General features: G+C 37.7%; 1 pseudogene; it reads left to right on the plus strand.

The window, feature by feature from the left end:
* The first annotated feature begins 15,712 nt into the window (after nt 1-15,712).
* LOC101964933 (transmembrane protein 126A pseudogene) lies at nt 15,713-16,299 on the plus strand (annotated as a pseudogene).
* The last annotated feature ends 127,880 nt before the right edge of the window (nt 16,300-144,179 follow it).

Raw genomic sequence — 144,179 nt, forward strand, 5'->3', positions numbered from 1 at the left:
ATTCATTAGCCCAATGTCTCCCTCTACGGCATCGTGGGCAAATACCCGGTATTCTACTTGTTTGATACCTAGTTTTGTTAAACCCTCCTCCTATGGGGCAATTCCTTTTAAAATGTCCTGTTTGTTGACAATTGTAGCATGTTCTTGGCCTGGCATCTAAAGCCTGTTTTACTGCAGCTGCCACAATTTGCCCTTGTTCATTAATGTCTCTGGCATCTAAAGCCTGTTTTACTGCAGCTGCCACAATTTGCCCTTGTTCATTAATGTCTCTGGCATCTAAAGCTTGTTTTACTGCAGCTGCCACAATTTGCCCTTGTTCATTAATGTCTCTACATAATTTAATATATGTGTTTAAATCTTCCTGTTTCCATGGTCTAATGATATCTCTACACCAACGATTCGCTTGGTCATAAGCCAGTTGTTTTATAAATGGCATTGCTTGTTCTGTATTCCCCAAAACTCTGGTAGCTGTTTGAATAAGCCTATCTACAAATTCAGCGTAAGGTTCATTAGCTCCTTGTATTATCTTGGATAATTGACCTTGTAAACCTCCATGTTCTTGTAAAGTCTTCCATGCCCTGACTGCATCTATAGCAATTTGTGAATATACACCAGGATCATATGCATTTTGTTGCTGCCGATCCTCATAAGGTCCCTTTCCTAACAACATATCTAGATTTCTCTGAGGATAACCAGCTGCTGCATTTCGACTAGCCGTCTCCTTGCAAAATTCCTCATTGGCAACCTTCCATAACAAGTATTGTCCTTCATTTAGCACAGCTTTACACATACTAGACCAATCTGCTGGCGTCATGCTTAAGTTGGTAATGGATTCGACCAAGCTTACAGTGAAGGGTGCTTGAGGACCATAGGTTGTTACAGCCTCTTTTAGCTCCTTCACTGATTTGAAATTTAAACCTTGGTAAGTTCGCTGCCCTCCTCCCTCAAATACAGGGCATACTTGAGATCCTGTCTCAGGATCCCAACTATCAACTGCGGGGGTTGGGAGTCTCTTAGCATATGGAGGTGGTGCTGTTGATTGGACACTTATGCCCTCTGGTGATAGAGTGCTATTAGTAGCAGTCTCCTGTAGAGGTGGCGCTGTTGGTTGAACACTTACGCCCTCTGGTGATAGAATGCTGTTAGTAGCAGTCTCCTGTAGAGGCGGTGCTGTTGGTTGGACACTTACGCTCTCTAATAAAAGGGTCTTATTAGCAATCACCTGTTTTAACTTTTCCCCTGATAGATTTTTCTGCTCTAAACTTCCTTCCTCTGTCTCACTATCTCGAAAGACCTTCTCTTTTACTTGAATCTTTTCCTCTTTCTGACTAGCTCGAGCTTTTACTTGAATCTTTTCCTCTGTCTGACTAACTTGAGAGACTTCCTCTTCTACTTGAATCAATATGTCTTCTTCTTCCTCTACCTCTGTCTGAACTGAAGGCTTTGGACTAAGCAAACTAGATACCAACGTCCACAATGACAATGTGCCAACTGGCAGAGTCCCTGGGTTGTTCTTTTCTATTCTTTTTAAATCTTCACCATGATGGTTCCATTGTGATATATCTAACAACTCCTCCTTAAAAAGCCATGGGCTATATTCTTGTATTACATCAACGTATGCCCTGACTGCTCTTGATTTTACTGGGAAGCTTCCTTCCTCTAACAATTTACTTAACACTCTTTCGGTTTGTTTTTTACTAATTGCTGATCCCGTATTTCTACTATAATACAAACCAACAAGATGACGCCAAACAAAACCGAGACAGAATCCAATAAAAAGGGAACCACACAAAATCATTATAACAGCCTTTTTATCCTCCTGACATATGCATCCGTCCTTTCTCCCTATCTGTTCCTCAAACGCAAATAGTTTTTCCTCAGATGTGAGTGGTTTTTCTTCCCTCTCACTCATCTCCAGGGACAGGCAAGTTAAAACAAAAACGAAGCAAAACAAAAGAGGAAACTTAGAATGGCTACCCATCCTCTCGCCCTGCCCTCAGGGGCAAGCAGTTTACTTACCCTCAGTTGCTCCCCATGCGAGCCACCAAATGCCGAAGTCTGGCTTGGCACAAATCAGGAGCCACTTGTCAAAAAGAAACTAACTTTATTTTTAGAACTACAAACGCCAAACAAAACAGCTCCAGGGAAAAACCCTCAGAGCCCAACTGCCACCACCGGCTTCCACAAGCCTCTCTCCCCCACACCAGCCTCTCAACCTCCCACAATCCTCCTCCTCTTGAGGCCGATTGGCTGGGTTGCGTGGGCAGAGCCAAAGAAGTCACCCAATGAGCAGCTCCGTGGAGGAGCCAATCAGCTAGATGTTGCTGGGGCCCCTGTGAGCCAATCATCAGCTGGCAGTCTGAAGGGCAGGGAAACAGCCCAATGAACATCACTGCAGAGGATCCAATCATCTAGATGTTGCTGGGGCAGTCTGAAGCTTGCTGGCAGCTGGAAGTTTGCTGGGGCCCCTTTGGCTGTGGCTCTCAACAATTGAGCATATTTGGGAAAGAGTAATTTTTATTTAGTGTTTTCCTAAATTTCTCACCAATGTTTTATGTATATGTATGTAGATTATTATAATTTTTTTGGAAGACAAGAAGAGCTTTTATAATGTTTTTATAGATGAGTGAATGAACAGAAATATTACTAACATTCCTTAAATTCCAGACATGGCCTCCCTTGAATACCAACAATTTGAACTAAACCATCAAAATAATATCTTTATTAAAAGACATTTCTTGCTACCCAGTAAACATCTTAAAACACAATTCTTAGTGGCTAGTGAAATTTCTCAGTAGAAGAGCACCCTCTGCTGTCTTGAAAAAGAATGTCGCCACATAGGGGCAATTGCCTCCTTGATTTTTTTCAAGTTACCATTTTTGGCAAATAATAATAAAATAAAATTAAGGTATGACAGCGTAGTCAACCAGTATTATGAGAATTATAAGTAACATCTCTTTTGTGCTTACATCTGATTTTTCTTGATCCCGAAGATTTTATGTAGGACCTGCTATAGCTCATGCAATTATTTTTTTCTAATTAAAACTACTCCAAGGGGCTGGAATTGTGGCTCAGTGGTAGAGTGCTTGCTTCACATGTGTGAGGCACTGGGTTTTATTCTCAGCACCACATATAAATACATAAATAAAATAAGTCCCTCAACAACTAAAACAATATTTTTTAAAAACTACTTCAAAGTTCACAAAAATAATTATCTTTTCCATTTGAAGAAACATGTTGGAAAATATTGTTTAGATTTTTTTGTGATGAGACACTTAAATTGTAGTTCCAATTTTTTTTAATAATTTACCACCTATAATCTTAGGCAACAAATCAAAACATATTTATCAATGTCTGTGAAGGTTCTTACAAACAGCAAAAATTACCAATATCAGTGATTTTAAAAAAAGCCTATCACTAGTGGTTCTAATAAATTTCAAAAGTATAAAAAAGGATAACTATAAACTTTATGTCAATAAATTAGCCTACCTTGGCAAGATTATGTAGAGAATTTCCAGTGCTCTTTATCTACCAATTAAAGTGAATTTCTTATCAAAATTAATAAAACCATCTGAAACTCTAGTCTCAGATGGTTTTACTGGTGGTTTCTGTTAAAGATTGAAGAATAAATTAAATCAATCTTTTACAAATGAGGGATAAGGAACACTTCCGTCTTTGTTGATGAGTCCAACATTATCATCATGTCAAAATCCAAAAAATATATTACAAAAAATATTGGTCATGGATTTCTTTATAAGACAAAAATTTTAACACACAGAATCTTCATTACTTATTCAGGGAAAGTCATTATACACACCACAACTATGGTCAACAGGCCTCTGTTCTGGTTAGCAGGAGTAACTCCTACTTCTGTATTAACTGTGGTGGTAGCCCCTCTTTGTTCCTCCCTACCTTTAGAAAAAATCAAGATATCCTGCTTCATGACAGCATCCAGTTTAGACCAGTCTCTCACTTCCTTGAGTTATCCTCAGTATCACAAAGTACAAATCCAAATTTCTTTCAATCCTTTTTTTTTAAATTGTTAAGCAGAGGTTCCATGGTTTGTCCTGATTTGGGACTCTATGATGTAAAAAAAAAAAAAAAAAAAAAAAAAAAAACAACAAGAAAAAACAACTCTTTTTAACTATAAGTGTTGTACTGGCATTCTCGTTTTCACTTTTTATTCTTTTCATAACACCCCTGGAGAAACAGCATGCGGTTAAAACCTTATTTTGTTTTAGAATACGTGGTTTGTCCTAGAGCACACAGATCTTAAAATCTTAGTCATGAGTCAAAATCTCCTAAGTCTCCAGCTCTTTCATCAAGATGGGCAGTCAATGGTGACTACATCTCAAAGAAAAGAGCAAAGATGATTTCAGTTACAGACAGCTGATTCAGAATGGGACACAGACTAGGCAAAACACTGGTGGAAAAGAACAATGGAAAAAGAGAAACAAGCCAAGATGGAAAAGAGGGGGCTATAGATGGGGCAGAAAATTGAACATGACAGAGACCAACTGATTGTGCAGTCAGGAGGTGGAAGTGGATGTCTGGTAAGTATGACATGGAGGATACAGCCCTGGGCAAGCTGAAGGCCCTGGAAAGTCCAATGGTGGCTACATGGGTTGGGCAAATGTGCTCAGAGCTTGCCAGGGATAATCATTTAGCACAGCTTGTTTGTGGTACCTTTTATGAGCTTAGTACTGTGACTATTAGTGTGTATCTTATGATAGTTAAGCATTTTAATGATTTCAGAATCAAAAGTCAGCATTTTTTGGCCAGGTGCAGTGCCATATGCCTGTAGTGCCAGTGGCTCAGGAAGGCTGAAGCAGGAGAATTGTGAGTTAAAAGCCAGCCTCAGCAATTGTGAGGTACTAAGCAACCCTGAGCAGTGAAACCTTGTTTCTAAATAAAATGCAAAATTGGTATAGGGTTATGGCTCCATGATTAAATGCCCCAAGTTCAATCCACAGTAAAAAAATAAAACAAAACAAAACAAAACAGCATTTTTTGGAAATGAATTTATTCTTTCCTATTGAAATGTAAATTTCACAATTACCTGATAGAGGCCTCTGGGTCAGAGGTGCTAACAAGATGGAGGAGAGCTATGTGCTTCTTGGCCTGTGCAGTGGAGTTGGTCTGCCCTGGCCTGAGTTTGGCAGGAGGGCCAGGTAAGTGTGAGTTGAATGGGTCAAGGTGTAGAAAAATATACCTCAGAAAGCTCAATTCTTTTCTTCACCAGCAGATATCAGGGCTCCACTCCTTTCCCCTGGCTGGAAATGAGGGGAGCACTTCCTCCAGGGAGTTTTCAGAAGTCCCATAGCATGGTCTGGGTCTTGAGAGGCTGGCAAGAGAACTGCTTCCTCAAAATAGCATTGCTAGAACAAGTTAATCATGTTTGTCAACTAAATAGGAATTCCTTGTATTTGTGTGCTTTTTATATCCTCATGTTACTGATAAGAAAACTGAGGCTTAGATAAGTTAGGTCATTTCTGAAGACAAACCACTTAGTAAGAGCAGAGTCTCTTTTCAGGAACATGAAGTCACTTCCAAAAGTCATCCATTTCAGGAGGGAGAAGACCTTGTCCTAGATCTGGGGACTACCAAGCACATACAGAAGTACTGGTTCCTATTATCTCCCCCAATTGGACTCCCAAGTTATCACTTTCATCTTACACTTAATTTCCCTACCTCCCATAAATTGCTAGGATTCCCAAGCGTTATACAAACTTATGAATCCTGTCCAGCACTGAACCTCAAAGGCCAGATAAGAGAACTCACATCCTGAACTAAGAGCCTGGGACTCAAGAAACTCCTTAGACCAGAGAATGAAGATGGAATTTACCAGAAAAAGATCCAAAGACTTAAACTACATAGGGACAGGTCCTTAAACCTAGGGCTCCAACCTTAGTGCAGAAAACAAGGAACCAGACAAGAAAAATGTTAGGAAGAGAAACAATTGAAGAACTTAGTTAAACTTGTATCAGCAGGGCCCTGTACATCACTGAATGAAAAACTCAGAGAAATAAACCAAACTTCTGGAACCCAGAGGCCAGGTGTCAATAAGTTCCAAAGCCACAGAGCGAAGCAAGCCTCAAACAAAGCCAGTGGCCTTTAATTAAGATCCAATTTACAAAGCATAAAGGTGTATCTTCTAGAAAACCAAGATCACTGCCAAAAATTAGTTCCAGCAGCTGGAACCAAGGTCACAACTAAAGTGTAGGCATACAAACTCAGGAGACCAGAACAGAAGTAGCTGGTTCAGAGTCCAAAACCTCTTTCCAGAGTTCAGATACCAAATCACAGAGAGTATGACTTCAGCTTCAGCTGTGAGACCAGGACCTTAAGGACTAGAGTCCACACCTAGGAAGACAGTGCCCTAGGGAAGGCCATTAGAAGCTGACCTATCATCCACATGATTCTCAATATCAGAATAATATGCCTAAGCTGTTTTCTTTGCCTAGATTTCCCTATTTCTCCTCCAAGTCCCTCAGGTCTCTGGCTGAATGTCATGAATATTCCTCAAAAGTTTTCCTTCTTAGACTGTGTTTCATTCTCTTTAGTTCATAACATAGCCAGCAGAGTGCAGGGCTGTCCTGTGTTTTTTTCTGCTAAGTGGTAGGGCCTAGGGACTTCGGCTCATCCTATAGTCTTAAAGGATCAGTCAGGGTTTAAAGTTCCCATTCCACACTTTGGTTCCAAAAGGTCATCCAAAATAGCTTTGTTTTCATATCTCTGTGAAATAAAAAGTGATCATAAGACCTTTATTTTTATCAAAGAAAATGAATACCCATTTCTTTCAGAGAAACAGAGTCAAGAGTAGAGTGGAGAGTGTGTAAACTGTGTCTCTAGGTACCTCTGTATCATATTATGCTTCTATGGAGCAAGTTCAACATGCTGACAGAAGGCACTTTTATCAAACCCAAGAAACACTGGAAGATTTCATGGTGGAAGCCCTGATGATGTGATGTTGAATCTCAGTGTATCTGGATGTCAGTGGGAGATAATGGAGTGTGTTTAGATAGTTAAGATGCTCATAGTTATCTTGCTTTTACATCAGATTGGACAATTAAGAAGAAACTTGATCCTTCCTGGGATCTGTACTATTTGGAGATGCAGATGTTGAAGATTCAGAGAAAGACTTTCTCTACAGGTAGACAAGGAACCTTGCAGTGGCAGTTCAGCAGTAGCATTAGTAAAATGTAATGCTTTTGGTTAGTTTAATCCTAGTTTGGAAAGAAGATGAAAACTGAAAAATGGCTGATGACTTGAATTTTTTTCAAGCCTGTGAAGAGGAGCATCATATGTATTATGGTAAGAAACAGGAGAAAAGAAAAATGTTGATGTTCAAAACAAGAAGAGAAGATATCTTTGAAGGATTCAAGCTCTGGACCAAGAAAGGACAGACATCACAACACAAGAACATTAAATGAAATCATGGTTAAAATTTTTACCAGCAACTTATAAAAGACCCAGGCTGTCTTTAGTGAGCTTTATATTCTGTATGAAGCCTGAGGCCATGTATCTACAGTAAGAGTGGTTCAAGATCACAGAAGGGAAAGGTCTCCTGGGAAGAAAGGATCTGGGTGAGAATATGTGATTAGGAGAACCAGAGAATGATTCTCATTCTGCTAGCAAGGCCAGAGTATCTAGGAAGAAATTGAAAATTGTTGCAAAATCAAGTATGTATTTAAATACTCATGACAATGGGAATGATTAATTCTATAATAGCATTGTCAAAGAAATGAAGAAACCTTGCCTGAGAGGATATAGCTAAGGTGCCCCAGCCAAAGAACTTTCCATCAAGAGAGCAGATAGCTGTCTTGAGGAGGGAGAAAATGAAATGGTTGAACAGCATCACCAAAAAGAAATGGAATACTTGGATTTATTTCTGTCAATATAAATCTTGATTTACAGTAAGAGGTGGCAAATTCTGAGATCAATGATCTAATGAGCCATGAAAAATAGTCAGAGATGCATTGAAAGTGATTCTAAGATCTTAAAGTAGAACAGAAAATAATCATTCTGTCCTTGGAAAGGAAAGTCCTTGATGACTATCTGAGATCTCAGGAGACTGAAAAAAATCTCACTCTTGCTAGAAAAGAAGTTGCAGACTTGAGACAAAGAATAAATGAAAGAAATTCATTCAAAAAACTTCAGTTTCTGGAAATGCATCCACATTAATTTGATAATCAAATTTTTGGTAGAGAATTTGTTCCCTGACCTCTCTGTTCATGAGGTGGTGCTTCCTCTGAGATAAGAGGGTCCCTGTATCATCGATTGATACATACATGCATACTTATATACATGCATTCTTACACACATATATACATATCACAATTGTGTGTGTGTGTATATATACACACACATACATTAAGGAATATATATATATATACATCACGATTTATTAATTCATTTATCTATTAATAGGCATCTGGGTTGCATCCATGATTTAGCTACTGTGAATTGTGCTGTATAGATATCGATGTAGTTTTTCTTTAGTATGCTTATTTTAGATATTTGGGGAAAATATCCAGGTGTGGAATGGCTGGATTATGTGGTGATTCCATCCCTTGTTTTGAGGAATCAACAAACTTAATTAGCATCCACCTATCAGAGAAAACATTTGGCCTTTGGTTTTTTGATATTGGCTTATTTCACTTAGCATGATATTCTCCAATTCCATCCGTTTATCTGCAAATGCCATAATTTTATTCTTATTCAAGGCTGAATAATATTGCATTATGTATATATGCCATAGTTTCTTTACCCATTCATCTATTAAAGAACATGTAGTTTGGTTTCACAGTTTAGCTATTGTAAATTGTGTTTCTATAAACATTGATGTGGATGTGTCACTGTATTATGCTTATTTTAAGTCTTTGTGTATATGCAAGGAGTAGGGTAGCTGGGTCATATGGTGGTTCCATTAAAGATTTCTAAGGAATCTCCATACTGCTTTACAGAGTGGTTACACCAATTTGCAGTCCCACCAGAAATATATAAGTGTACATTTTCTGATAATTGCCATTCTGACTGGAATTCATGTCTCTTTTTGGCCTGATGTTCATTAACCAATACAACATTATCTATGAGCAACTTAGTTTACAGAGGCATTTGAAATAGAAAAGATCCCATTAATGTTTCTAGCTAACAGTGTTAAAACTTAAAGTCAAAGTTTACCTTGTGGTTTTAATAAATTATATTTTAATTATATCTTGGCTAATAAGGGAGGAGAGTGATTTGTGTGTTGTGTTTTCCAGCAGGACTATACCCATACATATCCAGTTTTTTCTGACTCTGCAAAGCTCTGGAAGGGACAGAACTAATTTTAGACATAGTAAGAAGAAAGCATGTCAGTCTATAATTCCTCAAATTTATCTCATATCATCTGGCCCACTTTGCCTTCAAGCTCTTCATCTAGATTGGAAGGCTCATCCCAGTGCCACTGCCTCTTCACAACCTTCCATGTTGATGTCCTGGGTGGCATCTTGTACCAAGCTTTTTCCAACACAGTAGATATAACCAGCAGTGGATTTGATGAAAGATCATGGATATCTGCAGATTTGACAGTGGAGAAATTGAGTGCAGAGTAAAAAAGTAAATCATTGGGTATTTTTTCAGGGTCTTTTGTCTGAGAACAGAAATGTCACTCTCACTTTACAGCACATGATACCATTTCCTCACTTGAATCTTGGAAATACTATACTGAGCAAAGCATCTGCTAGAGTATTTAGAGGAATGCATGACTAAATTCTTTGTGTCTGGGGAATCAAGGTATATAATTGGAATATAGATCCTGCAAGAAGTCTGATTATCCACTAGCTATGATAGCTGCAGTGGATTCTACATCAGATTGGACAATTAAAGAGGAACTTTATCCTTTCCAGGATCTGTACTATTTGGAGATGTAGATGTTGAAGAATGGTATGGTGAAAGTACCTGATGATGTGAGACTAAGTCTTGCTGACCCTGAGAATCAGTAGGAGATGGTAGATTATAACACTTAAAAGTTCAGTCGTTCAAAGTTCTCTTGGTTTCATGGTGAATTTTCATATCAGCCAAAGAAAGTCTTTCTAGACAAGGAGACAGGTAATAAGCCAGTAGAAGTTCAACACTAGACTTAGCAAAATATAATGTTGTAAACATTCATTCTGCAATGGATATGATGGAAAATCAGAAATGCTGGAAGTTCTAAATATTTCTAAACCTGTGATCAAAAATATTCTTTGCACTATAATGAAACAATATAGTAAGAAAACCACCAACAGTCAGAAAAAAAAAGAAATAATGTATGATGCTGAAATTAGGGTACATTGAAATAAAAGGGGGAATTGATCCAAACACAAATAGAAAAAGCTAAAATATATTTACAAGCACTATAGGCAACTGAAGATTCACAGTGATTTCTGTGGTTGTACTGAGTGCCAGGTTTGAATCTCAAAAAATTCTGGCTCAAGAGTAAGGAATTGGTATCTTCTCTAAAAGAAGAGATCATAAGTGATAATTTAGAAATAGGTAGTAGGGATTTCTTTAGTTAGCTTTTCGTAACTATAACAATATACCTGACATGTGTCCATATTAAGTAAAAAAAGGCTTGTTTAATTCACATTTCTTTAGGTTTAAGCCCAAGATTCAGTAATTCTACTGGTTTGGACTTCTAGCTAGGGCAGAACATTATAATGTAATCTACAAAGCACCTCCAAAAACTGATATAACGGGGTCAAAATACACACACACACACACACACACACACACACACACACACACACACATCACACATTAGGGAAGCATTTCCAAATCATAGCAGAGATCATTTTGATGAGCAGGCAAAGAATCCTGGAGAAAACTGAAAGTTATTGCAATGTCAACCATGTAGAATTAATGATGTAAAGGAAAATCAATGTATCACCAACATTGCAGAAGAAGAGAAAAGCCCATTGGCAGATTATTATTATAAATTTAACCAGATTGAGTGAGCACAATCAAAATGGTAAGTTTGCATCTTCTTTATAGAATAGGAATCGAAGTGGCTGAAGTTTTTGAAGAAGCGGCAAGTATGTTGGATATTTTACTGCCAGGATAAATCATGGATAACTACAATAGGCAAAGAGTTCTAAAGCAAATAACCAAATGAGCAATGGAAAGTAAGAGCTAGAATTCTACAAAAAGAGGGGATGAAAACAAGGTTTCATGGAGACATAATTGGAGGGAGTCAATATGAAACTTTGTCCTGTACCAGCATGTCCCAGAGCCTCAAGTTCACCCCTGGAATATATGACTTCATGTTATGGCTGGTGGAAAGCTTTCCTCTGTGATTCTTCCTGGACAGGTCTCTTCCTCTAGGTCAAGTCTCTTGAATGGTTCCATTTCACAAACATGGCAGTCCCATACTCATCTCTGATGGAGTGATGAGAAAATATGGACAAGACACTGAGGACACCCAAGTGCCATGACACCCAAGTGCCATGAATAGATAGATGTATTATACCATTTTTTATTACATTTGCATTTCTTGAGATCGATAATGTGTTCCCATCCCAACTTCAAGGGATGCTGGGAAATGCTGATTTCTGTGCACCTAAGAAGAGGAAATGGCGCTCAAAAAAATCTGTTTCCTTTATATTATATCTGAAGGTATTACTCAGGAAGTTTTTCTCTTTGGAGCAGTGAGCATAGAAATGGAGGATGGCCAGAATGGGGCTCGGTCAAGGATAATTTTTTTTAACATGTTTTGTTTGTCAATGGATCTTTATTTTATTTATTTAAATATGGTGTTGACAATCAAACCCAGTGCCTCATACATGCTAGGTAAGCATTATATCTCTGAGCTACAACCTCAGCCTAAGAATATTTTTTAATTATATAAAATATATTTGCATCTTGTTAAGAATGATCAAATAGAAAAAAAAAACTGATATGTCAAATGACATCAGCTATGATTAAAAGTCTTTGAGTCATTAGAGGAGGTGAGATTACTTAGTGTATAAGTAATGATTTAGCTTTGTAAAAGAACTCACAGAATTCACCTGGAGGGTGACCAGAGTTTGTGATTATTGATATAAGTAAATTCTGAGGTTTGGTTGTGCAAAAATTAAGTTAAATGCTGATTGTTTTTGATTTTTCTGTAAAATAAATAGGAAGATTTAAAAATAAGAAGGAAAATTAAAAGAGCCTTAATAAGAGGATCAGATTTAAAGTTAGTATCTGGGAGCATCTAATAGTAAATGGAGATAAAAATGCATATTTATTGGGTGCGGGGGTGGCTAATAGTATTCACTTGGTGTTATTGGTAATGAATTTACATTGAGAGTATCATCACGGTGGTACATTTGTCTGCACAGTTAGCTACTCTATTAGGTAAAAAGTACATAGAGAGTAGAATTAAAATATGATTGCTAGAATTCCTTGGCAGGCCAGAAGGAGGCAGCATCCTGTATTGCTCTGTTACCCAGGTCTCATTTACTCAGAATATTGCAACTCAGAGAGGGTAAGAGGACCCATATACAGCTGATTTCTGCATAAATCATTAGTTCTGTGACCCCAGCACAGGGCTCAGAGCCTCAGGGATCGAGTAGGACTCCGGACCCCTGCAGTGGAGGAAACCCAAAGCTCACAATTTTAGGTCATGCAAGAATCTGAAGCGGCTAAGCAGAATCACCTACCAGAACCTCTGCAGAACTCCAAACTGTGCTCTACTCCCATGCAGGTCACTTGGCTGAAACCTACCTACCACACAAATCCATCACCTGGCTCCCCCACCTCTACAGACACTGCTGTGCTGGAAGCAGACCAACTCCAACTTGGATAACTTTTCTCACCATATTTGGTGGGGGCAGCTATCTGCTCCCAGATTGAACCTTTGTCTGGCCAGGTACCCGGTATCCAACTGCCCCATTCCCCAATCAGTGATTTCAGCACAGGGACCACTCAACACAAAAAAAGCTCCCAGTTGAGAAGGTGTGCAGTGTGACCTGGGCACCGCCCACCTGATGTGAGCCTGTGTGTGAGAGGTCCCGCAGGTGGGAACTGATAAGTGATGGAGATGGGCCTAAGTTTAGAGTGCAACAGAGAGAACAGTATCTGGGAAATATCCAGGCAAGAAAGGGAGATAATATCGGATGCATAAGTCAGAAGAGTAGTCCCAAAAAGAGACCCTTCAGGTGTAGCCTCCCTGCAAAGACTGGCAGGTTAAAATCCCAGCTTCTAGATGCCCTGCACCAAGATCAGTCTTTCAATGCTGGTTACCTACACCTTACTGAGGGCAGAGACACCAACTTAAAAAGGACAGCCCCACCTATTGCATACAAAGAGAAACAGAAAAGAAATAACCTCTAAAACTTGTAACAACCCTGCTTTCTTCTTTGGAGTATTTTTTTCTTTCTCTTCTACTCCTCTCTCCTCCAGCCCTCACATCCTCAACATGTGTAAACCAAAGAACTTTGCATGAAATAGGATTTTGAGGACTGAGTCATCTGAATAATATAATATAGAGGTGCTGTATATGCCCTCCATTTTTCTTTTTTCTATTTTAGGTTTTTCTTTCAGTTTTCACTTTTCTCATTTTTCTTTCCCACTCCAAATTTTACTTTTAACATCATGTATTTTTCTAAATATATATGTGTGTTTGTTTTATGTACTCTACTTTCTTCCCACATACTTGTCTATCCTAAATTACTTCCTGCCTAGTCTCTTGCTACTAACCCTCTTCATTAGATTTCTCTTTCACATTTCCTAAGACATATTAACTCTATACCCTCACATCTTTCCCCATCAGCATTCCATCCTACACCCAATCCCAGTTCATTGTCCACCATCAAAAACTATAAACTGTTTAGGAAACTACTGATTATATTTTAGATAATAATTGAAACCAACATTTCTGTTCATGGAGACTACATTATAAATGTTTTAATAACAACAAATTTTTGATGGGTGATATATTATTGATATTGGGATCTGTTAACATTGACTTCTCGACAAAGAAAGGATCTTGGAACCCTACAAGAGCACTATAAACCTATAGGGTATAAACAATAACAACCCAGACCCACAGAGCTGGAAAGGAATACACACAAGCAACATGAAAAGACAAGGGGAAGAAACTGCCACAAACCAATGAAGACACCACATCATTGGAATCATTGGCAGGCACAGCAGAAAAATTAAAGAGAAAAAGTTCAGAATATATGTGGTTAAAATGTTCTCTGAACTCAAGGAAGATATAAAAGAGAGACTACAAACAGTGAAAGATCACTTTTACAAGAAGCTACATAAACAAATACAGGAAGCAAAAGATCACCTCAACTGGGAGATAGAGGTTCTTAAAAGAAAAAAAAAACAGAAATCCTTGAAATAAAAGAAAAAACAAATTCAAAGCTCAAATGAAAGACTCAGCAACAGAGTAGATCATTTAGAAGTTAGGACATCAGACAATGAAGATAAAATATATAATCTTGAAAATAACATAGGCCTCACAGTGATAATGGTAAGACACCACAAGTAGAACATTGAAAAACTATGTATATAGCATAAAGAGACTAAGTTTAAGAATTATTAGGATAGAGGGAAGCATAGAGATCCAAACCAATGGAATGAACAATCTATTTAATAAAATAATATTTAAAATTTTTCAAACATGAAGAATAAACTGGAAATCAAAATTCAAGAAGCCTACAGGACACAAAATCATAAAAGATCCACACCAAGGCACATAATAATGAAAATGTACAACATACAGAATGAGGAGAGAATTTTTAAAGCCACAAGAGAAAGAAAAAAAATACATATAGGGAATAACCAATTAGAATAACAGCAGATTTTTCAACACAGAGCCTGAACGCTAGAAGACAAGGAACAAAATGTTTCAAGCTCTGAAAGAAATTGGGTGCCAACCAAGAATCTTGTATCCAGAAAAATTCAGCTTTAGAATTGAAGATGAAATAAAAACCTTCCATGATAAACAAAAGTTAAAAGAATTTATAACCAGGAAACATCTTTGGCAAAATATTCCATGAAGAGAAAAAACAGCAACAAGAACAATAAAAATCAGCAGAGGAAGGTAGTACCCTAAAGGAAAAAGTAATCAAAGAAAAAAGTCAATCAAATTAAATAACAAAAATAAATAAATAAGGATGGAAATACAAACCATGTCTCAAAAATAACCTTGAATGTTAATGGCTTAAACTTGCCAATCAAAAGACATCTGCTAGCAGACTGAATTTTAAAAAAAGACCCAACAATATGAAAACCCCAGGAGACTCATCTGATTAAAAAAAAAAATCCATAGACTGAAGGTGAAAGCTTGGAAAAGCAAGCAGGGGTCTCCATCCTTGTATCACATAAAGGAGACTTCAAGCCAAGGTTAATCAAAAGTGATAATTATGCACATTACATACTGCTCAAGTATGTACACCAACAAGATATAATAATCCTAAATATATATGCCCCAAACAATGGTGAAGCTATAGACATCAAACAAATTCTTCTCAAATTCAACAGTCAAATTGATGACAACAAAATAATCTTGGGTGACTTTAACAGACCTCTCTCACCACTGGAGTAATCTTCCCAACAAAAGTTAAATAAAAAACTACAGGTGTCTGCCGAAGATTGCTGCACTTGGAGGAATGGAGAAAATGTTGTATCTCAAGCCCAGGCATGTTAGAAAAACTGGAAAGGCACCTGTTGGGAGGAGAGCAGTAGGGTCAAGATGGAAAACAATAAACCACATGATACTATCAAGGAAAACTTTTTTGATGTCATAGATCAAACATTGAACAACTATCAGAAGCAGAAAGGAATCATCTTGAACATGGATCCAAATATATTGGACTTAATGCTACTTTCTGTGGCCTAATACCAAACAGTGTTTTTGGCATGTCTTGCATGTAACACAGGCCTAAATAGCTGCTGGCTTACCAATGGCAGTGCTCCCATTTTGACAGCAAAAGCATTTTTAAAGGTTTCTTAAGTTTGCCTTCGAGTACAGGTGATTTGAATTTTGAAACCTGTACTGAGACAACAGGTGGAATTGTTTGAATAGTTTTAGGAGGTCTGTACCCTGTTTTTTTGGCTATTCCTGAAAATGGTGGCCTAGCAGCCAGGTATCAATCAGCCCTGCTACCACAGAAAGAAAACATCTTAACTTATTGGATTAAAATTTCTAAGCCTATCTTCAGAAAAATGTTATTTCCCATTTTACTTCACACTATGTTTGTAGCATACCTTGGGTCTAGAAAATATAAATTACTTATAAAGGCCCTTCAATTAACTGAACTAGGACTAGAAATTCACTGATTTGCAGCCAATGTGTATAAAAAATAAAGTTGTAAAGATAAAAAAGAAGCTATGAAACTCAATAACACAATCAATAACTTAGACTTAGCTTACATATATATAATATTTCAACCTGCATCAAGAAGATACACTTTTTTTAAAGAGAGAGTGAGAGAGGAGAGAGAGAATTTTTAATATTTATTTTTCAGTTTTCGGCGGACACAACATCTTTGTTGCTATGTGGTGCTGAGGATCGAACCCGGGCTGCACACATGCCAGGCGAGCATGCTACCACTTGAGCCACATCCCCAGCCCCCAAGGATACACTTTCTTCTCAGCAGCACATGGATCCTTCCCTAAAATAGATTATATACTATCTCACAAAGCAACTCTTAGCAAATAAAAGAAAGAATAGATATTACCACAAATTTTATCAGATCATAATGGGATAAAATCGGAAATCAATGACAATAAAAACTAAAATTTCTCCATCACCTGGACATTTAACAGTATGCTACTGAATGAACAATGGGTTACATAAAATATTAAGGAGGATATTATAAAATTTTTAGAGGTAAATGAAAACACAGGCACATCATATCAGAATCTCTGGGACACTATGAGAGCAGTACTAGGAGAAAAATTCATTGCATGAGTTTGTTTCTTAAAAGAAAAAAAAGTCAACAAAAAATGACCTCACACTACATCTCAAAGCCCTAGAAAAAGAAGAACAAACCAACAGCAAAAGCAGTAGAAGGCAAGACATAATTAAAATTAGAGATGAAATCAATGAAATTGAAACAAAAGTAACAATTAAAAAAAATGACAACAAAAAGTTGGTTCATTGAAAAAAATAAATAAAATTGACAGATCCTTAGCTATGCTAAACTAAGAGAAGGAGAGGGAGAACTCAAGTTACCAGCATGCATGATGAAAAAAGGCAATATCACAACAGATACTACAAAAATACAGAGCATAATTGTAAATTACTTTGAAAATTTATACGTCAATAAAATAGAAGACATTGAGGGCATCGACAAATTTTTTAAGTCATATGAATTGCCCAGATTGAATCAGGAAGATATGCACAATATAAACAGACCAATATCAAATGAGGAAATAGAAGATGCCATCAGAAGCCTAGAAACCAAGAAAAGCCCAGGACCGGGTGGATACATAGCCAAGTTCTACAAGACCTTTAAAGAAGAACTAATACCAATACTCTGCAATTTATTTCAGGAAATAAAAAAAAGAGGCAGCACTTCCAAACTCATTTTATGAGGTCAATGTGACCCTGATCCCCAAACCAGGCAAAGACACATCAAAGAAAGACCAATATTTCTAATGCACATACATGCAAAAATTCCTAATAAAATTCTGGCAAATAAAATACAAAAACATATTAAAAAGATTGTGCACTATGATAAAGAGAAATTCATCCCAGAGATGCAAGGTTGGTAAAGAAACATATGGAAATCAATAAATTTAATTCATCACATCAATAGACTCACAGATAATAATCATACAATCAACTCAATAGATCCAGAAAATTATTTGACAAAATACAGCACCCTTTCATGTTCAAAACATTAGAAAAATTACAGAAAACAGGAACATATCTCACATCATAAAGGTGATCTAAACTAAGCCTCAGGCCAACATCATTCTAAATGGAGAACAATTGAAGGCATTCCTTCTAAAACCTGGAACAAGACAGGGATGTTCTCTTTTACCAATTCTATATAGCATAGTTCTTGAAACACTCACCAGAGCAATTAGACAGATGAAAGAAATTAAAGGGGTATGCAAAGGAAAAGAAGAACTTAAATTAGCACGGTTTGCTTATGATATGACTCTATGCCAAAAAGTTTCACCAGAAAACTTCTAGAAGTACTAAATGAATTCAGCAAATAGCAGGGTATAAAATCAGCTCCTATAAACCAAAGACATTTATGTATATCAGTGACAAAGCCTCTGAGAGGTAAATGGGGAAAACTACCCCATTTACAATAACCTCAAAAATAAAGAAGATTCTTGGGAATCAACTTAATGAAAGAGATGAAAGATCTATACAATGAAAATTACAGAACCCTAAAGAAATAAATCAAAAAAGACCTTAGAAAATGGAAAGATATACCTTACTATTAGATAGAGAGAATTAATATTATCCAAATGACCATACTTCCTAAAGCACTAAACAGATTTAATGCAATTCTGATTTCAATGGCATTTATCATACAAATAGTAAAAGCAATTATGCAATTTATCTAGAAAAATAAGAGACCCAGAATAGCTAAAGTAATTTTTATCAGGAAGAGTGAAGCAGGTAGCATCACTATACCAGACTTTAAACTATACTACACAGCAATAGTAAGAAAAACAGCATGGTATTAGCACCAAAAGAGACTGGTAGATCAATCATACAGAATAGAGAATACAAAGAATAACCCACAAAATTAAAATTATCTTTCATTAGACAAAGGTGCCAAAAATATGCACTGGAGAAAAGATAGCAACTTCAACAACAGAAAGAAAGAAAGAAAGAAAGAAAGAAAGAAAGAAAGAAAGAAAGAAAGAAAGAAAGAAAGAAAGAAAGAAAGAAAGAAAGAAAGAAAGAAAAAGAAATTAAACCTCTATCTCTAACCATGCACAAAACTCAATTCAAAGTGGATGGAGGACTTAGGAATTATACAGAGACTCTATGTCTAATAGAATAAAAAGTAGGCACTAATCTTTATCATGTGGGATTAAGTCCCAACTTCCTTAATAAGCCACCTATAGAACAAGAATTAGAACCAAGAATCAATACATTATTGAAATGACATTGTATAAGCCAAGGGTTAACACAGCCTTTGTCTAATTTGTAGAATTTGACCTTGTCCTGGAATTCACTTTCTAGATCTGTTGGCCTGGAATACTGATAAAGGTACAATGTCAGCTGTGTTACTGAACAGCTGTGCACATGGTAGAAATGACCTTTGTGAACTGCCTGTAACTGGGAGCACAGACTAAAGTCAAGATATCAGTTTGAAGCCATATTCCTATACTTTCCAAAGGTGTGGTGGGTCTTGGAACCCACATGTCTCTTAAAAAGACCTGGAAACTGCCTGTGAAGCTGCATTCATATTAATTCCTGTCTGGGCTGAGTAGCTTTAAGCCAGGGTCACTGCTTAACTTTTACTGCACCTACTTGTGTAATTCTAACTCTGTCACATCTGAATTCTTTCAAGAGGAACAGAAAATTGCTCCTGGATTGCTGTCTCAATCTCTGACAGGCTCCTCTCACTACAGAACTGGGCTCACAGCTACTCTAATGGCCTGCTGTGTTTTCTTTCTTATCATCTTATTCCTCTAAGTGGATCCAGTGCCAAGATAATGTATACGGAGCCTATGTGCATAGAGGATCTAAGAAGATAACACCTAGCCATCATTTGTCAGTATTTATGTATGTCATTCAGTATTCTAAACTTGTACATCATTCAGTATTCTAAACTTTTTCTACCAAAACAAAATATTTTTTAAAAATAAATAAAATGAATCCTGAAATCGACATAAGACTATAGTTATCAAAAATAACCTTGAATTTCCAAAATATTTATATTCATCAAAGCACTCAGTATCATACTGTGTAAAACTGTAAATCTGAAATTTTAAAAATCTTTTTTTGATAAAATTGCTCTTGAACCTCTTGTAGGCATTCATGTTTCATGTGAGAGGTTGACCAAAAAAGACATCTTCAATTTTGTGGAGTACACACATCATCCCTGGTCTATGTCAGTCACAAATGAGGTGCTGTCTTCCTTACTTGCAAACTTGGACCTGCTGCTACAGAGGCATTTGGTTGTTTCATGATAAAATAATTTGGTGGTTCCATTGTAAAATATCCCTTTTATTGTTCAGGTTCAGAGACAGGAAGGAGAACTTAATATTCTGCAACAAGTTTCATTTCAACTCTTTGTCTGCCAGATGTGGCAAGGTAGGTTTGTATCTGTGTGGGGGTGTGACTTGGTGTCAATTTCCACCACGCACCCCACAAGTTAATGGTTTACTGATGAGTATGATAAGTGCTTTTATTATTCTTTTCATAACTGCTCTGCAGTTGAGACCTCTGACAGAGACCACGGTGTAGACAGGGACAGAGAGGCCAGCTGAGCTTCTGGGGTAACAAATATGGAAAGCAGCAACTCCTGAGCAAGGAGGGCAGTGAAATCCATAGATTGCAGGCATGATAGGGAAAGATATTAACTATGGAATATATAATTAATAAGAATTCTATTATTAAAAACCTGGAATTGAGCATGAGCATAAGCAGGTGCAGAGTTTAAGGAAACACTATCAAGGAATTCACATATTAGAACAGACAGGAGTGGGTCCATGAGAGGGAAGGACACAGATATGAATCAGCTTATTCAGCACCTTCCTGAGCTAAGGATGCCCTTCATCTCTGCCTGAGAGGGTGACCTCATGGGTCTTGAAAGAAGAGTGAGTGACTGGTGCTTATCTTAGAACCCACAGACAGCTCTGAGAGGAAGCTGATCCTTCAAAGAACATTCTCAAGTGTCTTTCAGGAGTCTGTAGGTTCTCCATCCAGTCCTGTGGGGAAACCCTCAATGTGTACTTGGATTTGTTTCTTCGAGAAGCTATAATATATTACCACAAGATCTGTGGATTTAAACTTTTTGTATTTCTGGAGTTAAGAAATCTGAAATCAAGGCTTTAGCAGGCCTACATTCCCTTCTGGTGCTTCGGGGAAGGTAAATCTGTTTCTTGTCTCTTTGGGCTTCTGGTGTCTGCAAACCTTTCTTGGCTCTTTTCACATGGGAATGCAAGTGATTGCACTTAGAATCTGCAATAGACTGAATGTCTTGGTCCCCCAACAAATTTCATATGTTGACATCTTAACCCCCAATAAGAGTATTAGAGATTGGGGCCTTTTACATATAATTAGATGATAAGAGTGAGGCTCTCCTGTGTGGAATTTATGCCCTTATTAAAGGCACACAATAGCTCTTTTACTGTCTTCTCATATTCTAAGAATAGAAGGGAAAGTTGGATGGCAGCAAACTAAAGGAGGGTTGTCAAAAGAACCTGATAATGTTGTCACCCTATCTTGGACTGTCAGCCTCTACAACTGTGGAAAATAAATTTATGCTGTTATAAGCCATGCAATCTATAATACTTTATTACATATTATCTATGATACTTTGTGATAGCAACCCAAAATGAAAATGACAAAGCTCAACCATATAAGTCCTTCTATTAAGCTCCTTCACTTTGTCACGTGACAGATAATGTCCAATATTTTGCCATATAATTTACTATTAACAATTTCAAGAGATTAGACATGAATCTCTTGATCATGAATCTCTTCAGGGGCCGCCATTCCACACAGTATAGTACTGATCACATGAAATTGTTTAAACTGAGTGGGTTCCAAAGTACCACTATTATTCAGCTACTGAGATGGGTAGCCTGAGAGAGCAGTCCCTGTTTAGGAACAATCTTCACACTTCACGATGAGCCATATGCTAAAACACACAGTTTTTGCCAGTGTGTTATCCCTTGTGTTCAACTCTACTCACTGTGCTTTGTCCATCAAGTACTTCTGCATATGAAAGAGCTCAGTGATAGGACTGCAACCAGTGGAGAAACTTCCCAGGTAGGAAGTCTTTTGTAGGCACAGGTAAAAAAGTTATTTTCTTCATGAAACTTATGATGCCTGCATTCTCCTCAAGGTTCACAAGGGTGGTGATAAGTGGTAAGCCACATGGATAACCCTGTTGCTGACAAAGGCCTGATTTTCCACCATGACTGTGAATTCCCATCATGTCAGTACTGGAGATCAAAATGACTAATGTCAGGCTTTTGATCAGAATCTCTCTATACTTATAGGTATTTATGAGATTTAGTGAATGTTTGATAATGTGCATTTATTTTTTCTTTGCATGTTTTTTGTATGTGTTAGGTTGCTCAAGGTAACACCAAAAAATTTTTGTGTGTATCATGTTGTTTTGCAGTGTGAGTGGATCCCTGTCCTAAGTGGTACCTATTCTCTGTCTTTTGACATCTCTGAGTGATAGTCCATTGGATCATCTGTAAAAAACATGACATCTATGAGTCATGATGAATTGGGTTCAGTGTGAAAAATATAATTCTCCAGGGAAAAGCTAAAAATGGAGGCTTGGTCACATACCCCGGGCCAAAAACTGGGAGAGAAGAGAGTAGTCAAATAAGCCTGTTTATCCATATTTTACAACATTTTGTTATATCATCTTTTGATTGTTTCTTCCTGGTACAGTGGTCTCTGAAAGCAAAAGAATAGTAGAAATGTCTCAGTAACCTTTCACTTTTGGACATGGGACTCAAAATATACAGTGTTTATTGTACTGATTATTATTATTTGAGAGAGAGAGAGAGAGAGAGAGAGAGAGAGAGAGAGAGAATTTTTTAGTATTTATTTTTTAGTTTTCGGCGGACACTACATCTTTGTATGTGGTGATTAGGATTGAACCCAGGCTGCACACATGCCAGGAGAGTGATACTACTTGAGCCACATCCCCAGCCCTTGTACTGATTATTTGATGTTGTTTGTTTGTGTGTGTGTGTGTGTGTGTGTGTGTGTGTGTGTGTACATGGGATTTCGTCCTGGGACATTTAATCACCGAGGCAAATCTCCAGCCCTTTGTATATATTTTTTTGAGATAGAGACTCTCTGAGTTTCTCAGGAACTTGCTAAGTTGCTGAGGCTATATTTGAACTTGTGATTCTTTTGTCTTGGCTGGAATCATAGGCATGTGGCATCACCCATGACTCATTATTTGACTTCTAATTAAGGAAGTGATGTGAGGTGTTTGTTTGTTTGTTTTTGTTTGTTTTTTGTTATGGTTTGTTTGTTTGTTTTTTTAAGCAAGCCTACTAGGTCAAATTCCTCCTAATAATATCCGTTGTGTTTCAAATCTTTTACCCAGGAGACTCTGTGCTTCCAAGACTTTAAGACTGCTGACTCTGCCCTGAGTAGAGAGCCAAGAGAAATTTGTAAGCCATGCATACTAAAAAACACACATAAATTCTCATGGAGATTTTTTATTAATGGCCCAAATTTATAAGCCAAGTATCTATTGATAATAAAAAGGTAAACTGAGGTACATTAATATATTGCAATTCTGCATAGAATTGTAAGCAAACTTTTGCTACGTGTAACAGTGTAAAAGTTCCATGGCTAGGCTTTAGAGTGAATAAAGAGCAAGATATAAAACAGAACATACAGGATGGTTGCCTGTGTATCATAACAAATAAAATTAATGTATGATGGTAAGGATAGGATAGTATTTACCTTTAAAAATATCAACAAGTAGGAGTTGTAAAGGGATTTCTAAGGTACTAAAATTGTCCCATAAATTAGCCTGGAAGATGGCTACATAGATGTATGTGTATGCACTCATGAATCTGCTCACTTGAGATTTATGATCCTTACCTAGTTAGATTCTCTTTTAAAGGGAAGTAGAATTAGAGAGCCATATAGCTCATGCTGATATTGGAGACTGGCTGAGAAGCCATGGAAGAGGATACTATGAAGATTTGTTACCCTGGAAACCTTCCACCCAGAGAGAAAAGAGAGCACAACAAAGAACACAATGCATTTGTGGTAAGTGGAAAAATGAACTCATTTTATTTTTGTACCTGAACAAGTAAGTATTTACACAAAAATGTCATAGCTTAATTACATGAGATAATCATTGACAGATAGAAAAATGTAGCATCTTGCTACAAGTGAACGATTAAAATATATTATTAATATTACTATGCAACTCATAAAACTATCACTGCTATGTTTCTGTTAGTGTTCATTACTAGTGTTTTGAACTGAAACAGAAATCTGTGTTGCTCCATTATCAGCCTCTTCTCATTTTCCCCCTCCCCGTCCCATCATTCAATCCCTTCTCCTCATTATCTGCAATGCTCAAAAAAAAAAAAAAGCAGCAACCCTTGACAAGGTGTGGAAAATTGATGTCTTTACCTTCAGAGCAGACTGTAGGTCATCCAGGTACAGTAAAGGCACAGGGGGAGCTGAGGGGCACGTGGCCTCAGGCAGGGAACTCTCAGACTGCCAAAAAGGAGGAGGAGCAGGTGGCATCATTCCAGGTGCCATCCAACAGAATCTGCACACAGTGTTCCCAAGAGCCAGCATTGTTGGCCTCACCCTTTTTCCTGTTTCAGTAGGTAACTCTCCTCCATGCCATATCAACAAACTGGCCTTCATTCTTTTTATCTATTATTCCTAGAAAGGTAAAGTTTTTGACCAAACTCCTGATGACCTAATTCTCTTCAGCATTCAAGGGGGTGGCCATGGAGGCTTTGAATTGGGCACACAGAGCCTTAGTGCTGTCAAAATGTTTGTTTTGCCATTGTTCAAGAAGAGCTTCTTTCCAAATTTTTGGTGTCAGACAACAATATCACTAAAATGGGATAAAAAATGTAACTGTCTTGTCTTTAATTCCTGCCTGCTGTATGTTTAGGAGTAAAGATTTTTAGAGTAGACTTGTCAGATAAAATAAACTTAAATTCAAATTAAACTAGCATATTCTGTTTTTGTTAATTCTCACAACCTTAAAAGAAAGGGACACCCTGGCACACTGAATCAGAAGTCTAGAACACACATAACTTAAAATTCTGAATTCTATATCATTAACTAAAGACTAAACAGAAATGTCTCAGCCTATTTGGCCCCAGTCAGAAAGAACAAGTTCGATCCCATTGCTAGGTCTAGTAGAGAAACACTTTAATCTGCCTAGATAGGAAATTACTCCTGTTTCCCTAGCCAGTTTTATCTGGAAGGTAAAGAGTCACACAGCTGGAAAAGCCAACAGGTACCTGTTCTCCATTTTCTCTCTTGACTCCATCAGGTCCATCTTTGCCTGGGAAAGCATTCATTCCTGGAGGAATACAGGCCATCACAGGATAGGTCTTTTGGACTTCCTCATTGGTTACAGTATCTGATGTCACCAGACTCAGAAGAAGGAGAAGAAAAGGTAGAAACAGGAACATGTTCCTCAGCATACTATGAGATTAGTCAAGAAAGATTATCTTTTTTAATTAAGCAGCCCATAGTTGCCACACATGCCCTTTGTCTTAAAACTGGGCACAGGAAAATAATTAGTGGGTGACCCTTTTTTTGTCTCTAGATTGAATATTCAGAAAAGGAAACCTTCCTTGTAATATTGTTGATTTGTAATTTAACAAAAGTAAGCATAGTGACATGCAGCAGTGGCCTTTGAGGGCACCACCAGAGCCCAGGCCTCTGTTGTTGTTGCTAGAAGACAGGGAATATGCTTCCTATGGCTGTGAGAGCAAAACCACTACCTATCTCCACTCACTCAAGCCTGTTGACTTAAGAGGTAGAAAGGCAGGAAAACCAGTGTCAGCAGACACTCCCTCTCTCCCCCCACCTCCCTTTGTGCAATCTGAAACTCAAATTCCAGTTTTATATTTGTGCAGATGATTTTGCTCCAGAGCCACTTAACTGTCGTTTACTCAGTTCCAAGCACTAAGTTGCAGACATTAATACAGAAAGAAAGAGTTAAATCCCAGTCTCAGATGAACTCATTTGCTAGTCACTAACCTACCCCAGAAATAACTTTTGATTGGTGTTTTATTTCCCACAACAAATCATCCCACTAGAAACTTCTCAATACCTTGACCAAGCAGTGTTAGATCCCTCTCTACTTCACATCATGTGCCTCCTAATTTTCTGAGTCAGAATCTTTGTCAATGAGACAAATTGCCTCTCTCTCAGTCTTTTTTTTCAAAATCTCTGTCATTCAAAGCTTTCTTCCAGTTGCTCCTTGCTGGGAAAGCTTAGCAACCCAATCACATGGAAGTAATGCTCTATGGCTCTCTTTGGAAAAAGAGGCAGTCTTTTTTGCAATAGATAATTAAGGAAACTTGATGGTGTTGTTATTCCCCAATATGATTCGTGTCTGCTTGTGTCTCTGCCCATTACCTGTCAAAAGCCTCTCAAGGTCTTTAGAATCAAGTTGAACCCCTAGACTCTTGATCAAGGAGCACATATGAACATAACTGACTTATTGTGAGGCTTCTGCACAGCAGAATTTCAGCAACAAAGAAGCTGGTTTTCCAGTCTGGGACTGGCAGATGCCTCAGAGTAAGGAAGGAGGCTGGACTTAGCAACAAACCTTGCAAAAGGGATAATCTGGACTTGGCCTTTAACCTCAGACTAATAAAAAACACTTTCTATGAGACATTAAACTCTTCTACAGAGCATTTCCTGGGGCCTTCAGCAAAACACTAGGTGGTTGTCTGCTTTAATACAGCACAACCCTTCCTTTTTCAACTCTTTCACCAGTTCTCACTGAAGAGTTACCATGAGCACAGTTGACAGGTTAGCCATGGCAATGTCCTTGTCTTCAATACAGAAAAAGACAGATACTCATGAATGTAAAATCATTCTCTTGCACACCAGATGTACACACAAGTGTGCACATATGCACATAAATTATCTGAGAAGCCACGGCAGACCTCTTGCTGCCATTGGATAATGGTTTCTGTCTCAGGCTCAACACTTGACATCTCTCTGCCTGTAAATGCCCTCCCTTCATTGCATGGCAGGCTGGCTCTTTCCATTCTCTTAAAATACATCTATCTCAGAGATTCCTGTCTAATCTTACATAAATTAGTTCTACCCATCCTCTCTGACCTCTTGGCTTGTATTGTTTTCTTTCATGTTTACACTTAGATACACTTACAGTTCATTCACACTTTCACTGTGTCATATAATAGTCATTTATTTTTCTGTTTTTATGTCAAACTGTAACATTTTGTCCATTATTTTATGTACAACTCAGTGCCAGCAAGAAAATGCAGACTGTTGAGCAACCATAGCTATTTTCTATCTTTAGAAAATCTCATCATCACAAACTAAAACTCTTTATTCATTTGAATAGTAACTGTCCATTTCCAACTCCATCCAATGGCTGGTAACAACTTCCTATTTTCTGTCTACATAAATTTAAATTTTCTAGGCATCTCATATACTTGAAACCATGCAACAAGTTTTATTTTGTTCCTGATTTATTTCTTTAGCAGAATATCTTTGTTTCATTCCTGTTGCAGCATGTATTACAATTTCATTAATTTTTGAAGCTCAATGGCATTTCACCATAGGTTTATTTCACATTATAAAAAGTTCAGTTTCAGTGACTAAAAATACTCAAAATAACTAAATTATTTTCAAAATGTAAAGGGATAAACTGTGATTGAAAGCACAGGAAAAAAAACAGACTACTGACTAATGTAATAACTAGGATTAATCTCTAGAATATTATGTTGAGCAAAACAAATTTAATCTCAAATGTTTACAAGGTATATGATTAGTCATATAAAACATTCTTGAAAGACATATCTATAGTCATAGAGAACAAATAAGTTCTTGATAGGAATAGAAGCATAGTATAACTATAAAGATTTCTAGGGGAAAGTTTTATTGAGAGTGATGAAACTATTCTATATCTTGGTAGTTATAGAAGATCATGTTTACAAAAAATGAATCTTCATAGAGCTGAACCTGAACAAAAGAAAAAGTATCTAGATAAAGAATCGCTAAATCCAAACAGCATTCGTATCTTACTCTTGTATTAATCAACTTCCTGATTTGAATACTTGTACTATGGTATGTTAGATCCTGTCATTCATTACTGAAACATGATGATTGAAAGGCACATGGTAATTTTCTTTATGATTCTTTCAACTGCTAAGTTAGACTAACATGATTAAAAAAAAAGTTTTTCAAAAAGAGTCTTTAGAAATCTGTAAGTATTGCAAAGACCATCCATGTTTTCCTCAGAACTTTGTCCAAGTTTCACAATGTGAATAGCCTGTGCAATGGTTTGAAGGCAAGAAAGAGTGGGCTGGCTTTCCAGTGGTAACACTATTTAGTCTGCCCAGTTCACAGTGTGAAGTCCCTGTAATAGGAGAAGAGTCTTGCACTAATTGATAATAGGACTTGTCAACTGTGTGAAAAATTTAAGGATTTTTTTCCCACAGGTCATTGGAGGCATTCCAGAAGGAAAAAGATGATAAAATTTGAATTTTATAAGGTTTGTTCTGACTACAATGTGGAGAAAGATTAGAAAAGAGTCCTAATGGTGAAAAGCTGACCTACATTGAGAATTGATTGAACATGAAGTGATGAACAAGAAGATGATTTCAAGGGCACACAAGTTTCCAATTTAAATACATAAGTGCCATACAATTAAAATAGAATACAAGACAAAGGTGTGGGAAATCACTCCTGAGCTATTTAGCATCTTCATTGGACTTGAGCAAAGAAGATTTTGGTTTGGCATTGCAAGTCATTTTATGGCTCCTCCCACTTAATGGATTACACAATGCTGTGAGCTCAGTCTTTGCTGGGATAGGAAATCTGCTCTCCTAGCTCTGAAATTCAGTGTAACCTCTTGGGCCTGGACAGTTAACCTCCTCTCTTATTTGGCAAAAGAACATTCTATTGAAAAATCTTTGATGTTCTCCACATATAAATGAACAAAAAAAGGGCTCTCACTTTCTCTTTTTACAGTGTTGAAGCTCAACCCCCTAAGGTTGTAGAGCAGTCCTGCCCTTGCCTTTCAAAATTACTTTTAGTGTTGTGTCTTGTGGTGTTTTTTCACCACCTTTTTCCCCTTAGCGTTACTTTGCAGCCAGCTCACTCCAGGCAGAGGAACTCTGTTTCCACCACTTTTGTGGGACATGGGTGACAAAAAAGATGAGCAAGTCTGGGAAGAGGATGGATATCTTGTAGACAAATGAGCATGTTCCAGTAATCAATTGGGATAATGTAGAAGGGATGGAACAATATACATTATGAAGCATAATTCACTCAATTCTGAACCAAATTTCTTCTAGCTCTTCTTCTTGGTTAGTCAGTTTCCTATTACTATAAAAAAAATTCCTGAAAAACTCAACATATGAAAAAAGGAAAGGTTTATTGTGGTTCACAGTTTTGAAGTCTATGGCTGCTTTGTCCAGTTGCTTTGTGCTTGTTTCTGTACCAGTAGTGAGGCAAAGCATCATGGTGAAAAATTATGGTAAGGAAAGTGTTTTCACCTGATGGCCAGGGATGAGAGAGAGAAAGAACTCAGTACTGCACAATCCCATTTAGGGGAAAGCATTCAGTGACCCAAAATCTCCCATTTGTCCCCACCTCTTAAAGTTTCCACAACTTTCCTAAAATGCTGTGGCCTGTACTCCAAACCTTGAACTTTTGGGGATATTCTAGATCAAAACAATAGAAGCTGTCATGAAAATGTTACGTTAGCTTTGGTCATTGAGGGACCCCATAATATAATCATCACACAAGGCCTAAGGCCCATATGAAGGGCCTCATAGTGGCCTCCAAATACTACAAGTGTCTAAGCCAGATGCCCTTCCAAGGTCCCTTCCACTGGAACATTTTTTCTGGTTTGTGAAGGGTGTGGTTTTCTTATGTCCTGCTGACCCTGTGCCTGCAGACATGCCCAGGGTGGTAGAGAGTCACATGGCCAAAGCAGATGATGGCTATTAGTTTGCGGTCCAGAAGTTCAGCAGGCATCTTGTTTATCTCTCATCACTACTCTTTACTATCCAGGGCTTCTTACTTCTGCTTCAGTGCAGGAAGTAAATGAGGTAATTGACATAAAGTCACCCGGGAAAAACTCACTTGAACCACAGTGTTTTCCTTCACTGTGCACTAAGTTCCAAGGCCAAGAAACTGCATTGCCCAAACATGACATATCCAGGGATTGGGCTGGGTTGAGAGTGAATCTGGGCAGGCAGTAAGTCTGATATTTGACCCACAGATTTGAGCACCAGCAACTTATGAGCCCCTTCTTTCTCTCCAATCTTCAGCATAGCTTCTGCATCATGAGATGCCTCTCTCTACATGCATCAGCCTCTGATTACACACTCTGCTCTTTACCCCACATAAAAGCCCACTTTCTTCAGGATTTCAGGGACTTCCCAACCCTGCCTCCCTTCTGAGAGCTTCTCTGGAAATCTCCCTCACCCCAAGAGGCTGGCAGAGATGACTGCCTCTCTGACCTGTAGGAAGGTGTCACCCTCCTATCTTCTTTGTTATCCTGGGTGGAATCTCAGCTCTGCTACTTCCTGTTTGTCTAACTTGGCCAGATTCTAATGCCCTTATGGTCTCAGTTCCCTGTTGTGTGAAAGAGGGCACCACTGACTTTATTGTGTATTGTTGCACACTTTTGGGGTCCACTCCAAGAGTGCATGGCACAGCTCCCTAAGGAAGTAGGCTTCAGACAGGCCTTCCTCCTCTGCAGCATGATGGGCCATAGTTTCTTAGCTTGGAAGCAGTGTTCTTGCACAGTCCCATCTGGGAGGCAAAGGGTGGATTTAGAATCAGAAGTCATGGTTTTGACTCATGATTGTGAGTTTAGACAAACCACATACTGGCTCAACGTTGGTCTTGACCTGTATAAAATAAGATATTGAGCCCATTCTCTTTTCCACAGGATGCTGCAAGTATCACAGAGGCAATATGTGGAAATGTCTTCACACTCCAAGGCTATCAGAAAAACACAGTCAAAGTCAATTATTTTAATTTATTTTCAGATTTGAGTTTTTTTTTTCCTATCTTTTGCAGGAGGGTAATTGCACACAACAGTCCACCAGTCTTTTCCATAGGATTTAGTTTTGTGTTGGGTGATTTGAGGGGAAGTTTAAGAAACTGTCAGGAAGCTGGGCAACTCTGATTTTATAAGATATGTGGAGTAGAGCAAGGCAAAGCTATACTTTGTAAAGGTGCAGCTACTATTCATGTTAAGCAGGAGAAGGGAATGTTTTCCACCTTTGTGGTTCACAGAGCATCTCTTTTCTCTATATGTAGAGATATTTTGGAGTGATTTTATGTTTCATACAGAGAGGTTTTGTTTTAAGTTGGTCTTCAGTGAAATTGTTTATGGTCAGCAGAGAATCCCACAGTGTAGTATGCCTGAGAGACAAGTGACAGAAGCTGTTTCTTTCAGCAGTGCCTCTTGTGGCTAAAATATTCTCCCTCCAATACTCTCCCTCCTGTACACTCTCAATCCTGTACTGTCCTGTGTTTCCACTCATAGTATTTTCTTCTTGCTTTTCACAAACTCTGACAGAATCCAAAGACATCATGCAACTTTTTTCCAACAAAGACAATTATACAAAAATGCACATACAATTTGCAAATGTATTAGGAAATTCATCTGTCCCTATACTCATACTGGCAGGCAAACGCAACTGCCAAGCATTTAGGGAAAATTCATAAATTTAAGGAGTTGGGCATAAATACCCCTGACTACCTGTTTTTGTCTCACTTTGATTGCTAAACAAATTTCATTTAACACTTTGATTCAACCAAAAAAAAAAAAAAAAAACAGGACCCCTTGGAAGAAAAATTATGAAAGATTTAAGACAAAATTATTATATGTCTTCCCCAGTATTCTCTTATATCTTATGCTATCTTCCCTGGACCAGAGAGAGCAAGGTCAACTCTTGTAATAATTAATTAATTGCACCATCAATTTAGTTGTCCAAAATCCCACACTGTGAACTTGGGAAAAAATTCACACTCTAGGTATCCAGGTATGTATGAATACATGTACTTATGTTTATGTACTTGTGTCAGGATTTCTGTATGTGAGTCTAAGCCTTTAATACCTTGTGTTGCTCCACCTATGATCTTACAACACAACTGGGATTTTGAACTCTGAAGGGATTCAACACTCTGGAGCTATTTAGGAGCCAGAGATTACAAAGTAATCTAAAGAGGGGAAGTTTAAAGCATAGAATTATTAAGCTATGATTTAAAAGGTAATAATAAAATATTAGAAATTTCCTGTGGTTCAGACCCCACTGGAAAAGTTGTTCTTGAACCTACTGAATGGCCAAGAACTGCACTTGTTTGCTGAGGCAGAGTAGCTCTGCAATCATGGGGTAGTCAGGAATCAGTCCTGCAGACCAGGGCAGGACAGGCAAGCTGAAACTGGTGGCCCTAATGGCTTCCCAGTGAGAGTGGAGTGCAGATGCATCAGAAGGCTTGGAACACTGCTTGAACCATGGGAGACCTGGGAGAAGGTTACAAGCTGAGGAAATCACAGGCATAGTGGTTAGAAGCCCCAGGCTCTTTCGCTGTTTCTAAGACTGCAGGAAGGTTGATTTGAAGCCAGGTGGCTGCTCAAATCTCTCTGACTCCCCAGGGTGCAGGCCCTGGCTCTACAGGCACATTTCTCAATTTACAAAGCAAACCCCCTGAGGCACATCCAGAATCTGCAGGAGACCCTTGTTCTTGTGATATCTCTCTAGCACCATCTGTTGAAAATCTTGTCACTGTGCCCATTTGAAAAACACTTAAAGGAATTGTCTCATTTATCAAGAGCATAAATTGAGGGGTAAATTTGTAGCCCGGATTTCCTGATAATTGGCAGATTGGGTGTGTCTCTGTATCTCCATGTTTGTGCACCCTCAGATCTGGGTACATAGCAAGTCTGTATATGCCCTGAGTGTGCCCTCTGTGTGCAGAAAGGCCAACAAGGATTCATCAAGCTGGGTTGCACAGAAGAGGCTGAGCAGCCAAGGAAGGTGGAGGGTGGGCCTGGCTTGTTCTGAGCTCAGAAGTCCTCTCTGGTCTTCCTCTTTTTTTCTTTCTAGGCACAACCAACTGGCTCCCAGCCCAGTTTAGCATTAAGGAAACCACTTAGGTTTGGAAAACTCAGCCAACCACCCACAAGCACTCCTCCGTAGTAGGAAGGTAAGAATTTAGGGGAGGCTTTCAAGGATGGAAAAGTAGAGATCATGCACAAAAAAGACCGAATAGTAAAATTGGGAAAGATAATTTTTAGCAAGGTGTTCTCTACAAAAATGCTGAGAGGAGACTGGTTCCAAAGGGCTTTGCTTTATACAAATTGTTCCTCCTTTCAGCTGGGTGTTCAGAAACCAGGCCAAGTCAGTGGAGTGGCATGGGAGGGTATGAGGGACAAGAGAGGGGGCACACATGTGATTCTACTCCATCCCCACCTGAGCATAGCTACATAAGCAAGGGCCCTCACCTGGTTAAACCTGTTATTTACTCATAAAATGGACTTAGGAGAGTAACTAGAAAATAAAAATATATCAGAAGGCTGACTGTTCCCCCTGCTCCCTCAGGAAAAAAAAAAGTGGAAAAAAGGATTACTTTCTGAAACAGGATAGACACAGAGGCCTAGAAAAAGGAGGGTCTGACCAAGGAATATTTGCCCTCAGCTTACAACCATCTTTAAAGATCCATAGAAGGGTGGTGGAGGAGGATCTTGTGCTCTTCAGCATTTCTGTATGGCCTCTAAGAAACACAGAAGGGAGTTGGGACTCACTGAACTCTGAGGAACAGTAGCATTTGAAGGAAACACATTTTGGGTGTCCACTGGGAAGGCATGGGTCAGCCCTGCCACCTACTGACCACAGTCAGAACAGCAGAGGCTTGGGATGGATGCACTGAGAGCCAACACATTTCCATGCCCATTCTGTTTGCTTGTTGTACAGATTACCATCAGTCTCTGGCACAAGATGAAGGGAGACATGAGAGAATAATTTCTTTTGTTAGATGATAATTTAATGGGGTAAGTAAAACTTATATTAGCACAATTTCTGCTATGAAGAAAAAAAATAATAGAGAACATTCAGAGATTGTGCCTTTGTGGGGAAGAAAAACAGTTATAAAGTATAGAAGTACAAAGAAGCTCATTATAGACTGAAGAAATGCATTTTAATGCCAGAGGTAAGGAAGATCTTGACATTTTAGAGACTGGATCCATGAATCCACACCCAGATCTCTGGATTCTGTCAGAGTGCTGAACATCATGTAGATGGCAGCTCTGATGGTCTCCCTACTGTGTGTCATTTCCCTTTCCAGATTACTGTATAGACTGTAGTTCTTTATAGACTTTTGTCTCTATATTCTGGCATCTGCTCTCTGGACTGGACTCAGGATTTTACCAAAACTTTTGCTTTGAACTGTTTCTAAGTGTGAGCTATGGTGCCTTCTGTGACAATCTGGATTCAGGTCCTCTGTCTCTGAGTCAGGTCTCTGATCCTGACTGAAAAATAGGATCAGATTACCTAATACCTCTTCTCTGGTCTCTGAAATTAATACTCAGTAATAAGGACTCCAGATTTCTTTTTCAGAATTAATTCCATTGGGATGAAATTCAAGCTGCAATTGAAATTGTGGTATCTGCCGTCTGGTTATTCAAGACTCTGTTATCTATATTGAACTCTGAGTCAAGCCATGAGGAATCTCTGCTCCAGGTCTGGTGGTGTTAAGGCCCATAGGCTGGTTCTCTATTTGAAGCTACCGTTTCATGAGGTTGCTACTCTAGACTATAAGATGAATTTTCATAGGAATCCTCATTCCAGACTAGAAACGTAGGTAAGTTCTTCATCTTATAAATGGAGACTGCCAAAGAATAAATTTATTTAGTTATTTGTTTGTTTGTTTATATTTTATTGATTCAGTCTCACTAAGTTTTCCTGGATGACCTAAAATTTGTGATCCTCTTACCTCAACCTCCTGAGTAACTGAAATTACAGGCATGAACACTTCTTCTTTGAGAATTACTCTAGGAAACTGTTATAGACAGTGGTTTGTACTTGAAGGATCAGGGGCTCATGTATATCTCTTGAGGAGAAGTTAGGACTTTCTTGACCCTGAGTTATTGAGCCAGCCCCCTCCCCACACACACACACACAATCGAACAGACAACTTCAGACACTAGACAATAAAGTCAGGAGAGAGGATCTGATTTACTGTGTTCACCTCCATCTTGCAAACTGCTGTGAAGAGACCATGTTAAGCATTTGATAATGAAGAAATCAGTAATAAGAATTAATGAGAGAAAAAAATCAATTGTTTAGAGAGATTAAAGGGAGGAAGAAAGAAGAGCCATTTTTAAGCACCTGATATATGCCTCATTGTGCTGATTACTTTGTAGGCAATATCTCATTTAATTTTCACAACATTTCTAGTTTTCACACATTATGTTACTACACCCACCCTGTTTCCATGAGTCACTAGGAGAAGTCATCACTGGACTCAGGATATGGTAGCACTGAGCAATGGTTGAGCCTAGTGAAAAGATTCAAAGCAAATCAGCAAACTTTAAGAAACAAACAAACAAACAAACAAAAAAACACATGAGGTGAAGTCTGGAGAAGGCCAAGTGCAAGCTTCCAAGGGAACTCTCTGGATGATGTCACAACGGATGTGCTTAATGCCTCTAGTAAAAACTGTGACAACACATGTAGTATAAGGCATACTGAGGAAGTTCGTTAGAAACTTAGTATTCAGGATGATTTATTAGTATTCAGTATTATTTATTGGGTCCTTGTAAAGTAGACAGTTTGTTTCTAGAATATACTTCAATTCCAAGCTTCTGGATGGAAAATAGATATTTAGACTAAACAGTACTGTTTTTACAATGCTTCAGGCACAGTGAGCCACTCTGAGAAATTTGAGATAGTTTAGTAAGCTTTTCATGGCAGTGAGTGAAAAACTCAACAAGCAATTTTCTCCTCTACATCTGTAAAGTAGGAAAAGTATATCTTGAGGCTCACTGTTGGTTTCAGAGGTCTCAGTACATAGACAGCAGTTTCCCCTCCTTGTAGCTCAAGGTGAGGCAGCAAATCAGAGTGGAAGAATGTGGTGGAGAGAAACAGTTGTATTAAAATCCAAAAGTAGAGAGAGCGACTCCATTCACAAGATACAAATGTGTACCCCAAAGTTATAGTCCAATGCCCAAACTCCTCCAGCTACCACTCAATTAATTCCATCACGTGATTGATTTTCTGACTGGGTTAAGACACTCATAACCCAATCCTTTCTTCTCTGAAACTTCTTGCATTTTCTCATGCATGAGCTATCTTTTGGGGAACACCCCACACCCAAACCATAACATGGGGATGGATGAGAACTCAAGAAATCCAAGTTCTGAGACTCCAATCAAAGGCCTGACTTGCAGGTAAGCCTTTCTAAAGAGGGCAGTTTCTAGCTTCCCTGATATTTGTTTCCTCCACAGTAGTTTGAGGAGTACTCAGGCTCTGGACTATGACTGCAGTGCCTACTCACCTGGGAATCTTTAATAACCTCAAAAAACAGCTTGCAGCTTTTAGAGGGATGTTTTGGGAAATCACAAAATCAGGATGAGGCTCCATGTTTAGGTCTTTGGGATCCTGGAAATGAGATAAATGTCGGGAAGATTAAAAAATGTTTGAAAAAGTCAACAAGTTAATTAACCAAGAGGACTTGAGACCCAGGGTATCTATAATCTTGTCATTGAATGTCCCTGTGATAAGGGGCATAGCATCAGCTCTGATGATCTGACACCCTGTATGGTATTTATTCTTTTGGGGTGACCTGTGGGATGAGCCTCAAGATTCCTTCTTGTGACCTAAAGTCTGCTAGACTCTAAAGTCCTGTTACTTTTCTGTCTCCCCTCTTCCCTCTCCCTTACCTACCAGAAAACTTCCCTAGCCTTTTTCCTGGGGCACTATTTCCCTTACATTAGCTTTTGTTTTTTCATTTCATCAAAGTAACAAACTTTTCTTTCTTCTGCCTCAGGACAAGTTGCCCAACTGGAGCTCATTCTATCTTTTTTGTCTGGGCTTCTTTCCCCTGCAACAGGACACATAACCTGGATGTGTTTTTATTGTTGTTGTTGTTGTTGTTGTTGTTGCCTTTAAATACCCTAAAATGTTGAAGATGGAGGCTGTTTCCTGCAGAGATAACTTGGTCCAGTAGGAAGAAGTCTCTGCCCATCAGACAATAGTTTATTCAACTTGGAAAAAACTAGGACTTTGTGTGTTTTCTGAACAACTGCCCCACAACACTATTAAGCTTGCTAAGGGCATTAGTCAATATATTTTACAAAAGAATGGCAAGCACTGATTCATAAGGAATTTTTGGCACAGTATTTACAGGACTTCTAAATTAGTATTTCTCATTACCTAGAAACTAACTCCAACTGACTTAGCTAATAAGATCCCTGAATTTCACATGATGAATATTTATCTGGTGTGTATTACTGTATACTGTATAACTTACTATTAATTCTGCCTCATTTGATTTTCAGGTGGTATTCTAGTCATTTGATTTGTTGATGTGTGTTTCAATTTGCTGCAAATAAATTTTAGTTCATCACTTTTCAGTGCAAACAAATCAAGCAAATATATTTTCAATGCTTCTATGCTTTCAACCTTTCAAATATTTACTTTTATTTCAAAGACTGACATAAGAAATCTCAGAAGATTAAATTTGATAAAATGCTCTAATAATTTTTAGTAAGAGTGGGAATTAGATGGTTAAAGAATGGATAACATCTGAATACTAGCAAATCACAATACTCTTACAATGAAGAAACTCTAAAAAAGGAAAAAAAAAAACAGCATGTTACAATGCTTATCACAGGGCACACATATGTTGAGAGCCACAGCCAAAGGGGCCCCAGCAAACTTCCAGCTGCCGGCTGATGTTCCAGCTGCCAGCAAACTTCCAGTTGCCGGCTGATGATTGGCTCACAGCGGCCCCAGCAACATCTAGCTGATTGGCTCCTCCACGGAGCTGCTCATTGGGTGAATTCTTTGGCTCTGCCCACGCAACCCAGCCAATCGGCCTCAGGAGCAAGAGGATTGTGGGAGGTGGAGAGGCTGGTGTGGGAGAGAGAGGCTTGTGGAAGCTGGTGGTGGCAGTTGGGCTCTGAGGGTTTTTCCCTGGAGCTGTTTTGTTTGGCGTTTGTAGTTCTAAAAATAAAGTTAGTTTCTTTTTGACAAGTGGCTCCTGATTTGTGCCAAGCCAGACTTTGGCACACATACATCTCCCAGAATATTTTAATTAGAGGGGCATTAATGATTGTGATCAAGCAACTAACTTGGGTGGCTCTGAGTATTTATTTATTTATTCATTCATTCATTTGTCAATGTCAGCCCTAGCTCATCTCAGTTGTATAGGCTTACATCTTTTCTACCATATTTTTTAGATCAATCTAGTTTTGCTGAGAAGCACACTATTCTTATATGTGTCTTAATAGGAATAATTATTCAGTTGGGTATAAAAACCAATAGCATACTTGTTATAAAAAATATTTAAAAACAAAATAATTTTCTCCACCTCAGTGGTTTCTTGTTCTGTTCTTTTTATCTGAAGAATTAGGATCATATTGGTAATAATTTAAAGATTTTTCTACCAGAGTGAATTTTAATTTAAAAACTAACAATATCTGAAAAACTATTTTCAGCTTAATTAAATCAATGTGATGTCCTTTTGGTATTATTGATTCATGTATAATTTCCAACAAATAAACTGTTCAGTGTTTATTCTGAAGTGGCACACTTAATAAATATACCTTTAATATTCAAATGTGTGTTTATATAAAGGTAGAATGTACATTTGAGTATTTATTCAATATTTTTTGAAGAAAAAAATAAATATTAAAAACATTACTTTGATTAGTAGAAAACATTGTCAAGAATCTTTTTATACTGCTTAGATGCTAAAACTTTAAGCTTATTATTATTATTATTATTATTATTTTGTGTGTGTGAGTACAACACATATCTAATGAGAATTTAAGTCTGCAATACAAGGCACAAAAATTTTATTTGTTTTTCATGTCTAAATATACCTTTTTTCAAGTTCTTCTAGTTCACACTTTCTTTATTCAAGTAGAAATACATATATTTAAATTAATATACAACTATTTATATGCATATTTATTGTACAGTAGATAATGTTTCAAACTACAGAGATCAAATGTGTTGCTTTTAACAAATAACATGTAGATATTAAATCTTTAAAAATTCAAGTGTATGACATTATTGTCACTGGTAAGCTGATAATAAAAATAAAAGTGTTTTGAATATGTATTTTAAAATAATAGATATAGACCAGTAATTGCTTCAGTGTTTCTCAGAAGTTTTCACATACTCTGGAATGTGTTGAATGACACACATTATTAAAAAGAGAAATTCCTCATAGAGATGAGAGGTTTCAGTTGCACCAACCTTCAAATACACCCTACTGTGAACTTTGTCTAACTGCACCTGACTACTTGCTAGAATAAGATCTTGGAAACTTTGGCAGTTCAGAAGAGGGAGTCACCCAGCTTAACAAGGGTAACCTAAATTAGACACCATCCTCACACCTGGATGAGCTGGTAATGTCAAATTGGTCTACATATTTTCACCAGACTCCCATCTTTATTAATGACAGGTCAGTGACAAAGAAGACTAGATTGATTACAAAGGCTTCAACACAAATCTTTCTGGAAACTTGATTTTTGCTCTAGTTTGAATATCCTTGTAAATCACTACCAGTAAGTTAGTGAAAATCTGCCAAGATATATTTTACAAGAAAAAACTCAGAATTTAAAATTCTGTCATGCAAAAATTTCCAATTCAGCCACCTGTTTTACTTCACACTCTTATTTCCTAAATTCCGTGAAGAATTAAAATAGGCTGAGTACTCACGTACTCTTGCTGTTTTTGATCTTATTTGATTTTCACATAATGTTACACATCAAGTTGAAGATTTCTGGTACATGAAATATTTATAACAGTGTCCTCTTCTTGTCTTGGAAGTTCACTACATCGGGTCAGAGCCCTCTTCCAGCAGCTGTGGCTTAGTTCAGATAACTTACCACCACAGAAACACTGAAGTTACAAGGAACTGATGAAGGGCTTTTTCGGATCCACTCCTCCGCAACTGCACCAACAGTTTTCTCCAGGCTCAGTCACTCTCAAAGGAGGAGAGGTCAGAAACAAGCAGCGCGCCCTGGGAAAGATATGGTCCAGAACAGGCGCCCACTGTGTGCACTCAGCAGTGCAGACCTGCATGTAAATCCTTAAACAAGCTTGTCTGCTCCAGGTGGAAGGGACTTTTTAACAGTCCCTTTGCTCACAAAGGGAAGATATTTTCTTTTTAGTAAGCTGTTTGGAGGGGGCTTGCTCTTCCTGTTGTAATTTTGTTTCTGCCTACAGTTTACCGGGTCCTTATTTGCCTCTTGAAGCACACAGGACTCCCAATGCCCTCTGCTTTTTTGGTGGACTCGAGACTCTCGAGGTGAACTCCAGGCTCTCTGGAGGAGAGGTAAGCACTTGTTCCCGAATTTTGCTAGTAGGCATCGGGTGGGGTGATGGGGGTGGCATTTCTCTCCCTGGGTGAAAGTGTACTCAGCGGGCCTTTTTCCAAGTATTGGTTTTGGTTTCCTGAAGACTTCTATGTGCTATTCAACAATGAAGTTATTTTCTCTTCCCAGGGAAAATACAGCTTCCTTCTTCCTTCAGTAGGTACATTTGTTCCACGAAGTCTCCCCACTTCCAGAGCCCAGCACACCTGTGGCTAATTCCCCAACGTGTAGAGGCAGCACCCTGACAGAGACACCAAGTGCTTCAGAAGGAACTGTTTCCTCTGGCTTCCTGAGTGACCCTTTGCATGGGAAAAAGAGAAACCAGAACACACTGGAAAGCATCTAACAACTCAGTTTTAGGCCTGTTAAAATCACAGGCCAAATTTCTTATTCCTATGGACTTGTGCAGTGGCTAAAGCTCTCTTACACTCAACACATGAAGCATGAAAGACCATTATTTAGAACACTAAGGCCATGTTACAGCGCAGTTCTCCAGAAACCCAGTGTATTCCTGCCCCTTTTGCTTTGCTCTTGTAAGAGGAGACACACTGTTAAGTTTAAAGGAGCAATTGCATTATATTTGCTAATTCTTTTAAGTTTTGAATTTTTTCCATGTAGGCTTATCAGGAGTGATAAAAATTCCTCTATCTCCTGAGGTTTCAGTGCCAATAGTAGGTTTATTTGATAAAAATAAGTCAGTTTTTTAAAAATTGAAAGGTCTTTGTAAGATTGTTATTATTTTTTCTCTAAATGTTGCAGTTCCTACGAAATTTTTGTTTTCCCAAATATTTCTTTATAGCCTGGCTTTTAATGAGAAATTTAATTTCTTTAACAGAATTTGAACTGCACAGATTTTTGTTACTCCATGGGTCCTAATCAGTAAGTCACAACTTTGAAATAACGTGAAAAACAACTGTCTAGTTCATCCATCTAAGCATAAAAGTATTTATTATAGTCCTTTATTTTTTGCTAGCTATTAAATATGCTATAATTTTCCCCTTTGTGTTATTTAAACTATCTTTCTTTTTTTATTAGTCCTGTCTGGCTAGGATGATATCAATTATATTATTCCTTTCAAAAGACCTTATTTTAGCGGCTGGAGTTGTGTCCCATTGTAGAGCACTTGTCTATCACATATAAGTCAGTTATAAATAATGGTGGGTTTCATTTTGCATATTCATGAATACATTTAGTTTTTTTTAAGTCTCATCAACCACCTTTATTTCCAAAATATTTAAAATACATTTGATATAATAGCAACAAAGATGAACAATTCTTGTTTAATAAGCAAAGTTTTTTTATTAGAATACTAGTCAATGTTGAAACATCTTTTCTTTAAGTATTTTTTAGTTGTAGATGGATACAATACCTTTATTTATTTTTTATGTGGTGCTGAGGATCAAACCCAATGCCTCACAAGTGAGGGGCAAGTGCACTGCCACTGAGCTACAACCCCAGGCGGAAACATGTTTTCTAATCTCATAGATATATTTAGTTCATAGAAATTGAGTCAATATTTAAATTTTAAAAGACTCATGTAGAAATCTGGATTTCAAGCTTCTCTTGAAGAACCACATGGGGTCTCCTTTAAGACCATTACTGTGTGATGCACAGGGTTCCCCCATCATACTAGTCAAAAACATGCTACAATTGTGAACAAACAAGACATTTAAAAAGAATTTTCCCATAGGAGGAGAATTTAACAAAACTAGGTATCAAAGGAGTAGAATACCAGGTATTTGTCCAGGATGCCATAGAGAGAGACATTGGGATAATGAGTGCCATTCTAAAACCACAATAGAGGGTACTTCATTATCAAAAAACAAACAAGGACCAGGTGTCTATCCATGATATCATGGAGAATGGCATCTGGTTTCATTGCCAAAAAATGGACAGGGGTCCCAACGCTCCGGGGCCAAACACAAAAAATATATGAAGCACTGGAGGAACCCAGCAACCCCATCAGAGAGGTGCCCAGGATACATTTTTTATTAAATCCCTCACTAGAAAAAACAGAGAAAGTGCAAGATTGCATATCTGTGCTTCCGCCAGAACAGTATTAACTCCAGAGATGGGAGTTCAAATCATTCCCACAGGAGTAAAAGGACCTCTTCCCAAAGAAATAGTAGGCTTACTATTGGGACTCAATTCTTCTACTCTAAAAGGACTTATAATAAGTCCTGGGGTAATTGATTCTGATTATGAAGGTGAAATAAAAATTATAGCCAGTTCTCCAAAGGAGATATGAGTAATTTCACCAAAAGATAGAATATCACAATTTCTAATAATACCCAGCCTACATGATAAATTTTCCAGTCATACTGTAGAAAGAGGTTCCAGGGGATTAGGCTCCACAGGTGTAGATTGGGCTATGCTTTTTTTAAATTTAGATTTTTTTCCCCATGCTAAAACTAAATATTCAAGGACATGAATTTTAATGGGCTATTGTATACAGGTGCAGACCTTAGCATCATCTCTCGTCAAGAATGGCTAAAACATTGGCCATTACAACAAGCCACTTAAATGCTTTAAGGCCTAAAAGTGGCGACTAATACCCATAGAAATGCAATGGTATTAGATTGGAAGGACACTGAAGGATGTGAAGAAACTATACAGCAATGTGTATTGGATCATCTTCCCATAAATTTATGGAGACAAGGTGTCCAAGATCAATTGGGACTAACATTGGCAAATAAAATCAATCAAAATGCACCCACTATTAGGGCTAGACAAGGTTTTAAGGAAAAAACAAGATTAGGAGAACAAAAACAAGATATAGCAGCACCAATTCAAATAGATCAAGGAATAAATAGACATGAATTGGGTTTTCACAAGGAGTCACTGAGACAATGAAAATTACTTTGAAATCAGAAAGACCAGTTTGGGCTCCTCAGTGGCCCCTGACTAAAGAAAAGATACAAGCAGCCCATGACCTGGTCAAACAACAATAAGCAGAAGGACATATACAACCTTCTGCAACTTCCCATAATACTCCCATTTTTGTCATCAAAAAGAAATCTGGTAAATGGAGATTATTGCAAGATTTTAGAGCCATTAATAATGAGATAGGTATTATGGGACCTGCTCAATCGAGGATTCTTCACTTGTCTTCTTTGAAGAAAACCTGGTATGTTTTAGTTATAGATATTAAAGATTGCTTTTTTTTTCAATTCCAATTCATCCTGAGATAGTCCACGTTTTGCATTTACTATTCCTGCACTGAATTATGAAGGTCCTGATCAGAGATGTGAATGGAAAGTACTCCTTCAAGGGATGGCTAAAAACCCAACTATGAGTAAATTTATGTTAACAAAGTAATCCATCAACTTAGAAATCAAAATCCTGAATTACAAATTTTTCACTATATGGATGATGTATTATTAGCACACAAAGATAAAAACACATTGCTAGAATTTTATGCCACACTTACGAACTTATTAAAAAATTATAATCTACAAATAGCAATAGATAAAGTACAAGTAAATTTTCAAATTGATTATTTAGGAGTTCTATTATCCTAAACCATGGTCCATCCACCAAAAATTCAAATGCGAATAGATCAACTCAAATTACTTAACAATTTTCAAAAGTTATTAGAAGAAATAAATTGGAGAGACCTTATCTAGCCATATCAACAGGAGAGTTGGGACCTTTGTTTGATATTCCAAAAGTTACATCAGATCTAAATCCACCCCAAATGTTAATGCCTGAAGCAAGAAAGGCATTAAAAATCATTGAAACATATAAAAAATATGCATTTGGATATAATTGATATGTTTGCCTTTATTGTTTATTATAGTACCAGCAAAAAAAAATTCCTACAGGATTATTTTTGCAAGAAGGTTTATTATTATGGATACATTTATTTTATTCTCCTAACACTATTCTTATTAGGTATCCTGAGGCTATAGGACAATTAATACTCAAAAGAATTAAAGCAGAAAACGAAGTGTTTGGAATTTCTCCCAATAAAATTATTACTCTATATACTATGGATCAAATTGATGAGTTAGCTAATCAGTTAAATACTTGGACAATAATCATGTGCAAATCTAATATTTCATTTGATAACCACTTACCATCTAATCCTTTATTGTCTTTTTTGGTCATTGCTTCCTGTAATTTTTCCAAAAATGAAAAGAAAAATACCTATTATGAATGCTCCAAATACATTCACTGATGGGTCAAATAATGGTACAGCAGCCGTAGTTACCCCTGATCAAACATTTAAATTTTTAGTAGCCAAACAAGTCACTCAAAAGGAAGAGCTTAATGGATTATTACAAGCTTTTGTGATGTTTAAAAATTTTGTATTTAATTTATTTTCTGATAGTCAGTATATAGTTAGTGCTATAGTATCCTTTGAAGATACTGGTAGGATTTTTCCTTCCTCTACTGTTTTCCCTTTGTTTACCAGTATACAAAGTCAAATATGGGACAGAAAAGATCTATTCTTTATAGGACATAACAGGGCACATACAGGATTGCCTGGAGCCCTTAGTTAGGGCAATGATTTAGCAGAAACTACACATGACATACACATTTTTTTCTATACTAGAAAAAGCTATAAATTTTCACAAAAAGTTCCATGTCAATGCAAATACTTTACAAAAGCATTTTAAAATAACTAAGAAGCTAGACAAATAATAAAATAATGTAAAAATTGTGTGACCTTTTTTACCACAAGTTAATCTTGGAGTAAATCCTAGAGGACTGATACCTAACAATATTTGGCAGATGGATGTACCACACTTGCCAGAATTTGAAAAATTAAAACATTTGCATATTACAGTTGATACTTCTTATGGATTTTTATGGGCTTCCTTCATAACATAAAGATATTATAGCTCATTGATTACAAAATTTTGCCACTGTGGGCGTTTCAAAACAGTTAAAAACAGAAAATTCCCCTGATTATACTTCTACCTCTTTTAAACAATTTTGCTCATCATTTGGCATTTTTCGTATAACAAGAATCCCATACAATCCATAATGACAAGGCATAGTTGAAAGAGCTCATCAAACTATTAACATGTACTTATCAAAACAAAAAGGGGGAATTGGGAAGGGGTATATATTCCCTAAAGATAAACTTAAAGTAACTGTTTTTACTCTAAACTTTTTAAATTTGGATTCGTTAGGACTTAGTGCTGCAGAAAGACATATGTGTCCAGAAAATGTACATAAGCCAAAGGTACTTTGGATGGATATTCTAACAGGACAATGGAAAGGTCGTGACCCAGTAATTGTCTGGATTTGGGGATCTGTTTGTGTGTTTCCACAGGAAGAACAGCAGCTGGTTTGGATTCCAGAGAGACTATCTAATGCCCTGACCCAGTGATTCAAGTAAGGGGTTTGTTTTTATGTTTCTACAGGGAGAACAGCAGCCCATTTTTATTCCAGAGAGATTAACTAAGGCGATTTCTACAGACCAAAAGAAAATGATTATGCTCAAATCCATAACAGCTGATATCTAGAATTCCAGTTTGGCTATCCTTACATCTGTGATAGAACCAGAATTTTTTTTTTCAATATCTATTTTATTATTGCCCTTTCCCACATCATGAATTTCTATTTTGTTTTTTGAGCTCATACAGACCTAGGTTAATGTTTTGCTGATCAGTTCTATTTTTGACTATAGAGTTTTTAAACATTGCAATGGAGATTTCACCTGTAAAAATTTATAAGACCTCTATTATGTTATGTGTTGTATTTTATTTTGTGTGCACACTTGTGTTTTATGTTGTATATTTGTATGTACATATGTCCATATATCATATATGATGAGCGCTCATAAAAAAATGGATCCAAATTTTTTTTATTCACGTTATTTAAATGGTTTAATTTCAATTGGGTAAACAGCTGATGAGGATTGTTTTAATATGTGAACAAAAAAAGAGTTTAAGAGATCTTTTTGTTTACTTTCACCTTTCCTTTTCATTATATTTAATAATTTTGTTCAGAATTATATAAATTGTTTAGAAAATTGTTTTCTTTAGTGCCTTCTGGAATGTTACATAATTTTTTCTTTAGTCATTATTGCCAGAATTCCTATTTTCATCCCAGTGCTTGTCAAGACAAAGATAAAACCAATTTACAGCTTCTGCAATAGCTATCAGTGAACTGCTTTCAGAACTTGCCTGGACTATGTATCACTTGTATGTATTGTGAACTCACTTGTATGCATTGTGAACTATCTGTTGGCGCAGTGACTTGTGGTAGTGTTGGTTATTTTTGTTCTCACTGGTGGTATAATTTCTCCAAAAGGAACCGTCAATTGGCTTGTCATATCCTCCCCTCTTCTGCTTGTGATGGTCGTTAGCTAAAATTTGGGGGCCAACAGAGGTGAAGCAAAGAACCTCACCCACCTACCCCCTGGTAAAAAGACCTATCCACAGATGTGGCTATATGCTGGACCTGTAGTCAATGACAGGTAAAATCCAACTGCAATGGTACCAAAATAAGACAGGAGGCTGATGCCTTGAAGTCAGCTCATCCGATGATGGGTGAGGACCATATGTAGTATTGGACAACCTAAGGCAGGCACAGTCTCTAAGCCACATGCTTGTTGTTTAAACAGAGAGGGGGAGATGTTGAAAGCCATAGCCAAAGGGGCCCCAGCAAACTTCCAGGTGTCCCCAGCAAACTACTAGCTGCCAGCTGATTGGCTCCTCTGTGGTGATGCTCATTGGTCTGTTTCCTCGCCCATTCAGACCACGGAGCTGCTCATTGTGTGACTTTTTTTTGGCTTCACCCACATGACCCAGCCAATTAGCTTCAAGAGCAGAAGGAGTGGGAAAAGTTCAAAGGCTTATGGGAAGCTGGTGATGGCAGTTGGGCTCTGAGGGAATTCCTGAAGAGCTGTGTGCTGCTGTGTGTGTGTTCTAAAAATAAAGTTCCTTTCTTTCGACAACTGGCTCCTGAATTGTGCCCAGCCAGACTTCAGCAACAGAGCCCATTTCCCCAGTGACCCATAAAGTGACACCATAAGTAGAATCAAAAGGGTTTGTGTAGCATGAAGAAAACTTGCATATTATTGGAAAGCTCTCAAAGCTATTTCCCTTCTACTCTAATTCCTCAAATGTGAATGTTTGCTATGAATAAGTATTATCAAATAGGTGTAAGCATTGGTGAAGAGATTTAATATTGGACCATTGCTCTTTTGCAATATTACTTGCATTTTAATAGAAGTCAAGTCACCTTTAGCAAACAATACTGTATTACATACTTAACACTTACTCTATATGTATAATAAAAATTGTAATGCATTCCATCGTCATGCAGTTAAAAATAAACTCATTTTTTTAAAAATTGAACATACAATGCACGGTTTTATATTTTTCTGACAGTGAATCAAATAATTTTTTTGATGAGCCTTGGTATTTATAAAAATGTTGACATTATTTGGAATATAGATTGATTCTACTGTGTTTTAGCTTTAGGTGTTATTGAGAATAAATTTACAGTTCTTGTCCTCAAGAAAGTTTTAGTTTTACTTTTAGAAAGGGGTAAATGTTATATAACTCCAAAGCACCATGATAAAGACTATGACAGAGGCAAAGATTCCTGGGACAAGTAAACAGTTAAAGCAAATTTTGGAAATGATTGAAGTTTATGTGGCCACTATCAGTAGAGGCAGGCTTTGTAAAGTGAAACAACAGCCCATTTGTAAGTACAGGCCATAGGAGAAAAAGGCTGCTCTTCATCTTCTTTATATTTCATATGTTTGTGTTCATATGGTCTGTTATCAGATTTTCAGTTCAACTAAATGATTTTGTTGATAAATTATTTTTGTTTTCCAGGAAGGCCCCATGCCAATTTTAATTTCTGTATAGAAAAGCAAACAGCAGATGGTAGAATTTTGAATTCACATGAAAGCAAGTATACATGCTGTTGATCAGAAGGAAAGGTATCTTATTTAAAGAAAAAAGCCTTAATGATGCGGTGATAGTCACTGAAATCAGAAATATTAATTTATTTGGAAAAAGAATGATGACTTAAAATTATTGAGTGAAAAATATAAGCACAAATCACTTGTTAAAAAGAAATGTGATTACTTGGACTGGGACATCAAATATACATATATATTATGATTTATTCCTTTACAATATTACCTGTGGTTATTTTTTTTTTAATTTTTAAGAAATTTTGTGGGTCACAGGATATTGTGTTATCCAAAAAGTTTTCATGTAAGATTTTAAAGTGTGGAATTAGTTTATTTTGATCCAATACTGAACTCCTGAACATTTCTATTGTTTTTTTAGCTTTAGCTTTTTAACACTTTCCCTTGGAAATTGTGATATTAAGCAAAAAATAGACATTGATAATCATTTTTTTATTTGGGTGATTTTTTGCTTTAAATTACTTTCTTTGAAGTAATTTATATTATATTATTCCTAAATGAGAATTAATTTCAATTGCCAGATGCTTTACTTATTCTAAAGTATTTTGATTCTTTAGTTTTTTAATTAATTTTTTACTTGCTTTAATTAATTACACATGAAAGTAGAATGAATTTATGCATTTTGAAATATCATACATAGATGAAATATAGTTTCTCATTTTTCTGAGTGTACATGTTGCAAAATTATATTAATCATACAGCCACATATATACATACAAGAATAATGTCTGTTTTCTTATACTATATTTTCTATCTCTATATTCCCTCCCCTCAATTCCCATCACTTCCCATCACTTCTCTGTACCTAATCTAAGGTAAGACTATTTTTCTCTAGTACCCACTGCCTTATGGTGTATTAACATCAACATATTGGAGAACAATATTGGCTTTTGGTTTTGTAGTATTGGCTTATTTTACTTAGCATGATATTCTTCAACACCATCCATTTATTGGTAAATGCCATGATTCCACTCTTCTTTAAAACTGATTAATATTCCATTATGTATATATACCACGTTTCCTTTATCCATTCTCTATTAAAACATTAGTTAAACCATAGTTTAACTATTGTTTTAATTTCATCTTCAAATCAGAAACTTAATTTTTCGGGATATAAAATTCTTGATTGGCATCCATTTTCTTTCAGAGCTTGAATTATGTTATTCCAGAACTCCTAGCTTTAGGGATCTGGTTTGATAGATCAGTTGAGGTGTGAATTGGTTTTCACTTATACATAAGTATTTGATTTTTTTTCTCACAGCCTTTCAGATGTTTATTCTCTGTTTTAGTCATTCTCATTATCATGTGTATTGGTGTGGGGTAGCTGTAATTTTGTAATATGAGGTTCTATAAGCCTCTTGTATTTAATTTTCCATTCCATAAGTTTGGTGTATTTTCTGCTATTATATCATTGAAAAGAGTGTGCATTCCTTTGGTTTGTATATTTTCTTTTCATCTATTTTTATAATTCTTCATTTTTTTATGTTATTCCATAATTCTTGGATGTTCTATTCATGGTTTCTTACCATTTTCTCTGCATGGTCAACTATATGTACAAGCCTATATATTTTGTCTTCATTGTCTGAGGTTCTCTCTTACAAGTGGTATAGTCTGTTGGTGATGCTTTCTGTTGAATTTATAATATGGTTTACTGATTTCTTTGTTTTGAGGATTTCTTCTTATTTTTTTTCATGATCTCTAACTCTTTATTGAAGTGGTCTTTCACTTCCTGTATTTTTCCTTTGACTTCACTCTTTATACTATTCCTTACTTCACATTTTAATTTAACTATGTATAATCTGAACTTTTTCTTGAACATTTCTTCTACTGTATGATAAGTGGCTTCTGTTGTTGAAGCATCTTTGTTTGTTTGGGTGCTTTATTTTCTTGCATTTTTTTATGTTATTAGTGTGTTTCTCCATCTAGAATATGGATGTAAGGTAGAATATTACATCCATATTCTAGATGGAGAAACACACTAATAACATAAAAAATTTTCCCTGAAGGTTTCCAGCACTTTGCCTTTAATATTTAGACCAATATCATCAATACCCAGTGTACACTATATAGCCTTAAACCTAATAGCATCCACTAAGGCACCTACTGCTTTCTCATATTAAACCAAAATGATGAGTTTAATAAGTATTATTTGTGGGGAAAAAAGGGAGAGAAAAGGGAAACTGCATGGACATGGAAGGAGACTCTCATTGTTATACAAAATAACATATAAGGGATTGTCAGGGGAAGGGAAACAAAGAGAGAAATGAATTACAGTAGATGGGGTAGAGAGAGAAGATGGGAAGGGAGGGGAGTGGGGGTAGTAGAGGATAGGAAAGGTAGCAGAATACAACAGTTACTAATATGGCATTATGTAAAAATGTGGATGTGTAACCAATGTGATTTTGCAAACTCTACTTGGGGTAAAAATAGGAGTTCATAACCCACTTTAATCTAATGTATGAAATATGATATGTCAAGTGCTTTGTAATGTTTTAAACAACCAATAAAAAGAACAAAAATAACTATAATACAAACAGAAAATTTGTTAAAACAGTTTATAATTTCAAATGATGTATGAGAGACAGAGGTAGCATAATATGTGGGTTTTGGTTTTCATGAGGAAGGAAGAGAGAAACTAGAAGTAAAAATTCACAAGAAGAGTAAAAAAAGAGCTGACAGAGATTGGTTATTAGTTGGAGAAAAGTTGGAAAGAAAATCCAAGAAAGCAGACAGAGAGAGAAAGAATATATACAAAGAGAAATAATTAAAGATATAAGAATAAAAGAGAAATGAAACATTCCATTCATATATCATTATCCTCCACACAGAAAGCAAATAACCACTTTAATAAAGAGATTGTGAAAAAAAAATTACAAAAAGGCCTCAATATGAATGAGTCAGTAAAACAAATTATAAATTCAATTAAAAAAATTCTGTTTCAAACACGATAAAGAGATTAGAGAATTGAAAAATAAAATAAGTGTAGCTGGAAAGTCAAACTGTCTGTGTCAGTGTTCAACAGTTTCTCAGCCCCGTCTCTGAAATCACTTGGGATCACCAAACCCATATCAGCCCTCACAAACCCAGTCTCTACCCCATCTATCTGAGCTTCAGCTACTTCAGGCTTGGCCATGCTGCAGTCCTAAGATCTCAATGTTGATCTATTGCAGACACCACTAGAGATACACTCATCTAAAGGAGCAAACCTAAGATGCAGCAGCAATCAAGAGCTATCAGCAGTCTCAGCAGGAAGACCCTAGGCACCTCCCAAACTGTAAGAACCCTCACACTGGACCTGACGGCCCTGACTGGAGTCCCTAGACTGAGGCTTTTGTGATGGTAAACCTGCTGGTGCCCAGGTCCACAGGCCCTGTCTGGTGTCCAAAAATGGGTGGAGCCATGTGCAACCAAAACTGGAGTCTCCCACGAAGCAGTCCTGAGGCTGCAGTAGCAGTGATAATGGTAGTAGTTATTGGCAGCAGGTGCAGCTGTGGAGATCACCACTTCAGCTGAGGGGGACACCTCACTAGGCTTTCTCCCAGGGTCAGCAGCAGTGTCGGCTTCAGTTGCATCCATAGCAAAAGTGTCTTCTGTGATAGCAGCACCCAGTAAGAAGACCTCTAGGCGACCCCAGGTTGCAGAATCAGAGGCAGCAGCAATGTTGGTAGAGGTACAGGTAGCAGGTGATTGACAGAAAATTTTTGATTCAGAGACAGAAAACACTGAAGTAACATTGTAAGTAAAATCTGAGGTAACCAAGGCTACAGAGGCTGTGCCCAGAGATGAGATATCCAGTCTTGAAAGTTGGGCCTTCGACAGCAGCATGTACCTGATGGTTAGTTTTCTTTTTTTTAATATTTAATTAGTTTTTTGTGGGGCTTTATTTATTTTTATGAGGTGCTGAGAATTTAACCCAGTGCCTTACACATGCTAGGCAAGCCGTGTACAACTGAGCTACAACAAAGCCCAATGCTTTAGTTTTTAATTTGCATGGGAGAAGAAAAGAGAAAATCAGATTTACTGAAATAAACATTGCTTTTATAAAAGAAAGGCATGGGTGTTTGATAATAAGAAAACAGACTTTGGATTCATGCACAACTTGGTTGCTTTTTAGATATCCATGTTGCAAAGTGTGTCAACTAGGAAATGTTAATTATCACTAAATATGTTTCCCAACATAAAAAGGGATAATATATGCTTAATGAGTGATCATAAGATGATACATGTAACATTGAGTTCATCATCTAGAAAATCTTGTCAGTGTTTTAACTGAAACAATGATGATGATGATGATGATGATGATGATGATTTTCATTATCATCATCATCAACTTAAGATACATGTAGCTCATACTTTCTTGACTATGCATACCTGTGAAATATATATTACATTAGACTAAGGAAGAAAAAGCGCTTTCTTCATTGAAATTTTACCTACTTTAATTTTTTATTGTTTAAATTAATAAATTTTTCATTTGTTTTAATTAGTTACACATGACAGTACAGTGGCCTTGACATATCATACATTTGAATCAGATGGGGTAAAATATCTCATTTTTCTGAGTATGAAGATTGCAGAATCACATTCTTCATGCATTCACATATATACACATAGTAATAATAATATCTACTTTATTCTATTATTCTTATTATCTCCCCAAACCCTTCCCTCCCCTCCCACCACTTTTTACCTACTTCAAATAAATAACCTCATCATTCTTATTATCCAAAATAGAATTTTAAGTTTGTAACTTCTCCTCCATTGGGACAAAAGGTTTTCTTTCTTGTTTTATTTTTATTTATTTTTTAATTTTTTTTTTAGTTTTAGAGATGCTTTTCAAAGATGAACACTTCATTTCCCAAAATGGTTATATCTGTTAGTATAAATAAAGCAAGCTGTTAAATTGGTAAAAAAATTCACATTACTGCTTAAGTAAATTTATTAAAGTACCTAAAGATGAAGTGATCTTTGTTATTGTAGAATTGCCCTCATGATTGTTGCCAATATAAATTAAAAAAGAAATCATCAAGCTGCTTCTTCAAAGTTGTATTGATATCTTTGCTACAAATAACTCTTGAGGGAAAGCATTAGTTTTTCCTGTTGGTAGTCGTCATGTTGTGTATTACATTAAAATACTATCCAACATTAAATTGAGGTTAACAATAAATACAACTATTGCTTCTTACACATGAGGTAAGTTTCATAGTTCAGTTATGTTTATAATAGTAGTATGCAGGCTTCATAGCCCCAAACTGCAAATGTCTATATTAGTTAGAAATAGATATTTTTTAGATTGATATAATTAAAATATAACCTCTGTTTTAAAAACATTATTTTAATCCCCCTTGTCTCCACTTTTCCAATCAATGGAATACTAAAAGAAGACATACTTTGTTCTCTGTCAAAGGTGATGGCCAGGATAACAGAGCTGGAGAATAAAACTTTAATAAAAAAAGTGGTCCTGAAGGCTGAAGTGAAAATCTAGCTGATGAGAGAAATCACTGGTATTACCTGAACTAAAACAAAAGTTGGTAACCCAGTTGAGGTTTCTACCTCAGATACACAGCCCCTCCTCCCTTGTATCTCCAGGGATCAAAGACTAAACCATATTAAATTAAAAATGTCACGTTCAGTTCCTCAGCATGAAAACGACTTCCTGAAAAAGAAAAGAATTTTTATCCAGAAATATTATAGAAAGTTACCTGTTGCATTTAAATTGCTTAAAAGATGAACATACAATAATAACAAAACAAATGTGTAATGTGTTATTGAGAACACTTTTTCCTGCAAGATGGAGGCATTATAAATTATAAAATGCAACTCATGAACTTATATAGGTCCTATCTTATTCAGTACCACATTAAATAACAAATAATTCAAAATTCTGAAGACATTCAGACACTCAAGTGGAAAGACTATTGGCAAAGAGTACTGGAAGTTGTACCTCTGTTTCACTAAGTCCAATCTAAATAACTTCCTTCCTATGGGCTCCCACTCCAAAGGCCCTCTCCTGCAGGACTCAAAGGCAAGTCCCTACTTTTAAATCTTCATTCTATAAAGATGACAATTTCTAAAAGAAGGTTGGGCTCAAAGGATAAAGTTAGGAGCTCTCTCTTACTGCTCCTGGAAAACGAGCTAAATGAGTGTCAGTCACTGACCTCAGTGTGAACATGTTTTACAGCTACTCAACTGAAGCTTCATGATGGCTCTGCCACCAAATCACAACCCTTTTCGACCCTACATAGGAATGGAATCAGAGAGTTGGATGAATGTGAGCAGACATCTGTTCAGGGAAAGAGAAAATTGAAGTTCAGGAACTTCAAGCCTCATGATGCTTGAGAAACTCTAACCCTTCCTCACATTTCTCTCTGCTCTTCCCAGTGGCTCAAATCATTTTAAGATCTTTCCACAGAAACTTGGATTTTGCCCATTCCTCCAGTAAAGCAGAAAAGCATGCAACAGCAACCTCCCTTGGGCACCACTTTTTAAATACACCTTTCTAGATAGTTCCCAACATCGTCTGTCATTCATGTTTGTTTGATCTTTGACAAATTGGCCACAAAGCCTAATATTCTCATTTCTTTTTCAAAACCTATTCTTACAAAACTCAGCATGTTCCTCTTCAAACTTGTCTTTCTTCTATTGCTTTTATTCTGATCCTCTGGATTGCGATCATGTACTACCTTTTTTTTCACCTTCAGTTGAGTTTAGTTGATTTCACTGGACAAGCTCTCCTATTCTGTTGTTAAAGCACTCAGCTATGTGAAAATTAAAACTACACTGTGATTTTAACTCACTCCAACCAGAATGGCAATTATCAAAAATACAATAAATAAATGTTGGCAAAGATTTAGGAAGAAAAGGTGTACTCATACACTGTTGGTGAAACTGCAAATTCCTAAAATCTCTCTGGAAAGAAGTATGAATATTCCTCTAAAAACTAGGAATGAAGCCACCATTTTACTCAGTTATACCCCTTCTTGGTATATAAGCAAATGATCTAAAATCAGTATACTACAGTGAGGCAGACACATCAATGTTTATACAAGAACAATATCCAAGTTATGGGGCCAAGCTTGTTGCCTTTCTACAAATAAATGGATAAAGAAAATTATATATATATATATATATATATATATATATATATATAATTAAATAGCAGAAATTAATGAATTTCTGAAAATTGTTAGTGGATAACAATTGTCAATGAATATGTAGACTATCATGCTAAGTAAATAAACATTTCCATGAAACCAAAGTGTGAATATTTTGTCTGATATGTGGAAGCTAATCCAAAACAAATGGTTGGGAGCATTAAAAAAAGAATAGAATTTCAGTGGAATAGAGAAATAGGAGTTAGGAGAAGGGAGGGGAAATCAGCAAAGGACTGACCCTGGAATAAATCTGACATAATTTTCCTATGTAAATATATGAATATATGATAGTAAAACCATTGTACACACCTGTAATCATTTAATTTTTTAAAAAATATCTATGGAAAGATGGAAGAAAGATCAGTGGAGAAAAGAGAGCGGCTGGAGTGGATGAGGGGAAGGGAAGAAGAGATACTGGAGACTGCATTACAACCAGATATAATTCATGCTTTTGTAATTATGTGTTATGATTTCTAGTGTCATGCATAACTAAATAGAAACAATAAAAATAAATAAAGGCAATAATAATAAAAGCACCTATAGAACACTAAAATTGTACAATATTGGGCCAATAGTTAGGAACTGGAATTTAGATTTTACTGTGGCCACTTACTATATCCAGAAAATCACTTTAATATCCTTAAGTTGTAGGTTGTTATCATAATACCCATTTGCCAAGAATGATAAACACATTTGGAAGTACTACTTTGACAAGTTGATAAGATTCCTTAAAACCCTGAAATTTTCAATGCTTCTGATGTGTTTTATAGAAAGTAGAATACATAGCTGGCAGAATTTTCTTAATAGAGCAAAAGAAAATCAAAGAAAATTAAAAAGATAATGTAAAAAAAAAACAAGACTATACTCATAACACCATTATATGCACATAAATGTTAAAAGACTATGAAGAAAAAAGTGTCTAGATAGAACTACATAATGGTCGTAGTCTGAAGGTAAATCCAAACTGAAAATCAGGAAATAGAAAAATCAGTTGAAATATCTTCTAAAAAAAATTTCAAATTTAATTAATGTTATATAACATGGCCTATACATCAATATACCACACCTCCAATAAAATAATTTTTCTCCCAGACATTCCTGATTTTGTTCATATAAAACCCATGATCCTATAATAATTGCTATTATGGGATTTTTCCTGAAAGATTTGATGTTAAAAGGTGTTGATTATCAAACCACTCTATTAAGACGAACTCTTGCAGTATTATCCTTGTTTCCCAGGTAAAGACTGAATCAAAATGAACACATAACTCAGAGTAAATTACTGAATTCTTCTGGTATGGATCTACATCTTGATCATAATGCCCTATGAGTCTCTATCAATCTATGCATAGGGGAGAAAGTATAGATTAGTCAGCCAAGTGGGCAAATGGTCAAATATCCATTTCCCATCATAGGCCAAATACTTTAGTTTTGGAATCATGGGATATTCAGTTCTAATCTGAATGACAGTGGTTTAATTAGTAAACACTATGTTATGAAAACACAGTTTCAAGATGCTGTTATTTTTAATTAAAAAAAAAAAAGGTGCTTGGGTATGGCAGAGCCTGTAGTCTCAGTGACCTGGGAAGCTGAGACAGGAGGATGCCAAGTTCAATACTAGCCTCAGCATCTTACAAATGTCCTAAGAAACTTAAAAAGACCCTGTCTCAAAATAAAAAAAAAGAAAAAAAGAACTGGGGATAGGGCTCACTGGTTAAGTGCACCTGGGTTCAATCCATGGTGTCAAAATGGAAAGAAAATAGAGAAAAACATAAATTAAAACAAGATTTAGGTACTTGATAGGATCTCTAGCTCAGAAAAGAACACTCAAAACATTCTCCTTTTCTCTGTATATTTTAAATACTTAACAAATACAATTTTAAATCCATAAAATTTTACCTGCTTAAAGTTTTATTTTTTAGAACTGTCATCTGTTATTAAAGAAAAGAGTAAATTAATCATCAGTATAAAACATGAAATAGTAAAAGTATGAGATTGATATTTTATTACACAGTATTCATTTGGGACAATTCATGGAAACTCTTCTTGAATGAATATTATTTATTTTACTGATAGGCAATTAAGACATTAAAAACTTTCATGCCCCCCCTTTTATTTGGATTTGTCAAATGAAATGAAAAAGAACAAGATTTATCAGTGTTTGATTCCTAAACTGATTGTTCATGCCCATAACACTAACTGGAAGCTGAAAGACTGACAGAAAAATAAGTCACTAGCAAAATCACTAGCATATAACTGACAGGGCTAAACACATAGCAGGAATTTTCTGGAACAATGGCAATAGAACAATTATAAGGAGTATACTATTGCATTTTTACACACAACAGTGTCTCCAGGTTTTCCGTCAAAACTAGTTAGAAAAAAAATACCTCACCTCGAGGAAGCTAGTTCTGTAGGCAGTCTACTTAGTAGAATGATAAAATACAAGAACAGACAAGAGACACTTACAAGGAAAATCTAGATTTCCATTGAGAAGTGCTTGATAGAAATTGTTGTGACTGTTCTCACTAATCCTGTTTTGCTAGTTTCTTAGTTCCACCTTTTTCTACTCTCTTTGTGTGATGCAAACAAGGCTTGTACTCCCACAGAAAGGACCACTGGAAAGATGACTCCCTTATAAGTTTCATTACTGTGATCCATACATAACTGTCTTACAGAAGCTCACATGAAAGCTCTGAGGAGGCAGTAGCAAGTTTCAAGAAGGAATAGTTGATATATTAATAATATAATGGAACTATTAATAAACTCAAGTGGAAGGAGGAAGAGGAGGAGGGAGGAGAGGATAAGGAGTAGGAAATACCTTTTTTGTTCTTGGAAGGGCAAATTCACTATTTTCAAAATGGCCATACTACAAATAATATTACACAGTTTCAATTCAATCTCAACAAAAAAACAATGACAATCTTCACAAAACTGGAAAATATCAGTCCTAAAATTCATTTGGAAGAATAAAAACATCAGAATAGTCAATACTAAGAAAGAAGAGAAATGCTAAAGGCAAGACAATACCTGATATCAAACTCTACTCCACAGCTGTGCTGGGAGTAGAGTATTGGCATCAAAGGGTATTGGCATCAAAGCTTGCATAGAGACCAGTGAAATAGAAAACATAGAGACAAATCCACACAGTCACTTGATACTTTACAAAGGTTCCAAAAACATACATGGGAGAAAAGATAACCTTTATAACTAATGGTGCTGAGACCAACTATGCATATGCACCAGAAACATCTTTCAACCTGAACATTTGTCAAATCAAAGTGGATAATTGTCACAGAAATTAGATCAGAAAGTTTTCAATTGATAAAAGAAGAGACAGAGTCAACACTCGAACATATTGTCTCAGTTGCCAATGCCTTAAGAAGACCCTAAGCTCAAAAAAGAAAATCAAGAATCAATAGTTGGATGGCATCAAATTTAAAAAGGTGTGCATGAAAAGCATACAATTGGGAGCAAAAATATAGAGCATAGAATAGGAGAAAATCTTTCAGCTGCTTCTCCAAAAGCAGAATGATATCTAGAATACATAAAGAACCTTATAAAGAATAACACCAAAAAAAGAAATAAACCAATGAATAAATGAGCCAAAAAAAAAAAACAGAGACTTCTTAAAAAAATACAAATAGCCAAGCACACCTGAAAGGAGTTCAACTTTCCTAGGGAAATCCAAGTCAAAAACAACATTGAGATTTTATCTCACTTTAATAATAAAAATTTGGGGGAATATTAACAATAATGAATTCTGGATAGACCAAGGAGAAAAAGGTACACTCATACCTGGTTGATGGAGACTTCAAATGAATAAAATCACTCTGAAAAACTAGATGGATATTTCTCAAAAGCTAGGAATGAAACCACACAGCTATCCCACTCCTCCTCCCTATTTATCCAAAAGAGCTAAAATCAGCACAGTGCAGTCACATCAATTTTATACCAGTGCAACTTATAAGACTAAGATATAGAAGCAGCTCAAGGTCACATAAGTAGATGAATGGTTGGAGAAGGTGGTATATATAGACAATGGTCTTTTACTCAGCCATAACCATCAATTCTGGCATTTTCTTATAAATGGATTGACCTGGAGAACATTACACTAAGTGAAATAATCCAGACTCAGAACGTGAAGGATGAAATTTTTTTTCTCATATGCAGAAGCTAGAACAAAATGAAGAAATATGGGGAAAAGCCTATGGAATTGGAAGGGATGCCAGTGCAATGGAAGAAGAGGATAAATGAGGAGACAAGAAGGTCAGGAAGAGTGAGCCACTATTAAAGATCCAGATCAAATTATGCTAGGCACATATATGAATATATCACACAACATTTCAACTCTGTATCTATGGACAAGCACAAATGTTAAAGACTGTAAATAGAGAGAAGGAGGGCCAGTAGATTAGAGGAAGGAGAACAACAGAAGGCAGGTGGTGAGAGAAGGAGGTCCTAGAAATTATGTGGAGCAAATTATATTTCATGCATGTATTATTATGTCAATAATAAACCACATCATTATATATACCTATAAAGCAATAATAAAAATTTCTACAAAAGTTTAAATGTAGCAACCTCTAAGACACAGGTCTTTAAAAAAATATTTTTCTAGGCTTATAAATGACTTTTATTTTAATAATAGACACTGACTTTCACATTTGAATTATTTATATGAAACCCTTCTATAGAATTTGGAAACAACACAAAGATTGGGAAGTTTGCTTACAATTCAAAAGTTTAATGTAGTTCTTTCCAGAAAATTTGTACAGCAAAATTTACCTGATTAGAATGTCCTTACATCAAACACCTCTACTACCTCATTTGCTTTATTCTTATCTTCAACTGAAGCCTTGATTGGTTTGAAAACAAGATATTATATTAAGATTGTATATGTCATACAACAAATAGTTAACAATTCTAGAAAAAAATTAAAATATTTTACTCTAATATGAGACTGTCTCCCTTGAGAGACTGACAAGCAAAAGGGATAGATAATCAATTATAGGAATATATTTAAAATAATCATACATTCAGACAAAGTTAGTATAGAGAAGAATTCTTATTCATAGTTTGATGATAATTACTTTTAGCTTTGGACTTTTTTCTTTATGTTTACAGCAAACACATGACAAAATTACTGTAGAAAAATCAGGAATACAGGTTAAATGAAACCTAAAGTTCAGATTCCAGTATCAAGTTTATGTTTTCAATGAAACTATTATAGGAGCTGTGCATGATGGCAAACAATTGTAGTCCATATTTCAGAGGCTGAGGCTGGATGATTGTGCATTCAAAGCCTTCCTCAGCAATGTAGCAAAGACCTAAACAACACAGTGATACCCTCTCTAAACAGAATACCAAACATGGCTGGGCGTGTGGCTCAGTGTTTAAGTGCCTTTGAGTTCAAACACTAGTACAAATATATATATATATCTGAATAAAAGTATACATATAACAAAGTAAACGTGCTGATTAGTGGAGAACAACATGATCCCTAGTCAGAGGAGCAACTCACAACCCTAAGAGTTCTTAGTAAAATGCCAAAGCTTATGTTAGAATGTATGGAATATGTAATTGTTGGAACACATTAGAATCATTTACATGATTATATGATGTGTATACTGTTCCTACAATTGCCCTCTAAATGAATAAGTGCAAATTATGAAATTTGTTGGTTATTCCATCTCACATTTTCCTTCTGTGCTAATGAAAATATCTATAATCTCAAGTCAGTAAACAGCACAAGAATTGGCAGACTTCAGGTGTATTACCATTTTCCTGAAATGCTGAACATCTACACATACTCTTCCTTTTTATTCAGGGACATTCTGGGAAGAAAGAAAAGCTTTACGTATAATGAGCATTACATTTGATAAAATAATTATAATATTCAGCATTACTTCATGATACATTGAAAATAACATAGGTTTCTGAATCATTCAGATGTACCTTCCAACCCCAATTCAGCCATTTAATGACCTGCATTTTCACATAGGTTGAGAATTATAAGAGATTAAAGAGACATCTCCATACATTACTCCCCTCACCTCTAGTCAGTTATTATGCAAATACTGTGATATCCAATGGATTATGTTTTTGACCAGAATAATCCTGGATAAATATTTGATCCATTGGTAGCTCAGCATACTTGTCAAAATATGATATTTAAGAAATTCCAAGTAATTTCTCATGAGTATTGGATGTTCCCATGATTTTATTTGTACAAAGTACCTCTTAAGCTCAGTTTTGAGGACAATTTACAACTGAGATGGGATAGTCTTTTTGTCCTGTATGTCAGACACCTGAAGACAAGTGATTGTATACATTTGGCTGCATCTGACAAAGGCAATAATGAATCTTTTAGGGCAATGAGGGCTGAATGACCGGTGCACACAGCAAATAGAAAACAGAAAGTCTAGTTAAAGAAACCACCATGGAGGCACAGGTGGCTGAGGGAAATATTGAGCATAGAGGTAAAATATCTCCAGATGTGTAAGCAAAAAGAAAGAAAAAAACAAAAAGAGGAAAACATGACCAGTAACGTGAACATGTGTTTAAGCCAAAGAAGAAAGAAAAAAAGTTAGAGCAGAGCATGGAAAGAAATACAACAGAAATTGGACCAAACAAATAATACTGATAATAATAATTTTGATTACAATACAATTTCTTTCTCTAAAAATTTCAATAATAAAGAAGTTACTTTCATTACCATATATGAAATTGAATTATAAAATCATAGTTATGAACCCTTGGCTCTAACACCTTGGGATGTAAAATCCTGTCTATAGGTTAAAATTTTTGATTGGGGTGACTTCAGAGTATAAACCAACCTTGGAATGATTATAATCAAGACACAACTTGTCTAAATTCAAACTCATTAATTGACTCAAACTATTTGATCAATACAACAAGTTTACCTAGGAATAACAGCGCAATCCTACTCAAGAGTCCACATCGACAGTAGGGTTTAAGACCTTGGATTAGGACATTGAAAGAATGTAACTGCTATCAATGGTTTATTTGTTCAATAATTAAAGTCCTGAATTATCTCAGTTCAGACTGGAGAAATCTAGGTCAGTTTCTAGCTAGTAAAATATTTCTCCTAGTTAAAAAAGACAACAGAATTAAGGCCAATTCTATACTTTTTTTCTCAGAATAATGGATGAAATAATCTAAACCTAGTAAACCATTACTCACCCTGCCCTAGAATAGGGTCTGTTAAGATGGAAGAGCCCAGAAATTGTATAACACTTCAAACTTTATTACAAGAGGTTCAATTCCTCAACTTAACACATATTCTTAGTTAACATACTATTACTGGTTGTCTCAATTTTAGTAATAATAGCTTTCTTAAGTTTAGTTGAATGAAAAATTCTGGGTTACAAACAACACTAAAAAGGCCCAAACATTCTTCAACCATTTGCTGATGAAATTACATTATTTATTAAAGTACCACCAAACTTCTAAAAACATCTTCCATCATTTTATTTATTATTGCACTTTCCCTAGCCCTTACCCTGGCATTTACAATGTGAATTTCACTACCCATACTACAACCCTTCATCAACACAAATTTGGAAGTACTCTTTAATTTTGCAACCTCAAGCTTAGCCATATATACAATTATGAATAAAATGAGCATCCAATTCTGAAAATGCCCTAATCAGAGCACTACAAGTTGAAGCACAATCTCATATGAAGTAACTCTGGCATTCATTGTACTGTTTGTTTTACTTGTAAATGGATCATTTACTTTATCAACCCTTATTGCAACTCAACAATTCCTAGGATTATACCACCAATGTGACCTCTAGCAATAATATGATTCATCTCAGCAGTAGCAGAAAAAACTGAGCTCATTTTGACCTGACAGAAGGAGGAATTTTTACCAGGATTTAACCTACAATATGATGCAGGTGACTTTGCCTTATTTTTCCTGGCCTAATACACACAACTCATTATAATAAACACTTTTTTTATACGAGTACTCTTTTTTTTATAAGAGTACTCTTCAACCCACCAAACCCTGAAATACTTACATTCAGTTTTGCATGAAAAACCCTAGTAATAACTTCAACATTTCTATGAATTCAAGCATCATACCCATGATTCTGATACGAACAACTCATACAATTATTGTGAAGAAAACTTTTTACCCCAATACTAGCTCTATATGCATACGAGTACATGTGTACTCCTAACCCAAAGAAATATGTCTGACAAGAGTTACTTTCACAGAGTAAATAATAGAGGTTTAAACCCCTTTATTTTTTGGACCATAGGATTTGAACCTAACCTTAAGAATCCAAAATTCTTAAGGCTACGTTACACACTATGTTTTATTAATGAGGTCAGCTAAATAAGCTATCAGGCTATTTCACAAAAAATGTTGGTTTATACCCTTCCTGTACTAATTAATCTCTTAATTGCCTCTACCATCAATTTCACCTCATTTTCAGTAAATTTAATTGCACTATTTAGTTTCCACTGACTACTTACCTCAGTAGGACTAGAAATAAGCATACTAGCTATTATCCCTATTTTAATTAACAAAGCATACCCTCAATCCACTGAAAATGCATCCAAATATTTCTTAATTCAGGCTCTAGCATCACCAGTTTTGTACACTCAGGACAATGAATTGTAATCAACTCACCCAACCAAATTTCACACCTGATATTTGCTGTAGTGATGTCAGGAAAAATGGGACTCGCCCCATTTCACCTATGAGACCCAAAAGTTACTCAAGGATTTCCACTTATATCAGCACTAATCTGACTAAAATGACACAAAATTTCCCCTATCTTTATTGTGTTTCAAATTGCTCCCTCAATCAATTTGTCTTTATGATAATGATACCAATTCTGTCTAATGTTTGAGGAGGCTGAGGAGGACTCAATCAAACCTAACTAAAAAATTCTTGCATACTCATCAATCACCCACATAGACTGAATAATAACATTCATCACATTGAATCCCACATTGACTATATTTAATGTGATTATTTACAGTATACATACAATCAACAAGTTCATATTTACCCATTATAAAAAGAAAACCACCAAGCTTTCACTCTTCAATATATGAAACACATTTCTTCTACTAATTTCTATAATTCTTATTGTAGTAAGCAAACTTTCCCCACTAATAGGATTCACCCTAAAATGTGTTATAATTAAAGAACTTGTATCAAATAGCAATGTCATTATATCTATATCAATACCAATAACAACCTTACTAAACCTATATTTCTATCTATATACGACTTATCTACTCAACATCGCTAAAACTATTTTCATTATCCAACAATACTAAAATAAAATAACAATTCAAAACACAAAAATAAACCCTCTCATGCCAAATCTCATAATTATATCAACCCTCTTTCTTCCCCTGATACATTACCTATCAATATTAAGGTAGGTTTTAGGTTAAATTTCCACCAAATGCCTTCTAATCTCTAAGCAAGTACTTATACTTAATTCTTGCAGTCGGGTCTATCTATCTCACATCAACTGAATGCAAATAAATTACTTTAATTAATCTAAGACCTAAACTAAGTATCTTAACTTTCTTGACAGATGGTATTTAAACCCATAAAAAATTAGTTAACAGCTTAATGTCTAACTGAACTGGCTTCAATCTACCTCACCTGCCCCCCCCCCAAAAAAAAGGCCTAAAATCTGTAACATTTTAGTAGGAAAAAGTAGCTCTGCCAAATTGTACCCTTGCCCTACCTTATCTCTACATAAGAAGAAAATGAGTGAGTTGACAAAAGAGGTAGAAGTTAACATATGCCATGATCCAGATGTCACCTAGTTGCTGAATACTGCATCTCAAAGAGTGTAAGAAGACCCCTATCTAGCTGATTTCCACAGAAATCACCAGTGCTATGTCCATATGTAGGGCTACAAGCCTCTGTGTTCAAGTAGGACTCTGGACTTCTGGCCCCCTAAACCCAAGGCCCGCAGTTCTAGCCCAAGTACCACTTTCAAGCAGCTTAGCTAAATCAACTATCAGCACCTCTGTAGAACTCCAGACTGTGCTCAGCTCGCATGTGTGTCACTCGGATGCTCCATATCAACAGGAAGAAGCAATAGTTCATTTCCCCCAACCTCATCAGACACCCTGGCACTGGAAGCAGAATTCTTCCATCTTGGATAACCTTTCTCACCATATTGGGTGGGGGCAGTTCCCAGATAGTATTCTTCATCTGGTCAAGTACCAAACATCCAAATAAATCCCTCTCTCTTCAGAAGTGAGAAAATGGTAACCACACAATACAAAAAAAGCTCTCAGTTGGGCAGGTGTGCAGTGCAACCAGGGCACAGCCAACCTGGTGTGAGCCTGTGTGTGAGAGGTCCCACAATTGGGAACTGATAAAGGGAGACAGGGTTAAATCTTTGAGCCTAACAGAGAGAGATCACAAACTGGAAATATCTAGGCAAAAGATAAAAACAGTACTGGATGTTCAAGTAATACGAATGGTCCCAAAAAGGACCTGTGAAGTGCAGTCTCCCTACAGGGATTGGCATATGGCATCCCCTGCTTAGACCCCCTACAAAAGGACCAGTCTTCCCACCCTGTTTACCTCCACAATCCTGAGGGCAGAGACACTAGCTTAAAACAGACAACTCCTCTTGTTGAATGAGAAGAAAAAAAAAAACTAAGAGCTCTAAAACAAGCCACAATTCTGGTTTCTTCCTTCCAGTATTTTTTTTCTTTTATTCTTGTACACCTCTATCCTCTGGCCCTCACATCCCCCAACGTATGTGAAACCAAAAACTTTCCTTGAAAAAAGATTTTTGAGCACTGAGACTTCTGAATAATATAATGTAGAGGTGTTGTATATGCCTTTTTCTTTCTCTTTTTTCTTTTTTCATTTTTCTTTCCTCTCCAAATTTTACTATTTTAATATCTGTATTTTTCTAAATACATATGTGCGTTTGTTTTATGTACTCTATTTTCTTTCCACATATTTATCAACCTTAAGTTACTTCCTGTCTATTTTCTTGCTACTAACACTGTTCATTAAATTTTTCTTTCACATTTTCTAAGATTTATTAATTCTATATCCTTATATCTTCCCTCCTCAGCATATAGTCCAATACCCCACCCACAGTTCAGTGTCCACTGCAAGAAACTGTACACCATTTTACCAAACTACTGATTATATTTTAGATAATAATTGAATCCAGCATTTCTGTAAATCCAGCCTAAACTGTAAACATCTTATTAACAACAAATTATTAATAGGTGATATATTGTTGATATTGGAATTTGTTAACATTGTCCAATCTGGAAAAGAACATAGACCATACAGTGATAATGGAAACAAACTACAAAAAGGAGGGATCTTGGAGCCCTAAAAGAACACTACAAATGTATATAGTAAAACATATAACACTCTAGATCTCCAGAGCTGGAAAGAAAGACACACAAGCAACATGAAAAGACAAGGGAAGAAATTGTCACAAACAAATCAAGACAACACATTATTAGAATCAGTGGAAGCCACAGCAGAAAAAAAAATGACAGAGAAAGAATTCAGGAGGTACATGGTTAAAATGTTCTGTTAGCTCAAGGAAGATATAGGAGAGCAAATACAGACAATGAAAGATCACTTCAACAAGGAGCTACATGAACAAATCTAGGAAGCAAAAGATCACCTCAACAGGAAGATAGAGGATATATAAAAAAAAAGAAATGCTTGAAATGAAAGAAACCATAAAACACGTTAAAAGTTCAAGTAAAAAAATCATAAACAGCATAGACCACTTGGAAGTTAGGACTTCAGACAATGAAGATAAAATATACATTCTGGAAAAGAACATAGACCATACAGTGATAATGGAAACAAACTACAAGCAGAACATTCAGGAAATATGGGATAGCATTAAAAGACTAAATTTAAGAGTTACTGGGATAGAGGAAGGTATAGAAGTCCAAACTAAAAAAATGAACAAGTCTATTCAAGGAAATAATGTCAGAAAAATTTGCAAACATGAAGAATGAATTGGAAATTCAAATTCAAGAAGCCTACAAGATGCCAAATGGTCAAAATCACAAAAGATCCACACCAAAGCACATTATAATGAAAATGCCCAACATACAAAATAAGGAGAAAATTAAAAAAAAAAAAAAGCAAAAACAAGGAGAGAAAGGAATCAGATTACATATAGGGGACCAATTAGGAAAATGGCAGATTTTTTAACATGGACCCTGAAAGCTAGAAGATTCTGGAACAACATATATCAAACTGAAAGAAAATGGTTGCCAACCAAGAATCTTGTATCCAGCAAAATTAAGCTTCAGATTCTAAGATTAAATAAAAACTTTTCATGATAAACAAAAGTTAAAAGAATTTATAGCTAGACTGGCACTACAAAACATCCTTGGCAAAATCTCCATGAAGGTGAAACAAAAAACAACAAAGAAAATCAGCAGAGGGTGGTAGTACCCTAAAGGAAAAACTAATCAAAGTAGAAAATCAAGTCACATTAAATAACAAAATAAACAAATACAGCTGGGAATACGGACCATTTCTCAATAATAACCCTGAATGTTAATAGATTAAACTCACCAATCAAAAGAAATAAGCTATCATATTGGATTTAAAAAAATACCCAAAAATAATCTGCCTACGGAAGACTTGTCTGACAGAAAAAGACATCCACAGACTGAAACTGAAGGGCTTGAAAAATCATACCACTCACATGGACTGTGGAAGCAAGCATGGATTTCAATCCTCATAACAAATAAAGTATACTTCAAGTCAAAGTTATTCAAAAGGGATAAAGATGGACATTACGTACTGCCCAAGAAAACTATACACCAACAAAATAAAACAATCCTAAATATATATGCCCCAAACAATGTTCATGATTGTGCACCTGTGCTTATCAAACAAATTCTTCTAAAGATCAAGAATGAAATTGAACACAACACAATAATCTTGGGTAACTTTAATGCACTTGTATCACCACTAGATAGAACTTCCCAATAAAAGTGGAATAAAGAAACTATAAAAATCAATAATACAATCAACCACTCAGCCTTAACTGACATATGTATACTATTTCAACCTGAATCAAGCAGATATACTGTCTTCTCAGAAGCACATGGATCCCTCTGTAAAATAGACTATATAATATGCCACAAAGCAACTCTTAGCAAAAACAAAATAGTTGAGATACTGCCATGCATTTAATCAAATAATGGAATAAAATTGGAAATTAATGACAAAATATAAAATAAAACTTTCTCCAACACCTGCAGACTAAAATCTATGCTACTAAATGAACAATGGGTTGCAGAACACATCAAAGAGGAGATTTTAAAATTCTTAGAAGAAAATGAGAACATGGACACAGATATTGAAATTTCTGAGAAACTATGAGAGCAGTACTAAGAGGAAAGTTCATTGCATGGAGTTCATTTCTAAAAAGAAAAAAATGTCAACAAATAAATGATCTCAAATTACTTCTCAATGACCTAGACAATAGCAAAAGCAGTAGAAGGTAAGAAATAATTAAACTTACAGCTGAAATCAATAAAATTGAAACAAAAGAAACAATTGAATAATTAACAAAACAAAAAGTTGTCTCTTTGCAAAAATAAATAAAATTGACAGACCCTTAGCTACGCTAATGAAGAGAAGGAGAGTAAAAACTCAAATTACCAGCATAAATGATGAAAAAGTCAATATTACAACCCACACTCCAGAAATATGGAAGGTAATTAAAAATTATTTTGAAAACTTATACTCCAATAAAACAGAAGTCACTGAAGGCATTGAAAAAATTCTTAAGTCATACAATTTTCCCAGATTGAATCATAAAGATAAACACAATTTAAACAGACCAATATCCAGTGATTAAATAGTAGATGCCATCAGAAGCTTACCAACAAATAAAATCTCAGTTCTAAATGGATACACTGCTGAGTTCTACAACACCTTTAAAGAAGAACTAAAACCAATACATTTAAATTTATTTCAGGAAATGGAAAAAAGAGGCAGTACTTCCAAACTCATTCTACAAGGCCAATATTACCTTCATTCCAAAACCAGGCAAAGACACATCAAAGAAAGAAAACTTCAGAAAAAATATCTCTAGTGAACATAGATGAAAAATTCTCAATAAAATTCTGGCAAATCAAATATAAAGACATATCAAAAAGATTGTGCACCATGATCAAGTGGGATTAATCCCAAGAATGAAAGGTTGGCTCAACACACTAAAATGAAAATCTTTAATTCATCACATCAATAGATTAAAATATAAGAATCACATGATCATCTCAATAGATGCAGAAAAGGCATTTGAAAAATACAGCACTCTTTCAGGTTCAAAACATTAGAAAAAATAGAGATAACAGGAACATATCTCAACATCATAAAAACTACCTACACTAAGTCTCAGGCCAACATCATTCCAAATGGAGAAAAGTTAAAGGCATTCCTTCTAAAACCTAAAAAAGGAAAGGGATGTCCTATTTCATTACTTCTATTTAACATAATTTTTGAAAGACTGGTCAGAGAAATTAGACAGATGAAAGGAATTAAAGGGATATGTATAGGAAAAGAAGAACTTAAATTAGAACTATTTGCTGATTTTAAGTAAAGAAAACCAAAAAAAGCTCCACCAGAAAATTTCTAGAACTAGTAAATGAATTCCAGAAAGTAGCAGGATATAAAAACACTCATCAAGGCATTCCTCTATATCAGGGACATATTCTAGAAGAAAGTGAGAAAAACTAACCATTTAAAATAATCTCAAAAAAATAAAACATGGTAATCAACTTAATGAAAAAGTTGAAAGATGTACACAATTAAAAATAAAGAAAGAAAGCAAAAAAGACCTTGGAAGATGGAAAGTTCTTCTTTGCTATTGGTTAGGCAGAATGAATATTACCAAAATGACCAAACTAGTAAAATCACCATAAAGTTTAAATGAAATCATGATCAAAATTCCAATAGCATGCCTAATAGAAATAGAAAGAGTAGTAATGAAATTCATCTGGAAAAATAAGAGACCAAGAATGACTAAGTCAGTCCATAGCATGAAGAGTGAAGCAGACTGCATCACTATACCAGACCTTAGATTATCCTACAGAGCAATAGTAACAAAAACAGCATTTTTTGGCACCAAAACAGACTGGTGGACCAATGGCACAGAATGGAGGACACAGAGTCTAACCCACAAAATTACAATTGTCTTATATTAGACCAAGGTGCAAAAAACATACATTGGAGAAAAGATAGTTTCTTCAACAAATGGTGCTAGGACAACTGTAAATCCACACACAACAAAATGAAATTAAGCCCCTATCTCTCACCATGCACAAAACTCAAAGTAGATCAAGGACCTAGGAATTAATCCAGAGACTCTTCCTCTAATTGAAAAAAAAATAGGCCTTAATTTTCATCATATGCTATTAGGCCACAAATTTCTTAATAAGATTTCTGTGGCACAAGAATTAAAACCAAAAATCAATTAATAGGATAGATTGAAACTAAAAAAGTTTTTTCTCAGAAAAAGAAAATAATCTGTGATGTGAATAGATAGCTTACATCCTGGAAGCAAATTTTTACCCCTCACACATCGAATAGAGCACTAATATCTAGAGTATATATAAAAAACTCAAAAAGCTAAGCACTAAATAAAATAAATAGTGCAATGAATAATTGGGCCAAAGAACTGAAAAGACACTTCATTGAAGAGTATATACAATCAACCACAAATATATTAAAAATGTTCATCATCTCTAACAATTAGAGGAATGCAAATCAAAACTGCTCTAAAATATCATCTCACTCCAGATAGAGTGGCAGCTATTATGAAGATAAACAACAATATATGTGATGACGAGGATGTGGGGAAACAATTACACTGATACATTGCTGATGGAACTGCAAATTGGTTCCACCAATTTGGAAAGCAGTATGGAGATTCCTTGGAAAACTGTGAATGAAACCACCATTTTACCCATCTATCCCTCTCTTTGGACTCTACTTAAAGGACTTAAAAGTAGCACACTAAAGGGACACAGCAACAACAATGTTTATAGCAGCACATTCACAATAGCTAAACTGTGGAATCAACATGGATGCCCTTCAGTAGATGCCTTTTATCTGATGGGATAAGAAAATGTGGCATATATACACAATGAAACTTTACTCTGCATTAAAAGAGAATAAAAGCATGACATTTGCAGGTAAATAGATGGCATTGGGGAAGCTAATGCAAAGTGAATTCAGCCAATCCAAAAAAAAAAAATGCTGAATGTTTTTCTGAAGGAAGGAGGCTGATTCATATTGGGGTAGGGAGAGGAAGCATGGGAGGATTAGATGAATTCTAGACAGGAAAGAGGGGTGGGAGGTAAAGGGAGGGCGCACAAGATTAGCAAGGGCAATGGAATGTGATGGACATCATTATCAAAGTACATGTATGAATAACCTAACTGGGTTTCAACATACCTTATATAAAATCAGAGATATGAAAAATTATAGTATATTTGTATAATAAAAATTTTAATTAAAAAAAAACAAAGTACATGTATAAAGGCATGAATTGGCATGAACATACTCTATATACAAAAATATGAAAAATTATATTCTATATGTGTAATATAAATTGTAATGCATTCCGCATCCTGTATTTATAAAATAAAATAAATAAAACTAAAAAAGAAAGAAATCCATAACAAAAATACATGATCCAGTTTTGCAAACAAATAAGCAGCACTAAAAATAGAAATAAGAACTATTATAGATTAGAAGACCCAGAAGCTCCACACCAAATATAATGTACAGATTTCTGTTGAAATGTGATTATCAAACCAAACATGAAAAGATATTTTGAAAACCTTTCAATTTCAGACTTACAGAAAACTTGCTATAGTACCAAGAATTCCCACATATCCTTCATGTGTTAAGGACTTACAATGTTTACTTTATATCTATCTTACACTGGTTGGAATTGAACACATGCTTAGCACATGCTCTCCCAGTGAGCTACGTTCAACTTCTCTAAATATTTGTAATGCCTTTATGTTCCTTTGTTTTAAGACCATGATAAAGTAGACAAACAGAAATGCTCATATGTAGATTGAGTTAAGTAGGCTATTTTTATAGCTGAGCCGATGTGTAGATGATATATTTTGTAATAATTCTCCTTCACTAGCATTTCATCTATTCTGCTTAGTAATTTTATGTTTATTTATGGCAATTTTAGTAGAAGAATTGAAAATCACCATCTCAATTTCTTATGACCACTCACCTCTTTCAAAGAATCTACTTTTTGTTAAATCATAATGGGATGGATGGCAGCAAAATCAGAATTGATTTAAGCTACCCATTGTTTTTGTAATTAATCATGCATGTTTGCAGGCAATTTGTTCAGACTTAATTGTTAGTGTTGTAATGAATACAAGTTCATACAATGCAAAGATAATTGTAGCTCTCTGTGGTTCACTAATTGGGCATTGAATTCCCATTTTGAGACTACCAAAGTGTGGCAGGAGTCACGTACATCAGGAATGGAGTAAGGAGTGGAGCAAGTTTTAGGAGCTGTGGTCAGAAAAGGAGGTGGAGGCCGGGTCACCTAGGGTCTCTTTTTCATTCTGAGATGAAAATAATTGAAAATACATGAGCAGAAGTCTTAATATGTGAAGAACTCTTGTGTCAACTTGAGCCTCGAAGAAAAAAGAGGTGTAATGTTCTCTGTAGAATTCATCAGCCCTAGTCCAATACACATACCCATGTGTGTTCGAGAATTCAGTAAGTTGTCAAGCATTGCATTAGGTGAGGAACAGAGAGAGGGCTGAATCTGTTGTCTAAAGCACATAAAAGTGATCAGACATGAAGGCAACACTGTCTGCGTCCTCAACAGAATCCAGAAATAAGAGCCATCCATAGAAGATTGATTTATGTATATTGTGATATTTTTCAGAGAACTATATAAGAGTTAAATATGGTTCATTTACATAAATCATAAGGTGATTTGTAAAATCATTAACAGAAATATCTTATCAGGTGGCATTGAGACCACTTCACAATGAATTGGCTTCACTTAACGTTTTGTCTGATTGTCACCTTAATTTAGAAGAAAAGACTCAAGAATTAAAAAGAAACTAGATAAAGTCATAAGTCAAGAATGTATGAAATTGGACATTTAACAGTCAATCTAAAGTTTTTAAAGTTTTAGGATACTAATTTCAGTGCATGACATTCTTTGGATTTCCATTATACTTGATTTTTATTATAATTTTAATATTCTCTTGATTAAACTTATTTATTTGTTTTTGTCTTTCAGTACTAGGGTTGAACATGTAAGGAGTGGACTTTCTCATATTGGTCTTTCCATTCTGATGTTACCTGACCATATAATTGTTGAACTGGAAAATGAAGAATGGGGAAAACTGAAGCTCTGATACTCTGCCACATTGATAATTAACTCATTGTTCAACTATGGGAAAATTATGTTTTATAGTAATGTTTTAAATTATGCACAGTAGTCTGTGAAATCTTTTAGAGATAGAATATGATAATTCATTGTGTCCCATTTGCTACAGAATTTAAACCCTGACTTGCTAGAACTTTGGCAAACATTCTAGTAAAACTTTCTAGTCATTTTACAATCATTTACAAATATTTTGTACCATGAGTTTTACTTTTTTTGAATTCAGACTTTATATTTTTATTTTATGTTTTTATAAAGATTCTCTATTTCTGGTTTAGAATTTCAAGTTTGCTTTTATTCATCGTTTCTACACATTTAGTTTTAAGTGTTTCTTATTTATGTTTTTTAAATTATTTCTGCTTTTTTAACTTTGTATTTAATCTTTTTAAACTTTACATTTTAATCAGCCTGGTTGATCATTAATTAGGAAATTTCTATTATTCATTTTTAAACTTTCCAAAATAAATAGAAGACTATATGTTCTCTCAGTATAACTTTACTGCATTTACTGTAAGATATTTCTTTGTAGCAAAATATTTTGCTATAATTCCAAATTTCTCTTCAATCTAAGGGCTACATATAAAAATGTTTTGTTCTTTTTTCCATTCAAGTACATTTAGAGTTAGTTGTTGTTGGTTATAATTGGCAGGTCTATGTATATGTGGAATACACAGTTTCATAAAGTTGAATAAAATGAGCATATATTAAATTTAAAAATTTGAATTTTTCTTGGCACCTAGAACTAAATTTAAATTGCAAGTGTGTACCCATTGAATTTTTATGTACTCATACTACCCAAATTCCAGCTAACTAAACACTACCCTGAAGACCAAGTGGTCATTAATAAATTTATGGTTCTAAATATCACATTATTGATGACTTATTTGTATTTTCCAACTTTTATTTCCAACTATGGACCTAAAGTTTTAGATTAATATTATTTTGCTATGCCAGTACTGTGGCACATAGCAATGTTTTAATGTTATTACATTATTACAGTGTAATCAACCCTATATGCTTCATTCAGAATTTCATTTTGGCACATTGAAGTTGTACACAATGATGAGATTTGCAATTACATGGTCATCATTCACACACTATAAAATATAATTTGCCTAATGTAACTCTCTAACACTTCCCCCCTCTTTCTCTTACACCCTCCCCTTGATACCTTTTCTTTACTGATCTCTCTTTTATTTTCATGATTTTAGCCCAATATTTCTCTAACTTTTTCATCTCTAGCTTCTGCATGTGAACTTTGGTTTGATATATTAACCTATTTTGTATATTGTTGAATTTTCTTTGCCAATTTTTGGTTAGAATTTTTGCATCCAAGATCATTGTGTGGGGGGTTTGGGTGAGAGTGTTGGGGGAATCATTAGGGAATTAGTGATCTTAGTTTGTAATAATATTCTCTTGCAATGCTCATTCCTGTTTTTTTTTTTCATGAAAATAATACTGGACCCATTAAGTGATTTGAAAAGCACTTCATCTTTCTTTATAGTTTTGTGTAAAATGTTATCACTTCTTCCTTTTGTAATTGGAATTCAATATTGTTGCCACTTGAGATTGGATTGGTATTGGTACAAGTGTTTTTAATTAAAATTTCTATTTCTTTTATAGATACAAAACAATTGACCAAATCTATTTCCTCTTGAGTAATTTTGGTTTATTTTGAACTTTGTAAGAATTTATTCATTATATAATAGTTGTCAAATTTATTGGCATAAAGTAATTCATAATATTTTCTGATTCTTTCTTTGAGGGGAAGGTGGTTTAGTGCTTGTTTGTAGATATTCTGTCCATGAAAATAGACATGGAAGCATTTCCCCTGGTGAGCAAATTCCCAGGAGAATTAACTGGTGCCCTGATTCCCACAATTATCATATCCAGCCTCCTCCCTGTGAGGTAATTAGACAACTAATCAGTCACTATCTGGCCTCCTTAACAATGTCCTTGGAGAGAAATTACTCTGTGTTTGTATAAAGGGGATCTTATCTCAGCTAACTAGCACTTGGGTTAAAGAAATACTAATTAGAATTATATTTTTGATGCTTTCTTTAATTGTTATAGCCCAACTTAGATTATGGATCAGCCCAATAAGCACCCTATAAAATGGAGGATATCAATAGATAAGACAAGATTAGATAATAGAATAAATAATGTTAAGTTATCCTGACTGTACTCAAAAGAATTTAGCCTTTGGCTGAAGTTGTGACTAAGTGGTGCAGTGCTTACCTAGCATTTGTAAGACACTGGGTTCAATTCTCAGCACCCCATATAAATAAAATTCATTGACAACTTAAAAACAAAACAAAACCTTGCCTAAGTGACTCAATTTGGTCATTCCAAAAATGTAACCCTAGTTATATAACTTATTTCTTGTAAAAGTTGTTTATTTTTGTACTGCATGTGTTTGGAAAAAGAATGTAGTAATATGCATTGGGTGGCTGATTGTTAACTTTAGCTTCTGTGTCCTCCTTGCTTGCTTGCATCTACATTTTTGAGGATGTTGTTTTTCCCCTTATAAACCCCATAGAACTTGCACCCCATACTGTTCCTGGCAGAAACAGTTTGAGTCCTTCAGGGAGCAGTCGCCAGCTAGCTAAATAAAGACTCTCCAATTTGGAAAAAAATTCAGTTGAGAGTGTTTTCTGAGCTATAGACTCACAACAAAATGGTATCTTTTTTAAAAATCTCTATTTATGAGCATTCACTTCTACCATATATACAAATGATTTTTATTTGTATGTTGATCTTCAATCCTGAAATTTTACTATTACTTCCAGACATTTTTAAAAGATTCAGTGATTTTTACTACAAATGTTCATGTTTTCCACAAATAAAGTTAATTTATATTTTAATTTTTTATTAGTATGATTTTTAGTGTTTCCCCCCCTTAACTGAGTACCTCGACAGACTCTTTAGTAACAAACAGAAAGAAATGATATGTTCAAAACCCTGTTTGTTTCTGAGGATTTGGTTAAGTATTCAGTCTATTGTCATTAAGTATTGTGTTTCTGATAAGTTTTTAATAGATTCCCTGTGTCAGATTGAGGCACTTACTTTCTATTCCTAGTTTGCTAAAATTTTAAACAGAAGTTGATATTTGGTTACTAGGACATACTTTTCTACACTTATTGATTTTACGAATATATATGATTCTCCACATTCTGCAGTACACTTTTAGGCTGCCCAGAAATCCACTGTGCAGATGCAGTTTGGGATAAGTCCCTGCATGAATGTGTGCAAACTGCATGCACATGTGTGTCGAGGGCGGGGCTATGTGCAGGGATGTTCCCAGGCCCTACCTCACAGTTATAAAAACAGTTTAGCCCTCCCAAGGTACTACCTCACCCAGCTCTGGTCCCCTAAGACCTCTCCAGGCAGGTTTGTGCCCCTACAAGCCCCAGGACAACTGCCCCCTCCAGCTACACCCTAGCAAGAACAGGCACAGTGCACCTCTCCCCACAAAAGTTCCTACCCCACCAAGCTCCACCCAATTCAGCTCTGGTCTCCCAATAACTTTCCAGCCAGGACTGCACCCCCACAGGCCTCAGCAGAAGCACCCACTGTAGGCACTGCATTGCAGCAACAGGCACAGCAAGTACCCTCCCATGTACTACCCCATCCAGTTCCTGGTGCCCTAACACCTCTCCAGCGAGGGCCTTGTTCCCACAGGCCTCAGCAAGAGCGCCCCCTCCAGGCATCTCCTCACAGGTACAAACACAGTGTGCCACCTCCCCACCAACTACCTCACCCAGCTCCGTTCCCCTGAAGCCTCTTCAGCCAGGGTGGTGCCCCCAAAGGCCTCAGCATTAGCTTCCTCTCCAGGCACCACTTTACAGAAACAGTGTTCCCTCTCATCACACACTCCAACACCTAGCACCTACCCCATCAAGTCTGGTCCCTCAACACCTCTCCAGCCAGGGCCATATGCCACACATTGCTGAGGACACTGGAGGTCTCCCTACCTAGGTTCTGCTCCCAGGTTAAGCAAGAAGGATCTCTGGTACTTGAGGAACATGCTTCTCCACTGTCTACTGGCTACTTCTGGATGCCTGGAAACTCAGAGCAAAGAAACAGTTTGCAATATGCCCGCCCAAGCTTGTGTGCTTCATGCACTCGCCTGTGTGTTGAGGGTGGGGCTGTGCCCAGGAATGTTACCAGGTAATGCCTAGTGGCAACAGGCACAGTGCGCCTCCTCCCCAGACACTACCCCACCCAGCTCAGGTCCCTTAAGATCTCCAGCCAGGACCCTTCCCCCACAAGCCTCAGCATGGTCACCCCTTCAGTCACTGCCTCTTAGGGAAATAACAGGGCATCCCCTCCCTTGTACTATCCCACCCAGCTCCTACCCCAAGGAGCTTCTACCTCACCCACCTCCTACCCCTCCCACCTCCTACCCCACCCTGCTCCTGGTTCCCTAAAAACTATCCAGCAAGATTCCTATCCCAAACAGGACTCAGCAGGGTCGGTGCATCCATGAACCTCCTTACAGGGAGAGAGACACACTTTGCCTCTTACCCATGCATTACTTACCCAGCTCTGGTCCCATGATGCCGCTCCACCCAGTGCTACACCCCACAAACTGCTAGACACACTTGTGCCCTCCCTACCTGAGGCTCTTCACTGGAATCCACAATGTCCAACAGGAGCACAGTGGTGAGAACCAGGCTGCCTTTGTGGGAAGCCTCACATCCTCACCAGGAACTGCAAAGTGGAAAACCTGAAGGGATTTAATCCTAGAGGGTGACAAAGCTTCTTGGCCAGGAGCAGAGAAGGCCAGGCAGCCTTTGGAAGGTATGTCCTCAGCTAAGTGAAGACATGTACTTCTCCACCATCTGCCTGAAACTTCTAGGCCTCAGGAATCCCACTGCACAGAAGTAGTTCACAGTGCGTCTGTGCATGCATGCGTACGTGCGTGCGTACGTGTGTGTACGTGCGTGCATTCTGCGTGCATCATGCGTGCATACATCCGTGCACGCATCTTCTTGACAGGACAGCTGCCTGGGCTCTTGACCGTCACATCCACTGGCTTAGGGAAGAGAGGGATTCCCTCCATTATCAAGTGCCCAATTTTGAGCTACAACTTATACTCTTGGACAATAGAAACCTGGACTTCCTATTGAAAGGAAAAGGGGTGTTTTTGCATACTAAGCTGGAGAAAGTGTGAAGGGAACATCCCTGGCCACAGGGTGGAGCAAGATCCAGGAACATCAGGAGGAGAGACCCTGAGAAAGAATAGGATCAGCTTGGACTGGACCCTGGGCAGGAACACAACACTGAAAGGGAAAGACAGAGACCACCATGGGAGGTTTTCCTCTCCCCACTTCCTCTCAGGGAGCATGAGCTGCCAACCCATCAGCAGTGGGGGACTACAAAGATGATCTGATGTGGCCCTTCAGGTTTCTCTCACCTCCCTGTGGCCTGTGGGAGCCCAACAGGCCCACATAGAGAAAATACATGGTGCAATCATGTGCAGTGGTACCAGGGAGCTGCCCAGGGGCCCAGAAGGGGCCAGGAACTTCATGGTGTCCACCAAAGAAGTAGTCAGGGGTCCTGTTAGGGCAACTTAAGAAGTACAAGTTCAAGACCCTTCCCCAGAGCCACAGGACAAAGACCTTTGGGAGGGAGGAGGTGAAAAGAAGGAAAGAGATGGGGTGAGTGCAGACAGCCCACAATATGCACCTTGAACTGATCATTTCCCTCAGTAGCAGAGCAGACAGATTAGTCCAGAGAAAGTTTAGTTTTCCCCTCAAGAATGGAACTGGAGCTGGGGCTGGGCTAGGGCTCAGCTCACCTTCTCTCATTTCCCAGGGCCTAGCCCCTGGGTTTCACCTCAGGTGACACCACTCAAATCTCAGCTTCTCTGCCTAAAACATTGGCAACTCCCTCCATGGTGTTCTGTCTCCTCACCCTTGCTCAGTCAAATTACCCATATCTCAGTGGTCCATTCTAAACATATGAATTAATTGGCATGGCATCACATGCTGTTCTATTCCAGTTCTCCAAGGAGAAGCTGACATCCTCTGCATCCCCTCCTGACCTTTGTCCAACCCTCTCGTTCTTTCCACCATTTGTCTGCAGCTGGACAGTCTCCTCCCCAGTCCCAGATAATTCTCCTGTGACCTCATAACCTTACATGTGATACATAAGGTGTGGGGGCTTATCTTGCTCTCTGAGGCATCTGCCAGGACTGAGAACAGGGTCTTGTGCAGCTCAGTTGCCCAAAATAGCACTTCCATACAACATGTGAACAGATGAGAAAACCAAGGAAAATTCCCAGTTCCAGGAGACAAGTACCTCAGGTTCCTGAGTTTCAGGGACTCTGTGTCTGTTCATAGTTGGTGAAGACTAAGCTGGCTACATGTTCAACTTTACCACGGCACCCCCTTTTCTCCTCTCCCCTGTCAACTTGGGGACACACAATGGCCCAGTATGGACACTTGAAAATCTTTCTACATTAAGGACCAGACAATGAAGAGGGAAGGAAAGGAGCAGGACGGTTGGCCCTGTGTCCCAGACACCGCATTCCTACACATGCACAGACTGATATGCCTACACACATGCACACACACTAAAACATGCATACACTAAGACATTCACATGTACGTACTCATGTGCACATGCTAAGACATTGTGTGTGCATGCACTGATAGACAAGGGTAAAGGCTCATGCACACACAGTAGCCAGCTACCTGGGTGACAGCTTGAACAGGAGGTAGGTCAGGCCAGTCAGAAGGAGAAAGACAGGCACGGAAATAAAAGTGCTGTCTAGCCAGCTCAGGATAGGACCAGAAGGCCTGAAGGCAGGTGCTGAGGGCCATTACCAAGTAGGAATGACGCATCGAAATTTCCTTGCCAAGCATACCCCATGCTGCTTAGAGGACATTTGATGGGACATTGCATGCATGCTTTAATGAGGTGACCTTGCTCAAGGACCTAGGCAGATCCGGGTTTAGAGCTGATCAGGTTTGAGGAAGTAACCGGCTCCTTGAGTTTAAGGTGTTGCCAGTTTAAGATAATGGGTTTTAGGGAAGTTGGAAGTTGAAGATTATTGCTGGGATTAGGGTGTTCCTGTTGCTTGTTCCCGTTGAGTTCTCGTGAGATTAAAATGGGATTTGGAGATAGCCTCGTGGAGTAGGTGATTTGTGCGGGAGACGGCAGAACGTGTTTGCCCCTGGACCTGTGTGGAGGCGGTGTGAGAGCGGGAATAAAGAATTGCTGTTTGAACCTACAAAGCTGTGAGTGCCTCGTGATTCTGGTGCCAAGCCGAGCATTGACTTTGGCAGGCAGGAGAAAAGAGATTCCTCCCAAGCCCACCTGACAAAGGGCCCCTATCAGTTCCCTGGGCCAGAGGAAAGAATTAGGGATGGCCTCAGAAGTTAGTGCAAAGCCTGATAAAGTCCCTGGGGTGAGTCTCACTCTCAGCCCACACCTCCATCTGCCACATCGCTGGTGGTCAGGTCGTTGAGCCTTCCCAGCACCACTGTGTACAAGGGTCAGCATCACCTCACTAAGAAGACTGAGCACTAGCCTGGCATAGAGTTCCAGATCACACTCACTCCCAGTGGTAGCCACTAGATGCAGGCTCATGCTCAGGGTACGTTTCCCCGTGCACATCTCAGACTGCAGGAAAAGGAGCCTCGGGGTGAAGAGTGGGGAGGTGGGATGGACAGAAGAGTGGAGGTCAAAGCTGTGGATGAGCAGCAGCCATGTGGACCCACCTCCTCACTGGGGCAAGGGGAAGCAAATAGATTGGCTTCACTCACCCCATTGGCTCTCATAATGCTCCTCCTCAGTCACGTCGTCCTCCAGCATGGCCATCCAAACACGCAGCCTGGCCTCATAAGTAGACCCAGTGTCCAACTTGTTGGCTTCAAAGATGAGCCAAGTCATCCCTACAATGCAGTCTTTGTTCCAGGCCAGGTGCAGAGCCAGAGTCAGTGAGCAGACACGTAGGTGTGGGGCTGGGTCAAGCTGGAGAGTACACACAGCAGGCCAATCACACACACACACACACACACACACATACACACACACGCACACATGTGAACACACACACAGACACACACCTTCTCACAAAACACAGGCACACACAATCTACAGGCACATTTCACACTCACACGCTAAAACACCCACTGCAGTGCAAACACATATGTAGACACAAAGCACAGGCACACCCATGTACAGTCACAAACACAAAAACACATCCACACATAGGCATTCTCATGCCCTATTGTGAGTGTGTGTGTGCATGTGCATACACACACACACACACACACACACACACACACACACACTGGCATACTTGTGTACATAGAGATGATTCATATACACACACATTGGCTTCTGACCCCCTCTTTGTCTCACTATTCACTGCATTCACTCTGGGAGAGAAAAGACCCTGGGAACCAGCAAAAGTGTTACCTCCCAGGCCTCTTCCTGTTTCTTGAGGGTCATCTTATAGCTGAGAAACATGATCATCGGCCCCAGGTCAGGACTGATGGTCCAGGTCAGAAAACAGGAGGAAGAGCTGATGTTGCTGTGCAGGTTAGAGGGAGGGTCCAGCTTTATTGATTATGTGAGGCCTTCAGGACACTGAGATCTGGAGCACTAAGATTCCCGAGATGCATGGTGAAGCCTCTCTCAGACCAGGGGAGTCACTGGAAGACAAGGATAGAACAACTATCCTAGCCCCTGTAGCAAGGTTGTTTTCCAATGCTGCTCCTCTTTCCTTCACACTCTGCTTCTAGACTCCTTCCTACTCTGACTGGAGTGCATTCCTAGTGATGTGAACCCAAATCAGACCCCACCTCAGCTGGCTCCGCATCTTCATCCTCTGCCCAAAACCTGGCCCTGCAGTAAGTAGCCCATGGCCATACTCTCCCAGGATCATCTGCTTCCAAACCCAGGTATTCCTTGGCAAAGACTCAAGACACAGGGGTCACAGGCTGAGGGTTCTGCCCTCACCCACCAAGCAGAAAGGCTGGCCCTGGGAAGGAACCCCTGCTCACCATGTCTCCTAGGCAGGTACTGTGAATCCACCAGGCTGACCTGCTCTTTTCTGGAAACACAGCAGTGGAGAGTGATGGTGAAATTTTCAGAGGGCAAGAGCACCTCCTCAGGGGCAGCTCAAGGGTGCAGGCACTGCCCTGGAAGATGCACTTTTGCTTACTTCCAGGCACCTGGTTGCTGGGAAGGCCAGGCATCAACACAAGGGTGAGCAGCTTCCAGGGGGGCTTCACTTCTACCCCAACCTTCCCACTTTACTGGTGAAGAGGAGCCAGGGGCCGGAGCCAGGGCACATTCACACTCACATGCTCAGACACCCACCCCAATGGGCATACAAGTGGCAATTGATCCTGAAGATGTTATTGGTGAGGCAGGTGAAGGTTCCAACCCATGACCCTGGGGATGGGACCATTGGAGCCTGAACCAGGTGCTTCAGGGCAGAGCCAAGGCAGGGGCAAGGGAGGGTATGACAGCTGAATCCTAACAAGGCAGTCTCCAAAGAATGACAAAGGAGAATCTGTCAAAGGCAGGTCTGGGGGACCAGGGGGCAATGGGCTCATGCACACAGGGAAATTAAGATCAAGATTAGGGCACATGAAGCCTAGGGTCAATGGGACACCAAATGACAGGTCCTAGCAATCTGGGCCCCAGGAATTCTCCCACTTCCAGCCCCTAGCTCTCCATCCAGCTGCCCCACCAGATACCAGTGCCAGGTACTCACTTCCTCCCTCGTCAGGGACAGAAACTCCCCAGCAGACACAGGTACACAGCAGGAGCCAGTTTACCAGATTTCAAATCAGGGCTTCACTCTTCAAAGTCCAACCTGCAGGGGACTAGACTGAGAGGCCTTTGCTAGGCACCATGCTCTGGGTGGGAAGTTCCATGAGAATCTACCTAGAAAAGCCACTGAATGGAACACCACCTTCACCATCATCATTTCCCATTAAAGAGACCAGGCACCTGTAAATAATAACGATAGTAAAGAGGAGACAGAGACAAGATGCAGAGTCAGAGAAGGTGGCAGAGTGGCTTTGAGACCAACAGCCAAACTGTTTTTATAATCAATGGGTTATATTAGGTCATTATTATCATCACCACATTATTGTTTAGAGTATCACTAAGGTTGCTTATTTTGTAGTTACATTTCACACTTTTAATATGCAATGTTAGGAGCTTTGTGCAGTTCTTAAGAAAGTCCATTGTCTGAAGTTACTGTTAGGCTGGCAGATCCAGGAACACCAGAGCTTGGTGAAACATTGTAGTTATCAAGCAAGTAAGTTCTTTTAATTTCCAGGAGTTATGTGCCTAAGATTAAGGTAGAACTGATAAGACTCCAGCATAGAGGGTATTATTATATCAACTGGGCATGCTATGCTTCTGCAAAGAAACTTTCCCAGGCACCAAGCATGCCACAGCTTTGAAGTCATCAGGGACCCCGATCCTAAACACAAGACTCCTACATCTCCCCCCCCCCCTTTTTTATGTTTTCTAAGGCCTTTTTGGATGAATAATATTTGTTTTTTTTGTTTAATGCTGGTGGAGGCAAAAAATAATAGGGTAGACATTAAGAATTTTTATCAAGAGAAATAGACCTTTATAGATACATTGCACTAGATGGTGGCCTATTAAATCCTGAGGGGATAGTAAGAACACAGTTAGTCTGCTAAGACAACAATGAATACAATGAGATATTTTTGTAGGTATGTAACAATTTTAGCCAAGTAAACCCAGATATTATGATGAATTTTGGAAGTCAAGGAGTTTGACTGTACTGAATTTCCACAGCTGAGGTACAACAACAGAAAAATGTTACCATTAAGACTAAAGCATTTACAGAGTTTTGTTTGAGTTTAGCAATAAAAAAAGTAACAAGTCTTCTGGAGTAAATTTTAACCCCATTTGAGACAACTGTGGAGCTGATGTTAGACCAGGACACAAAGAAAAGACCACTGACTCCAATTAAAATCAAATTAAAGCAAGCTTATTATTTTGACTGGCCAGGCTGCCTCTCTCACCAAAAACCATGGGAACAAGACAGCACTAAAGCTTTCTTCCAGCCCAGCTTTATACTGTACTCACTTCCTCCCACATCAGGGACAGAAACTCCCCAGAAGGCACAGATACACAGCAGGAGCCAGTGGCCCAGAAAGTTACATAAAGGGAGGTTACAGATAACAAAACTCTGAAGAGCATTATACAAAGGCTAGTTTACATTTTTGCTGGCCCCAAGATCAGAATTTATGAAGGCCATTATAGCCTCAGACAAGGTCGTTATCTGGCCAGGGAAGGCCAAGATTTGTGAGGTGTCACTAAAGTTTAGAGAGAGCTGCTATCTGGTCAGAGAGAGCCAGGCATGGGTGACTTCAAGGTACAGGCAGGCATTCCAAGCAAGTTTGGAATGTGTAGTAATTTATAGTAAAGCTGAAATTAGCTTTTTATGGCTTTGTGACAAGATGTCTCCCAAATTTAAGAGGGAATCAGGCTGGGTCTATCACTAATGCTGTTAATGATTTTATATCCCCCCAAGTTACTGGAAGTCTAGTATCTTGGGATCCTCTTTCAGTATATCTTTTATTTTGAGGAGAGTGATCATTGTGGGATTTTCCTCATCCACAATCAAACAGTATTTGGGAATCAGGCTCCTGATCTCAATTTATAATTGATTAGTCTCACATACCAAGCTAGAATCAAAACTGGTTCTATTGGTGTAAGCATAGCAGTCTATCCTTTCCCCTGTGTGATCAGAGACATAGAATCATGTTGTCCTGAGTGTGGTAAAAACCTATATATTACATAAATTTTTGGTGATGGCTGTTTGGGGATAAAATGTCTATCCAAAACATATAACCAATTGCGATAACCAATATAAACTTTGTATTGTATGTTGAGTGCATTAACTATAAATAAAACAACATCCAAAGCATTATTAATATGAGAGAGCCTAGATCCCCTTTCTTTCTTTTTTTTAATGAAGTTTTAAGAGTGTGGAGTATTTGTTTCACCAAAGCCGGTCTGGTAGCATTATGAAAAATTGTATAATTTAAAATTATATTTTATTGATTACAAAATTATGAAAAAGTATGATATACATGTAGGGCATATCCATTTTTAAATGAATAGGCTTGTCCATGGTGGCAAAACAAAGTAACAAATGAGAAATGTAAATAGATTAGACTTTTGGGAACTAACCAAGATGAACTTAGAAAGAGTATCAATAAAAATGTGAAGAAAGGAGTAAGGAGTCTGGGGTTGTGGCTCAGTGGTACAGTGCTTGCCTAGCACATGCAGGGCACTGGGTTCGATCCTCAGCAACACCTAAAAATAAAATAATGATATTGTGTCCAAGACAACTAAAGTAAAATATTTTTTTTAAAAAAAGAAAGAAAGAAAAAAGTAAGAATGAAAAAGGGAAATGTATAACATTCATTTGTCAAAGTGTATTAGAACTTAGGACTTGTGGATTTACAGAGTTTTATATGGGGTCCTGAAAAGTGAGAACAGTTGTTGACTATAGCATGAACTGTTGAGAAGAGATGGAAAACATTTTTTTTTAGTGATCAAGCATTTTGATGAAAAAATCCATAGTTTTTTAGAGTATCTGAAAATAAAGGACAAAGGGATTTCACAGCTTTATCTGTATAAGCATTACCTTCTATCAAATGTCCAGGAATCATGGTGTGGCTGTGTATATGAGAGTGAAAGATAGAAGGCATATGACACTGTAAAATAGTTTAAAAGGTTTAAAAAAAGATAGTAAGTTGGAATCCAAATGAGGGCATAATATAGCTATAAAAATATGAGAACAAGTTTAGTTATATAATAAGAATCTGTAATAATGATTAAAGTAGTAGAAAATAGTCTCTTAGTGCCAGGACAATTGTAGCTAACTCAAACTGTTGTAATGAGATTTGAGGTAGGGTATAATAAGTAGTCAATTTATCATTAATAAGAACAGATATTACTTTTCTTTGTTTACTTTTATCTGTATACACCTTTAATCCATCTACAAGAGGAATGTAGAAATTAAAGAAGAAAAGAAATGTATAACCTTGTTGTAGGTACAGATGAGGCAACCCACCGAAGATAGCATGAAACAGCTTTATTTAGCTGCACTCAGGTTCAGAGGGCACAGCTGGTGCTGTAATCAATCAATCCCCTGAACCCCAAGTTTAGGTAGTTTTAGAATTTTATACCCAGCATATAAGGTGAGGGGCTCAGAAGTTTACAGTCTGCAGAAATTCACATAAAAGCAGTTTTTTCTTTCTTTTTTCTTTCTTTCACTATTTGTGCAAGTTTCAAGAACAACACATGAGAAGGGGAGAGCTTCTTCTCCATATTTCTTCCCAGCCAATGGCCAAGTGAAACAGAGAAACACAAAAATTGGAATTTTACCTACATTAAACCCTTTAAAGAGACTCTTTTCCTGACAGTACTAAAATCAGCCATGGTAAAGATTTCTGGAGAAGCCCAGTTAAGACTTTTCTATGGAGAAAGGGTGTGCCTCTACAACCTGATATAACAAAGAGAATTGTTCATCATTAGGCATGTGGAAATCAATTGGTGCTAAAAAAATATGTTAATACAGGGGCTGGGGTTGTGGCTCAGCAGTAGCACACTTGCCTAGCATGTGTGAGGCACTGGGTTCAATTCTCAGCACCACTTACAAATAAGTGAAAATAAAAGTCCATCAAGAATGAAAAAAAGGTAAAAAAATGTGTAAATACAACTTGATAGTAGAGAAAAAATTATAAATATTGGAGATATAATGTGTTTTCATAAGTAAAGAATAAAACATGAATGCCATGTCTATTAAGTATAAAATCTAGTATGGTCATCATACTAAATTAATTGAGTATACATGACAGTAAAAGGAAAAATATCATAGACACCATTTGACCCAGCTATCCCACTCTTTGGTTTGTACTCAAAGGACTTAAAATCACCATACTATTACAGCCACATCAATGTTCATAGCAGCTCAATTCACAATAACTAAACTGTGGAAGCAAACTAGATGCCCCTCAATAGATGAATGGATAAAGAAACTGTGGTATACATACACAATGGAACATTCTCAGCATTCAAAGAGAATACAATTATGGCATTTTCAGGTTAATGGATGGAGTTGAAGAATATCATGCTAAGCAAAGTAAGCCAATCTCAAAAAAAAAACAAAGGCTGAATGTTCTCTCTAATAAGTGAATGCTGATCCATAATAGGTTCAGGGGAGGTATGAGAAAAATAGAGAAACCATGATTGGGCAAAGGGGAGGGAGGGTGGGGAGGGTGCATGGGGGCAGAAAAAAATGGTGAAATGAGTAGACATCATTACCCTAGGTACATGTATGACTGTATATATGGTGTGATGCTACATCATGTACAACCAGAGAAATAAAAATTTGTACTGTAATTATGTAAAATGAATCAAAATGCATTCTTCTGCCATATATACCTAATTGAAATAAATAAATTAATTAAAAAATTGGCTAAGAGTTCCAAGTGTGGATTATGACTGCATGATCCTTAGAAAATAAGAGTGTACAGCAGCCAACACATGAGCTGTCGAACAGTGTTAGGCATGTGTTCATCTGTACAGAATTATGTATAGCAATCGCTTTACTTAAGTGGACATGTAATTTACTCACTTTTTCATTATTTAGCAATTTTGTACAAAAAATAGTAATTAATTTGTAAGCCTTACCAGAATATTTCCTAGCTGGTTTGTAGTTTTTCAAGAATATTACCTTGTTTATTTTTTTTTTATTTCATGTGGTTCTTGTTTTCATATGTGTGGATTTATAAATAGAATTGCAGTGTTTAAAGCTTTAACTTTTAGGAAAGAGGAAGGAAGAACTCTGCATGCTGAGCCAAGAGGGTGGGCAGAGCATCTGGAGGAAGGGTCCTTATGGAGCAGGTCAGGTGGCACGCATTAGGTTGAGGGGGTTTCTTCATATTGGGTATGTTATTTTGAAGAAAGGAAGTATTTCTCCCAAGACTTGGAGTAGGCAAATTACAAATCAGTTTAGCTTTGTGTTGTACACTAGTTTACAGAAGAAAATATATTAATATAATGTTAAAAAGAAAACACCAACAACACAAAAGCTTTTATGATGGATTTTGTAAATAGATTCAATATGGGTGACCTGTTCTCTAGCTGTGACCTTACCACTTCAAATAGATGTAATTTGAATAAATTTTGTTTGGTAGAGGATCAATAAAATGATTTTTTAAGTGTTCAAAAAAAAGAGAGCACCCTAAGAAGGCCCATCTCTGACAGCCACCTGGGAGCTCTTCTCTGCACTAAGCTCTGTTCTTGTACCATTCAGCTCTAACTAATTCAATCTTTTTCACCCCATGAGCAGGGAAGTGACTTGCATAGTCATCTAGCTTTGTCCTGAAGCCTGAGCTCTTCAAAAGAATTGAATGTTTTATATTGAGGTAATTTCAGTTACACACCAAGTTAGAAATGGCGATGAGAGACCTCTGTGCCCTTTACCCAGCCTTCCCTGCTGACCTCTTGAAACCCTGTGTTGTGGCCCCATTAGGTTCTCACAGCTGCAGTCAGGATGCAGAAGGCCTCCAGTGCTGAGGGCCACTCCTCTTTTCCTCTTGTTGTCCACCTTTGGCCTTAACCAGCCTTGCCACATCCTTAACCACTGACAGCCTTGATGCTGCCCTCCGCTGTATCATCTGATCATCTCACCAGTGTTGCTTGACTAGACTCAGGCAGTGTGTAAGATTTTGTATTTTTTAGTGTGAATTTTTGAGGAATCATCCAAACTCCTGTGTGTTGACAATTTATTTTTCTTTGCTAAGTGTTGTCCTGGGCCTTGGGTGCACTTGTCTCTTGGCTTGACCATTTGCTAACTAATCTTAGTTCAGGAATCCCCAGGATGTTGAATGACCTCCCTCTATTTTATATTTTTTTTAATCAAGTCTTCTCAACTCTTTTTCCATTCTCTGAAAAGACTATCTGTTTTCATCATTGTAGAGTTTTAAGAATACCTTAAAGACTCAAGGTAGTAGTCATTTGCTCAAAGTGTGGTTTGCATTTTCTTTTTTTCTTTTTAATATGGAGATATTGTGGATTAAACCTGGGGCACTTAATCACTGATCTACATCCTAGTTCTTTATATTTATCATTATTATTTTTTGAGATGGGGAGTCTCACTAAGAGCTGAGGCTGAGGTGATCCTCCTCTCTTAGCCTTCTGAGTAGCTGGGAAGACAGGCATGGCCACTTGCTTGTATTTTTCTCTATTTTTCTAACTTGTCTTTTTATTTTTATCTATTTTATTTATTTGTTTATTTTTGGTATTGGAGATGGAACTCAGGGGCACTTAACCACTAGCCAAATTTCAAGCCCCCTTTTTAATATTTTATTTTGAAACAGGGTCTCAATAATTTGCTTAGTGTCTCACTAACTTGCTGAGGCTGGCTTTGAACTCATGATCCTCCTGTCTCAGTTTTCAGAGCTTCTGAAATTACAGGCAAGCATCACCATGCCCAGCTGTAACTTGTCTTTTTATCCACTGAAATGGTTGAGCAGAAGTTTACCAGTTTATTAATCTTTTCTTTATTGGATTGGTTTTCTTTGTAAAATCTGAAGATGCTTTGCTTAACCCTTGGTCTAAAAGATTTTCTTATTTAGTTTTGTTTTCCTAAATGTTATGGTATGGTTCCAGAACATCCCCCAAACCTCATGTACTTGTGCAGCATTGTTCAGAGCTGAGAAGATTGGATTACAAGGGATATGACCTCATCAATTGCCTTCTGTTCTGCATGAAGGCCAGCAGGCACACTTCTCAGCTGGTGTCAGAGATAAAAGAGGACATGCCTAAGTAAACACAGACCATCTAACAAGTCTGTGGCTTCTAAAAGGTGGCAGAGAGGACAGGGATTCTCTGTGAGCTGAGACAGCCTTCAGGTTCTCTTTAGAGGGAGAGAAGGTACCAGTTGAAACCAGATGTCAGGAGAAGCTTTGCCCTCCCTGTGCTCAAAAAGGAAACAAAGAAATGTGGATCAAAATGAAGGAAAAGGTGTTCAGTGATATCCCCTCAGACCCTTCGATCCCACCTCCACTTCCCAGGGCACCACCGTCTTCTTCCCTCAGCCCTCACACTTGCTTCCTGTGGGCCATCCTCAGAGAAACCCTCCTGAGTCATCCTCTGTCCAGGCTCTATAGTTAATCTTGGCCCTCTTTTCTCTGTGATGAATGTTGATGTACATTCCAGGGCCCACCTAACAGAAGACAAGTGTCGGGGGGAGTGGTGACTCATATTTGGGTTTTAATGATAGGTTTATTTAAGGAATATTAAGACCACTAGACTCCTCTCCAGCCTGCATCTCCTCAGGCTCATTAGGAAGAAGCTCCTTCTATCACACATCAAGCCCCTCTGGCTCACTCTTTGGAGCTGGACTTGAAACCTGCTTTGAGCTCAAATTAAACCTTGTTCCTAATGTGAACTTCTCCTCAGTTGAGGTGCTGCTTTTGGGGAGTCCAATTTGCCAGAAATACCTCTCTTTATTTTCCTATCTGGTCTCATTCAGACCATTCACTTTCTGGACATCTAAAATTATATACAAATCACCATATTCATTAACAACACATGAAACTTTCTTACAGAATTCTAAAGCAAAGGTAAAGTAGCTCCTTATCCTGATGATACAAGATTGCAAAACAATTATATTGAATTGCGGGACTTTGTCCTTACTGAAGGAATGGCAAAAAAGTAACTTAATTTATACTAACATAAGATGTTTTCCTTTGTTTGCTCTAAGTGGTTCTATGAGATGCAGATACACTTAGTTAAAACATGAACCTACTGTTTAGCTGTGACTTTTAACAGAGTTATTTTCATCTACAATTTCTTTTATCTATTTGTTTGCTTTAGTTTTTTTTTCTAATGACAATGGAGGTGATCTCCTCTGACTTCACTACTCTTTCTGATTTGGAATGGAAGAATTCCAGGATTACCTGCTGTTGGGATGCATGCACAGTTCACTTGTCTGCCACCTGACCACAAAAGAATTGATATCTGTGTTTGTCTAGTCTTTATTCCTCCAGGGGAAAGGAGATAGACATCTAGGGAGCTGTACAAGCACAAATTGCTTTTTTCCCTACACTAGAAGATTGCTTCCTCCAAAGACCTAATTTTACCTGAATTAACCATAAAGGGTACAGAAATCTGCAGTATGTTTTCTGATGGAACTAAACACTTGATTCTACAATCTACACTGTGCCCATCATCTTTAAAATGTATGTCTTTCTGTTACTTTAGATATCAGTAGCCCTGGCACTTCCCATTAGTTTCAGGTACATGCACCCAGCTTGGTAACTCACTGATTCGGTAGACTTTTCTTTTGTGCTTAAAGGTTCAACTGCCTCTGATTTGGTAAAAAATGGAATGTCCTATACAAATTAATTGTGTTCATTATTCTAGGATTATATCCACAAAGAGAAAGGCAAATGGCTAACTAGAAATGAAACTCCCATACAAAATCTGAGCCTTTAGCCACCTGGCCTCTAGTTTTCAACTTCAGCCTAGGGCCAGTCGTTTGCATGCTCTTGTGCCAGCTCTCCTCAGTCACGTAGATTCTGATGCCTTTTCTATTTTTTTTCTTTTTCTCATCCAGGTAAAAAATTATTTGCATTCTTAATACCAAATATAAATTTATTTAATTTGAGTCTCAGCAAAATGTAAGCTCTATTGAGAGATTCAGTTGTTTTATTTACTACTGTTGTTCCCACAATTATAAAAATGATGATTTTTGTGAAAGATCAACAAGTACTGAAAAAGTCAACACATAAATGAATGCTTGAAAAAGAGGCTATGAAGATGCAAGAAAAAAAAATGAGAATTTACAAAAAGTACATAACCAATCTAAATGTCAAGAAGATCTATATGGGGATTTGGGGTTTGGGAAAATTGAATGAAGTATACATATGAGAACATAAACGTGGGTGTACATGAGAGAGCTCTCCTTGGAGACTGCACAAAGGAAGAGGCTGACACACAAGACTCGCTTCCTTAGGATTGGGACCTGAGGAAACACAGATGAAAACAGCTCAACGTGGCTCCCTGCACAGCATGCACTGACTGACCTGGGAGGCACTGGTGCGGGGCTTCGCCTACTGTTCAAGGCCCAGTGCTTTGCTCCAGCTTAAAGATCGCCTCAGGTTTTGCAACGCAGTGCCCTGTTAACAAAAAAACAGTGAAAGATTTGTGACAGGCTGCTTTTTAGGTGCACTTAGGAATGACACAGCCTTCAGGAGCTGTGCAACGATGAGTGTCTCACTCACATTCTTATGGTCTGGAACAGTGTACTGGGGCAGAATCAAACAGCCGGAGAAAAATTTCAAGGGATGATTTTTAAGAAAATTGAGGACACAGAAGAATATGGATGGACAATAAAAGAAGTTAGAAACACACATTATGATATGTAGAAGATATTGGACAAAGACATAGATGAAATCAAAAGAACCAATCAGAAACCAGAGGAAATAAAGAAAGAATTTGGTTAATTAAATAGAAAATTACAGTTCAAAGTTTCAATAACAGAACTAAAGAATCAGAAGAAAGAATTTCTAGGGATGAAGACAGGTTTTTGATATAATCTGTCCCAAACTACAGGACACATCAATAATAGCAGCGAACTTAGGTGGGAAGGAATGAAGGGACAAGAGACATGAGAGATGACAGCAAGACAGTAGTTCTGATCAAGCTTCAAACTTTTATTGTTCACACAGGGGTATATATATGCTGGAGATGGGAAGCTCTCTTATAGGCAGTTGCTGGATGTGGGTGGTAAAACTGCCAGCTGCAGAATGTCTGGTGATCCTGATAACTGCAGGATGTTTTTGGAAGATAGGTAGCTGCAGGATGTCTCCCAGGCAGGATGTCTCCCAGGGGCTGTTTCTTGTAAATGTCAGGCTATTCTTTGAAAGCGAATTTCCTTCTAGCCCATGACATTTCCCCCTTTCTTATATAAAATATTTGACCATACCTTATTGGCCATGTATTTTAGGGGGTGATAGAGGCTCTATTCCTCTAGGAGGTCTTAGAATAGCTCCTGATCTGATCGAGCATCTTTACTAGGAGATTTTGTGGCCTTGGCATGTTTTTGGAGGAGACAGATTTGAGAAAGAAGCATGCCAACTGCCATGCACCAGAGCGTGTCACTCAGAGGTCTTGGGTTTGGGGATCCATGGATCCATCCTCCTGCAGTCCTTCCTAAACCCTCTGTTATTATGGCCCTTCCTGCACCCTCTGTTATTATGGCCTTATGTCCTCACTCCATGGGTGCATCCTCCCCCAACAGGAGGAGTCCATGGAGGAGGGATAACTTAACCCTTATGGCAAGGGCAGAAGACGGTCGGTCAGAGCTGTTACTTATACTTTTATATAAGAAAGAGAGATCTATGGGAATGTAAATTTAATAAATAAGCCTGAGAGAAAGGTGGAACATCCTTTTAAATGTTGGCAGCACGGTCTTCCATCTACAGATGATGATAGTGGACCTGTATGGGCTTAGATGCCAAAATATTAATCTGTTCTTTAATAAATTGTACCAGCCTTTTTATAATGCAGGGTCCTATGGACACCATTAAAAGTAAACCCAACAAAGGGCCTAATAGGGTAGACATCCATTAAGCCCAGTTCAGAGGGGATTTTCAAATAGTTCCCTTCATCTCTTTTTCTAGATCTTCTTGAAGCTGCTTAATTTTAGTGCTGTACTATGCCTGATTTATTGGCATAAAAGCAGCATCGTTCCCCTAGGGCCAAGCAAATACCTCTCTGGTTAGCTGTCAGCAAATCTAAGCCTCACCTATTTTGAAGGACCACTTCTTCCAGGGAGTCTATTTGGTTTTGTAAATCTTTAATGGTTTCTGATAGAGTTTGTACATCATCTGTAAGTTGTTGAGACAGGCGACGGTAAGAGTGTATAGCCCTGCCTAAGCCAGCTGTATCTGTGTCCACAGCAGCTGTTATTCCAAGGCTGGCAAGGAGTGGTAAGGCCTGTATTGCCTGACTGTATCTTTTGACTAAGGTGTCTAGGCTAGGAATAGATAGAGGTTCTTCTCCTGGGACAATAGTTATATCAGGGAGTAATAAGGCAAGAACACAGCCACCAGTCCAATTTGCTGGAAGCCTGGGAAATGCCGAGTTTGCTCCACACATAAAAACTGTGCCACTGGGGGGACAAGGCGATGGGGTGGGTGAGGAATAATTTTTTGTACTTTTGAGCAATTTCCAAAAGAAGTATCTTCAACATCAATATCATAGGTATTATTCAGCGTCACGCCTAAAAGATATGATGTAAAAGTGCTTATAGGCTGTACTTTAAAAGGAAATTCGGTTTGGCATGTATTATCATTGTCTATGATAGAATTAATAGGAACTGCCATAGGCATGAATGCCCCTGTTGTCATGCAGAGCCAGAAATCACCAGCAAGGTTGGGGTTGGAATTATTAAGAAAGGAGAAAGTAGTTTCCCAAATATCTAATGTATTGGTATCTAAATCTGGGAGCTGGGATTTAGGCAGCATTAAGGAATGATATATAAGCTCAAGGATTTGGGGTTTAAAAAGTTTGATTATTTGAAGATGCTTGACAGAATCAGTGGGTCTTCCACCATCAGAGACCTTTGTAGGGGCCTTAATGGGCCAGCAGGAAGATTTACCAATAGTGCCTTGGCATCCAGCTGACTGTAGCTTGGTGTATTTGTCTTCTCCTTTCCAGTCAAAGAGAATGGGGTATAATGAATAGTGGTCCCCCCTGCTACATGAGTTTTAGTTAGGGTGGCTTCAAAAAATTGTTCTCCCTGTTTGTTAACACAAGTTGAGGCTGACAAATAACAAGAGACATGCATCACCTGGGTATGCATGCAAGTTGCAGAACAATTTTGGAGAGCTTTACTTGTACTGGGGGGAATAATCTTTGGCTTGATAATACATACCACCCATTTAGGCTGATGAACTCCTCCGAGTTTATGGTCAATCTCGGCATGAAGATAAGCCACCTTAGTCACGCAGTCAGCAGTCTGGGTCCAACTAGTGGGAGCCTGAGTCCAAGATCTTTTCTTGCATTCACAGGGGGGACCAAAAAGGTACTCCATGATGTTGGAAGGTGGAGAGCCAAGGCCTCCATGTAAAAACCTGTTCAACAGAAGTGCCTTAAGCAGAATCCTCACACAGATTGTTGGCTGCACCTGAAATAGAGGAAAATTTGTCCTCTGGGGGAGGGTATCTGTCCCTGGGTTGATGTAAGTCATTAACCAGTTTAACCAGGCATTCTGGTAAACATCTTGGGGCTGCTTTCTGTTGGTCCAAAACACAAGCTGAGCCTCATCTCCAGCTGAGGACAGTATCTGGGCCTTTCCATTTATTTGTAAGGGGATTGCACCACATAACAGGTGGGCAAACAGAATTGGACAAGGGATGCCAGTTTCTCTCTGCAGCCGAATGGCCTTCACTGTCTAGGGTAAGAAAATTAAGGGCAAATAATGCATGGTTAAGGTGATCCCTGGGTGTGGTAAATACAAGGGTGAAAGCCTTAAGGCAGGTCAGCCAAGTCTTTAAGATAAGGTGGGCACATTCCACAATGCCTTGGCCCTGAAGGTTGTATGGAATTCCAGTAGTATGACACATTTGTAAGGTAGCACAAAACTGTTTAAACTTGGCACTGGTATATTCAGGACCATTATCTGTTTTAATATGTATTAGTTTACCCATTACTGAAAAGGCTGAAACAAGATGAGAAAGGACATCTTTGGTAGCCTCTCCGGAATGTGGTGAGGCAAAAATAAAGCCACTGAAGTTATCTATAGAAACGTGTATATATTTGTTTGTTTTTTTTTAATTCAGGAAAATGAGTAACATCCATTTGCCAAACCTGATTGGGCAGTAATCCTCGGAGGTTAATGCCCAAGTATTGAATGGGGAGGGAGACAGCGCAAGCAGGACATGCTTTTACTATTTCTCATGCCTGTTGCCTCGTAATTTTATAAAGTAATTGAGGGCTCTGGGAATTTAAATGGTGAATATTGTGTAACTCCGTGGCCTTTTGAAGGGAGGCAACAAAAATTAGAAAGATGGAACGAGTTACCACATCAGCTTGGGCATTACGTTGTGTTAGAGGGCTGGGAAGATAAGAGTATGCCCTAATATGTCCTAAAATAATGGGTGTTTTCAAAATTATAAGAGGTTATGAGGGGCAAGGGGCAGGAAAAACAAAGGGAGAGAATTGAACAACAGCAGAGGAGGTAGAGAGGGAAGATGGGAGGGGAGGGGAGGGGAGGGGGGAGAGTAGGGGATAGGAAAGGTAGCAGAATACAACAGTCACTAATATAACATTATGTAAAAATGTGAGTATGTAACAGATGTGATTCTGCAATCTGTATCCGGGGTAAAAATGGGAGTTCAAAACCCAATTGAGTCAAATGTATGAAAGATAATATATCATGAGCTCTGTAAAGTTTTAAAAAATCAGTAAAAAAAAAATTAGAGACCGTGGAAAGCCAAAAAAAAGGAAGGTGTTTTCTGGCCTGAATTAGCTGCTGAAGCTGGTTAAACAGAAAGGCCACATTGGAAAAAGCCTTAATGGCGGGTGAAATCTCCAGCAGGGGCACAGAATGAGCAATGTAGGCACTGTCTATATAAATATTAACAGGTTAATCAAAAAATGTTATAAAAACTTGTGTTATGGTAAACAATTCCACAAGCTGTGCTGACTGATAGACAGTATTAAAGGTGGTAGGCTGGTTATTGACAACAAATACCACACAGCCATTACTGGAACTGTCTGTAAAGACAGTAAGGGCTTGAAGAATGGGAGCCTTTTGAGTAATTTTGGGAAAAATAAATGGATGTAATTGGGCAAAACGTAAAAGGGGGTCATTGGGGAGGTGGTTATTAATTGTTCCCAAAAAGCCTGATAGGGCAATACCTTATTCATCCCCTGTCAGTAGTAAAAAATGGGTTTGGTCCTTAGTATATGAAATTAAAATATTATCAGGGTCTTTGCCAAAATGTTGTTGAGAAAGCAAGCGACCTTTGATAATAATAGAAGCTACCTGAGCAGAAAAAACAGTAATAACCTTGGAGGATGTGGTTGGTAAATGGACCCAAAGCATGGGCAGCCTTTATTTTGAAAATGTGGACCCTGCTGCCAAAATATTCCTGTGGGTGTATAAGGAGTGTGTAAAATAACCAGAACCTGAGGAAGGTTATAAGAAATTTGTGTAACAAACTGTTGGGCAATGGCTTCTGTGACTTGGTTTAATGCCTGTTGTTCCTCGGGAGTAAGCTTTTGAGGGGAGGAGGGGTGGGAATCACCTCTCAAAATATCATTAACGGGCAAAAGTACACAAGTGGGTAATTTTAAATATGGTCTTAGCCATTGAATATCCCCCAGTAATTTTTGAAAATCATTAAGGGTGTGAAGATGGTCCACACATAGTTGTATTTTAGGAATTTGAATCTAATTATCTTGAAGTTTAAGGCCCAAATAGATATAAGAGTCCTGTATTTGAACCTTATCAGGAGCTATCTGTAGTCCCAAGGTAGTGAGGGTTTTGTAAAGGTCCAAGTAACAATTATTAAGTTAATGGGTATTAGGTGAAGCAATTAACAAATCATCCATATAATGTAAAATATAAATTTGTGCCCATTGCTCTCTCACAGGGTCTACTGCTTGAGCGACGTATTTTTGGCAAAGACTAGGGCTGTTGGCCATACCTTGGGGAAGAACCTTCCAATGAAATCTCTGCATAGGGCCCTGTGATGGAGACTAAAGGCAAAATAGGGTCTATTGTCAGGATGTAAAGGAATAGTATAAAAGCAATCTTTTAAGTTAATAACCATTTACAATAGGTTCTGGGAATAGCCACTGGTGTGAGAATGCCTGGCTGTAGTGCTCCCATTGGGCACATAACTTTATTAATGGCACACAAATCTTGTAAAAGGTGCCATTTGCCAGATTTTTTCTTGATAACAAAAATAGGAGTATTCCATGGTGAGGTTGAGGGCTCTAAATGGCCGGCTGCCAGCTGTTCCTGCACTAACATGGAGGCAGCCTTTAATTTTTCTTGGGTAAGGGGCCACAGATCCACCCACACAGGAGTCTGAGTCTCTCAAATAATGTTATCTGCATGGGTTACAGGAGGGTCAGGGACCGACACTAAAAATCCAAATACCCAAGTCCATATTTGTTTTTTGTATGGGTTGTATAGGCTCAACCAGTCCTTGTCTCAGTCTCCCAAGGCCTGTACCAGGGACAAAATTCATACAAAGCATTTTATGAGTCACTATAGAATTGGGACTGGCAAGAATAACTTCCATTTGACTCAAAATATCTCGGCCCCATAGGTTAACAGGGAGGTCAGGAACAACAAAAGGAGTGACAGTTCCCTTATTACCCTCTTTATCAGTCGAGCTAAGAGCCCTAGAGGTAACCAGAGGATTTTTTGACTGTCCTATTTCTTAAAAGTCAGTCAAGGATGGGGTGAGGGGCCAACCTGATGGGCAGTATTTTTGGAAATAATTGTGCTATCAGCTCCTGTATCTAGGATTTCTTGGAATTTCTTTTCTTCAATACATAGGGTAAGGGTGGGTCTATTGTGAGAAATGGGCTGAACCCAATACACATTAGAGGAGCCCAAGGAAGCAGTCCCCCTGCGATAGGGTTTAGATGGTGAAAGTGCCTGCTAAATCTAAGGGAAGAAGTATTAATTGTGCAAGTATTGTTCCTGCTGAGATGGCCGCAACTCCATTAATAGCTGTGGCCAGTATTTTTATTTATCCAGTGAAATCATTATCAATAATGCCAGGAAAGACCTGAACACCTTGTAAGGTAGTAGAGGCTCTTTCAAGAATAAGGGCACACATATGAGATTGAGGGGGACCCATAATTCTAGTGGGTATTATTTGGGGCCCTTGCATCAAGTCTGATATTGTATCAGTGGTGGCACAGAGGTCCAATCCTGCACTGCCTGTGGTGGCTCGTTGGAGAGAGGCAATCATGGAGAAGGATTTTGAGGTAGGTTGGGAGTTTGGGAGGAAAAAAACCTTATTGCCCCTGGGTTTGTCCTGGGGGAGGTCGGGGGCCCAGAGAAGCGGAAAGAAATAGGCTGTCCAAGGGCATTTGTCTTAGATATACACTCATTGGTCCAGTGATGACCTTTACCACATCTAGGGCAAAGGGTGGCTGGGGGCAGTTTAGCCCCGTTTGGGGAGACACTATCCCTAGGGTTTGTTTGCCTGTTGGACACTCGCGTGCAAAATGGCCAGGTTGTTTACAAGTAAAGCAAATACATGAGCCAGGATTGCAAAAGGCCTTGGTAAAGGCAGCACCTGTGGCAAGACTCATGGCATGGGCTGCACCCACCCCAGCACAGAGTCTAATAGAGTCAGAAAGTTCCCCGTTATCCTTATGTGGTCGAAGAACATCCTGACATGCTGGTTTGGCATTTTCAAAGGCAAGACTTTTACAAAGGTGGTTTTGCTTTTGCTTGGTCCAAGTAAGCGTTCCGCAGCGAGGTTGAGCCAGGCAACAAAGTCACTATAAGGCTCCCCAGGCCCTTGTCGAATTTTTGCCAGGGAAGTGGTAGCCGAGCCCATTTGAGGGAGACATCTCCAAGCATGTAAGCCAGCCATCTGAATCTGCGCCAAAAGTCCAGCAGGGAAACACGCCTGTTTAAGGTTAGTGTCAAAAGGCGCATTTCCCACTAGCTTAACATAAATCCAGGATTTAGAGGAGGCCTTAGTTAAATTTTTTTGAGCAGTTTCCCGACAGTGTTCTTTGACATCTGCATTACATAACAGGAAGTCTCCGCCACTGAGGGTAGCTCGGGCTAAAAAATTTCCAATTATTAGGAGTAAGCCATTGTGCACTGTGGCTTTCTAATAAAGCCAATGTGTAAGGTGCAGTGGGGCCATAGTGAGCACAAGCCTTTTTAAGTTTTTCAAGAAAACTAAAGGGCATGCCGAGGAGCAACAAGAGGGATGAGAGGTCATTTGCATAGCCTCTTCCCCAATTCTGAAAAGTTTTAAAGTACGATTGTCAAAGGGTGAACTTTTAAGAATTTCATTAATTATGTTCCAGTAAGAAAAGGTGGGAACAGGTACATTTTCTGTGCCAAAGAATTCATAATAATCTTTTAAACAGTCTCCTACTCTAAGCGATGTTTTACCATCAATGGTCCCTTTAAGGAGAAACCAGGGACACAATTCTCTTATGTATGAAAAGAATAATTTTAAGTCCTTTTTCTTAACATGCAGCCCCCATGTCTTGAGGGCCTCTTTGAGGCCTGACAAAAACAAATCATGTGAGGAGACTGCTTGTTCGATGGTGGGTCACTCACCATGCATCGTCCCCACTCTCCTTCTGGATCAGTCTCTTGGTTGTTTCTGCCAAGACAATCGCGAACTCTGCTTGGCCAAGTCTCCCCAGAGAATGGTGTTCCCCCTCAGTCAAATGCTCAAGCCCCACATTGGGTGCCAAATGTCTCAACTGGCAGGACACATCAATGACAGCAGCTAACCTAGGTGGGGAGGAATGAAGGGACAAGAGACATGAGGGATGACAGCAAGACAGGAGTTCTGATCAAGCTGCAAATTTTTATTGTTCACAGAGGGGTATTTATATGCTGGGGATGGGGAAGCTCTCTTATTGGCAGTTGCTGGATGTCGTCACAAGGTGAGATAACTGCAGGATGTTTCAGGAAGACAGATGGCCGCAGGATGTCTCAGGGAGATAGATGGCTGCAGGATGTCTCCCAGGCAGAATGTCTCTCAGGGGGCTGTTTCTTGTAAGTGTCAGGCTATTCTTTGAAGGAGAACTTCCTTCTAGCCTCTGACAAATCATGGCTTCTATAGGAGGTAAGTTTTGCTTTTGGGTCAGGAATATTTAGTCTTGATATGAACTAAAAATTGTGGGCATACCACGAAGAATTTTTGTAAGATTCTTTTTCAAAATTAAAAAAAAATTGAGGATATATCTCAGGAATAATAATTCTTTCAGTTTAACCATCACTACTACACTCATACACACACACACACACACACACACACACACACACACATACAGTTTAACCACCAATACTACACTCATATAAACACACACACACACAGTACTTGTGAGAATTTGAAAATATTTTTTGGCATTGAATAGCTGTATAAATCTCATCTATTACAAAAGGCAGAATTAGTTATATAATATCAGTAATCCTTTAGCCTTCTCTGTGTACAGAAATTTAGAAATGCAAATTTTCTTCTACTCTAGCCAAAAGCGTTTAATGTTTGATGGTATTCTCAGAGTACCCCGTACTAAAGAAGAAAAATTTAAATCACAACTCTGCATTAGGCTACAGAAAAACAGCAAAATAATTTTTTTTTAAATGTTTAGACTCTAGTTTCTGGGTTACTGATGATCTGATGACCTAGAATCTTCTCTCCAATGTTACCCATCTCATTTGATTACAGTATGATATCTAAAATGGAAATGGATCTGTGCCCAGAATCCTGTGAGAAACAGTGTTCACTTTTGTACACTTCTGGTTTGTAGGTGGCTACTCTCTCAAAGTGCAGAGTCTCTCCTATTCTTTGGCCCTGACAGAAAGATTTTTGGTATGTTTATTCCATAACCTATGACACAGAACTGAGTTGTTCATTTTTTGTCACCTTGCTGAGGTCAGGGTATTCATAGAATCTCAAACATGGAATATAGCTGTGGTGAACATAGATATCCCTGAGAAGTCAAGAGTGAATTTTAGGATGAAGCTTGAAAAAATATATTTATTTATTAGTCAATTTATATTTTCAAAAATAATAATAATTTTGATATAGTGGTTTATGTTATTAAAATTGATTTAAGCTTTTCTTCTTAATTTTTATTATGGATACTAGAAATTTTTAAATTATACTAGTGAATTATATTGTTTTTCCCTCTGGGAAATATTACTGTCCTAGAAATTTAAAATACATTTTGTTTTCTCATAAGACCAGACAGCAGAAAAAATTAAAAAGGTAAAAAGTTGTGATGAATTTTTTTTATTCATCAAAGTATATATTTTAGGTGTGTGGGAGATCTTGCCTCTTGGTTTTATTTTCCCAATTGGGTTTCTCCCCACTGAAATTAAGTTTTCATCACATGAGAAGAACATCTCATAATTTTTAACCCTTTCCCCTCTCACTAAGGTCATTATATGGCTGTAGAGTTTAAGAGTGGGGAGGATAATGCAAATGATGAGAAGTGATAAGATGTCATTTCAAGTCCTCATAAGCCTATCCAGCTCAAGTGCATTTTTTATTGTGCTGGCTGAACATTTGTTCATTTTCTCTATTATTTATATTAAATTTTGCTGCTTTTTTACCCACTTTTTAATTTTTGTTAGTTACCACCAGATTTGTCCATGACATCATTTATTCTAGGGCCAGAAACATCTGGTCTCGTGGTCTGCACCTTGGTCTTCACACCCTTCCCTCTTATTAGGTGAGGACAACCTGCTGGAGGCCTCACTCTGTTTATCAAGGTGAGGGGAAAGTGATTTGTTTATGTCTGAGGGCAATACTGCAGGGCTTCTTTAGGCATTCCTGGTGATACTGCATGTTTCAAACTGAAGTTGTTAAAATGGAGTTGTTTAGGCCAGGCCTAAGGCCATCCTCATAATAGTGTAGTTAATTTGTCCAAAATTAAGGGGTTTTGTTGTTGTTTGGTTTTGTTTGTTTCTGTACTGTATTTGTCCTCAATTGAGTTTTTTTTCTTTTTCTTTTCTTTATTTCTTTCTTTCTTTTTCTTTTTTTTTTTTTTTTGTACCAGGTATTTAACTCAGGGGCACTGAGACACATCAATAGTCATTTTTTTTTTGTATTTATTTAGAGAGAGTCTCACTTAGTTTCTTAGTGAAACTTTGCTTTTTATTGAGGGTAGCTTTGAATTCAGGATACCCATGTATAATTTTTTTGAGCCACAGGGGTTATGGCCTGTGCCACCAAGTTTGCTTTCGAACTTTTTTTTTTGAGTTTTTAAATATGTAAGACAAGTTTATTAAAATGACATTTAGAAGCATTCCTAATATTCAGGCAAACTCCTTTGTCCTGGTGTGTCAGGAAATAAAATTGGATTTATAAATAAAAGTGATTTATGTGTGTTGATTTTATATCCTACCACTTTGCTGAATTCATTTAATAGTTCTAGTAGTTTCTTTGTAGACCCTTTTGGGTCTTCTAGGTATAGAATCATGTTGTCTGCAAATAGTGATAATTTAAGTTCTTCTTTTTTCTGTTTTTATGCCTTTAATTTCTTTTGTCTGCCTAATTGCTCTGGCCAGTGTTTTGAGAACTATATTGAATAGAAGTGGTGATATAGGGTATCCCTGTCTTGTTCCAGATTTTAGGGAGAATGCCTTCAATTTTTCTCCATTCAGAATAATGCTAGCCTGAGGCTTAGCATAGATAGCTTTTACAATGTTGAGGTAGGTTTCTGTTATCCCTAGTTTTTCTAATGTTTTGAAAATAAAGGGATGCTGTACTTTTTTAAATGCTTTTTCTGCATCTATTGAGATGATCCTCTGGATCTTATCTTTAAGTCTATTGATGTGGAGAATAACATTTATTGATTTCCATATATTGAAACATCCTTGCATTTAAGACATGAATCCTACTTGATCACGGTGCACAATTTTTTTGATGTGCCTTTGTATTCGATTCGCCAGAATTTTATTGAGGATTTTTGCATCTAGGATCATCAGAGATATTGGTCTGTAGTTTTCTTCTTTTGAGGTGTCTTTGTCTGGTTTCGGAATGAGGGTGATGTTGGCCTCATAGAATGAATTTGGTAGAGCTCCCTCTTTTTCTATTTCCTGAAATAACTTGAAAAGTATTGGTATTAATTCTTCGTTAAAGTATCTTATATTTAATAAAGGAGCAAAAAGCATGCAATGGAGAAAAGATAGCATCTTCAACAAATGGTGTTGGGAAAACTGGAAAACCATATTCAACAAAATTAAACTGAATCCCCTCCTCTCACCATGCACAAAAGTTAACTCAAAGTGGATCAAGGAGCTAGATATCAAATCAGAGACTGTGCGTCTGATAGAAAAAAAAGTTGGCTCCAAATTCCTTAATAGGACACCCACAGCACAAGAGTTAACAAACGGGACTTACTTAAACTGAAAAGTTTTTCTTCTCAGCAAGAGAAACAATCAGAGAGGTAAATAGGAAGCCTACATCCTGGGAACAAATTTTTACTTCTCACACTTCAGATAGAGCCCTAATATCAAGAGTATACAAAGAACTCAAAAAACTAAACAATAAGAAAACAAATAACCCAATCAACAAATGGGCCAAAAACCTGAACAGACATTTCTCAGAGGAGGCCATACTATCAATCAACAAGTACATGAAGAAATGCTCACCATCTCTAGCAGTCAGAGAAATGCAAATCAAAACCACCCTAAGATACCATCTCACTCCAGTAAGATTGGCAGCCATTATGAAGTCAAACAACAAGTGCTGGAGAGGATGTGGGGAAAAGTGTACTCTTGTACATTGTTGGTGCTACTGCAAACTGGTGCGACCAATTTGGAAAGCAGTATGGAGATTCCTTGGAAAGCTGGGAATGGAACTGCCATTAGCCCATCTATTGCCCTTCTTGGACTATTCCCTGAAGAACTTAAAAGAGCATACTACAGTGATACTGCCACATCGATGTTCATAGCAGCACAATTCACAATTGCTAGACTGTGGAACCAACCCAGATTTCCTTCAATAGATGAAAGGATAAAAAATAACTGTGGCATTTATACATAATGGAGTATTACACAGCATGACCAAATGACGAAATTATGGAATTTGCAGGGAAATGGATGGCACTAGAGCAGATTATACTTCATGAAGCTAGCCAATCCCTAAAAAACAAATACCAAATATCTTATTTGATATAAAATAAGAACAACTAAGAACAGAGAAGGGAGTAAGAGCAGAAAGAAAAGATCAACATTAAACAGATACATTAGGTGGAAGGGCAAAGGAGAGAAAAGGGAAATTGCATGGTAATGGAGAGAGACCCTCATTGTTATACCAAATTACACATAAGAGGTTGTTAGAAGAATGGGAAAATAATCAAGGAGAGAAATGAATTACAGTAGATGGGGTAGAAAGAGAAGATGGGAGGGGAGGGGGAATAGTAGAAGATAGGAAAGGTAGCAGAATACAACAGTTACTAATAGGGCATTATCTTAAAATGTGGATATGCAACCGATGTTATTCTGCAATCTGTATTTGGGGTATAATTGGGAGTTCATAACCAACTTGAATCTAATGTATGAAATATGATATGTCAAGAACTTTGTAATGTTTTGAACAACCAATAAAAAGAGGTATCTTTCAAATCACAATCATCCTGACTCAGTCTCTCCAGTCTCTAATATATTTGCCACCACACCTAGCTCTTTTATATTATTATAATAACATTTTCAAAAGCACTTCCCAGTTTTCAGAAAGTCTCTTTGACTGATTCATTTTATCCCTGTGGAAAGTTTATATGAAGTAGCCAATGTAAGACTATTCTGTAAAAATTTGTTGGAATAAACAGAGATTGGGTTTTAACCTCCTTCTGAACTACTGTTTGGTATCATAGTTCTAGAAAGTTTTGGAAAAAGAATGTAAATTCATTTGTTTAAAATCTGTAGAGATTTACATAAGCTTACTCACCTTGTGTTCCAGAGCTTGGAACTTCAGAACATAGTAAAATAAAAAAAAATGTTAAAATTGAGAAATTCAAAACACACACAAAAAAAAAAATTTCTAAGAGCTATTGGTAATTCTAGCATTATTACTAATGTCTTAAGGTTGGGGAAGAATTCAGAAAGTGCTAAAATCTCATTCAGGCTAAGAGTAGTTTACTGGATTTCTCCCTATTTCATCTAAAATACAAGCTAGAGTGAACTTCATCTGTCAGCAATAGCAGTTTGGAAAATATATGACAGATTTTTTTGTTGTTGTTGAGATAAATTGACAGCTTTGATATTTGGGTATTTCCGTGTCTTGATCACAGCTGATAAAACACTTGCAAAGGCTTTCATGGCTTCTAGATATCGCCATTTTTTTTTGTATCACTTCTCCCATATTTCCTTCTTTTTTTTGTGGTGCTAGAGATGGAACCCAGGGCCTTGTACATACAAGGCAAGCACTCTAAAAACTGAGCTACATCCTCACATCCTCAGCCCCTCTCTCACATTTCTGTTTACTATAGGTAATTATGGTAATTGGGGATTTTTTCCCAAATGTGATACATTGCTCAAGACAGGACTAATATCTAGTGTATCTAAATCTCTCTACTCACTCATGATTTTGCCATAGAGACACTTCTATGTTTTTCGTTTTCTGAAATGTATCTATAAATGGAGGGAGAGTGTCTCATTTTAATATTCTGCTTTATTTTCAAAATCATTCCCTCTTAACATTTGCCTTTTATAGTGTTGCTAAGGTTAGAACTGACTACCATGCACATTCTTCACACACACACTCTACCAGTGAACTTTTCCACTGGGTCCCAATTCTAACTTTACCTTGGATAGATTCATTCATTCACGTCTAATGTTATTTTTCATATGGTCAGTTTTACATATGCCTTTTATATAGATTTTAACAATACTATTGACATAAATATGGTTTCAGATTTGATTCATATTATGATTTGTTGGTCTGTATTATTGCAATATAGTTTCAGAATTTATATTAAATGTGTTACATAACAATAACTATATTATTTGTTTTTAATAAAGATTTTTGAGGTATTTTATATATTTTATTTCCAAGATAAATTTATGTATTTTTTGATCCCTTCTTTTCTTTTCTTTTATTTAGTACTGGGAATTAAATTAAGGGGAAATTAGCTATTGAGCCACATCCCCAGACCTATTTAGTATGATATTTAGAGATGGTGTCTCACTGAGTTTCTTAGGGCCTCACTTTTGCTGATGCTGGCTTTGAGCCTACAATACACCTGTCTCAGGTTCCCAAGGTTATGGGATTACAATTGCGTACCACCACATCCAACTCTCTTCTTATAATTAAAAAAAAAAAAACATGATAAAATTTTGATGTTAAAATATTATATTTTAAATTGAATTAATATATTTGTCTTTGTAATGATTAGTTTTATTTACACACATGGTATTTTATGTGCTTTTGTAAATTTTAATTTAGTTTGTGATAAGTTCTACGTATTTTTTAAAGCCATAATTCATGTGATGTATTTAACAGATGTAATATCAGTATAATACTTATGTGGTATTTTGTACTCTAATTAAACCAAAAATATTTCTGGGCTCTAGAAACCAATTTTCCTCAAACTTTATTATTTTTATTTTTTGAATGTACCTCCTTTTTCTTTCTAGGCCCCAGATTTTCACTGTATTGACAAGTATAGCTCTAGCCTTATACTATCATGTAACTGTATGTTGTCATGATACACACTTATGATAATTTCTACAGGTGTAAGCTGATTGGTTAGGAGTATTTGATATATATATATATATATATATATATATATATATATATATATATATGTATGTATGTATATACAGTTTTCATGAAGAAATAACAGCAATTTCTACTCCATCTTTAGTTCATGAGATTTTGTTTTGAGTCCTCATAAATACTCTGTATTCTTTTGATTGTTATTGTTTCTTACTGGAAATTTAAATCAGAGGCACAGTGGCTGGGTCACACATTGTTTCTTAGGGCCTTGCTAAGTTTCTGAGGCTGGTTTTGAACTCAAGATTATCTTGCCTTAGCCTCCCAATTAAATGAAATTAGAGGTGTGTTCCATGTAACCTGGTTCTATTTTATTTTTATATTGAAATATATATTACTTCTAAAAATAATTTATTCTTGATATAAAGAAAGCATAGAATACCATTTTTCCACACAAATAACACCTTTTTTGAAAAGATGTCATTTTTTTTAAACACATCATTAGTGCCAGATGTATACTTTATTGTTGTCTAAATGGCAAGTTGTTTATTATTATTATTAAGCTATGTATTGGTTACAAAAGTTTATCTGTTCATATTAATATAAAGTTTATATTCTTTTATATAACTTTATAGCATACATGAGTGGGTATCAAAATGACCTGTTGGAGATTGAGAGGGGAGAAGAGCGTTCATGGGGTTAGATATTGTGGTAGAGTATATTGTTATATAAAATACACGTCTAAAGAAGTGACTTTGTGTAAATATACTTTGTATAAAACCAGAGAAATTAAAAATTGTACTCTATATGTATAATAAGAATTATAATGCATTCTGCTGTCATATATAATTTAAAAATAATTAAAAATTAAAAATAAATGATGACATTATATTCTAACTGGAAATAAATACTATTCCTTTTAAAAATTGAAAAAAAAGGATTGTTGGTCAGTGATAAACTTTATAAACTATAAAATGTACCCTTAACATTTGGTAATACATAAACCTATGTGTAGGTATTTGTAGTGTTGTCACCAAAATTAAAAAAGATATTACTGTATAGTTAATGTCTTGCAATGTATACTCATAATTATATGAGCTGCGTTTCATAAATAAACATATATATACTACCATTATATATAATTAATAAATGATTACTACATCTCACATTAACCACATTTATTTCAAATTAATTTGTCTTTTGAAAACACCAATATATAACACTCTTTGGATATATATATATATATATATATATATATATATATATATATATATATATATATATTTGGAGATATATATATTTGAATATATATATATATATACATATATATATTTATATATGGATAAAAACATATATATGGATAAATATATACTTGGTATGTCTTCAAATATGTCACTTTTATATATTATGATCTTTTCTTTACTCTCCTTTACATAGAATTTTTTTCAAATTATTGCGATCAATGAATTCTAGACACTTCAGTTTAACAGTGCATTCTGTAGATTTTCTTTTTAACCTCAGCTAAAATGCATCATACATTTTATAAGCTTATTTTTATGTAAATGACTTCAAAAAACCTGCATATATAATTTTCTTACCTGACCTTATTCTGTACTATTGATATCTGAGTGAAGGGGATCTCAAAATGATTCATGGAAAAAGCAGAACAGGGATGGGTCAAAATGTAAGATTGGTGGATGCTGAGTATGTAGTAGTGAGTATTCATGAAAAAGTATTGGTGGAATAGATAGGGGCAGGAAAAAAAAGTGCTGTGAAGAAAAGAGGGAAAGAATGACCAGATCAAGGGTTCAGATTTAAAATGTCTAATTGTGGATCAATGGTAGCATGAGATAAGTGGTAGTTTTTTAGAGGCAGAAATAAGGTAGAAGCGAAAGAAGAAGGTAACAGTCTTCAAGAAAAAGAGTCAATTAATGGGTTATGTTTTGATTTTTTCCCATCTTGGAGTGGAATTTATAATTCACAGAGTATGTTTCAGTAGGTAGTATAAAACCATTTCCAAGTAGCTTTACAAATTTGTGTGGCCACAATCGACATTTTACAATTGAAGTAACATAAAATCTTTATACATTTTCATCTGTTTTTTTTTAAATCAATTAATTAATTAATTTATGTATTTATTCATTCCATTTTTGCATCCACATTTGCTTTAGTGTTATTGTATATACACTCCTGGTGAGTATAAAATGTTTATATATATATATAGATATATATATTAGATTCCACTTTTCACATCGAGTAGTGTCTGCTAATAGGGCTGATTATAAAATGTCATAGAAAGGGCCATTCAAGCAATCAAAAGCAGAAATTGATGTAATGTTTAGAGAATATGTTTACATGTCCATTAATCAAAGTATTATCAGTTTTTCTGAATATTTTCTGTATCCAATATTTTTCTATGTGTATATGAAAGTGAATACTACAAATTCAAACATTTTTAAACTGACATAAAGAATTTTAATATTTAAATGTACAATGATGGTGGAGAGTTTTTGTTTTATTTACTATTTAATCTTAAATTTTTCTCTCTGTAAGTTATATGCAAATATTCAAAGTTATTCAGTGTTGAACTTCAAGTGGTATCTTCTCATTTCTCTTTCCTGGAGTGTCTCTTAAAATATAAATATTTTATAAAAGTTAAAATGCAGAAAGGAAAGCTTATAAAAATTTGAAAAAATATTTTAGAATTTTGGTGAATAATAAGCACAATATATCTTAATATTCAATAATTGAAGACACATGCATCAAAATAATTCTTTGGAATTTTTGAACAAAAATATATTTTTGATATTTTCCTCAAATCTGAGTGTCTTACTAAAAGAGTCAGTGCTGTAACAGTTTTATATTTTAAAACAAAAGGTGAGAGGCTGAAGATGTGGCTCAAGCAGTAGCACACTCGTCTGGCATGTACACAAAACTGGGTTCAATCCTCAACATCACATAAAAATAAAAAAATAAAGATGTTATGCCCACCAAAAAGTAACTAACTAACTAAATATTTAAAACTTCTCTCTCTCTCTCTCTCTCTCTCTCTCTCTTTAAAAAAAAAAAAAAGGTGAACAGACCACCAATTAAAATCACAAAGTCTTTCACTGAGTAGTGGTAATTTAACATGTTTTATTACTACACATATAAAATGATATTTTGTGAAATACGTATTTTAATTAATTAATTTAATTTAATCCTAAAAAATTAAATAATTTTATGTATCAGTATATTTTTAAAAATTCATATTTTAATTATTTACTATTAATTTAAGCTTAATTGAGCTGGATATTAGATTAAATCACTATTCAAAATTTTTGAGAGAATTAAAGATTTCCTACACACTATAATCTTGATTTTTATTATAATTTTCTGCATTTTAAAATTATTTTTAATTTCATGCAATATTCAACCGGGATAAGTTAACACTAAAAATGGAATAAATTCTTTTACAATTTTATGTTTATAGGCTATTAAAAATAACCAATAATGGATTTGAATAAGAAAAACAAATTATATTTACTATTATTTAGTATGAAGCTGTTTTGTTTTTTATTTGAAATGTTCTCCAAAATCTTAAATGTTGAAGACTTTGTCCAGTGCAACAATTTTCTGGGGGTGAGGATGTGGATTTCAAAAATCTAACCTCATAAACGGTTTCATCCATTTGGAGTTCATCCATTGAGTACTCAGAGCTAAATAAAGTATTGGAACATAGTTGAAACTGTATGAGGTGCATCATTGTTGAAGTCCGTGGGCCTTTCAGGGTACATCTTATATCCTTGCTGTTTTTATGCTATAAGGTGAGTGGTTTTTCTGTGCCACATTCTTCTGCCATGATTTTCTGTCTCAACTTGAAAAAAAAATGCAGATTTATGACCATGAACTATAACCCCTGAAATCATTAGCCAGAATAATCTTTTTCTCCTTTAAGTACTTTTTTTATTATTTTGACACAGTGATATGGCTTTAAATAGCTAACACTCAGCTACTTTGGAAGAGCTTTGAATTAAGCATCATAAAACCTCAAATTATCTAGAATATTTAAAATGAACTTTTGTCATCAGGGGAAAGACACTTAATTTTATGTAATTCTATTTAATAATCATGTGATTGGAAAAGTACATCCAAATTATTCTACAATCTTCCCTAAAAATATACTATATTAGTACACATATTTATTTATTTATTTTCTTATTTATATTTTCTTATCATGGCTTGAATTCAAGGGCAATTGTTTAAAAATCTTAATCATGATACTTTTTGTAATACAGAGCTGTATATATACCTGAAAATAACATTAATTATAAAGATAAGACATATTGACAATTAAACAGGAGTATTGCAAGTTTAAGTGCAGCCTCAGCAACTTTGTAAGATCCTTTCTAAAAAATGGTTCCATCTTTCACTGAAATATAATGTTGGGGATCTAGCTTAATTGTAGTGCACCCTTGGGTTCAATTTCCAGTGTTAGAAAGAAAAGAATAAAAATAAATGAAAAAAATAACCAATTAGTTGATAAGAGTTTAATGAAATGAACATGTATGTTTTTAGGATAATGTATTATTTTTTTTTTAATTTAGGTGGAACAAACAAAAGGATAAGGTTATTTTGCCCTGATCATAATAATATACAACTCATGGAATTTCTTTTGGTAATTTTTAAATTACTGAAAAATTGAAGTATTAGTTTAATTATTTATATTTCTCTTTGTTAATAACTAGTTGCCAACTAGTTGTACCTAGTGTATAGTGGGCATGGTTTGGCCAAAAATCTTTGATAATATCAATCATTAAATAGTAAATATGGCTTAAGAATCCTAATCTGGAGGCTTACTGAGCCTGGGGTGTGAGTGGCAAATATTGAGGTATGAAAATAATAACAAGGACTTTAGAAAATGTTTTTCTCTCTCTCTTTCTCTGAGTGATATGGAAATCTATCTATATGTCTACACATTTATTTAGAAACATGTTTGATTGGAGATTGAAAAGCCAATTTTATATTATACCTTTTTATATGACAAAGGAGGAAACAGTCACCTTTTCCTCTATGAAGGATCTGAAAATGTGCATTCTCTCAAGTCAAGTCATCAAGATTTGAACAATTTGCTATTTGGAAATTGAGGTAATTTACTTATTTTTTTCTGTGTCTTTTTCTCTATTTAAAAGGTAGCAATAACTATGACAGCTTGTTTATAGTATTTTGCATTAGTTTTAAATAAATGACTTGGAGACAACTATCATGTAGACAGTGCCCAGCAAAAATGGCAGCGACTCTTACCACTATCATCCATCTTGTTGTTCTTTCTAGTCATATTACAACAGTGCTGTAGGTTCAGAGAGATTAAATCCCTGACAATATTATTGATTCTCTGTGATATAGATTTTGACATCTAATCTTTCTGGGTTTTTTTGTCATAAATTAGATGGCGATAAATGGTTCCTTTCCAGCACAGATGTTTGAAAAATTATGCATTGTTCATACACTGTTGGGTGACATTCTCGGAACACATTCAACTGGAGCTATTTGAAATGTTATTACTAAGAGCCCCTCCCCCAATTGTCTTTATGACACCTATCTTCTGTAACTTTTCCTATTATTTTCACTTACATCAGAAAGTTCTTTCTAAAAATATTCACTCTTGTCACATTACTTCAGATGTACTTTTAGGATAAAAATACAAACACAAAAGAAACTAACATAAATATAATGAATTCCATTTGTTAATCAAGAACCTAAACATATTATAGAAGTTCTCCAATTTAGTCCTTCCAGTGATTCTTCAATATGGGTGATTGTTTTCCCAATTTTAACTGCTGAAGAGACTGGCAGAAGTAAGATGAATCATGTTCTAGTGTCATCATCTTCTCCTTTTTATTGAGACTTAATGAAGAATTTGTCAGTGATTTTTCTCCTTCTTGCAACATAGAAATTAACATGAATTTATGCACTAAAAATAAGTACAAAAAAAAGAAATGTCATGTTACACACTTTTGTTAAAAGAATAGTATAATAAAAATCCTAAATATCAGCAGTCAGATATAAGGTAAATTTTTTCTTTGATATCTGCATCAGCATATCTGGGAATAATTTAAAAAAGTAATGTAAGGTATTTGAAAGAAAAAAAGCTACAACACTTCACTGAAATAAACAGCACTGTTATTGTTTTTGAGGAAAAAATAAACATTCTGGGTATTTTGAAATAAAAGATAATTCATATGGTTAAGCTACAAAGGATAATACTTAAATAGTTTAAATTTAACAAAACATTTGTATGGGATGCATAAGTATAATCAAGTATAACTAATTATAATAGAGATAACTGGAAAATAAAAGTAAATACTTCTACCAAATATTTAAATGTATCATGATACTATAGTAAAGTATTATAGTGAGGTCACAAAATACCAGATCTGTTATATGAGAACAACAATGGAGAACTAGAAAATTTCTAATGTTTTGAAAATGAATCTGACAAGTTAATTGTAGAACCTGAAATTTTTATACTATAAACTCTATTTCTAAAAATCTTGTGAAAAGTTACAGAAAAAAAATGTGTGACATTTATGGATAATCACATGTATTGTAAGTTAAACAGTAGAACACATTGTATGTTCAAGTTCTTACAAGCATAACATTAAGTACCGTGCAGCAGAAGAACAAGGTCTAAGTAAATTCTACTGAGTGACATTAACACCTATATTTTTAGTAGGACTGCATTAGCATCTCAATAAAGTTTAGAATCAATGCACCATTAATAAAGGTTGACAGTAATTTTTATGTAATTTTTCATCTGCCATCTTTAGAAAAGTAATTAAAATATAATTTCCCTACAATAAATATAACATTAGCATTTCAACTATTTTGCAGAGATATGATTCATGTCTCATCACAGTGAAAAACTTTAATAAACTTAGTATAACCCTTAAAACATTTATTATAAATACTATGATGATTCATTATTAATAAGAGACCAGTCTAGTTTATATTCTTTTCTACAAATGGTATTTTAAATTAAAAAATTCATATTTTTACCTACTTTCATTACATTTTCAGATGTGCATATATAAAAAAACCTAAAATTTTTGTGAAAAGTAATAAAAAAGTATTTTTGATTAACTATTATTACAATATATATTATGCAATTTTCAAAGAACACTGAAGTATGTACACATTAAATACATTTAAGCATATATATAAATATTTTGTATATAATATTCACAAGTATGCAACATAATGCAGTGTTTTCATGCTCTAGAACAGAAGTATCTACAGAATCCATTACACTAAATCCTAAATCGGGAAGCTGAAATGCATATATTTCTCTCAATGCAATATAATTTAATAGAAATAAAGAAAACTGATTTTTAAATTAATTTAACAACTACCTGTTGTGTTAACAAATAGTGATGTACTAAAATTAGAATTCAAATTCATATCTGTATATATTTCAAATATTTGAGCTTTTTTCATTTTTGCACATGAGTCCAAATTAACAATGAAAATACCTAAATCCATACACCCTAAGAGACCAAATATTCACAATACTAATTGCATACCAATTCTGTCCCTAGTCCATGGCAACTCCTGACAATGACTAAAATTTTTTCTAGTGATATGTGTAATAGTAGGTAAATGTAAATGGTTTTAATCACCATAATTATTTTTTTTAATTTGTAATCTCTTTATGGTTTATCTATTATTTTTGCCCATGTATCATTAAGAGATATATGACAGAGTAACCCTGAATGGGACTACATAACTTTCCTGGGAGTTACATAACAAAATACCACAAACTATGTAGCTGACAACAGAAATTTATTATATCAAAATTCTAGCAGTCAGAATCTGAAATCAAGGTGTGAGAAAAGCTGTGCTCCTTCTGTGACTCTGGATAAAATCCATTCATTCATCTTCCTAGCTTTTGTAATAACACTTAATCCTCCTAAATTTTTTTCAGCTTGCAGCTATATCACTTGAATCTGCTTCTGTTCTCAGAGGTCTCTCTCTTCCCCTTATCCTGTTACATAAAAGTTCTTCAAGAATATTGATTAAAGGCAACATTAATTTCCTCATCTTTATTGCGTGTGATTAAAAACATAATGGATTTTACCATCTTAGCCGTTTTTTTGAACTCGCAGATTATATTCTTCAAATTATAATTTAAAATAAACAATTTACAAGAGTGACAGGTTTATTTCATTTTTTATTTTACAGTTCCATGCACTATTAAGTAACCCATTTTGTAATGCCATTTGAACATTCTTAAGTTAGATATGTACATAGTTGTTTTGCATTAAAATATGCTGGCATTTTAAATCTCTAATTTTCAGTTCAGATTGAATTAATTTAAATGATACTTAAGTAAAATCAAATAGTATTTTTTAAATAACATATTAGCGATTTTAAGTGTGAAATAGAATAATATTAACAATTCATATTGTTGGAACAACCTGGGGTTCTCTTCAACAGATGAATTGATGAAGAAAGTATGGTGTATATATACACAATGGAATATTACTCAGCCTTAAGGAGAATACACATATGGCATTTTTTTGTTGTTGTTAATTGATGGGACTGAAACTATCATGCTAAGTGATATAAATTAGTCTCAAAAAATCAAAGGCAAAATGTTCTCTTTGAGATGTGGATGCTAACACATAAAAAGGGAGGGTAAGTATAGGATTTCACTTACTTGGACAAAAGGGAATGAAGGGAGGGTATAGAAAATGAAGTAGGATGAATTGTACATGATTCTCCTATGCTCATATGAGCACAAGACCAGTGTACCCACACAAGAATAGAATAAAAATTGGAATGATTTGCACTCCATATATTTATAAAATGTTAAAATACATCCTAAAGTCATGTGTAGGTAGAAAAAAAAATTTTAAAAAGGAGAAATAATTTTATAATTTCATTCAAATTAGAATATTTTATACTGTCAGTGATGAGAAATAACACAAAGTTTTCTGATGAAAAAAAATCTGTATTTGTATATATTCCTTTCTCAGAATGTTTTTATGGTCATTTGCTTATTTTTGTTATTGCCTATTATTCTTAAGTTTTTACTTGAAAGACTCCCTGTAACAATTCGCATAAAGTATGTCTAGTGTGTTTTTTTTTTTTTCAAAAAAGATGTTACTTTTTCTAAAGTTTATAAAGGACATTATTGCTGGTGCTCTTTTTTTGTTGTTGTCAAATTGTTTTTAATTTGTACGTGCATCTTTTTTATTTGAAAAATTAATACATAAGCTCTGACCTAAATTTTTCTTCCCAAAAATCTTCTGATGATTTTCTGGAAACACCATTATAAAAGATAAATCACTCTTCAGTTCTTGCATTCAGAATTCTTTATTTTCATTTAATTAATTTATTTATTTAGTTATTTTTATTTGTGAATAGACTTTACTTATTTATTTATAGGTCCTGCTGAGAATTGAACAGACTTTTATTTATTTATTTATAGGAGGTGCTGAGAATTAAACCCAGTTCCTCAAACATGCCAGCCAAGTGTGCTACTGCTGAGCCACAGCCACAGCCCATCAATAATCTTAACTTTTAAATTTTGTTAGTTACAATTTGGTAGTTACAATTAGGAGGAAAAGTGAATATGCTTCCCTCACTGTGGGTCCTTTGTAGATTTATCTTAATTATTGTTCTTTGAGCTTCTTGAATTTGAGTATCCATTTTCTTTCTCAGGATTCTGGGAACATGGCTGTTACTCACTGAGGAAAATCTATGCAAGTGTACCAATAACAGAAGCAAGGATCACTTCTGACCATACTGGAAACAGTGAAAACACAGTGAAATGAAGAAACTCAAGTTCTGCCCCTTCCCACTCAGTCACCTCCAAAACCATCTACTTATTTTTTTTACAAGATATTTATTTTACCTGCTGAAGAACTTTATACAGATGGAGATGTGCACTATTTTTTCTGTCTGCCTTTTTTTTTTGATTAGTAAAATATATCTGGGAATCATCTACATATTGCATATTTCAGTGTCTCATTTTTTTTTCAGTACCAAACACTATTTTAGGCTATGAATGGATTTAAGTTTACTTAAAGATTCTCATGTAGGACATTAATTTCTAGTTTTCAGTTGTTTGTAATATAGCTGCTAAGAACATTCTTGAATATCTTTGGTTCATAGTGTGTACTGTTCTAGAATAACACCCAGCAGTGAAATTACTGATTATAGAAGTAATAATTTAACACATTTAACATTATGAGAAATAGCCAAATCTTTCTTCAAATAGATTCTTTAGTCAGCAAAGTATACAAATTTGAGTTTCTCTAAACTCATTTTCTGTTATTTCTAGCTCTTCTGTGAGCAAGGCTTTGTGTCTTTTCTGACAGCAATAAACACAGCAGATGCTCAAGGGTTTCGGCTGGAGGCAGACATCATGGCCTGCATCTGAGTTCATGATCATGCGACCTAAAGGCCCTGGGATTACACACAGAGCTGCACAAAAATGCCTGAAGAGCATGTGTCCTTCTGGGCGATTCAATTCTACTCCATTCTGTGGCGTTCAGTGCTATATTTGCTCAAGAAAAATGATGATTGTTACAGTGAAGACAGTTGGTCTCTCGCCTGGAAAACCTCACCACTTCTTGCTCATAAAGAAACAGTCTGTCAGCTGGTAAAGCACACTAGGCAATGTGACAGTGACCTATCAAGGACAGTCCTGAAGCACTTTCAGAGTCTAAGAAGGATGGCAGAGCTTTGTCTTTCTGCAGGAAAGGGGATGGAAGAAAGCACATTCATTGAGGGGGGAGGGAGAGCAGCCAGAGCACCTGAAGGCATCCTGAGTCTTCTCCAACATCTGCAGGGAACCTGGCTTCTTGTGGCTTGCAGCTCTCTGCTCTGGGAATGGCAACCCAGACTGTCATTATGACCCATGACTACATAACCACTATGCTCTAGAGAGGGACAGTGGGGTCTGAGGCCAGCACCTTGACAATGGTAAGGCCATTTGTACTTTTCTCATCAGCAAGCTCCGGGTAGAAGTACGGCTTCAGGGTCTCAGTGAACTCGCTTTTGAAAGTGTGAACACTTTTTGAAAGTGTGGAGAATGGTGCATTCAGTCTCATTGTAGAACAAGATCAACCCTTGTTTATACTGCAGAAAAATGCCCACCCTCAGAAGGGGCCCTGTGAGCTGGAGAACGTGGTAGGAGACAGAAATGGCCTTGTACATGCCATCTTTCTGGCACAGGGTCCAGAACCCGCTCTGGGTTTTAGCAGATATGTACTGTCCTTTGCGGTTCACTGACTCCACATAGATCCCAACGGTCCACTTGCTGTTCCCTGCTACTTCCACCTCCCAGTAGTGGCTGCAACTGGAGAAACTTTTCCGACCCAGCACGGCTGGCATTGTATCAAATAGCTCAGGTTTGTCCGGCACGTCCTGCTTTTTGGTCACGGATTTCACACACTTTTCATCAGGTGACACGGCAAGGTAAGGGTGAGCAGTGTCTTTATCCAGTATTATGTCTTCTGCGGAAGGAAGGAGAATTAATGGTAGGACTTCCACTAGAACCATCCAAATTGTAAGACAAGGCAAAAACAGGTCACAGTTGAGGTTCTTTTCATAAGTAAGCATAGGATCTGTATGCTATTTCCCATGAGGCCATTCCACATCCAAACACAAAATGGTTCTGACTCAGTGAACTATTTCATCTCTACAACGGATGTGAGGTGTTTCATTACAGGTTCCAAAGAACTGGTGATAGGTTGGGACTACCATGGTTAGGGCCTTGACTTAGGTAACGACAGTACAGATCTCAAGATATTTCTTCAATATTTAAGCAAGGTCTACCCTGCCCACCTGGGTGGATTCAAAGGGATAGAGGTGGCTGTGGAGGCCCTTACATGCAGAGCAGAAAGACAGAGTATGCCTGAGAGCCCAAGCAGTGGAAGGTGGGCATGTGATCAGGCAGAGGACCCAGCTAGAAAGGCAGCACTCAGAAGGAGGGAGGCCCCACCTGAGCCTGTCTTCAGGAACGGGGCCTCTGGACAAAGTGGAGGGCAAGGAAGAGAGTTTAGAGGGCATGCTCAGAGGCAGCGCCTTGTGGAGGGTTGACAATTGGACAGATGAGAGGGTACCCACGGTGGGGGTGGCAGGGACTAGATCCATAGAGGCTGCCCTCTCCACCTTCTTTTTTCTAAAAGGAGAAATGATGGTATTTGTACAGGTTGATCAGGGGAACCTGAGAGGCATAAGAGCTCTGAGACTTCAGGAGAGGAGAGAAAAGGAAACTAGCCAATCTCACCAGTCCACTTGATCTAGACAGTCTTTTGGCTGTGGAATTGCTGAAGTCAGGACAGAGAGAGGACTGATTTGTTACTTACCTAGAAAGCTATTTCAGATCAGGTGACATCATGCTACCTCTGTTTGCACAGCTAATGCACTGTGGTCTTTTCTAAAATGAAACCTTTCCCAGTCAGCAAATTGGTGCTCATTGAACAGAACGTAAGCCCAGAATCAGATTATATTGACAGTTCAAATGTGTGCTAGAGATGGGGAGGGAAAACACTTCTCTTTTTTTCACAGGGGAACTGATGAAACTTCAGATGACATTGCAAACACAAAGTCAGTCTTCCCCACAAAGTAATCACTTTGCACTTACCTGAAGATTTTCGGATTTTATTCAGACCTTCAATTGATGAAGACGTTCAAGGTTAACTGGGTGATGAGGAAGGAAGGACAAGGCTGTTGTAGGTAATGGTACATGGCACATCAATTAAAAATCCTGGCTTTACTTATCCTGTTCTCCAAAGAATTACGTTTTTTTCTGCAACAGTAAATAACAGGAAGAGTTAAGTGTTCTAAGTGGTCACAGGACACATTTATAATTTAACTTATGATAGAGATACATGACTTAACAAGCTCTTTGTTAATTTTATCTAAAACCAATAAAACAGGTAGAAAGATATTAATTTACAAAATTATGAGACATTTGATTCTTAGCTTTAATTTTATATGACTCGTGTGGCATTACTGGATATGTGAAGCATGTCTCTGGGCTCAGGGATTGAAGAAACTAGCTTCCTCAGACCACACAGGGCATCTCTGGGCTCAGGACTGCATGGGCTGGCTGATCAGAACACATGCAGGGCACACAGAGAGCCAGAGCTCATCTGCCCTGGAGGTCACTTAATCTGCTCCTTAGATCTAGTGTCAGAAACTGCCATGCATGGGTTCATTGCTCTTCATGGCAATTATTTTTGTTTAGTATGTATTCATATTATTAGAGAGAAAAAGGGAGAGAGAAAGAGGGAGAGGGATGGAGGAGAGAGAGAGAGAGAGAGAGAGAGAGAGAGAGAGAGAGAAAGAGAATCAATCCTATTACATTTTCAATAGTTAGATACAAAATGTTAAAATATTGTTTTACTTATATTTTAATTCATAACAGCAAAAAAGACCATCCAATAATGCCACTTCATCATATTTTCTGTTCACTTAAACTTTATTTTATATTTTCTATGAAAGTAACAAGCATAGTTTAATTTCTGAATATTATTTATTTTTGTAAATAATGACTAGTGGCCTAGTCTTTTCTGTTATGGATTTAATTTTTTTTTCTTATTTTGGATCAAAGCAGACACATAAGTAAATATTATTTATATTTCTCATCTGTAAGATTATAAAGGCTAAGAAAAATAACAAATATTTTTGGTCTTGCTTTAAAAAATCAGCCAGAACCCTCTCTAAGGGCCTGGCACTTGAGTTAGTCACCTACCCTACCAGTCAGGGGGGGACAAAGAGGACCCTGGAGGCCAGGAAGCTATCTGCAAACATTTTGCAGAGGAGTGTCTTTGGGGAGGAAAATTTCCCTAACAGTTCAAGGCAACCCCCATGTGATCAGCAAGACTTTGACCCATTCTGGCAGATGACACAACTAGTAGAGGAAGAGACTGAAGGGGCCAAGAGGCTTCTCAAAAGTTTCTAAGGGTAGGCCTAATAAGTCTCACCTTACTGAGCAGTAGAAGGAGAGGGGTCAGCACAGGCGTCACCTACTTGGTCTTGAACACTCAGAAGGAAAGTTCAACAATGTAATAAAATGAGGAGGAATGAGAAGTTGGACAACAGGGATGCAGGGAGACTTGAGAGGAATACAGAAGCCTTTTTAATGTGATGCTATGTGCAGTTGTGGGAGGTATAGTAGAAGTTAAGTAAAGCCCTCAAGTCACTGAGAAGGGGTTCTCATGGACGGTTGCCTGGCACCAAAGCCCTTCCACCAGACTCCTGCACAGAGAAGGTGGAGCAAATAGCTTGGACAGGGGCCCTGTACTTAGACAAAAACAAGAAAATATGATCCCAACTATATATTTTTAGTAGCCCATATTTTTGGAACCATTTAAAAGGAGAGAGAAGCCTAACTGGCAACTTCAGACTTTGGCTCACTTGTATTTCACTTTATAATTTATCATGGTGCTTCTACTTTCAGGCTTAACTTTTTATCCTTTTTGCTTTTATGTTCCAGCTATTGTTTAAAGACCAGTTTAGCATTGGGAAAAGGAACCTGCTGACCACACTGGCCAACACTCGAGGTCCCTCAGGACTGAGGAATGGGCAGAGGACAGGACAGATGGTGACAAGGACTTAGATTCTTTACTTTGTCCTGTAAATGTCAGTGGGGGGCTAAAAGGGGGACTAAAGATTCAGCTTCTCTGCTTGCATTTTACACCAACCTTCTTTGCTCCAAATTCATCCTGAATTTCAGGACAAAGGGATGATGGATGGATCTCATGTGAGGACTGGAGTCCACCCCACCTTCCCCAGCTCAGGCAACAGCAACTTCCTTATTGGACAAGGCCCTGTGGGACCAGCCTGAGATAAGGATGGGCAGGGCACACCTGACCAAGACCTTCTGTATTGGCAGGTGTGCAAAGCCTCCAGCTGAGTGAGCTCTTCACACTGGACCTCAGTCCCCTTTCTGTAAACCCTCAAAGTCCTTGTCAGCCCTGAAGACAGGGCTAAGGACATGGGTCCCCACATCTTTCCAGAGTATATGATCAAAGTTCCTTTTCAAGTTTTTTTAAAACTAAAACAAAATAAAAAACCATTCAATATCATTAGCCATCAGTAACTGCAGGTCAATACCACCACGAGAAACCATTTCACCCCAGTTAGAATGGCTGTGATCAAGACAGAGCAAAGCATCATGGTGAGTATGTAGAGAAAAAGAGATCTTAATGCCTTGTATGTAAAAATATGCCTGAAAGTAGAAGAAGAAGTATTCTTGAGGGGGAAGAGAAGGAAGGAGAAGCCAGGGTAGAGGTAGGACAGATAAAATCAAAGCACAATAATAGACACATGAAGATAATGGCATGAGGAAGGCCATCAATATGCTCCATCAATCTGCAGTAGAAATTATGTCATCTTCTAGCTTTAAATCTTAATGTTGTTGTTGTTGTTGTTATTTATTATTACTATTTGGTACCAGAAATTGAATTCAGGGGCAATCAAACACTGAGCCAAATCACCAGCCCTATTTTCTATTTTATTTCTAGTCATGGTCTCACTGAGTTGTGTAATGCCTTGCTAAGTTGCTGAGGGTGACTTTGAACTCACAACCCTCCTTTCTCAGCCTCCTGAGCTGCTAGGATTATAGGTGTGGTGCACCACTGTGCCCAGCTACATGTTATTTTATCTGTGAAGTTTTAGGCTTGGTATCTGTTTCTCCTTTGTTTTTTATTCCCTCTTATATAATAACTGGAAAAAAGTATACCTGTCCCATGTCTTTCCTTATATTTGGAATCATGAACCTTGCTGATTTCACAGGCTCTGGGCTGGAGAAGAATTGTTCCCATGTTACTCACACCTGGAGACTTGGCTGTGTCTGATTCAGATGAGACTCTGGTTCTTAGACTTTTTCTTTGGTGATAAAAAAAATTATCACTTTGAGGATATTGAGATAGAATAAATATATTTTGCATGGGAGAATGACAAAGATGTGGGGGACCAGAAATTTTCACCATGAAAAGCTGTGCTCTGAATTTTCCTGGAAGTGCATGTGGAAGAAATAATCTACTATGCAGCTGTGTTGGAATACAGAACTATTACTGGGCAATTCTGTAATGGGAAAACTGTCCTCATGAAGGAGTTAGTGCCAAGATCATGGAGTGGGCTGGTTCTCTTGGGAGTGTTCCAAATAAAGGAGTGGGCGAGGCACCTTCCCCTCTCTATGCTGCACATGAACTCTGCTACATTTCCACCTTTCACCATAAAATGATGCAGCAAGTTTGCCCTCACAGGATGCTGGTGCCATGATCTTGGACCACTGTAAGAAGTAAATCTGTGCTTTAAATAAATCAAGGTACATATGAAATACCAGTCTCTGGAATTCTATTATAGGAGCATAAAACAGATTAATATAATATGACCAATTTAAGTAACATAAACTATAGTTATGAGCTTTTCTTCTTCCATGCATGATACTTTTCTCTTCCTTATACAAGGGCAGTTTGTTTGCATTGTTTTAAAAATGCATTTGAGCCTGGCACAGTAGTGCACACCTGTTATCTCTGTGGTTTTGGAGGAAGAGGCAAGAATAGCAAGTTCAAAGCCAGGCTCAGAAACTAAGGGAGGCCCCAAGAAACTTTGTGAGAGCCTGTCTTATAATAAACCATAAAGAAAAGACTGGGAATGTGGCTCAGTGGTTAGGAACCCCTGGGTTCCATCCTTGGTACCAAAACCCAAAAAAAAAATGCATTTAATTTTATTTTAAATTAAAATCAAGTATTAATTTACCCTGTATGAATAAGTTGGTCACAATTATTGGAAAACATAAACAAACAAATAAATTAAGGCTTAAAGAACAGAATATGTCTGAAGTCATTCTAAATCCAATGAAGGGTTTCTTTGCACAGGCCCATTTGAAGCACTGCTGTACTTAGTAGCTTACCTTATGGAAGAAGATTTTGCTAGGCAGAGAATCTGCCTCTGAGTTTCCTCCAAAGTCAGATGTAGCAGGGACAACTTTGCAAATACCATTGTGAAAAACTCCTGGCAAACCTGGTGGCATTTTGTCTGGTGCCTAAGGGGAGGCAGCAGCATGGGATGTTTTGAAACAGTCCCATCATGCTGTTCTTGTTTCTTTGCTTTCACACAAATCTCTATGTGTTGGCAGCATGGAGAGCCCCCTTTGGGAGAGTTGACAGGCCCCAGCACAAGCCCAGGAGCAGGCTCCTCACCCCTGGGCATGGCACCCACACAGCCATCCCAAGCTGAATCAGAATATTTTTGGTAAGATTTGAAGCTCAGTGTACCTAGGAACAGGCAGAGCCTCTTCGATTTGGGACCCTATGGCTTGTCTCCTCTAATGGGGCTGTGAGTCTTGGTAGTGGCACTGTGTGCAGTGGAGCAGGCCCAGTCCCTCCAGAGACAATGACCATTCTGTGGATCTAGGATGAGCAATGGCAGGGCACTTGGCTGTGTGTATGTATGTGCAGTGGTAGGCTGCATTTTGATGGAGTGTGGACTTGGGGCAATAGACACTAGAGTGGACAAAGAAGAAACTCTCTCTAGAACCCAACATAATTTAAGGACTAGATTCCTACTTCTCCCAGGTTCATGAATTCAGCCTTTCTACGACCATATCCTGGATAATCATGAAATCATCATATTTATGAGCACATCAAGAGATTTATCTTTCTAAAACAGAGTGGTGGGTTTCAGAATGCAATGGCTAATTAAAACTTACTACATTTCTTCAGGAGTGCAGCTGAAAAACAAACAAGTGGATAAAAAAATTAGCTGACATGGGTGAAAATGCAAATTCACATAACTGATAACCCTTATCTCATTATCACCATGCACAGGTCAACAATCCCTGGTCATGTGAGGCTCAATTTAGTGAAATACTTTATGAATACATTAGGCCTTAGACCAGCTCTGTCAGTGAAAGAGCAGTGAGCATGTGAGAGGAGAATATTCAGGCCCAGGATACATTGTTGCCTACATAATAATTTAAACTAATTTTTAAGCTAATTTATTATTTCACAGAAATAATTGAGTGAGGATTAAATAGACGCCATAGATTCATTTTGATTTCATGGGATCTCAGAATTTGGTAAAGCAGATAAAATCATGCTTTCTCTGGAAATTAATAGCTATAATTCTGGTAGTGGTAAGAATAACATTATCTGTAATATATGTTCAGGTATTTAAATATGCAAAATTTTACTCTTGAGTGAATGATATCACCTCGATAGCATTATCATAGGTAAATTGCAAATGAAAAATGCAGCTGAGTGAGATTAATAAACTTCTGCAAGATCTTGGAAATCTTAAGTACTGAAATAATTTTAAACAGGACAGTCTGATTTTAGATCCCATTAATACACATTAAAGACTAATCACCACTTATTAATCTCCTAGGTGAACCAACATTAATGAATGGATGAATTAATTAAAAGGAACCACAGAAATGACACAGAATTTATTTCATCCAATGAAACAGTTTTTATTCAATAGATTAGGCACTGTTAGATTTGTATAATGGCTCAGGAATAAATCTGATTTGTGAATTTTAATACCAAATACTGAATACCAAGTAATCGGCTGACTTTTAGGCTGTTTGCTTACTGGAGCGTCTCTGAGTGGATTCCTTCTTAGCTTTCTTCCAGAAAACCTCCCACCTAACTGTATAATGCATTCTCTGCCTTGAAGAAAATGTGACATGCGCAGCACCACCTGAGTGCAGATCCATTTGGCCTCTCAATTCTTGGCCAGCGTTCAGGTAACATTCTCTCCTGGAACAAGATCTGCATGCTGGCCGCCTGGGCTTGCCTCTGCCTGGGCTTGGAAAAGAGTGTCCCAGTGCTGATATCCCTCTCCTCTGACCAGGCCACCTGCTGCCACACTCTGGACAGCTTGTGGAGGTCCCTGCTGCCAGCCCTCTCCTTCCTCACCACCGCCTCCCATTCCCTATCCCTGCTCTTCAGCTCCTTGGCCTGGCTGGTCCCTCCTCAGCAGGACCTATGGGCTCACTCCTCTTGCTGTTGGAGGAGTCACTCATCATCACTGGGGGGCACGGGGGAGGAGGAAGGGCTGAATACCCACACCACACCTTTCCTCATCCCTGCCGAGGACTGTCTACCTTCTATGAATGCTCATTAAGGACTTTTCACATTACCATGATATTGGTTTAATTGTCCCCAAACATTACTTTTAGGTGATTAAATAAATTGCTAATGAATTTTGGTTTTGTTGCAACAATCACAAATATCAATTGTATATATGTTAAACTACTGCATAGGTCAAAAATAAATGTTACTTACCTTTCTCTTGTTCTATTTCTTCTATATATGAAAAAGCACATTAAAACAATATTAACAAATTTCTTCTTGTTCTTAACACAGACAATCCATCCCAGGATTTGGTCTCCATTTGACAACAGAGAACCTGAGACCAAAGCTGGGTGTTCTAGTGTGTGTGACACAGAAAGGAACTCATATTACCTGAGTAAGAAATCATAACACAAACTGAAAAACTCTTTTTAACCTGTGAATATATTTATATGAAACAAAATATTAAAAAGTTTCCCTTTGTGCCTTAAAGTTTTGGGTGAGGTTCTCCAGCTGAGAAAACAGGCAACAATTAGTCACAAACTCTACATCCTCAACTAACTTTCAGGTACTTAACTCATCACCAAAGCATTAAAGAGGAGAAGACCTGTAAAGTGACCAGGAGCAAATAAAATAACTCAAGGCAGAGCCGGCCCGGGATGGTGTTTCCAGAAGGGCTTGATTTATTCTGTCGATCAAGAAGGAGTATGCCTCTTGCATTTTACCTAAACCACATGTCTTAGGGAGCTCCAGAAACAGCAAGAGTGTTTCCAGATGCACATCTTAGTGTTTTAAGGTCCTCACTCTTTAGCTGTCCTGAAGCCTGGGGTATTCCAGGCTGGACCTTACCTCAGTCTCCACCTTGTGCTGATTCTCCTACATAAACAGTTCAAGATGTCTGGAATTTCCCTGCTCTTCCATTCATCTGCCTCACATTTGGAGTATTTCAGACACAAGGGTAAACAGATCCTCAGAAGCTTCTTTGGAAGTGTCACAATAATGATCTGTGTTTCATAGTACCTAGTTCATGTTTTCTCAAAACAGCAGTTAAGCATTTTACCAAATGTGGCCACATAACACACAGTCACTTAAACCTTTGCTGCTGGCTAAAGAAAGATCTACAACCCACTTGCTTTAGGCAGGAATCACTCTCATTTAATCTCACTCTAAGTCCTTCAGAAATGCTCCCAGAACCTTTTATTAGTAGAGATTTGGGGTCATAATTTGTCTGGGAAATGCAGCCTCCCACTCTGCACACACGGGGCATCTTCTCACATCTCCTCAAAGCCTCTGGTTTATCCAGCACAAAAGCACTGAAGACAGGTCAGGTGCAGATTTGAAAAGATAAATAGGAGGGCCCTGTCTCAGCAGAGGACATCTCTGTATTGATGACTTCCTCCTCCTCCTTCTCCTTCTCCTCCTCTTCCTCCTCCTCCTCCTCCTCCTCCTCCTCCTTGTCCTTCTTCTTCTTCTTCTTTATGGGTACTGGTGATTGAAATCAGGGGCACATAAACACTAAGCCACATCTTCATCTCTAGTTTGTATTTTATTTAGAGATGTGGTCTCACTGACTTGGTTAGTCCCTCGCCTTTGCTTAGGCTGGCTTTGAACTCAAGATCCTCCTGCTCCAGGCTCCTGAGCTTCTGGGATTATAGGTGTGCACCCCCACACCTGGCTCTTCCATTCCCTGCTATTACATTCGTCTGCCTGGCTCTGTGTTAACATTCTTAAAGGTAATCCTCTGTGCCCTTGCAACCACTGACCAGTCCCAATATGTCCCTTTATGGCAAGATGGACAACTTAAAGACTCCCTTTGAAACCACAACTTTTTCCTTCTTAGGTCCTGTACAGTCTGGCTAGTCCCCCATGGACAGGCTTATTCCTAGGCAGCTCCTGACCTGACTGTTCAGATGGGACTCTCTATGGCCCAGAGGAAGCTTGTCAAATGAACATACCAAATTGGTCATACCAATGTATGACCAAGTCATTATAAAATATTAATTGCCCGGAATAACAGATTTATGAAAAATTAGGTTTTACAGAGTATTCAAACCCGAGATTAATAAACAGAATAGATTTCATACTTCTCTTTTCCTATCTGATTTGATGAATGGAACTGGAGCCTATCATGCTAATTGAAAGAAGCCAATACCCCCAAACCAAAGGCCTAGTGTTCTCTTCGATATGCAGATGGTGACTCACAGTAGGCAAGAGTGAGAGGAGGGCCATGATTAGTGGGTGAGACAGAGGAGAGAGAGAACTGGAAAGGCAGTAGAATGAATTAGACAGCCATCACTTTCCTTTGTTCATATATGAACATATGACCAGTATAATTCCACATCGTATACAACCCGAAGAATGGGCAGTTATTCTCCATATATGTGTAATATGTCAAAATACACTCTACTCTCATGTATAACTAAAAAGAATGAATAAAAATATATAAATCAATAATCCCTTTATAAATGAATTTTAAAAATCATTCTATGAAATTCATCAGCCAGACACAAAATGATCTTGAGAAACATTAAGTGATCGATAATATGTCATTTCTCCTTAAATATGTCTATATATTCAAAAACATGCTAATCAATATCTGCCTCAAAAAAAAGATTCATTCTTTCACTCAACAGTTAGTTATATTTCAGCCAAGGGCCAGAAACTCAGCAGGCCACAAGGTCCAGCAATGAAGGAGAGGTAGCCACACCTTGTCACCTGTATAGACCAATATGTAAGGTGATAGGGTAAGCAAGAGAATTGGAGCCCAGGGAGGGCTCTGTCCCACCCCAGGGGGAAAAGAGTTGCCACTCTCCTGGAGGGAAGGCAGGACTAACCTGGAGCTGACCAAGGACACACAAGTTCCAGATGGGAAAAAGTAAGTCCAAAGACCTACAAGAGGGCAAATATTATAAAGGACAAAGCTGACAGTGAGAGACATTGGCCAGATGGAGAAGTAGGAGGCACCAGGCTTCACCTTCCCTCACAAGCAGTGAGGTGGCTATTCCCAAACAGAAATAGCTCTGCAGGGGCCCTGGGCAAATGATAACTCCAAAGGAAAGATCACCAGGAAAAATCAACACACTTGAGATCTATGGAGAGGCTGGCTGATGGAGAAGGGCTGCAGCTACATGTGTCAGTCAAGTGGGGTGCAACCAGGGACCCCAAGGTCTGTGTTGACAGTGTGCAGACATGGTAACCATGTGTGGAATCCATCTATAGTCTTAACACGAAGCCAAAGCACAGATTAAAAGTAAGGGCATAGCCATAGCAAATGGTCAAGGGACACATAATATAAAAAGATAAAAATTGTGACATATGCTTTCAAGAGTTGTGTTGGTTATTGGAGTTAAGATGTTGAGTTTCATTCTGCCCAGTTCATTTCTTTGTGGTCAGTTAGGTTCTTGTTTGCTTAAAATAGTTTGTTAAAACTACGTTTTCTCTTAGCCTCACAGGGACCACAAAGCAAAACTTATAACAGATGCACAAAAATCGAACAGTAAGGAGTTAGGATACTGTGGGAGAAAATCATTTAATCACAGATGTTAGGAGGAGAAAAGGGAGAAACCAGTAAGAAAACAGGCCTGTGGCAGCAGCAAGCCCTGTTGCCATTGACTGCCTGAGTGCAAGGGGTTGAATCCTCTTGTTAGAAGACAGAGTGGCTGGAGGCATTAGAAACAAGTTGCAGCTGTACACAAACCACAGGAAAATCACTTCACCCATAAGGATAGTACACCAAAAGTGAAGTGTTGGAAAATGTCTAATGCCAGTGAAGCTAAGAAAGAACTAAGTTACCTGGACTAATATGGATTTTAACTCAAAACCATGTAGAGAGACAGAGAAGACCATTAGCCATGCCATGTTTTTATAGCAGGGATAGCTACAGCTCTATAGGTATACGCCTTCTTGTACAGCTGGAATATATACAAGCTTTATTAGTCCTGATACCTCAACAAAGCTAAAAATAACAAGGTTGAAAGAGATTAAAAAATAAATTAAATAAAAATATATTGTGAGAAAAATCATTAAAATATTGATAACTGGGTCAATAGTTTCAGATATTTTCTTTTTTTAAATTATATTACATAAGATCAGGAAAAAGCCTTTAAATAGTTCAGAGTTGATTCTGATACATTTGGTTAGTACTTCACAATATAATAAAGCAAAATAATATTAAGGGAGAAATTGAAAACTGAATCAGAAGAAAAATCAAGATGAAAATTAATCAGAATTTTGTTATTGATGTATTCACTTAGAAACAATCATAGAAAAGGCCAACCAAGAATATGCATCCAGGTTTAGGGTTATGGTTAGGATTAGGGTTATGCTTTATGTGGGCTTAAAAAAAATAAAATCATTTAATAAGCTGAGATATTCAAAGTGAATATGCTTCAGTGTGATAATCTTAAAATTAAAATGTCCGTGCGACTACAATTCATAATATTATCAATGATAATTTCAGCAGATAACTAAATGACATAAATGCACTTTAAACTAATCGGTGATTATTATGTCTAAATTAATTGTAACATAACTTTAATATATCAAACATTTTTCCACAGTATGTTTGCCTCCACAACGTAAAGAAATTGTACTTACCTTTCTGATTAATTAGCAGTTCTGTATGAAATGAGATAAGTAATAAATAAAGGTAAGCCCACAGCTATCAAAGTCTGGGAGACTTGCTAGAGAAGCAATCTTGACTCGATTCTTTCAAGCCATGACTGTATAAAAGATTATCCAGATATGAGATAAGAATGAGGAAGAGGCAGAAGAGATGCTGAAACGGTGTTTCCTCATCATCCCCAGGTGGTTTTCTGAGACTTGCAAAGCACTGTGGAGGGCCATTGCCCTGTGGCCTGTGTCCACCCCTGCCTCAGATTTCTGCTCTTTTCTGTGGGGCTCCCTGTAAGATATTCCTCAAAGAACTCATCTGGTTCTTCTGGGAGACCTGAGCAATAAGGGACAGGGACAGGGTCCCAGGATCTGGGCAGGAGTAGGTGTGGAAAGAGTGGAAAGAGTCAGGATGCCCTAGATCATCCAGTCCATCTGCAGGGGCAAAACTGGAAGAAATCCTGGGCATTGCAAAGATGTTGTTGTCCTTGAGCACTTCATAGGGTGTGACTTTGTGATGATAAACAGCAATGATTCTTTTGTTATTGGTGTGTGGGCATGGGGAAGGATTCTGAACCCCAGAGGGTTAGAGAGGATCCTCCAGGCACAGAGAGGCAAATGCAAAGAAGGAACTTTACATACAATTAGGGAGCCTTCCTTCTTCTCAAACCCAGGGAAAGGAGTAAGCAAACAAAACCAGCATAATAATGAGCAAGAAATAAGAAGTGGTAACAGCAGGCATTGGTAGAGCTCTCAATGGTGGATGGGAGGGGGGAGGCTGTTTTCAGATTGGCTCTTTTTCTAAAATTTTATGGATTTACTGCAACCTTTCCTTTAGCATTCTTCCCAGTTTCTAAAACCAGTTTCTTTATTCCTCGGAATCAAAGTCATATTTACAACCTGGAAGGAATAACAGAGATAATAATCCAACAAAGCAAAGGGATGCTTGATCAAGCTCATTAGGGATACTCAGAATCCCAAACTCCCTATTGATATTTATTGATATTTCCTTCCTCAAATCTGTTCTTCAAAATTACCTGGCCTTTAAATTGTAGCCAAATTCATAAATTCCTATAGCAGAGAGGAATTTATGAATGACTCACCATGTGTCCCTTGAGCCTATCTTAAAAACAAATATGTGCCCAAGTTAAAAGGTACTTGTCTAAAATCCTGATAGTTCATTGTTCCACAGGCCACCAAAGTCTATGACTTGTGTAAGTTGGGATTTAAGTTTCTGATGTGTATGAGTTCAGAGATGTGGCTGTGCTCAGAGTCACAGTTTACAGGGACGGATGATCTGGGCTTGTGATTACATCCATGTCAGATTGGGATGGGTCAGATGGGTTTGCCTGAGCATCCTCTCCCTCACCCCTTCTCTGGGTGCCCACCGTGGTACAGGAGAGAGTTATGGGTTATGGTACAGGAGAGTTATCTGGGTTATGGGGCTCCCAGGGAAAAACACTGCCCCAGGCATTAGGCATTTATTTTTAAATAATTTTAAACTGTCTGAGGATAATTTCTCTAATATTATTAACTAATTGGAGGTAGAGGAATGGTCAAGACCCAAAGGAGATTTACCACCAACATTGTGTTTCTAACTCAGGTAGTATCTATGGTTGTTACCCACGTTTACTCACCTGGAGGGGCTCTTCACCTGAGAAGTGGCCTGCAGAGCTCACACTTGCACCTCAACTCTGTTGGGAATCTCTTCCTGCTCTGGAGACCTGGAGACCTGCTTTTCTGATCAAGCAGGGTAGTGCTACCCCTCTCTAATTCCCTCAGAACTGCTTTACCCTGTAAGCCTAGTGCCTCCCTCAGGACCAGCCTGCTCTGCCAGGGACATCTTTGCTACAGCATCAGGACCAAAGGTCCACATCTTCAGCTTGTAGCATCTTAATCATAATCCTTGGGATGAAGCAGGTGCACACCTGGTACAAATAGACCAAGTGAGTGAAACTGGAGTTTCCAAATGGCTATTTTGATTTTAAAATCAAAGCAGAATAAATTGTCCTCCTCTCAGAAATAAATCAGTCTATTTATCCTTCTTACATCTTCTTCTCTATTTGTAAGGCCCACAGGTAGGTAAGACCCAGGTGTGGACACACTTGGTAACTGCTTGTCTTCTTGCTGGATTTGACCAAGTCCTCAACCTTGGACTAGTCTCCTACATCGAGTTTTAATATATCGACTTTAAACTCTGATGTTTAAATGCTTCTCAATATCTTCCTAAACCATCAGTGTGGTTCCTGGCCCTGCAGTGTCAGCATCACACATTAGTTTGTAGAATCCTCATTTTTAGGACCAGCCTGGACCTGCTGAATCAGAAGTTGGCATAGGGCTCAGCTCTCTGCACTTTTAACAGCTGAACCTGTGGAACCTCCAAGTTGGAGACCCCTATGCTCTATGGAGTCCTCATAGAAGACTTGGTAGGCAGTGTGGTATGGTGATTCTGCCTGGGTTCTCTGGAACTGCCAAAGCACAGCTGCCCCTTGGAGATGTTGCTGGAAGTGTGCACACAGGCATGTTAAGCTGGGCAGGTGGCTCATCTTCAACCATGCTTTTCCCTGATCTGCTGCTATCACGGATGGCCTGAGTTCCTTGGAACTTTTTGAGCTCTTTCACTTCCCACACCTTCTCATGCTGGACAATGTGTTCCAGAGTCTTAATGGGGGATGAGGTTCTGTGAGTTAAAACTAAGCCAACTTACCGTGCTTTGTCTTGAGTAGACCTAAGATAATAAAAAAAAAAAGATGCATTGATTGGTGAGACTCACTGGGGCCTGGGGGAGCTGCCTTTCAGCTCACAAGAGCTCTGGAGATCCAGTTAGATACCAGGTCCCTACAGAGTTCCTTTCTGTAGTTGAAGCAGCCCAGAAATGTCCACATTCCTGTCTTTCCCAACTACAGACAGCAGGATGCAGGAAAAAAAAATGGCAACAGAAAAAAAAAAAGCAACACTTCAATCCAGGAGTGGAGTTCAGGGCTTTTTCCTCCAAGCCCAATGTTATGAGGAAAGCAGCTTTGCCTGCTCTGGTGCAGACTCTTTGGTGCTTTAACCATTGTGAAGTGAGTGACCCAGTGGCAAAAGCTCTATTCCACAGCTGTGCCTTCCTCACCTTCGCTTCCCAGGCTCTACTTCACACCAAATGGAACCTAAGCATTAGGCAGAAGCTCCCATGCCTCCACCCCAGCTCCAGCTGTTCCCTAATCCACTTCCTCCTTCTGGGAACTCACATCTGACAATGTTGCATATTAATGAGTCACACACAGTTTGTCTGTTTATGTTTGGCTTATTTTTCTATATAGTATTTTGAAAGTTTATCTCTATTAGAGAATATAACAGACCTTGTTTTTTTTGTGTCTGAATCTATGCCATATTTGTTCATCCATTCATGTGACCATTGATGCCTGGGAACACTGGAACAAAAAGACTCAACAGATGCCTGCGGCTCTTGTGAGTAATGTCACATGAATGCTCAAGGGCAGGTGACCTCTGTTGTTGACTCTGTGGGCACACACATAAGGGGGGGTGCTTGGTCCTAGGATAATTCTGTGAACAACTTTTTGAGAAAATGCCAGGCTGCTTTTCACCAAGACTGCAGCATTTTAAATCCCATTAGCAATGTGCAGGACACAGAAGGAGGAGGAGGACCCAGACCCACAATGGGTGGCGTGAGAACCACCTCACACTCTCACACCAAATGGAACCTAAGCATTAGGCAGAAGCTCCCATGCCTCCACCCCAGCTCCAGCTGTTCCCTAATCCACTTCCTCCTTCTGGGAACTCACATCTGACAATGTTGCACTCTCAGTGACCTAAGGTCCTCCCATTAGCCCAGCTTTTCTGTTGTACAATCCTGAGGACCAAGCAGAACACAATGGGCCCTGGTGGTAACAAGACCAGGTCCCAACCACTGCAGCATCCCTGGACTGGACCTCACACCAGGCACCAGAAAATTTAGAAAGTGGGAAATGTTACTTTCCCCATGGGAACTAGAGTCACACCTTTGTTGCCTGTACTGTTGACTTCTCCAGACACCTCCATTCATGGACATTTGCTTCTCAATTAATGCACGCTAAGGGATAAATGCCCACATTTCAGCATGAATATAGACATTTCTTGATATATCAGTCATTTTTGACTTGAGGGTCTTACTGTGTTGCCAGGTTGGTCAAGCCATTCTCCATCCTTAGCCTTCTACAGTATGATCACAGGAATGCACCACCACACCTGGCTCAAATCATTTTTTTTTTATTTTCTAAGTTTTATTTCTGATTTTTTTCAAAAGGTAATGCATGTGTGTGACTCCCAAATCAAAGGGATACATAATAAGATACACTTTGTGGGGTTCCCTCAAACCTGTGCCCAGCTACTCTACCCCCAAAACAAGAAGTCCTTCCTAAGTAGAGAGGTGATAGAAATCAATTTGAGAAACCCCAGGCTGTCCCCATTTTATTTCATTTTTAGTATAAATACCAGCAGGGATCTCTTTCATTCTAAAAAGAAATGTTTAATTTAGACAAATATTATGCAGTTACACTCTCTACATTTAACCACTTTCTATACTTTCTTCAAATTTGGTTTATGTAGAATCAACTTAATAAGAGTATATATTCCTTTTCCCCCTTTATATGATAAATCAGTGTGCTAAGCCTATTCCACACACTTTTGGGTTTAATTTTGTTTGAGCTGAGAGAGTGCATATGTGGACCCAAAACAATGTATCTTTAAAAAAAGAGCTTATTTAGTGTAGTGTAACAATTGTTTTGGATAAATGCTCCTAACAATTGGACACGTACACACACTCACACACACTATTTGATATTTTTCTGTAGTTCAACCTGATATAATTATCAAATTAAAATAATATGAAAGGGAAACAGTGAAGATCATAATTTGAATGAGATATTTTGAATAAATGATGATTGGTGACATTGAAGTAGTACATTTGGAAAAACTTTCCAAATTATCAGACATGTTGTCAAATTATTTGATCAATAACCAACATTCTTCTTATATTTTTCTATTTGATTTTTTTCTGGCTTCCAAATACTATTTTTGGTTCCTTCAAACAACTCTCCATATTAAAAAAAAAAAAAACCTGTCTTCTAAAGTTGCACAACATTAGTAACATCATGTTTTGGAACAAGCCTTGTGACACTCTGGGCAGGGCTCTGTCAAATGTCCCTTGCAGAGACTGGGGCCCAAGAGCAGCACATGCACAGGGCAGGCATCTCTTCTCACCCTGGTTTCTGTCCACCCTGTATGAGTACTCCCTTTGCAGGAGTAGGGGAAGTAAATCATGCAGGTGGCTCTTCAGTATACTGCAATTGGGTGAGCATCCGTAAATAGAGGGGTCTAAGCCAGCCACATCCTGGTCCTACAGGAGGGCTGGTAAGGGCCTGGACAGCACTGGCATTGATGCTGATGGAGGGAAACCTTCCAACAAACTAGGGGATATGCTGGAAGGCAAGGCAGGCAAGGCCTCAGTTTTTCTTCCAGCCCTCCTGTGAGTGATTCTTTCTGAGAATCGTTTTCCCTTCACTGCCCATAGATGAGCAGTTGGTTCCCATCCTGCACAGTTTCCTGGGCTACCCAGGTTTCCAACAGCTGGCTTCAATCCCAGCACTTCCCACCTGGAGTGAGAATTGGGGCATGGAAATGAATTCTCTCAGGAGATGCTTTGTTTGGAGACTGGGAAAAGGTAGGCAGGCGAATGCAGCCCTGGCCTGAGTGTACTTTAAATCTGTCAAAATCCTGTGACTGTTCCCAAAGGAGTCACCTGAGCCTGATCCAGCAAGCACCTTTCAAAGTTAAAAACACTGGCACTCTGAGGACAGGAGAAGATGCCCTAAAGCTGACCAAGGGGTTCTGCTAAAAGAAAATGCCACAGCCTTCGGCCATCTTTGGATGAAGAGATAGGTAAATAGACAAACAGACAGATATATACATCCATAGGAGGTTCTAGTTTTTGAATGCAACTATTTAAGTGATGGATCTGAAAACAATCCCACAGACACACACACGTACTTCTCGTGATGAGGTGGCTGCCTCAACCAGGAAACCTGTCATCTGAGAAAGACGTAGGCCAGAAGGTGAAGGTGAATTCTGTTTCCTGTTCAAGTTATTCTTTCTCAGTTTTAATTCTGAAGACTGCCCCTCATTCACTCCTGACTTTATTGCAAACCTTCCACACCAGTCCTTTGGTCTGACCCCACTCACTTTGTCTTTCCCGGCAAGCAGAAACACAGCACAGATGGCTGCAGTGAGGACGAGGACAGAGGCAAACACAGCCAGCACCACCATCCAGGTGCAGGAGCTGGGGAACAAGCCCTCTGCAATACAGGACACTCTCTCAGGGTCCCTGGACCACGTATCCTTCTGGGGACACTGTCAGGAAGGGCCCAGTTTCCCAGTCTTGGCCCCTCTCCTTGTAATCTTGAGGAATCAGGGACCCTGAAGAGACTCCTGCTGCCCTGCGACTCCAGAGGTATGGAGACACAGAGGATTTATTTTTTAAATTGTAAGAAATTTTAAACACAGTGAAGATACAAAACCAATTCTTCAGCCACCTATGTATTAAGAACATTTCTTAAAATCAACACAAAATTCTACATATCTATGGGGTGCCATGTGAAGTTTTGATACACATATGCAGTGTTCAGTGTTCAACTTGGGTTAAAATTCATCTCTCTTCAAATAGTATTTATTCTTGGTGAAAACATGCAAAAACCTTTCTGCTAGCTTTTTAAAACTGTGGTGTACTTCATAATCATCTATTGTCACTCTACTGGACAACAGAACACCCAGACCAATTCATTCTTTCTGACTTCTTACCCATTAACCACCTTTCCATTATAATTTAACTAACATTAGCATCTCTGTATTGTGACTTGTAATTATTTTTAATAAGTAATATCTTCAAAAGCACCACGTTTCTCCTTCTATCCACATCTCCCCCTCTACTAGGTCATCCCTAAGGGACTTTGTCACAAAGACTCTCTATGCAATTAACTTTTACATATATGTATTTGTGATCCTAGTAACAATGCAGAGGAATCCTGGGAGCTTCTCTAGGATCGAGGAGGGGTTGTGATGGTTTGGCAAATAGGTTCCCTGTTCAAGATTCTAGAAACAGAATTCTACTTCCCCTCAGGGCCTCTTTTTGAATGGCCATGGCCAGCAGTACATAGAGACTGTAGTGACTATTGGGCAAATATTTTTAACAATGGATTGGTTCAAGAGAGGCATCGAGGCCACTCATTGTAGGACTCTATTTAACTATGAATCACTGTATACTTGGAATTCTGTAAGAGAGTACATCACTAACTACACACCAAATATAATAAATATGTGAGTTGATGAATGTTAATTGGCTTTATTAAGGCAATACTTCAAAATGCATGTTCATATCAATGTCACCTGTCTTACCTTACATAGGGGACCTTTACTGCCAACAACTTTTACTTAATAAGATTGGTTCAAAACAGGCCTTAGGACACTATTGTTGATGGATTATCTTGATCCAAAAATCTTAGCAAAAGGCTTATGAATGAATCAATTGGAAAATTATTACTTATATAGTAATTGCTTCCAACATAAATATGAAGAATTATATTCTTTTTCTATTTTATCTTCTACATTTTCATTTTCAAAAATTCTGTATTACTATAATTTTTGCTGCTTTAATCCCAGCTCATCATTTCCTGTTAAAGGTTTATTCCTTTTTCTAATGAATAGTTCTGAGCAGGAGGCTCCATCCCTTTGCTCTCCTCTGAGTTTATGTTATTTAGATTAATACTTTTTAAAAGAAGTAATTTACTCCTCTCACATTAGTGCTTGTCTTCTTCATGATTCCAACTTTTCAAACAATTGTGACTTCCCAGACTAAGGCACAAAAGAAAAGAGTGTTGACCCCAAGTCCTTCCTTAGTACTGTTCTAAGAAGAAGGAATATGAAAGAGGAATAAGGAGGAGAAATATGAAATAAGCCCAGTGTCTTTAGAGGCTTACCCTCCCAGGATGACGCGCATGACCAAAGTCACACACAGTGAGTGGGAAACTTGGTACAAATGCCTCAGGCATGGCTTCCCAGAGGGGACGATGCTAGTGTCTGAGCATGCAGGTGTGGCACCCAGCTGGGTACAGGGAGATGGAGGGAAGAGAAGGGTGAATGTTCAGAGCTCTGCTGTAGACCTGTAGTTGGGCAGAGAGGAGGTAGCAAAAGGTGACCCAGTAAAAGCCAAAGCAGATGGGGTGTCAGGAGCCACTTCTGCAGACTTGCAGACCTCAAATTCAGACATTTCCTATTAAAGGACTGTGCACTGAACCATCTGGGCAGACTTCATACCTGCACAGTCGCTGTGGGAGGGCGCAGAAGCTATGGGGTATTTTTGTGCCAGTGGCATGACTATATCAGCAAACACCTCATAACACTCTATGGGGAGACCCTCTCATTCCTGCTCCCTAACACTTTGGCACTGGGAACAGAAAGGTCCTGCAAAATCTGCAAAGCTAGAAAGTGATATGGAGAGGAACCCCTCAATTCATCAATGTCAACTGCACTGCATTTGTTGGCAGTGGTTTCCCTGGGCAGTGAGCTGGATGGTCAGAGGAGAGCAGTGGCAGTGTCCTACAATGCTCCCTTACTCTCTGAATGCTTTTGTACAGGCAGGCATTCATATTCTTGTAAAATAAACCAATGGCATTTTTTTGCCATGGAGAGAATTATAAAAGAGGACAGAAGACATGTTTTCCTAGCTCTCTGGGTAGGAGGAGTTGCAAACTGGCGAATGGCTAAATCTTTTTGGTTGTCCGTGGCGAGGCTTTGCTACCCATACCCTCTCTCTCAATGGCCAGATCTCAAGAATGTGATGTGGAGGGCACTAATCTGCTAAGGAGACACACACTCCCTTTTGAGAGCTGAGGACGGGGTTCCTTATGAAGCAGGACACATTTTCACTCAAGCTCTTGTCCACCATGATGGAGGTTTGCACTCCAAACAAGCCGTCTCCATCTGTGGTCCTGGTTTCTGAGGCTGGGGTCAGGTGCTGCTCCAGAGAGTCCTCCCATTGCACCTAAGGCTCTGGATACCACCCCGTGAATGTGCAGGTCAGCTTCAGGCCATCGGCATCGTCAGTTTCAACATGAATATGAGGGATTGACCCTGAGCCTGGAATGTTAAGAGGCAGACACAGATTCTTCAAGTTCTGAGCCACTTCAAGTGGTGTGAACTTTCATCTGCTGGTCATCTTTGTAAACCGGGAGTGGGACTAAAACTAATCAACCAATCCATAAATAAATACTGACCACAAAGGACTTTAGAGGAAATAAAATAAATCACCCATTTCAACGTTTAACATACGAGTCCCTATTGTCCTTTTTATATTTCCTCTCCACCCTTTCAAGCCATACTAATCATTTTATCTGGTTATTTGGAAAACTGGACACAAAACTCGTCATCAATTCAGGAGCAGCCTGTGCAGCTGCCCTTGGTGGTGATGAGGACCCAGCAGGAGTCCCACATCTGGCCTCCAGGCCTTCATCCTGGCCCTTCTCAGAGGAGCTCATCACTATGTTTCTGGATATGTTCATGGCCCTCCGTCAGCGTGGCCATCCGTTGCTGCACAGGTTGTGAAGCACTACGTGCCTGGCTGAACTGCCACATGGACTTGCCTGTCACTTAGTGTCAATTAGGTTTAAATTTAAAAAGCAGTTTGCACCTAGCAGCCGCCACTCTGGACCACGCAGACCTGGGCCAGGTAAGCCTACCTGTGGCAGTGGCCACCCAGGAGACCACATGCCCCAGCCCCCTTGGAGCTAGGAGTTGCCTGGAGCTTCCCACAGAGGCTGAATGGCAACTGCAGTGCTGTGGACTCTGTTTCTAAGGAGAAGTGCCCCTGCCTCCTGCTCCTTATTCTTTCCTGGGGCTGCAGTGCAGGGACACTTGGAATCATCCCTGGTAGTGAAGAAGGAGTCCATGCCATGGTGGGTGCAAGGTCAACATGGACTGTGGAACCTTACAGGTCAGCTGCTGTGGAAGATCTGCGCCCAACACCCCTGTAGTTGAGATAGAAAGCTCTGCTATAGGACACTCGTTTGCAGGTTAGTGAATAATCACAATCTTCACTAACAGAAATGATAAGATACAAACAGATGTACCTGGGGTTAACCCGCTTATTGTGGGTTGAGTTCAGTTTCCTATAAAGACATGGTCAAGCCCTCACCCTAATATCTGTGAATGTGACATTTTTTGGTAACACAATCTTTTCAGATAATTGGTAAAGACTAGGTTGAGTTGGATTACGGTGGGTCCTGATTCAATATGACTGGCAACTTTTTAACAAGAGAAAAAAGTTAGACCTAGGAACACAGGCACATTAGCCAAGCAGATGTGGAGTTTGAGACTGGATGGTGAAGCTACAAGCCCAGGGACAGCTGGGTTGCCAAAAGCTGGATCAGAGAGGGAAGCTCTCCCCAGGGACCTTGGGGCCTGGCTCTCCAACTCCTCGATTTGAGCTGAAGGCCTCCAGAAATGTAAATAAATCTAGATAAATAAACAACTTCTGTTGTTTCAAGCAAACTTGTTTGTGGTGAGTTATTAATGGAAGCCCTGAGAGTCTATTGATGATCCTCTCATTTCACCTCCTGAGGCCTTGCTAATTGGGCCCTAAATAATCATTTGGAGTGAAGATTTAATGTTCAAGCCCACGGTGACTTTAATAGCAGGGACCTCAGTGTCTGAACAGGAAGGGGTCATTTCAGAAGCTGAGGGCTTTGAGAAGCAGTGGGGACACCTGCTTGGCCCAGCAGATCCAATTCCTGTGCTGACATGGAGCAGCACAGCAGAGTCCATGGCTTCAGCTCTCAGGACACTAGCTCTTTTTCTCTAGGACATAGGTGACACTCTCAGCGCAGGGGCAGGAGAAGCCAGGGAGTAGCTGGGGCTCTATGATAAGAACATACAGGATACAGGGCTGCTCAGTGAAGGAAAGGAGGGTAGTTTCCAATTGTTCCTCCTGGCCCTCCCACTTGAAAACATGTCCCTCTGTGTCTCATCACTGGCTATGTCCTCATGAGTTCAATAAAGATGGACTTGTGTTTCATATATTCTAAAAATACAGAGCTCATTTAGCATGACTTTATAGAAACATGGCGTCAAGGTGCCAGATTTTGTGTGGATAAGAGAGTAAGGTGGTGCTCTGAGTCAGGCCACTGTCCCCTGTGTTACCTACTCTGAGAATCTGAGATATTAACTCTGAGACCATCCTGGGGGGGAACCCATGGTTTTTGCCAGTGCAAAAAGACTGAGGATATGACTTGACACCAAGGCTTTAAGTGGTATTTCCTCTCTTCCAGAGGAGAATTTCAACATCTGCCTGTGGCTCCCCCAAGATGTTAGTCCATGGATCTGTGCTCCTGTGAAGCTGGCTGGGGAGTGAGATAGGGATGAGCCTTGGCTTTAAAAACTCAGCTTCAGAATTCACTGAAGGCTGGAGTTCTGCAAAGATTTGCACCTGCAGCACCCACTGATGGTTAAAGATGGGGGACAGTGTGGGGTCTTACTAAACTCAAGGTGTGGGAGAACATTTTCTCTAAGACACAGTACACTGGGGCTGCCCAAATCGATGACATTTCCAGCAGGCACTGATTTCTGACCTTGAACCAAACTTCACTCCTCTAGAAGGGAGGAGAAGGTGAAGATATGTAGGCCAGAAACCACACAACCTAGACCACCACAGTACACTGAGGCCTTCTGGAGAAGAGGGCCACAAGCTCAATCCAAGGAGCTGCTGTTCACCTGGAGCTGGGCTCTGGTGAGGCCTCCTAACCTGGCGCAGGAGCCAGCACCACACTGCATGGAGTGGAGTCCAGTGGGTGTGACCCAGAGGGCTCAACCCAAGACACCTGGTCTAGACAGGCTAAAGGACATGTTCACTGAGAGGAGGTGAAGAAAGAGGCTATTTCATTTTGCTGGCTTAAGTAAAGA

This window comes from Ictidomys tridecemlineatus, chromosome Y (genome assembly GCF_052094955.1).
Source record: "Ictidomys tridecemlineatus isolate mIctTri1 chromosome Y, mIctTri1.hap1, whole genome shotgun sequence".
In the NCBI taxonomy this organism is placed as follows: domain Eukaryota; kingdom Metazoa; phylum Chordata; class Mammalia; order Rodentia; family Sciuridae; genus Ictidomys; species Ictidomys tridecemlineatus.